The following is a 144,179-nucleotide window of genomic DNA, read 5'->3' on the forward strand; positions in this document are numbered from 1 at the left end:
GGAGAACTTTCACTCTCTTATTCCTGAGGTGGAGAGGTCTACAAAAATGGGGCAATACCAGAAGGCCCTTGCTGCAGAACTCTTAAATAAATTCCCATCTGAACACGCTAGCGGCAGAGTTCACAGTTCGTTGCCCAACCAAGGCGTACAGGCGAGAGAGATGCAACTCCAATCCAGCAGAGGCAGGGGAACACTGTCAACGTTCTGGGACAGTTTTCTGACACCCGCCCAGCTTACAGGCCCTGAGGCGCGGGGTACTCTCATAAGGAGTGGAAAGTTTCAAAAGATGGTGAGGGAGTACCTTGCTGATCGTACCAGCGTCCTCCGTGATTCCTCTGTGCCTTTTAATTATTGGGTATCCAAGCTGGACACTTGGAATGAACTCGCTCTGTATGCCTTGGAGGTCCTGGCCTGCCCTGCCGCTAGCGTGTTATCGGAGCTTGTTTTTAGTGGCGCTGGGGGAATTATAACTGATAAGCGCACTCGCCTGTCAACTGACAATGCTAACAAGCTGACCCTTATCAAAATGAACAAGGGCTGGATTGGGCCAGACTTCTCATCACCACCAAATGACAGCAGAGTAACATAAAGTCAAATCCACTGTGTCATTTCGGGAGGTGTATTCACATGCACCGCTTCACACCCACACATGGGTATACGCTTCCTCGTTTCGGCTGTTTAATCTTCTTCTCCTTATCCTCAGCCTCCACCACCACTATACCACCAGGGTGCCAGCATTGCAAGTTCCTCCATCCTTATTTTTGGCAGCTTTTGCTTGCAAGGCATAAGCAAATACTATGGGACACCCACTCCCCAATAATGGGACTTATGTTTGTAATATGCTGTACTGCATGTGACGCGCCCCCTGGTCCGTGTGTACACGTGTGTGGGATACCCGGTGCCGGGTCTCTGGGGTCTGTAGTCTCCGTGGCGGTGACCCGGTCCTGTGGCTCAGGCTGGTCAAACCAGTGGCAGTCTTTCTTAGGTTTTGAGGTTAATTGTCCGACTGTGCCACCCGTGGATTGCGGTCAGGGAGTACCACCGCTGCGAGGCAGACCGCTGAGGCTGGTGTTGTGTGCGCAGCATAGAATGGGATAACTCCCCTCGGGAGGAGTATAGCCTCAGGGCAGTGAGTGTGGATGATGGGGGTGATGGTGCACGAGCGCAGCAGGAATGACTCAGAGTCTTTGCAGTGCAGTTCAGGGTCTTTACTGATGATTATAAGGTAGACCCTCCCGGGAGTACTGGCTAGCATAAGAGGCCTGGTCAGTCTGTGAGCAAGCAGGAGTTCCCCTGGCCAGGTGGAGTTGTAGGCCTCCCCGTCTGTCTGCACTCTTCCTGGCTACCTTGCTGTAAGCGGGTAGAAGTAGACCATGTCCCTGAGTGTACCGTGTAGTGCTCACCCGTATGGCTGGTGACTTGGGGCCTTCTGTTAGCCTCCGCTCCACGATGGCGGTGCTGGTTCCTTGCTTGTGACTGAACCTCCGGGCTTCTATGGCCAGAGGACCTGAAATCCCCTGCCGGCTGGTTTCTGCTGCTGGATATATAAGTCCTCACAGCTTCGGACTCCTGTGTCCGGTTCCTATTGTCTTCTGCCAGGGCGAGCTCTGCTCAGCTTCCAGCCCCTGGTCTTTAGCTCCTAGCTCCTACAGAGCTCCTTGCTGTTGTTTTCCCTTGCTCTCACTCTGACTCTGACTGTTCTCTGACTCACTCAATCCTGCCCCAGATCCAGTTTATAAGGGCAGAATTCTCCCCTTCCAGGATTGGGGCAGGAGGATGTTGCATGTTTAAGGGATCCTGACCAGGAAACCTCCCACTTGCTCTCCGACGTAATATCTCTATTACTGTGGTGACCAGACCCCTGGGGTGCCACACATGGCTCTTGTAAGGGGCATTGCAGTTCCTCATAATTTTTGGAAAGCCTTCCATTCACTGCTTAGGCCAACAGTGCACGGGAGACCCAGTTGCTATAAATAGAAAAAAAGGTTTAGTTAACGCCCTCTGACCTCCATGTCATTTCCAAGGGGCATTGGAGTGGCTCGAAATTTTTGGTAGGCATTGCACTCACTGTATGCCCTATAACTGTGTAGCCGAACCGCTCCTTTTGTTACAGAAACATATCCTGCAAGACATATCTGGTTGACTGGCCTGATATTGATGTGAATGGTCCCTGTTCCTCCTGCTCTTTCTCCTTTGCCACTACCTCATCCATCATTTATCACCTGAAGCTTTGTTTTAACGGGAGTCATAGAACTTGGATAGTAGCAGGAAAACATCCAGCAATCCTCGGAGGAGGTAGGATATGCGCCAAAACGTTGACCACCTCAGGCCTAGCCGCTACTACATACATGCGCTTGCATTACAACAAAACAAAGCAGATGCTAACTTCTATCATCCTCATCATGCTCCTCACCTTGGCACTCTCAACTCCCCTGATGGAGAAGCCAGGGCCCACCGGAGGAGTCTGATAGTCCGGTGGGCTCGGCCAATGCTGCCCTAAAGCAGGCCAGGCTAAGAAAAGTGTGGGAAAGGTTACCGGGACAAATAGGGGTGGCTGGGGACCGAGTATGGACACCCGGCCACCCCCTGGAGGCTGGGGAGCAAGCGGGGACACCCGGCCACTAGGTGGCTGGGGACTGAGTATGGATACCAGGCCGCCGACACAGCCATGGCGTGGTGGCCAGATTCCGCCTCCACATGCCTAAAAGGCCCACTTTAAGTGCAAGCAAGCAAGCAGTATGGTATTGCAGCCTGGGGGTGGGTGGGTGGCAGGCTGCATACTTGCGCTTGCATTGCAAGGAATGGGAGAGGTACAATTGAACACTGCCCTGGGACAAGGACTTGAATGGGGATAGTTGCAAGTCTGCAATGACAGGTGCAAGGTGGGAGTCATCTTCGCATGTACCATGAACAGGGGTTTGGCATGCACACACTACAGCGGAATAGGCTCTCCTTCCCACTAAATGCACTGGGAAGGGTACAGGTAATGTTTTGGTATACGCGCTTAATCTTATGTATAAGGCACACCAGGACAAATATGGGCGGCTGGGGACTGATTATGGATACCTCGCTGCCGAAGCAGCCATGAGGTAGTGGCCAGCTTCGGCCTCCTCCAAACTAAAAGGCCCCATTTCAAGTGCAAGCTAGCAGTATAGAATTGCAGTCTGGGGGTGGGTGGGTGGCAGGCTGCACACTTACACTTGCATTAAAAGAAAACATAGCAGATGCTAACTTCTGTCATCATCATCATGCTCCTCACCTTGGCACTCTCAACTCCACCGATAGAGAAGTCAGGGCCCACCGGAGGAGTCTGGTTCTCTGGTGGGCTCGTCCAATGCTGCCTAAAGCAGGCCGGGCTAAGAAAAGTGTGTGGGGGGATGTTCCAAGGAGAAATAGGGGCGGCTGGGGACCGTTTATGGACACCCGGCTGCCCCCAGGCGGCTGGGGACCATGTGTGGACACCTGGCCGCCGGGTGGCTGGGGACTGAGTATGGATTCCAGGCCGCCAACACAGCCATGACGTGGTGGCCAGATTCCGCCTCCACATGCCTAAAAGGCCCAATTTCAAGTTCAAGCAAGCAAGCAGTATGGTATTGCAGCCTGGGGGTGGGTGGGTGGCAGGCTGCATACTTGAGCTTGTATTGCAAGGAATGGGGGAGGTACAATTGAACACTGCCCTGGGACTAGAACTTGCATGGGGATAGTTGCAAGTCTGCATCTTCTGATGCGGCAAGGATCACTTATGATGGGCACACATTTAGACAGTGACCTGGGAGTCAGAGATGCTTCCAGGCATCTTCCCCATGCTGTTCCCTTGTCTTTTCAGCACTTTATGCATGTGTCACACAGCACATGGCCAGATAAGGTTGTAAAATGTTAAAATGACATTTCACGGTGAATCCATTTGTCATAGTTGAAAGCAATACAAAAGTGCAAAAACGCATAAAAAATGCTGCTTGTGAACATAGCCGAAGGTGTGGAGGAGTATTTTTGTTTTTGGTCATTTATTTTAACTTATACACAAGTCTTTACCCTGGAAAGGATGTTCCTTAACTTATTTCACAGGAAAAAAGTTTCACTTTCGTTTTTGAACGTTTTATTGTGAGCCTGTAAAAGTGGCTTAATACCTCTGACCACGTTGTTGACAGCAGTGACCTGGGGGTCAGAAATGCTTCCTGGGGCGATCCCCATGCTGTCCCCATGTCATTTGAGCACTGTCACTATCGTTTTGGGCACTTGTTAGGCTTTTAAAAGACTGCCGGGGGTGCCACCGCAAAAAAGCTCGAGTCTCCCTTAGACTAACATTGGGCTCGTTGCTCGGGTCGAGCACCCGAGTATCACGGCGAGCTTGGCCCGAGCTTCAAGCACCCGAGCATTTTAGTGCTCGCTCAACACTAGTAAAAAGTAAAATGTTCATTTTTTTCCGTTCACATTCCATTAGTTCGTGTGAAGCACCTGAAGGGTTAATAAACTTCTTGAATGTGGTTTTGAGCACCTTGAGGGGTGCAGTTTTTAGAATGATGTCTTTTTTGGGTATTTTCCTCAAAGTCACTTCAAATGTGATGTGATCCCTAAAAAAATGATTTTGCAAATTTTGTTGGAAAAATTATAAATTGCATGTCAACTTTTAACATTTATAACTTTCTAACAAAAAAAAATTTTGGTTCAAAAATTGTGCTGATGTAAAGTAGACATGTGGGAAATGTTATCTATTAACTATTTTGTGTGACATATCTCTCTGATTTAAAATCATAGGAATTCAAAGTTTGAAAATTGTGAAATTTTCAAAATTTTCCCCCAAATTTCCATTTTTGTTCACAAATAAACGCAAGTCATGTCAACGAAATTTTACCACTATCATGAAGTACAATATGTCACAAAAACACAAACTCAGAATTAGGGGTATCTGTTCAAACTTTCCAGAGTTATTACATCATAAAGTGACAATGGTCAGAATTGAAAAAATTGGCCTGGTCATTAACCTACAAAGTGGCTCGATCCTTAAGGGGTTAATATACTCACCTATGCTCTCTCTGGTGTCCAGGGTTGATCTTCTCTGCTTTTCTGTGATGTCAATGCAATTGCGACTAGCCCGCTCACTCTATGATTGAGCAAGAAGTCGATTTTTCAAAGAAATCCTTTTGAGCCTCATAATGACGCTCCATAGACTTTTTTTTTTTTTGTTTATAAAAAACACCTCCACGTCACGCTGAGCGCAGCGTAACTCGACCAGTCTGTATAGCAGTGACATCACTGAGAAGAGGAGAATGGTGCTGCATACTGGAGAGAGCAGCGGTAGGTGAGTGTATTAAGTGTATTAATACACTTACACTACATTAGTTCCATTTACACACATTTACCGAATAAAAAAGTTATAGCGCTTCTTTAAATAAAAAAAATCCATTCAAGTTTGGTACTGTCATAATTGCACTGCACTAGAGAATCAAGCTGGTAGTTTATTTTTATCAAGTGATGAATACTGTAAAATGAAAACCCAAAAGATAATGGCAGAATTGCAAGTTTTCAGTTGTAATTTTTTCATGTTTTTCAGTATCATATGCAAAAATGAATAGTTTCATTCAAAACTACAACTTGTCAGGCAAAACATATGCATATGGCTATGTTGATGGAAAACTTAAAAAGTTTTGAAGAAGATAATGAAAAAATGAAAGCACAAAAAATTAAAAATTGGCCAGTCTTTCTTTAAGGGTTTAAGAGATATAAATAAAAAATTATAGATGAAGTGCAAAATATAAAAGATTATAGATAAGGAGCAAAATTCATGGGTGAAAGACATAAAAAAATCTGTGAAACAAATGAAAACAGCATCCTTAGCATGATTAGTATGCATCCATTTTTCATTAGTTTCCTAGAAATTAATAACACAATATTTCAAAATGCTTACATTTTTTCTTTGAGATTTATTTTTCATGGAAATATCTCTGATAATTTCTTCAAAGCTGGTAGGAATTTGGATTAATTTCTGTATCCTTTGAAGCAGTGATCATGTATTCCTGTGCAAGCTCCATGGGCTGCCTTGCTCATTTTACAATCTCAATAGTTAAAATGTAAATAAAATTGTTCAAAATAACATATATAAAAGACATATCTAAATACATTACACATAAAATATCAATACGTCAAATAAAGAGATAGTGGATTGTCATCCCACATGACTGTTTCTCCATTCTTCTTAACCCCTTCACGACATGTGTACATGTCGTGTCTCCCCCCGTTGATACGGGCTCTGGTACTGAGCCAGCATCTTTCACAGCAGATAACAGATAATCACATCAGCTTTCATTTGCCTTTAACAGCTGCAGGTGGAATCGCGATCCGCCTGCGCCTGTTAACATGTTAAATGCCACTGTCAATCTCCAAAAGTGGCATTTAACATGGCCACGCCAGAAGTGCGTCACTTATCCTGCCCATCAACTTGCCCTGTGGTTGTCATAGTCGATCTCCTACGAGCGCCACTCAGCGGTCGTGTTCATAGCAGATGAGCATTTTCTTTACACATAGCAGGGCTAGAGTACTGCTAAGTGTTATAAAAGTGTTTGGATGACCACTAGTGATGAGTGAGCCTGCTCACCACTTCTCAGTACTCGCCCGAGCATCACTGTGCTCGACATGCTCGGCACTCGGCGAGTATTTCCGAGTTGTTTTGGCGGAAGCTCGGGTCCCCGCCCTGCATGTTTGACACTCTTTAGAGAGCCAATGAGCATTCAGAGATTGCCTGCCATGCACTGTAATGCCATAGTTTTGTTGGTTGTGGCATTACAATGATTGGCTGGCAGCACAGTGTCATCGATTGTGAATAAGACCTGGTGCCGCTATGCTCATCACAGTCTAATATTAACGACAGAGTTCCGCCAATGGAATCCTATGAGGTAATTCAGGTCGTAAACTCAATATAAATGACACACACTCTTTTTCCACAGAGACTTAATCCCCAAAAAAAGAGGATACGAGTATATTATTCAACCATAAAATGAACTTTATTATGTAAAAAAAAAAAGAAAAAACGGTAAAATACAGTGCTTAACAAAAAGAGCGGGCAATAAATTAATTTACATGCTCAAGCAATTGATAGAAAATATTTAATCAAGCAATACAGAATACACCATTTTAGAGCTCCATTTGCTTGATAGCACTGCAGAATACAGCCAGATCTTTTCCATCATGAGATGTGATCCCATATTACAGCGATAAAAATCCACAAATTTGTAGTGAGCGTGGAATAAAGTGTCCTCCATTTAGAGTTTTGCTTCAGTGTGTCAGTGAAGCTATTTACACGTGGTCGCTGCTAAGAATAGTAAACTACAGGGCCGCTATTTAAAACTGTGGGTGTCCATCAGACGTATCACATATAACTGTGGTTCAAATCCAGCCATTTGTAGTGAACGTGGAAAATATTGTTCTCCATTTAGAGTTTTGCTTCAGTGTTGTCAGTGAAGCTATTCACACGTGGTCACTGTGAAGAATAGTAAAATACAAAGCTCCTATTTAAAACCATGGGTGTCCGTCAGACATATCACATATAACTGCGGTACAAATCCAGCCATTTTTGTCCTCCATTTACAGTTTGTAGCAGTGTGTCAGTGAAGCTGTTCAAACGTGGTCACTGTGACTAATAGTAAACAACGGGGCCGCTATTTAAAACTGTGGGTGTCCGTCACACGTATCACATATAACTGTGGTCCAAATACAGCCATTTGTAGTGAATGTGGAAAATATTGTCCTCCATTTACAGTTTGTAGCAGTCTGTCAGTGTACACCATTTTACTGCTCCATTTGCTTGTTCGCAGAATACAGCCAGATTTTTTAAATTTTAATTCACATTACTGTATTGTGGAAGCAGAGGAACTTTTTTCAATGATCAGACGCATGTGATCCATATGACTGCCATAATAATACAGAAATTTTGTGGAGCGTGCCAAATATTCCACTCCATTTACAGTCAGCCACCTGTGTTTTGTTGTGTTTCCCATTATTAAGGAGTGTGTCTCCTATACTGTTATTGCATATGCAGCATTTCAAGGGCTGCCAAAAATTTGGATGCACTCTAATACACATTTGAAGAGACATAAAAAAAATAAAAAAAATAAAAACACAGTAGGAGCTTTCTTTAGTATAAAAACCAGACTCGCCAATGTAACCTCAGTGTAATCGCATTGTTCAGCTCCTGCACCTCCTTCTCCTGTTCGGCCTCAATCTCTGAAATGACAACATCAGTCACAAGCTGGAAGCACTGCAGCACTGCCTTGGCCAAGTGGCAACATGCTGTGCTGAAGATAATATGTTTAATGCTTAGGTGACAAACCGCACTCCGCTGCAGAGTTGTTGAAAGCTGTAACATAGCAGGCAGATCTGTGGCTCTCACCCCTGAACATACAGCCAGGCGTGGTCTTCAGCTCCTTTGTGAGAAACTAATGTATTTGGCCAGCCACTCAGTCTACCAAATAAAATTCCTGAGAAGGAAATTGTGGATGGCTCCGCTTCTGGTACTGGTTGCCAATACCAAAACACTGGAAATATTCCAGACTAGTTGGAGCCAAGCTGATTCCCACAGAAAAGTACCAGCAGCAAGCTAAAGATATGGTTGCCTCTATCATCATCACGACCTGTAAAGTTTACACAATGAACTATCCTGAAAGAGAAGCCAGGGCCCACCAAAGGAGTCTCCGGTTCTCTGATTGGCCCATCCAACCCTGCCGAGAAGCAGCCCTGGCTAAGAAAATTGTGTTGGAAGGGTCCCAGACACTCAATCACTGCTTTTTTACTGTGGACTGCCTTCAACAATCTATAAAATTGCAATCTATAAGATCCCTTCACTGGCTCCCCATTACCCAGAGACTCCAGTTCAAAACCCTAACCATGACATGCAAAGCCATCCACAACCTGTTTCCTCCATATATCTATGACCTAGTCTCCTGGTACTTACCTGCACGCAACCTCCGATCCTCACAAGATCTCCTTCTCTACTCCCCTCTCATCTCCTCTTCCCACAATCGCATACATGATTTCTCCCATGCATCCCCCCTTCTCTAGAACTCTATACCCCAACATATCAGACTCTCGCCTACTGTTGAAACCTTTAAAAGGCAGCTGAATACCCACATCTTCCTAGAAGCCTACAACCTGCAGTAACCCTCGCTCCACTATACCACTGCACGACCAGCTGTACTCTCGCCTACTGTATTCTCACCCATCCCTTATAAACTGATTGTGCACCTCCTCTCTCCTCTTGTACCAGTCAGTTTCCTCTTTTCACATGCAAAGCGCAATGGAATAAATGGCGCTATAATAATAAATAATAATGATTATACTACTTGTACTCTGGGTCAAATGATGGCACTTTACCGGTGTCTGCCCCTAAATTGATGTGTTTTGGCACCTTTTGGTCCCATTTGAAGGTGCTGTGTATGGTTTGATTTTGGCCCCATTTGAATCCAATGGCGTTCGGCAATGTTTGGCGAATATTCGAAAATTACATTGGCGAATATTGAAAAAACGGTGATTGTAATCCAAAACGAATACTTAAATATTCGCTCGTCTCTAATCAGAAACACCCTTAAAAAAATTATGTGGGTGTTGCATGGCATGATTATTACGATTGTTAAGGAGTGGGTCTCTTATACTGGTAATGCCCATCACCAAGTGCATGGGCTGAAAAAATTTTACATTTACCCATGGGAGGTATACATGAACATAGTGTATAACATGCAGAATGGTAGAGGTAGGCCTCTAAAAAAATTTCCTACGGGCATTATAAACAACCTTAAAAAAAATTATGTGGGTTTTGTAACACGGTCACCCTGGTGATATGGTGGTGGAGAATGAGAAGGAGGAGGGTGACATAAAATAGAACAATCCCTGAAGCGTATACCCATGTCTGGGTGAGAAGGGATGCATGTTCGATGCTATCATCTGGTGGTGTTGAAAAGTCTGGCCTAATCCAGTCCTTGTTCATTTTTATAAGAATAAGCCTGTCATAATTTTCAGTTGACAGGCGGATGCGCCTATCAGTTATAATGCCCCCAGCAGCACTAAAAACCATCTCTGACAAAACACTAGCGGCCAGAACCTACAAGGTGTAGAGACAGTTCATTCCACGTGTTCAGCTTGGATACCCAACAGTTGTAAGGCACAGAGAGAAATCATGGAGGATACTGGTATGGTCGCCAAGGTAGTCCTTCAGCATCTTCCAAAACTTTTCCCTCCTTGTCAGAGTACCCCGTGTATCAGGGCCTGGGCGCTGGGAGGGTCTGAGAAAATTTTCCCAGACCTTTGATAGCGTTACCCTGCCTCTGAAGCATCTGCTTTGTGTCTCCCTCGCTTGTACTACTCGGTTGTCCAATGAACTGTCTGACTGTGACCCTTGCCGCTAGCATTGGCAGATGGGAATTTTTTTTTGTTATAATTCTTCAACAATAGCATGAACTTAATATCTCCAAAAATGAACTCCTTCGGTTTCCACCCTCTACTAACCTACCTATATCTGACTTTGCAATTTCCTTTAGGTGGTGCCGCCATAACTCCCACTCGGCATGCCTGCTGTCTTGGAGTCATATTTGACACACAACTTTCCTGTATTCAACGTGGAAACTGACTCACTCGCTCATGTCACCTGCACCTTAAAAACATCTCCACAATTCAACTTTTTCTCACCTTTGATACTGCAAAAACTCTTACTGTCACTCTTATTCACTACTGTAACTCTCTCTAAACAAACTATCTCCCCTCCAATCCTTTCTGATTGCAGCAGCCAGGGTCGTATTTCTATCAAGCCGCTTCACCGACACCTCTACCCAGTGCCAGTCATTGCAATGGTTAGGTTAAACAATCACTACAGAATACAATACAAACTCATCTCTCTCACCCACCAAGCTCTCCACAGTTCTACACGACCCTATATCTCATCCCTCATCTCTGTGTATCACCCCTTCCATGCCCTCCATTCTACAACTGATCTAAAACTGACATCCTCCTTAATCAGAACCTCACACCTCCGTCTCAAAGAATTCTGTTGTGCTGTGCCAGTTTTCTGTAATGCCCAAAACTCGTACAACGCGATGGTCACAGTAAGGCAGTGGAACATAAAGTCTGCCATTTGTGCCAGACTGCTAACAGCCAAGACTTCCCTGTTCTCACCAAAAGGATGACTGTTCATGATCTCTTCCTCTTCCTCCTCATTATCACCCAATCCGTGTTGATATGAGATGAGGCTGGACTGAGTAGCATCTGTTAGAACCCTCCTGTTTGTTGCTGTTTCTATCTTGTGTTTTGCGGTCACGTGACCATCTTCCTATATATTCCAGCTCCGCCCTTCTGGCCTTGCTGGACTTCAGTGTTGTTTAGACTGTCTTTCTAGCCAGGTGCTTTTGTGCCTATCTATCTCTAGTTTGCTTGGTCCTCTGGACCTCTAGTTCTTTTGTCAGTTTATCTTTTGCTCTGCAACTCCTTCTGTTAGGAGGTGTCCCATTTTTGTCCCAGTCCTTAGTTCTTTTAGGGACATCTCCCTTTTTCTATAGGTCTCCGTTCAGACTAGCCGAGGACGAAGGCGGGTCTGTTCACAAGGAACAGGTCGCCCGCTGCAACGTAGGGACTCAGCTTAGTCTTACTGTAGGGACAGCTCTCCCCTTCTTTCCCTAGTTTATGTTGCAGATCATAACAGTAAGTCCAGCCCAAACAAAAAAAAAAAAAACTTTAAGGAAAGAAATCCGGGGATCAGTATGGTTTCTGTTCAAGATTTGGCTCAACGCCTGCAGGGATTGTCTCTGGAGGTGTCCGAGCTCCGGCAACACGTGAGTAGCTGTCCTGGAGCGTATTATGTGGAACCGAAGGTAGGACTCCCTGATATTTTTGATAGTAAACAACAAGATTTTTTTTCCTTTAAAAATGCTTGCTTATTATATTTTCGTTTGAGACCAAACTCCTCTGGGAATGAATCACAGCGCATTGGGTTTATCATGTCACTTTTGCGCAAGGAACCAAAGGGGTGGGCCTTTTCTCTCCAACCTAATGATCCGTGTTTTAGGTCAGTGGAGGATTTTTTTTCTGCTATGGGGCAATTGTATGACGATCCTGATCGAGTCTCATCTGCTGAGATAGAACTGAGACGTTTGAATCAGGGGTCAGGTGATGTTGAGAATTTTTGTACACACTTCAGAAGGTGGTCCTCAGAAGTGAAATGAAAAGATTCGGCGTTAAAATGTTTTTTTCTTGCTGGTCTAAGTGAAAGGGTTAAGGATCTGCTGATTGCATTTCCTGCACCTGAAACCTTGCAAGAAGCCATGCAATAAGCTATACGTGTGGACAGGAGACTGCGTGCCAGTGTTTATGATGAAAAAGTTCCTGCAATAGCAGCTCCTAGTTCCCTGAGGGTCTGCTCAGACGGCGGAGAACCGATGGAGGTTGGGGCGATGTCACTCCGCTCTCAGGAAAGAGACCGCAAGTTTTCCAAGGGATTGTGTTTTTATTGTGGTAAATCTGACCATTTGATTAAGAACGGTGAGCTTCGTTTAAGTAAAGAAAAAAAAAAAGGTCAGTTACGCCCGTATTGCTTGTTTGAGCTCTAAGGGAGTATTTCTTTCAGGGAGTACCTCATTGCAGGAAGATTTGATTGAATTTCAGGTATTTGTGGATTGTGGTTCAACACAATGTGATTGATAAGGGGTTTTTGGAAAAACTTAAATTGGAATCCAAACCTTTGTCATCACCTATCTCTGTGATTGCAATTGATAACACTCCTTTGAAATGTATTACTCACAAGGTTGCTGCATTTCCCCTCACTATCAATGGCATTCACCAAGAAAATTTGGATTTGGTGGTATTAAATAATTTACCCTCTCCAGTGGTTTTAGATATGCCTTGGTTAAAACTGCACAATCCTTTACTGGACTGGTCTACTAATCAGATTAAGTCTTGGAGTCCTAAGTGCTATGATAAATGTTGTAATGGTCGCATTGCGGGTGTGGAAAAAGGGGAATTACCTGTACCTATTCTGGATTTTTGGAAGGGTTTTTCAGAGGAGGAGTCGCAAGTTTTACCTCCTCATAGGGACTATGATTGCACCATTGAGTTTGTTCCTGGAGCTACTCTTCCCAAGAGTCGCTTATTTAATCTTACATTCCCTGAAAGAAAGGCCTTGGAGGAATACATACAGACGAGCTTGGCTGCTGGTCACATTAGACCTTCTAAGTCGCCTGTGGCCGTTGGATTTTTCTTGGTTAAAAAAAAAGACGGTGGTTTACGTTCATGTCTGGACTTTCGTGAAATTAATAAGATTACCGTACGCAATTCCTACCCATTGCCGTTAATTCCGGACTTGTTTAACCAGTTAGTGGGGGCCAAGTGGTTCTCCAAAATTGATCTCCGGGGGGGCATACAATTTGTTACGAATGAAGGAGGATGATAAATGGAAAACTGCTTTTAACACTCCAGTAGGTCATTTTGAGAATCTAGTGATGCCCTTCAGTCTTACCAATGCACCCGCGTTTTTTCAGAACCTTATTAATGACATCCTGAGACCTTTGATTGGCAAGAATGTGGTTGTGTATTTGGATGACATTCTGATTTATTCACCAGATCTAGAGTAGAGTCCCATTGGCAGAGCGTATGTGAAGTGTTGCAGTTATTGAGTGATAATTCACTTTTTGCTAAGCTGGAGAAATGTGAGTTCGCTGTGCAGAGAATTAGTTTTTTGGGCTACATTGTCTCCAGCGAGGGCTTTGAGATGGACCCGCTGAAGGTTCAGGCTGTGCAGGAATGGCCTAGGCCTTTTGGTTTGAAATCGATACAGAGATGTTTGGGTTTCGCCAATTATTACAGGAAATTCATTAAGAATTTTTCTATAATTGTTAAGCCGCTGACCGATCTCACCAGGAAAGGTGCAAATACGGTACAGTGGACTACTGAGGCCATTGAAGCTTTTGTGTATCTCAAGGAGAGGTTCAGTTCTGCCCCTATCCTTATGCAGCCTGATGAGACCAAGCCTTTTTTGGTCGAGGTTGATGCTTCTTCAGTGGGGGTCGGTGCAGTTTTGTCTCAGGAGAACAAGGATGGAGTACATCCCCGTACTTTTTTTTTGAAAAAATTTTCAGAAACCTAACTTAATTACGATGTTGGTAATCGGGAATTGCTGGCTATTAAACTTGCGTTTGAACATTGGCGTCATTTCTTGGAAGGTGCTAAATTTCCTGTTCAGGTTTTCACAGATCATAAGAATTTGATCTATCTGGATGCTGCCAAACGCTTGAATGCCCGTCAAGCTAAATGGGGACTTTTTTTTCTCGGTTTAATTTTTCTGTTACCTATATCCCTGGTACTAAGAATGTTAAAGCCGATGCTTTATCTCGCAGCTTTTCTCCCATGGTTGGTAGAGAGGAGGAGGAGAGCATTTTACAGGAAGGAGTTGTGGTAGCAGCATTGGACTCCTTTTTGGAAGAAGGGATTCTGAAAGCCCAAGAGGATGCCCCATCTAACACTCCTCATGGGAGGTTGTTTGTGCCTAGAACCTCTAGGAGAGATTTGTTTGTGGAGTACCATGAGTCTCGGTTGTCAGGTCATCCAGGAATTTCTGAGAAGAGAGACTTATCAGTCACAGTTTTTGGTGGCCTGGGTGGCAGAAGGAAGTCATCAAGTGGGTGCATCAATGTACGGTGTGTGCTAGGTCAAAGACTTCCCATACCCCTGCTGCAGGGTTGCTTTGCCCTCTGGAGGTTCCTAGTGCGCCTTAGTCGCATTTGGCAATGGATTTTATTACTGACCTTCCTGTGTCCGAGGGTTTCACTGTCACCTGGGTGGTCGTGGACCGTTTTAGCAAGATGTGTCATTTGGTTAGATTCATTAAGCTACCCTGCGCTAAGACACTCGCTAAGGCGTTTGTTAAGGAAATTGTCAGGCTCCATGGCGCTCCCACCGACATTGTTTCTGATACGGGACCTCAGTTTGTGGCTCGCTTTTGGCGTGCTTTTAGTGACAGGTTGGGAGTCCATTTGTCATTTTCATCTGGGTATCATCCGGAGTCTAATGGACAGACTGAAAGAAAGAACCAGGATGTTGAACAGTTTTTGCGCTGTTTTGTGGCAGACAATCAAGAGGGGTGGTCTGAGTTTCTGCCACTCGCAGAATTTGCTCTTAACAACCATACATCATCCTCTGCTGGGTGTTCTCCTTTTTTTTGTTGTACTGGGAGACATCCGTCTTTTGGTTCATTCTCCAAATTGGGGTCGGCGGTGCCGGAGGAGGAGAATTTTTCGGGTGATTTGGAGAGAGTTTGGACTAATGTACGTTGTAACCTTCAAGAGGCTAACAAAAAGTCCAAGAAGTATTTCAACAGGAAACGTAAAGAGGTTTTGTTTACTGTGGGTGACATGGTTTGGTTGTCCCCAAAGAATCTGCGGTTGAGGATTCCCTCTAAAAAATTGGGTCCGAAGTTTGTGGGGCCATTTAAGGTGCTTCAGGTGGTTAACCAGTCTGCTGTTAGGTTGGAGGTTCCCTCCTCCTGGAAGATTAATCCTGTGTTTCATGTTTCCTTGTTAAAAAAGGCTGATGTATCGGATAGGGAGGCCACTGTCACAGTTCCTCCGGTGGTGGAAGATGGCGAATATGAAATTCTCTTATCCTGAATTCCAGAGAGCATAGAGGGAGATTGCTGTATCTCGTCGCTTGGAAAGGTTTCAGTCCCGAGGATAACTCCTGGGTTAAGGCGGATGATGTCTCTGCCCCTAGACTTGTCAGAGCTTTCCACAGGAGATTTCCGCATAGGCCTGGGCCTGGAGGATCCGGAGGATCCTCATAAAAGAGGGGGTACTGTTAGAACCCTCCTTTTTGTTGCTGTTTCTATCTTGTGTTTTGCGGTCACGTGACCACCTTCCTATATATTCCAGCTCTGCCCTTCTGGCCTTGCTGGACATCAGTGTTGTTTAGACTGTCTTTCTAGCCTGGTGCTTTTGTGCCTATCTATCTCTAGTTTGCTGGTCCTCTGGACCTCTAGTTCTTTTGTCAGTTTATCTTTTGTTCTGCAACTCCTTCTGTTAGGAAGTGTCCCAATTTTGTCCCAGTCCTTAGTTCTTTTAGGGACCCCTCCCTTTTTCTATAGGTCTCCGTTCAGACTAGCCGAGGACGAACGTGGGTCTGTTCACAAGGAACAGGTCGCCCGCTGCAACGTAGGGACTCAGCTTAGTCTTACTGTAGGGACAGCTCTCCCCTTCTTTCCCTAGTTTATATTGCAGATCATAACAGCATCACCCTGTATAGTTCCTTGCTCCGCCTGCAATGCCTCCTCTTTAATTGTGAGCAGCGAGCATTTCAGCGGGATGGTGATGCTAATTATGGCATCATCACCGCTTACAATCTTGGTGGAGTCCTCAAAGTTTTGGAGGATGACACAGATGTCAGACATCCATGCCCACTCATCAGCTCTTATGTGTGGAGGCTGATCTGAATGCCAATGGGCGTCTTGAAGCTGGTACTCATCAACTGCTCTCTGCTGCTCAAAATCGTTCCAAACATCTGCATCGTTGATTTCCAACGCGTGGTCACATCGCACACCAGTCGGTGAGCTGGAAGCTGCAAACGCTGCTTAAGCCCTGCCAGGGCGGCGGAAGCTGTAGCTGACTATCTGAAACGGGCACACACGTGGCATACTTTCAAAAGCCACTATGGCAGATCTGAGTAGGTTTCGAGAAATCGCTGAACCACTAAGTTGAGCTCATGGAACGTGTGCGAGCTTGCCTAGCTTCTGAGCCGCCACCAAGTTCTCTGATGCAGCTTTCAACAACTCTGCAGGTGTGCGGTTTCTCATATAAGCATACAGTCCTGCTTATTGTTATTGGCAACCATGAAGTTTAAAGTACATAATCTGGAATATGTCCTGAAAAAATTAATCAAGTGATGGAGATGGAGGATGAAGAGGAGGTGATGCAGGAGCTGTAGAATATATGGGCAACCCTGATTGACTCAGGACCAGCAATCCTCTGCGTTGGGAGGATGTATTCCGTCCCAGGGTCCCACTGGGTCCCTACTTCCTTAATATTAACCCAGTGAAATGCATCAGTGAGATGTACCGTCCCTGGCCACATTCACTTGTCCACTTGTTTGTGGCTAGGCGGTCCTTCCCACTAAGTGCGCTGGGGTGGGCATGTGTAATGTTCTGGGACCCGCACTTGTGTAAGGTGGTGAGGACACCAGGAGAAACAGCGGCAGCTGGGGACCGACTGGGTCTCCGTACTCGGTCCCCAGCCACCACCATGAGGTCTTGGAAAGCTTCTGCCTTCTTGAGCCTAAAAGGCAGCAATTCAAGTGCAAGCAGTCCAGAAATGTGGCAGTTTAGTATTGCGGCCTGTGGGTAGGTGGGTGGCTGGCTGCATACTTGCGCTTGTATTCCAAGTAACAGGAAGCTAAGGAGATGGATGGCCTCATCATGGATAATTTGCTCATTGTCTAGGAGACTGACCATTGCTGCTGTCTACATTCTGAAAATTGTGTTGCAGCTTCATTGACCCAGGGCCAGCAATCCTCTGCATCGAGAAGATGTGTTCCATGCCAGGGTCCTACTGGATCCTTGCTTCCACAATATTAACCCAGTGGAATGTGTCAGTGAGATGTACCATCCCTGGCAACATTCACTTGTCCACATTTTTGTGCTTAGGTGGTCCTTCACATTAAGTGCGCTGGGGAGGGCATGGGTAATATTCTGCGACCCATGCTTGTGTAAGGTGGTGAGGACACTTGGAGAAATAGTGGTGGCTGGAGAGTGAGTATGGAGCCCTGGCCGCCGCCATGAGGTTGTGGAAAGCTTCCGCCTCCTTGAGCCTAAAAGGTAACATTTCAAGTGCAAGCAGTCCAGAAATGTGGCAGTTTAGTATTGCGGCCTGTGGGTGGGTGGCTGGCTGCATACTTCCGCTTGCATTCCAAGGACTTGGGTAGGGACAACTGGGCGCTGCACTGGTACAAGAACATGTACGGTGATGGTTCGAAGTCTGCAACGATAAGTGCAAGGCAGGAGACATCTTCGCATGCACCATGGTCAGGAGATTGGCGTGCACGCACAACAGCGGAAGAGGCAGTGGTGTAACCCACAGACACTGTTTCTGGACCTTGACGTTCGGCCCAGATAGTCGGGTGCATTGCTGTCATATGCCTGAGCATGCTGGTAGTTTTGGTGCTCTTGATGATGCTGGCCTGACAGATGTTGCAAGTGGCCTTTTTGGGGTTATCTAAACAGTTTTTAAAAAAGAACCAGACTCGGGGAGGCCTAACAGTTGTACTGGCAACTTCCGTCGTGTTGATGTTCTGGGGAGTAGTTGCCCGCCTTGTGTCTGTGGCCACCTCACTGTTTGTTCCTGCCTATTGTGGTGCTATGTCTCCCTCCCCCTGTGTGCTGCTGTCCTCGCTCTGCATGTCCCCTTGCCAGGTTGGGTCAGTGACTTCATCGTCCACCACCGCGTCTTCCACTTCCGCACCCTGGTCCTTCTCCTTACTTTCTGTCCATTGTGTCTCATCACTATCCACCTCTTGCGACAGTAATTGCACTTTCCCACCATCACCTTCGGGTGACCATGGCTGGTTAAATTGCTGCATGCGAGCTTCTGTTGCCCTGCTTTGAGCTGGCCGGGCGAGAGGTCTGAATATATCAATGGAAAAGTGAACAGCTCTTGGGGTAACCATGGACTGCAATCTCTCCTTCAATCCAAATTTCCATGCCCTTTCCACTTCCGAGTGGACCGAGTAAAAAGGCCAGAATCTATAAATGGAAAGATAAACAAAACAGCTCTTCAGAGTGTCCAAGTGTGGGATCAGTTGCCTAAGGGCACTTGGAATGGTGGGAGGAAGGAGGATCAGGAAGAGAAAGATGCCGACTCCAAGTAAAAAAAAAAAAAACTCCCGGATGCGCATATTCCTCAACCATGAATCTACAAAAACACTAGTGCATGCCCTCATCATCTCCGTCTCGACGACTGCAACCTCCTGCTCTGTGGCCTCCCTTCTAACACTCTTGCATTCCTCCAATCTATCTCAAACTTTGTTGCCTGACTTATCAACCTGTCACATCACTGTTGCCTGGCAATCCCTTCACTGGCTCCCTATTGGCCAGAAACTCCAGGTCAAATCCCTAACCATGGCATGCAAAGCCATCCACAACCTGTCTCCTCCCTACATCTGTGACCTAGTCTCCTGGTACTTACCTACATGCAACCTCCAATCCTCACAAGATCTCCTTCTCTACTCCCCTCATATCTCCTCTTCCCACAATCGCATACATGATTTCTCCCGTGCATCCCGCCTTCTCTGGAACTTTCTACCCCAACATTTCTAACTCTCGCCTACTGTTGAAACCTTCAAAAGGTACCTGAAGACCCACCTCTTCTGACAAGCATACAACCTGCAGTAACCCTCGCTCCACCATATCGCTGCATGACTTACAGACTGAGCCCTCGCGGACAGGGTCCTCTTCTCTCCTGTAGCAGTCACTGTCACATTTTTGTTCAAGATTATTGTAATTGTTTTTGCAATGTATTTGTATACCCCATTTTCACATGTAAAGTGCCATGGAATAAATGGCGCTAAAGTAATAATAATAATGTGATCCAGATTCACGGCTACTGAGACAGGACCGTGTGGAAGGTGGTGGTGTCAAACTGACTGGAAGCATTATCTGCTATCCAACCAACAACCTTTTCTTACTGCTCTGCTTTCAATAGTGGTGTTCCGCAGGTCCCCTAGAAATTGGGGCAGGAAGGTAGTTCGACATGATGTGGGTGTTTGTTGTGCTTCCTCAGCAGGCACAGTTTCATCTTGCCCACGGCCTCAGCCTCTGCGTGCACCATCACCATTACGTCCACTTCCCTGTCCCTTGCCCATTTTAGATGAAGTTTAATATTTGTCACATTGCCAAAAATGTCTGTATTATTAACACAGTAATATGGGATCATGTCTGATGACCACGGTTTTAGGCAGTCACCTGGGAGTCAGATGCTTCCAGGGGTCGTCCCATGCTGTTCCCATGACTTTTCAGCACTGTATGGATGTGTCTGATCATGTCTCACACAAGGCCAGATAAGGTAGTAAAATGTTAAAATTATATTTACTGGTGAATGTATTTTTCACCGTTGAAAGCAATGCAAAAGTGCAAAAAAGCATCAAAAATGCTATATGTGAACAAGGTGTGGAGGAGCATTTTTGTTTTTGGTTATTTATTTTATCTTATATTCAAGTCATTACTCTGGAAGGGATGTTCCTTAACATTTTTTTCCCAGGAAAATCAATTTGGTTTCGTTTTTGTATGTTTTATTGTGAGTCCATAAAAGTGACATAATACTCTAACAACATTGTTCACAGCAGTAATCTGTGAGTCAGAGATGCTTCCAGGGGTCTTGCCCATGCTGTTCCCATATCATCTCAGCACTGTTCCCATCGATTTGGGTAATTTTTAGTCCCTCTGCAGACCTCCGGGGGGCTGCCAGAAAAATGCTTGAGTTTCCCATAGACTTACATTGGGTTTGTTGCTCGGGTCGAGCAGTCGAGCATTCCAATTTGCTCGACTCGAACAACAAGTACCCGAGCATTTTAGTGCTCGCTCATCACTAACGTTCACAGCTTATAGTCTCCCATGGAGATTATTCAAGCAAGTAAAAAGTGTAAAAAAGTGTTTTAAAATGTTAAAAAAATGAAAAAAATATAAAAAGTTCAAATCATTCCTCTTTCGCCCCATGCAAAATAAAACAATAAAAAAAATCAAAAATACACATTTTTGGTATCGCCACAATCAGAAAATGCCCAATCTATCAAAATATAAAAAGAATTAATCTGATCAGTAAACAGTCTAATGAGAAAAAAGATCAAAATGCCAGAATTACAGTTTTTTTGGTCGCTGCAAAATTGCTAAAAAATGCAATAACAGGCGATGAAAACATCGTATCTACACCAAAATGGTATCAATAATAATGTCAGCTCGGTGCGCAAAAAACAAGCCCTCACTCAGCCCCAGATTCCAAAAAATGGAGACGCTACAGGTCTCGGAATATTATTATTATTATTTTTTTTTTTTTCACAAACTTTGGATTTTTTTCACCGCTTAAATAATAAAGAACCTATACATGTTTGGTATCTGCAAACTGATAATGACCTGGAGAATCATATTGGCAGGTCAGTTTTAGCATTTAGTGAACATGGTAAAAAAAAAAAGTGGAATTGCACTTTTTTTGTAATTTCACTGCACTTGGAATTATTTTCCCCATTTTCCAGTTCATTACATGGTAAAATCAATGATGCTGTTCAAAATTAGAACTCATTCTTCAAAAAACAAGCCCTCACATGGCATATTAAGTGAAAAACAAAAAAGTTATGGCTCTAGGAAGAAGGGGAGCAAAAAATGAAAGCACAAAAACAGAAAATGGCCCGGGGGTGAAGGTGTTAAAGGGAATCTGTCATCACAAAAAAATCTGCAGATATGAGGTTAATCTGCAGGTTAATAGCATTCTTAACTCGCCCGGTGCCCGCAAGTAGCTTAACACTGCAAGGAGAACTTTATTCCCCCTGCAGCATTCCGGTTTCCATCATAGGGTCGGCGCCTTTAAAGTTAGGAAGGTACTGGGAGGAGGGTGTTTCCCAGACAAACCACTGAAAATAGAGAAATGAAACTAAGTGAGCTGCGCCTGTCAGATCAGTTGCCCCTGACGGAGGGTTAAAGGCTGTGTGAAACCTGAGATGCCATTTATTACATTCCTATTAAGGTAACTGATCACTTTTAGAGCATTGAAATTTTAAAAAAAGGAAAATAGAGCCAATTTTCTAGCCTGTGCCTGACAGGCGTAATGCCCCTAAACTCGTTATGAAACATATTGCCCCTGACGGAGGGTTAAGTTAAATGTATTGTTTGTCTTTTAATCTTATAAAGCCCTGTTCACACATTGCAGTGGCATTGTAGAGCATCTTTTCTACCACACGTATTACAAAAACTAAAGCAAAAATGCACTGCAGATAGAATGTGTAAATGCAACTTGGAATTTGTTAACTGTATTTATTTTAATCCTTATTCACTGTGTGCAAGCACACTTTTTGTAAAAAAAATATTAAAAATACTCAACTTTCTATTATAATTTATTTTTATTAAGTTTCTGCATATTAAAAAATAAGAAGTACAGTATTATGACAATTAGAGATGAGTGTATCGATCTGTGGAAGATTGACTTTGAGATGCTTTTACAGAAATTCGAATTTTCCTGCTATTCAAACACTTTGTGATAAGATTCATTAGGATAGAAAAAAATATATTTCAGACACTGCTAAAGACTCATACAGAATTCCACACACTGCTGAAGATTCTGACAGTATCAGGCAAATCCTTGCAGACTTTCTCATAATGCCCTGAAGCTATTACATCACATGGTCTAGCACAGTCAATCAGGAAGGGGTGGGTGGGGAGGGGACTATCACAGACAGTATAAAAGATTTGAGCCGACCAAAGAGTGCATTTTATCCTTGTACATTGTAGAGATAGGAGGTTAGAACACACAACTCATTGCAAAGTCCTAATCTGATTGTGGTGTACTACTTTCATTTCTTAAGGAAATTGAAAATGGCAGTGCTAGTCTCAACCTGTGAACACTAATCCAAAAATTCAAGTGATATAAGGACTGTAACTCTAAGGCTATGTGCCCACGATGCAGAAATGCTCCGGATTTTTCCTGAGCGTTTCTACATCTCCCTGGCAGAAAAAATGCATATGGATTTTGCAAGCATTTTTTCTGCCAGGGACAAGCGTTTTTGGCATGCGATTTCGCATGCTTTTGTTGAGCGCTTTTCCAAGCGATTTTAGCATCACTTGGAAAAGTGCTTGAAAGTTGGTCACACTATATAAATCCATGCAGCTGGCATGGATATATATTGTGTGACCAACATAATGTTAAAAAAAAGAATTAGAATGTAAAAAATAAAAAATAACCGTATACTCACCTTTCTGGCGGCCTCGGTCTGCTCTCGGCGTCGCTGCTGGCTCCGTATTGGGTACCGGTAATGAAGGACTTTCCATGACGTCAGCGGTCAGGTGATGGTCGCGTGACCATCAGCTGACTAAACAACCAGACAGTATACTTCTGAAACTATACAACAAGCATCTAGTTTTTAATTGGCAAATGTCTGGTAGGTATCTATCTGGACACCTTTTATAAAATGTAATGCACACACTGGGAAGGAATTTTAGAAACATTAGGATACTACAACAAAACTGTTAAATTTGTTGTTACATTTTTTTAGATATTAAAAGTAATTGAAAGTCATTTCCTAACAGAATGAAAAAAATTAGTTATATGTAGTGATGAGTGAGCACTAAAATGCTCGGGCACTCGATGCTCGGGTCGAGCAAATTGGAATACTCGGGTGCTCGACCCGAGCAACGAGCCCAATGTAAGTCTATGAGAAACTCAAACATTTTTCAGGCGGTTCCCCCCGGCGGTATGCAGAGGGCCTAAAAATTGCCCAAATCGATGGGAACAGTGCTCAAATGACATGGGAACAGCATGGGGAAGACCCCTGGAAGCACCTCTGACTCCCAGATCACTGCTGTCAGCAACGTGGTCAGAGTTTTACACCAGTTTTACAGACTCACAATAAAACATACAAAGACTAAACCAAAATGGATTTCCTTGGAAATACGTTAAGGAACATCCTTTCCAGTGTAATGACTTGTATATAAGGCAAAATAAATAACCAAAAACAAAAATACTCCTCCACAACTTGGGCTATGTTCACACGTAGCGTTTTTGATGCATTTTTGCACTTTTGAATTGCTTTCAACCAAGACAAATGCATTCACCAGGAAATGTCATTTTAACATTTTACAACCTTATCTGGCCATGTGGTGTGTGACACATCATCAGACACATGCATACAGTGCTGAAAAGACATGGGAACAACATGGGGAAGACCTCTGGAAGCATCTCTGACTCCCAGGTCACTGCCTAAAAGTGTGCCCATCATAAGTGATCCTTGGCGCATGCGAAGATGCCTCCCGCCATGCACCTGTCGCTGCAGACTTGCAACAATCACCGTCCACGTCCCTGTCCCACTGCAGCATTCAGTTGTCCCTACCCCATTCCTTGGAATGCAAGCGCAAGTATGCAGGCTGCCACCCACCCACCCACAGGCTGCAATACTATACTGCCAAATTTTTGACAGCTGCTTGCACTTGAAATATGGCCTTTTAGGCTCGTGGAGGCGGAAGCTTTTCAGAACCTCATGCCGGCAGTGCACTTACTGGGAAGGATCGCCTAACCACAAACACGTGGACAGGTGAATGTGGCCAGGGATGAAACGGAGCCAGTCCACAACAGGAAGTCCTGTAATTGAGCTTGTTGCAGAAGCAATGTCCAACATCAAATCGCACTTGTCGGTGGTGCTTTGACACACACACACACATCTTTCTTTGTGCATTTAATTTCTTAAATACAGAGTTGGACAATGGCCTGATCTGTAATGCATTTTGAGAAATAACATGCATAAGCATGGCCGATCCACATTAAAAAAGCAGCCATAGAATGTCAGGGTACCTTCCCCAACACTTTTCTAAGCCAGGGCTGCTTTTCGGCAGTCTTAGACAGGCTCACCAGAAAACCGGAGACTCCTCCGGCGGGCCCTGGCTTCTCCTTCGGGAGAGTTCATAGTGCCGAGGTGAGGCCATGATGATGATAGAGGCTTCCATCTGCTTAGTTTTCTGTTACTTGGAATGCAAGTGCCAGTATGCAGCCAGCCACCCACCCACACACAGGCCAAAACACTAAACTGCCAGATATCTGGGCAGCTCTTTGCACTTGAAATATGGCCTTTTAAGCTCGAGGAGGCGGAAGCTTTTCACAACCTCATGCCGGCGGCGGCCGGGTGTCCATACTCTGTCCCCAGCCGCCACTATATTTCTTGGTATCTTGGAAGGATCGCCTAACTACAAACACTTCGACAGGTGAATGTGGCCAGGGACGGTAAGGAGCCAGTCCACAACTTTTTTGGCTGAGAGTTGTATTTAGCTCGGTGAAAGGACTGGCATAGAGGGAAACCGTATGTACCCTGCGTGTCATTTCTCCCAGGAAGTCCTCTAAAGCTGTTTGCTCTTGAAATGTGGCCTGGACATTACAGCTGGTATTGTTCTGTGGGAATTTGCTTGCCTCCTACCAGCCTGGAATATTTCCAGCAAACTATGGTACGACGCCATGGTATTAGCACTGCCCCCAGTACCAGTAGCAAAGCCATCCCAATTTCCTTCTCAGGAATTTTATTTGGTAGACTGAGTGGCTGCCCAAATCCATTTTCTCACAAAGGAGGAAAACATCGGCAAGGACTTTGTATGTTCTCCCCGTGTATGAGTGTGTTTCCTCCTCAGTAAAAAAGCAGCTATAGAGTGTCCGGGAACTTTCCCACACACTTTTCATAGCCAGGACTGCTTCTCAGTAGAGATGAGCGTTGTTCAACTCGAACTGTTCGCCAATCTCAAATTCGAGCTGTTTTGGGCGGTGTTCGAGCCGTTCGGCGAACACGAACGATTTGAAAAAAATTCGGCTGTTCGAGGTTATGTTCGATAACTGTTCGTGCACCAAAATCATAACTGGATTTTTTCTCCGTAATGATGAAAATTAATGTTAATACGCAGTTTGAGTGTACAGCCGGGCGGGGGGAGGGGCAGGGGATGGATCTCTGCAGGAATAATGAAGATCTCCATTTTTTTTTTCTCTTTCTCGCATTTACAGTGGGGAGGTGCAATCTGTCAGCCTATCAGCAGCACACACACGGAGCGAAGTGCTTTTTTTCACACAAGCAAGGGCATAAGTCATTGGCAGTGTATGTCACATGTCCTTGCCCTATAAGACCCAGCCATTTTCCCTGTCGCCACCATTTTCTCACTGCTGCAGCTGCGTGTTAGACGGCACCGCTGTTGCTGTGTGCACTATACCTTGTTAATTTCAAGCCAATTTTCGCACAAATCTACAGATAGCTTGGGAGTAGGGAATAGTTGTGATTGCAGTCCTTTTAAGGACTAGGTTACAGCATTTCCCACGACTTTTATCAGGCAAGTCTGTGCTCTTAAATAGATAGGTTGTGGGAGTAAAGACTAATTGTAATTGCAGTCCTTTTCAGGACTAAGTTACATCAGTTCCTATCAGTTTTTGCAAGGCAGGTCTGTGCCAGTGCTGTGCAAGTTTTTTTCACAGCATTTGGCTAAATCTAGCAAAGCTAATCCTTTTTGGCCTATTGCAGAGTGTGTTAGTCAGTGGAGTAGCCTATCTGTGTTGCAAGCTACACCACCTGTGTATAGAATACCAATTTTTTTACTGCACCTAGTCAAGTAAAACCTTTTGGGCATAGCATCATTCTATTAGTCCATCTATACTGACTTCCATCAGGTTGCAAAATGAATATAATATTTTTCTGCATCTAGCTCTGAAAAAATATTTGGCCTTCTAGCAGTGTGTGGGACTTGTTCTATTAGTCCATCTATACTGACCTCCATCAGGTTGCAAACTGAATATAATTTTTTTCTGCATCTACCTCGGAAAAAATATTTGGGCTTCTAGCAGTGTGTGGGACTTGTTCTATTAGTCCATCTATACTGACCTCCATCAGGTTGCAAACTGAATATAATTTTTTTCTGCATCTAGCTCTGAAAAAATATTTGGGCTTCTAGCAGTGTGTGGGACTTGTTCTATTAGTCCATCTATACTGACCTCCATCAGGTTGCAAATTGAATATAATTTTTTTCTGCATCTAGCTCTGAAAAAATATTTGGCCTTCTAGCAGTGTGTGGGACTTGTTCTATTAGTCCATCTATACTGACTTCCATCAGGTTGCAAATTGAATATAATTTTTTTCTGCATCTAGCTCCGAAAAAATATTTGGCCTTCTAGCAGTGTGTGGGACTTGTTCTATTAGTCCATCTATACTGACTTCCATCAGGTTGCAAATTGAATATAATTTTTTTCTGCATCTAGCTCCGAAAAAATATTTGGCCTTCTAGCAGTGTGTGGGACTTGTTCTATTAGTCCATCTATACTGACCTCCATCAGGTTGCAAACTGAATATAATTTTTTTCTGCATCTAACCCAGACAATAGTTTTGGCCTAATACCACAGTTTGGCCACTCAGCTCTGCTCGGTTCCCATCCATTGTTTTTTTGTGCAAACAACTCCAGAGTTGTGAATTAGTTAACCACCAAAATGAGTGGAAAAAGGCCTGCTGCTGGTGGAAAGGGGAATAGGCGTGTTGGGAAGGGGAAAAAAGGTTGTGTCCGTGGAGTAGGTGTTAAAGCAACAGTAACATCTGCAGAGGAAAGACCATCTTCCAGCAAAACTAAAATGTCTACTTCTTTTAGCGGACAATGTGATAAGACCCCTTTCTTACGGCCACGCCAATCGCTACAAATTCCAGATGAGGCACAAAAACAGCAGGTGCTTCAACGGATATCAAGTGCTCCTTTAAGTGGGCTCTCCTCCACATCAACTTCAACATCACAAATACTCCAGTCCTTAGAGGTGTCACCCCAATCGCACTTGATTCCTCACAGCTCCCAAATCTCCAGCTGCCCATCTGAGTATCAGGTAGAACAGATGGTTGAGTCTGCAGAGCTGTTTACTCATACTATAGCCTGGGAATCAGAGGTTGGCTCCAGTGCTTCTGTGAATCCAGACGAGGAAATGATCTGCACTGATGCCCAGAATCTTTATGAGTCGGATCCAGGACCAGACGCGGAAGGTTCTGACCATAATGTAGACCCTCATTCCCAACTGTAACTCCTGTTGGTGGAGACAATGAGGAAGATGATGATGAGACTCAAATACCTGATTGGAGCGACAACTTTAGTTTTTTGTCAGGGCAGGAACAGGTTGGCTCTGAGGACGACGGGTGTGATAACACACAGGGTGATGATGATGAGGTTGGAGATCCCACTTACTGTCAACCCACAGTCAGCCAAGAGATGAGGTCAGCAGAGGAGGTGGAGGAGGATGCTATTGACGACGAGGTCAGGTTGCGCCTTCCTGGACAGAAACGTAGTACTGGAAGCAGGTGAACAACTGCATCCTCAAACACAACTCTGCCTCTGACCACAAGTCGTGGTGGCTCTTCAGGTCGCATGGGTGCTAAGCCTCGCATAGCCTGGGCATTTTTTCAGATCGATAAAGATGACCCAACTCGTGTTATCTGTAACATTTGTCAACAAAAGCTAAGTAGAGGCCAAAAAATACATAGTTTGAGTACTTCATGCATGAACCGGCACATGGACATGAAGCATAAGTTGCAGTGGGAAGCTGACTGTGCTACAATGCGGCCTAGCCGGCCGGGCCACCCACCGTCTCCTCCATCTTGTGCATCTGCGGCCTCTTCATCCTCTGTGACTGGGGGGACAGCAGTCACACCTGTTTTGGGACGCAGACCTGCCACCTCTTTACCCGCAACAGCCAGCGTGATTGGCAGGTCATCATTTTCTTTGGAGGTGGTAACACCAGCTGGTGTTGAGCGCTGTCTGAAATCGATAGCACCACCTTTGGATCAAGGCAACCTAACATGTCCGCCTGCATCTTCCTCACAGACCGGCAGTTTGCCGGGGACACCCTTATCAACCCCGTCTAAGCACAACAGCCAGCCCTCAGTCCCTCAGATGTGGACAAGTAAAAGACCATTTCCTCCTAGCCATGAGAAAGCTAAGAGTTTGAATTTCACCATCTGCAAGCTCTTGGCTCCAGAAATGCTGCCTTTCCGCCTGGTGGACACAGAGGATTTTCGAGAACTTATGTCCGTCGCAGTGCTCCAGTACCAGATGCCCAGTTGGCACTACTTCTCAAAGAAAGGTGTGCCTGCGCTCCACCAGCATGTCGCACACAACATCACCGCTTCTTTGAGAAACTATGTGTGTGACAGGGTGCATTTCACCACAGACACTTGGACAAGTAGGCATGGACAGGGGCGTTACATGTCGCTGACTGGGCACTGGGTAACTATGGTGACAGCAGGACAAGGGGCTGCTGTCCAAGTCTTGCCGTTCCCACGAGTTGTGCGTCAATCCTCTTTTTGTCAAAGTTCCTCCACTGCTTCTGCCTCCTCAACCTCCTCTCGGTCCTCCTCCTGCACCCAAAGCCTGTCTGGTCATGCCACAAGCTTTCTAACTGAAGGGATCCTGCACACCTCCTTACTATGTTGGCAGTAGGGCTCAACGTCATCAGGCGGTTTTTACTTTGAAATGTCTGGGAAATGTGAGTCACACAGCTGAGGAGTTGTGGTCAGCTCTGGAGAACTAATTTCATGAATGGTTGTCTCCACTGGACCTGAAACCAGGGAAGGCCGTGTGCGACAATGCTGCAAACCTGGGTGCGGCCCTTCGCCGGGGCAATGTCACACACGTGCCTTGTATGGCTCACGTGTGGTACCTGGCTGTCCAGCAATTTTTAGCCCACTATCCCGGACTAGATGGCCTTCTGCAGAGGGCACGGTCGCTGTGTGCTCACTTCCGCCGTTCGCATCCCGCAGCTCAGCGACTTACATCTCTACAGAAGTCGTTGGGCCTGCCACTTCACCGGCTAAAATACGATGTGCCTACCCAGTGGAATTCAACTCTGCACATGTTGTAGCGACTGTGGCTGCACCGACAAGCCCTGGTGCAATACGTTCTGACGTATAGCCTGGGCCAACGGGATCCAGAGGTGGGGCAAATCACGCTGGAGGAGTGGTCTCAGATCAGGGAGCTATGCATCCTTCTGCACAGTTTTGAAATGGCGACGAAGATGTTTAGTGCTGACGATGCCATTATCAGCATGACTATTCCGGTGATTTATATGCTGGAGCACATGTTAAACAGAATTCGGAGTCAGGTGGTGACACAAGAGGAGGTGGAGGAAGTAGAGGAGACGGAGTTGCATGCGGAAGGGCTAACATCTGCAAGGTCCAGACGGTCGGCAGCACCAAGGCGGCAGGCATGTGAGGGTGGGGGAGATGGTTTTACCAGGGTGCATGGTAGCAGCCAAACTAGTGAGGAAGGTGCAGGAGCCCAGGAAGAAGTGGAGGACGAACTGATGGAAGACTCATCAGATGAGGGAGACCTTGATCACATTTCTGTTGTGCGAGGTTGGGGGGAGAGGACAGAGGAAGGACGCATGATTGTTACCTCGCCACCAACACAACAGGGACTTGGTGCTCCAGGATGCGCAAGACACATGAGTGCCTTCTTGCTGCACTACCTGCAACATGACCCTCCAATTGTGAGAATTAGAAATAATCCTGACTACTGGGTTGCCACACTGTTAGATCCCCGGTACAAAAGTAAATTTGCAGAAATAATTCCTGCCATAGAAAGGGATGCACGCATGCAGGAGTATCAGCAGAGACTGTTGCAGAATCTTACATGTGCTTTTCCACAAAACACCAGTGGTGCACGTCGTGAATCTCACAGTTCCAACTTGCCAACCGTGGGACCGTCGAGTGTTCAGCACTCAAACCGTAACAGAAACACAGAATCTGCTGGTAACATCAATTTTGCGGAATCATTTCACCACTTTTTTAGCTCATCCTTTGCAAGGCCACAGGACACAAGAAGTCTGACACATAGTCAACGCCTAGAGACGATGGTACAGGAGTATCTCCAAGTAAACATTGAAGCCATGACTGTGTCACTGGACCCTTGCTCTTTTTGGGCTTCCAATCTGGATAAATGGCCTGAGCTCGCCACTTAGGCCTTGGAGACCTTGTCATGCCCCGCAGCCAGCGTTCTGTCTGAACGTGTGTTCAGCGCTGTTGGTGGCGTGCTGACAAATAAGCGCACGCGCCTCTCCACTGATAATGTAGACAGACTCACGTTCATAAAGATGAACACATCATGGATCCGAAAGGACTTTTCTACCACTGTGTCATCCTGGGGAGAGTAAAAGCTTGATGATTGGTTAAAATCACTTCACCAACCGTTTTAAGCTTTCAAATTACTAATCATGTTTATCTGTATCTTGGCTGGAAAATTATTTGGGCTTTGTAGCAGTGTGCAGTAATGATTCTATTAGGCCATCTATACTAAGCTCCACCAGATTTAAAATTACTAATCATGTTTATCTGTATCTTGGCTGGAAAATTATTTGGGCTTTGTAGCAGTGTGCAGTAATGATTCTATTAGGCCATCTATACTAAGCTCCACCAGATTTAAAATTACTAATCATGTTTATCTGTATCTTGGCTGGAAAATAATTTGGGCTTTGTAGCAGTGTGCAGTACTGATTCTATTAGGCCATCTATACTAAGCTCCACCAGATTTAAAATTAATAATAATTTTTAGCTGCATCTAGCCCAGAAAATAATTTTGGGGCTCCGAGATGCGCAAGATACATAAGTGCCTTCTTGCTGCACTACCTGCAACATGACCCTTAGATTGTCAGAATTCGAACTAATCCTGACTACTGGGTTGCCACACTCTTAGATCCCCCATACTCTTCGATCAACCTTTTCATTTTAATAAAGACCAAAAAAATGGTCATTTTTGAAATTATAAGCATTAGCAGGTTATTAGAAACTGAAATCAAACAGTTTTCAACTCAAAACTTTATTCTAGGTGATGTTACATTTGCACATAGGACCCCTTGTTCGAAAGGAGCTTCTGAACTCTCTCGTCCATTGAATTTGTCAGGTTTTGGATGGTTTCTGCTTCAATTGTTTTGCATGAGGACAGAATACCCTCCCAGAGCTGTTGCTTAGATGTGAACTGCCTCCCGCCATCATAGACACTCCTTTTGATGATGCTCCAGAGGTTCTGAATGGGGTAGAGGTCAGGGGAGCATGGGGGTCACACCATAAGTTTGTCCCCTTTTATGCCCATATCAGCCAGAGATGCAGATGTTTTATGTGCAGCATGAGACGGTGCATTATCATGCATGAAAATGATCTTGATGTGGAATACACGGTTCTTCTTCTTGAACCATGGCAGGAAGTGCTGTTTGAGAAACTCCACATACATTATGGAGTTCAACTTTACCCCTTCAGGGATCCTAAAGGGGCTGACAATCTCTCTCCCCATGATTCCAGCCCAAAACATTACTCCACCTCCTCCTTGTTGGCGCTGTAGCCGTGTTTGCGTGGGGTGTCCATCAACCAGCCATCCTCCACTCCATCCATCTGGACCATCGAGCGTTTCACGGCACTCATCCGTGAACAAAACAGTTTTGAAATCAGTCTTCATGTAATGTTTGGCCCACTGAAGCCGTTTCTGCTTGTGTGCAGTGGATAGGGGAGGTCGACAGGATGGCGTATGCACAGCTGCAAACCTCTGAAGGACCCTGCATCTTGTTGTTCGGGGGACGTTGGAGGCACCAGCAGCTTCAAAAACTTGTCTGCTGCTATGACAAGGCTTTTTTGCCGCTGCTCTTTTAACCTGACGTAATTGCCTGTAGGAAAGAGTCCTCAATTTGCCCTTATCAGCACGCACACGTGTGTACTGTGAATCAGCTACATACTTCTTGATTGCCAAGACACTTCATCCTGATCATCGCACAATGTTGATTGTAGTCATGCCTTGACCTAAACACTCCACAATTTGTTGCTTCTCAGCAGCCGACACATCCTTTTTCTTTCCCATTTTGGCAGAAAATGTAGGCTGCTTAATAATGTGGGACAGCCTTCTTAAGTAGTCTTGTCATTCATTGGACACACCTGCCAAACTAATTAGCACAGGTGTCTGCAATTGCTTACAGTGATATAAAGAGCCCTGACACACATCACTATCAATGAGTTTAGCTGACAAACAAACAAATTCTTCCCTTATCACTCCAAAACACTTTTTGCATAATAATTTGGAACACAGTGTACATGTGCTTTTCCACAAAACACCAGTGGTTCACGTAGTGAATCTTACAGTTCTATCTTGCCAACCGTGGTCTGTATGGAGTTGTTCAATAAAGGGCCCAAAATTAAGATAACATAGACGGGAGAGGTCTCTATGAATAGGAATTCCTAAGAATTTGATACCCTGTGAGGGCCAGTCAAAGGGAAAGTTGGACTGGATGGAATCCTGTATGGATTTGGGGATGGAGACATAAGGGGCCTCAGACTTCGCTGTATTGATTTTAAAATTTGACCAAGTAACAAAGTGATCTATTTCAGCTATAACAGCCTGCTGATGGATATATGTGATTGACATCATCAGCAAATGCAGAGCACTTGTACTCGGTGCCTCCCACCTCAATCCACCTAATATTGGGGTTATGGCGAATTGATGAGAGCAGGTGCTCCGTCACTAGGATGTATAAGAGAGGGGACAGAGGACATCCCTGCCTTGTCCCATTGGTGATTATGAAAGGTGATGAAAATGTTCTGACGCGCCCCCTGGTCCTTGGGACATCTGGAGCCGGACCCTTTTTGGTGGATGCTGGTGGTTGTAGTCTCCGTGGCGGCGACCCGGTTCCGTGGCTCAGGGCGGTCAAAGCAGTAGCGGAACTATTTATGTGGTTTTGATGTTTAAATGTCCGACTACCCCACCCGTGGATTGCGGTCAGAGTGAACCGCCACTGCAGGTCAGACCGCTGAGGCTGGTGTTGTGGGTGCAGCAGAGCGTAGCATAACTCCCCATGGGAGGAGTATAGCCTCAGGGCAGTGTATGCGGAGGATGGGGGTGATGGTGCAGGGCAGCAGCAGTAATGACACGGAGTCAGTGATGCAGTCCAGGGCCTTTACTCACAGTTCTTATTATCCAGACCACTTCTGCAGGTAACGGCTGCCCACGTCGTACTGTGCTCACCAGGTGAGGGGCTCAGACAACTCCCAGATAACTTTGGAGCGCTTCACAGGACCCCCTTTGTGTGTCCTTTGTCTGGCCTTTCTTACCAACTCTTCTGTCCGACTGCCTCGGGCCTCCTCTTGGTAAACTTGGTGCTAGTTTCCCTGACCCTATGTGCTGCCCTCCTAGCGGGTGTAGCGAGGGGCTGCGCCACATAAAATGTCACAGCCTCCGGTTTCTAGCTGAGGGTCGTTTCCCGCCTCCACTAGTTTCGGTGACCGGTCTCCCCCTTTGGCCTGACCCCTCCACGCAGGTGGATTCGGGCGTGCGGTGGTGACTCGCCCGTCCACACCCCTGGGATCCCTTCGTTCCTCATTCCTGGAGCCTTCTCCACTCCTCTTCCTTCCTTCTCCCTCTTCCAGGCCTGGGCCTCTGTTACTAGGCCCGCCTCTGGAGCAGAGCTCATGCAGAGCCCCTGCTCCCTGTCACTTCTGCTCAGACTTCTCTGCACTGAACTAAGATGGTGCCCACATTTTATACTCCCTTCTCAATGCACCCAGGAACTGCTTCCTCCCTGCTCCTACACTACAGGGTTCCCCTTCCTCAGTGTTCCCTCCCCCCACTCCAGCCAGGGATAGGGACTGTCGTGCCCATCTCAGGGGCATATTGGTCGCCCTGCCCCACGGCAATGTGGTGTAATGCATGCAGGTGTCGGGGTCCTGATCCACACTCCATCCTTACCTGAGAGTGAGATATCACACCTCTGGGTGAGGTGCAATACCTCTGCAGTAACCGAGCCCTCGGGGTGCTACAGTTCCATTTATCTTCAGCCTAGGTGACGCATTGCGATACAGGGCCGTGATTTTGGCTATAAAAGGGTCCCCTAGACTGCTACCCCGAGCTTTTTAAGAGAATCATATATGGCGTGCCAGGAGACTCTATGGAATGCTTTCTCAGCATCCAACGAGAGTATCTAATTACAAATTTTTAACTGCATCTAGCCCAGGAAATACTTTGTGCCAAGTAGCAGTGTCTGCTAGTCAGCGGATTATCCCGGCTGTTAAGCAAGCTACATCACCTGTAGTTTGGACACTTAATTTTTTCAAAGGAAATGCTTCGGGACCACGGGATACTCAGTGAAGAGCATCAGGAGGCACCCCAAGGCATAGGGGCTGGGACTGGCGGTAGGACGCCTTGCGGTGGACAGCCGAGCTCGATCCTTATAAAAGCTTTTTAACTGCAGCAGCTTTAGTGGACGCTACTGTAGCTGGAATTACGCGGCTGCTGGCATGAGACTTGCCCTTCAATAGATCCTTGTAAAAGGATTTAAAGTATATTCATTCAAATTAGAGAGACAATTTAAATTAAAAAGCTTAGAGCTCCCTCCACCACAGGGGGGCTCGCTCGACCCACCAGCGGACAGTCGCCATTATTGGGAGAGGGGGGCTTCCGTCAGGGTCCACCGCGGCTCTGGCACAAACGGAGGTGGCACGAGCAGGAACGGACTGGCCGTGTCGGCTTCTCACTTTTTGGATTTTAGAAGGGCATGACATGCCTATATCTGTGTCTCCCCCTCCTTTTACTCCTCCACCTCTTTTCTTTTCGCATGACTATATGTACTTGTCACTTTTCCATGTGTTAGTTATGTCTTCGGAGCAGTTTGTCAGCTTTTGGACACCTTTGAAGGTGTTTTCTATGTGTTTCTATGTGTTTTTGTTTGCCTGCCATTGGTTTTAACGGTGTTCGAAGGTGTTCGACGAACAGTTCGACGAACAGTTCTGCGAACACAAGGGTGTTCGACGAACCGAACCGAACTCGAACACTACGGGGGTGGCTCAACACTACTTCTCAGCAGGGTTGGATGGTCCCACCAGAGAATCCTCTGGTGTGCCTTGTCTTCTACCTCAGGAGAGTTCATGATAGCGCTAACTTTGCAGCTGCTTTGGGGCTCTTGAGCGGGTGAGAAAGGTCAGCCCTCAGAATCAAATCCTCTGGTGGGCACAATGTTTTTCAATCTGAAACAGCTTCTCAGTGGGAGTTATATTTCACCACAGCCATATTCTTTAGCTCGGTGAAAAGGCTGGCATAGAGTGAAACTATATCTACCCCGGCTTCCATTTCTCCGTCACCAGGTTCCGCCCATTGTCACACACGACCATGCCTGGCTGTTTGTTCAGCAGTGAGAGCCACAGATCAGGCTGCTGTGCTACAGCTTTCATCAACTCTGCAGCGCTGGGCGGTTTGTCAATTAAGTAGTAAGCATGTTATCTTCAGCACAGCTTGTTGTCGCTTGGACAAGGCAGTGCTGCAGTGCTGTCAGCTTGTGACTGATGTGATCATTTTGGAGATGGAGGAGGAGGTGAATTAGCTGAACAATGTGATTACATTGAGGTTAAATTGGTGACGCTGTTTTTTATACTAAAGAAAGATCCTATTGTTTTGCTTTTTTACGTTATTTTTTAAAACAAATGCATTCACCGGAAAATGTCATTTTAACATTTTACAACCTTATCTGGCTATGTGGTGTGTGACACATCATCAGACACATCCTTTTTTATTTATGATGGAGGGACTCTGAAAGTCATAAAGCCTATTTTTACAGGGACATCAGATGGCCCTTACTATTCTTAAAAGGCCAGCAGTCGGCCGTAGCTATTGTTGGAGAGCCATCAGCCGGCTATGCTTTGTTGTTCCCATTATTAACAAGTGGGTCTCCTATGCTGTAATTGCATATCCAGTGACTACACGGGCTGCCAAAAATTTGGACACAACCCAACACCCCTTTGAAGAGATATAGAGGAGGGTCTCAGTAAAAAAAATGTTCCCATTATAAAGGAGCGGGTCTCCAATAGTGGTAATGCCCATGCTGTGACTGCAAGGGCTGCCAAAATTTGGGAAAAACACCACTAAGAATTTAAAAACACATAGAGCAGGGCCACAGTAACAAGTACGACATGTTCAAATTAGAAAGGAGAGGGTCTGCTATACAGTTATAGGGTATGCAGTGAGTCCATCGGCTGACCAATTTTAGGAAAAACCCCAATAATTAATTTAAAGACAAATAGAGCAGGGCCACAGTAACAAGGTACGACATGTTCAAATTAGAAAGGAGAGGGTCTGCTATACAGTTATAGGGTATGCAGTGAGTCCAACGGCTGACCAATTTTAGGAAAAACCAACTAAGAATTTAAAGACACACGGAGCAGGGCCACAGTAGCAAGGTACGACATGTTCCGATTAGAAAGGAAAGGGTCTGCTATACAGTTATAGGGTATGCAGTGAGTTCAACGGCTGACGAATTTTAGGAAAAACCCCAATAATAATTTAAAGACACACGAAGCAGGGCCACAGTAACAAGGTATGACATGTTCCCATTAGAAAGGAGAGGGTCTGCTATACAGTTATAGGGTATGAAGTGAGTCCAACGGCTGACCAATTTTAGGAAAAACCCCAATAAGAATTTTAAGACACACAGAGTAGGGCCACAGTAACAAGCACGACATGCTCCCATTAGAAAGGAGAGGGTCTGCTACACAGTTATAGGGTGTGCAGTGAGTTTAATGGCTAACCAATTTTAGGAAAAACCCCACTAAGAATTTAAAGACACATAGAGCAGGGCCACAGTAACAAGGATCGACATGTTCCCATTAGAAAGGAGAGGGTCTGCTATACAGTTATAGGGTATGCAGTGAGTCCAACATCTGACTAATTTTAGGAAAAACCCCACTAAGAATTTAAAGACACACGGAGCACGGCCACAGTAACAAGGTATGACATGTTCCCATTAGAAAGGAGAGGGTCTGCTATACAGTTATAGGGTATGCAGTGAATCCAACGGCTGACCAATTTTAGGAAAAACCACACTAAGAATTTAAAGACACACAGAGCAGGGCAACAGTAACAGGGTACGACATGTTCCCATTAGAAAGGAGAGGGTCTGCTATACAGTTATACGGTATGCAGTGATTCCAATGGCTGACCTATTTTAGGAATAACCCCACTAAGAATTTTAAAGACACACAGAGCAAGTACGACATGTTTCCATTGTAATAGTGGGGAAGGACGTAGCCTTCCCTTGGCACTGAAGTAGTTAAAGGAAGTGTTTCTGTAGTTAGACCTCTCTGAACTGTTGGTAGGCCAAGCTAAGGGGTTAGCTTCAGTGGTCCAGTCAGTAGAGAAGAGGGGGAACTAAGTGCCCTGACCAAGCCTTGAGTGTTATAGAGCTTGGTTCTGGCATAATGCCTTGTGGGCTGCAGTACCTGTAATCAGCCACAAGATGCCACTGTCCTTGGTGCAGATGTTAGGTTGAGTCGGCTAGCAGTGTTACAGACTGTGATGGGGTTAATGCTGTGTGATGACAGTCCACAGAGGGTGGGCACATTTGGAAAATCTCTGCTTAGTTTCCAGAAGCAGGAAGTGATAGGTAGTAAAAGAGATAGGACAGTGAACTGTACGGGCAGCCTGACTATATGGTGGCTGCTAGGGTAGACGGGAGCTCCATACCCTCAGACAGTGGGATCACCAGTGTAAAAGTCTCCCTACGCAAGAGTCCTGTTAGCCAGCGGGAGAAACTCAACAGAGGTATTGAGGACCCAGGGCACTTCTAGTCTGAAGGAAGCAGAGGAAGATAAATAGGACTCCAGGCTAAGACGTGGGGGAGATATCGGATCCAGAACACTGTTGGTATTGCAGAAGAGTCTCTTGGGCTAGAGATTAGAGTCAGAGATGCTTCACTTAAAGAGGGAACCAGGGCTGAAGATGTTGCCAGCGCCTGTGAGGGAGATAATAACCTGTCGGGCCTTATCCATTATATCTGCCTGTAAATACTGTACATATTCCTCTTCACCAAGTAATGTCCAACTTATGGTTAAGAACCTCGTGTCCTCTGAATTTATTGCTGCCCTGGTCCCAGAAGAGAAATGCCTGGAGACAGCCGCGATCGGATGGTTTGAAGTAAGTGGAGAGCCCCACGTACACAGCCACACATCAGAGGGAGGACACGTATTGTCTGTAGGGTGCCAGAGCGAGAGGGGGCAACAGCTCGCCCACGACTACCTCGCTGGGGCACCTTACACCATTAGAAAGGAGAGGGTTTGCTATATAGTTATAGGGTATGCAGTAAATCCAATGGCAAACTAATTTTAGAAAAAACCCCACTAAGAATTTAAAGACACACAGAGTAGGGCCACAGTAACAAGGTACGACATGTTTCCATTAGAAAGGAGAGGGTCTGTTATACAGTTAAAGGATATGCAGTGAGTCCAATGGCTGATCAATTTTATGAAAAATCCCACTAAGAATTTAAAGACTCACGGAGCAGGGCCACAGTAACAAGGTCCGACATGTTCCCATTTGAAAGGAGAGGGTCTGCTATACAGTTATAGGGTATGCAGTGATTCCAACGGCTGACCAATTTTAAGAAAAACCCCACTAAGAATTTTAAAGACACACAGAGCAGGGCCACAGTAACAAGTACGACATGTTCCCATTAGAAAGGAGAGGGTCTGCTATACAGTTATAGGGTATGCAGTGAGTCCAACGACTGACCAATTTTAGGAAAAACCCCACTAAGAATTTAAAGACACACAGAGCAGGGCCAAAGTAACACGGTACTACATGTTCCCATTAGAAAGGAGAGGGTCTGCTATACAGTTATAGGGTATGCAGTTAGTCCAATGGCTGACTAATTTTAGAAAAAACCCCACTAAGAATTTAAAGACACACGGAGTAGGGCCACAGTAACAAGGTACGACATGTTTCCATTAGAAAGGAGAGGGTCTGTTATACAGTTATAGGGTATGCAGTGAGTCCAATGGCTGATCAATTTTATGAAAAACCCCACTAAGAATTTAAAGACTCACGGAGCAGGGCCACAGTAACAAGGTTCGACATGTTCCCATTTGAAAGGAGAGGGTCTGCTATACAGTTATAGGGTATGCAGTGATTCCAACGGCTGACCAATTTTAAGAAAAACCCCACTAAGAATTTTAAAGACACACAGAGCAGGGCCACAGTAACAAGTACGACATGTTCCCATTAGAAAGGAGAGGGTCTGCTATACAGTTATAGGGTATGCAGTGAGTCCAACGTCTGACCAATTTTAGGAAAAACCCCACTAAGAATTTAAAGACACACAGAGCAGGGCCACAGTAACGACAAATTCCCATTAGAAAGGAGAGTGTCTCCCATAGTGTTGGCCTATGCAGTGAATGCAAGGACTGCCAAAAATTTGGAGGCACTTCAATGCCCCTTGAAAGAGACGTGGAGGAAAGACCCATAAAAAAATGTTCCCTTTAGAATGGAGCGGGCCTCCTATACTTGTAATGCCCACGCACTAAGTGTATGGGCTGACAAACATTTACCCCTGGAGGGTATACATGAACATGTGGGTGTTGCATCAAAGACCACTGTCACCCTGGTGATATGGTGGTGGAGAATGAGGAGAAGGAGGAGGACAAGAGCAAAAATCAGGAAGCGTATACCCATGTGTGGGTGTGAAAAGGTGCATGGGAATACACCTCCCAAGAAAAGACACTGGATTTGAGTTTATGTTACGCTGCTCATTCAGTGGTGTTGAGAAGTCTGGCCCAATCAAGCCCTTGTTCATTTTTATAAGAGTCAGCCTGCAGCATTTTCAGTTGACAGGCGGATGCGCTTATCAGTTATAATTCCACCAGCGGCACTAAAAACCCGCTATGATAAAATGCTGGCGGCAGGGAAGGCCAGGACCCCCAAGGCATAGAGAGCCAGTTCATTCCACGTATCCAGCATGGATACCCAATAATTATAAGGCACAGAGGAATCATGGAGGACGTTGGTATGGTCGGCAAGGTACTCCCTCAGCATCTTCCCAAACTTTGCACTCCTTGTGAGAGTACCTCGCGCCTCAGGGCCTGTGCGACGGGAGGGTCTGAGAAAACTCTCCCAGTACTTTGACAGTGTTCCCCTGCCTCTGCAGGATTGAAGTTGTGTCTCTCTCGCCTGTACTCCTTGGTTGTCCAACGAAGTGTGCCTTCTGCCGCCAGCGTTTTCAGATGGGAATTTTTTTAATAGTTCCACAAGGGCCTTCTTATACTGCCACATTTTTGTAGACCTGTCCGCCTCAGGAATAAGAGATTTAAAGTTCTCCTTGTAGCGTGGGTCTAGAAGTGTCACCAACCAGCAATGACTGTCACCCAAAATTTTGAGAATGCGAGGGTCATGGGAAAGGCAGCGTAACATAAACTCAGCCATTCGTGCCAGACTACTAACAGGCAAGACTTCTGTGTTCTCACCAAGAGGGTGACTGACCATGCTCTCCTCCTCCTCCTCCTCCTCCTCCTCCTCTCTCTCTCTCTGTCCTCTGGCCATCCATGCTGAACAGACGGTATGACAGCTGTGCAGGTAGTACCGTCTATAGTGCATGAAACTCGCTCCTGTCCTTCCTCCTCCTCTTCCTCATTGTCACCCAATCCACATTGGGATGAGATGAGGCTTGGCTGTGTGTAATCACCCTGTATGGTTCCTTGCTCCATCTCATCGTGCTCCGCCTGCAATGCATCCTCTTTGATTGTGAGCAGAGAGCGTTTAAGAACACAGAGAAGCGGGATGGTGATGCTAATTATGGCGTCATCGCCACTCACCATCTTGGTGGAGTCCTCAAAGTTTTGGAGGATGGTACATATGTCTGACATCCATGTCCAATCCTGAGGTCTTATATGTGGAGTCTGAACTGAATACCGACGGCCTTGTTCATGCTGGTACTCAACAACTGCCCTCTTCTGCTCACAAATCCTTCCCAACATCTGCAGTGTAGCGTTCCATTGCGTGGGGACATCACACACCAGTCTGTGAGCCGGAAGCTGCAAACGCTGCTGAAACACTTCAAGGGCGGCGGAAGCTGTATCTGACTTTCTAAAATGGGCACACAGGCTGCGTACTTTAACAAGCACTGGTAGGATTTGAGAAACCGCTGAACCACGAGGTTAAGCACATGCCACCTTGTGCCTCCACTCGCCTCAGAGCCGCCACCAGGTTCCGGCCATTGTCACGCACAACCATGCTGGTGGTGGTCAGGCTGGTCATTTTGCCAGCCCTGCTGATGCTGGCCTGGCAGGTGGTGCAAATTGCCTTTTTGGGGTTATCGGCAAAGCCTTTAAAAAACAACCAGACTCGGGAAGACCTAACAGTTGTACTGGCAACTTCCTTCGTGTTGGTGTTACAGGGAACGGTTGCCTGCATTCTGTCTGCGGCCACCACACTGCTTCTTCCTGCCTGTTGGGGTGCTCTGCCTCCCTCCCCCTGTGTGCTGCTGTCCTCGCTCTACATGTCCTCCTGCCAGGTTGGGTCAGTTACTATATCATCCACCACCTCGTCTTCCACTTCCGCACCCTGGTCCTCATCCTGACTTTCTAGCCATTGTGTCTCATCATCGTCCACCTCTTGTGACACTTTCCCACCGTCGCCTTTGTGTGACCGTGGCTGCTCAAATATTTGGGCATCGCTACACGCGATCTCCTCTTGCCCCGCTTCAAGTGGACCGGGCGAGAGGCCCGAATCTATAAATGGAAAAGTGAACAGTAGAGATGAGCGTTGTTCTACTCGAACTGTTCGCCAATCTCAAATTCGAGCTGTTTTGGGCGGTGTTCGAGCCGTTCGGCGAACACGAACAATTTGAGAAAAATTCGGCTGTTCGAGGTTATGTTCGATAACTGTTCGTGCACCAAAATCATAACTGGATTTTTTCTCAGTAATGATGAAAATTAATGTTAATACGCAGTTTGAGTGTACAGCGGGGTGGGGGGAGGGGCAGGGGATGGATCTCTGCAGGAACAATGAAGATCTCCATTTTTTTTTCTCTTTCCCGCATTTACAGTGGGGAGGTGCAATCTGTCAGCCTATCAGCAGCGCACACACGGAGCGAAGTGCTTTTTTTCACACAAGCAAGGGCATGTGTCATTGGCAGTGTATGTCACATGTCCTTGCCCTATAAGACCAAGCCATTTTCCCCGTCGCCACCATTTTCTCACTGCTGCAGCTGCGTGTTAGACGACACCGCTGTTGCTGTGTGCGCTATACCTTGTTAATTTCAAGCCAATTTTCGCACAAATATACAGATAGCGTGGGAGTAGGGAATAGTTGTGATTGCAGTCCTTTTAAGGACTAGGTTACAGCATTTCCTACGACTTTTATCAGGCAAGTCTGTGCTCTTAAATAAATAGGTTGTGGGAGTAAAGACTAATTGTAATTGGAGTCCTTTTCAGGACTAGGTTACATCAGTTCCTATCAGTTTTTGCCAGGCAGGTCTGTGCCAATGCTGTGCAAGTTTTTTTCACAGCATTTGGCTGAATCTAGCAAAGCTAATCCTTTTTGGCCTATTGCAGAGTGTGTTAGTCAGTGGAGTAGCCTATCTGTGTTGCAAGATATACCACCTGTGTATAGAATACCAATTTTTTTACTGCACCTAGTGAAGTAAAATCTTTTGGGCATAGCATCATTCTATTAGTCCATCTATACTGACCTCCATCAGGTTGCAAACTGAATCTAATTTTTTTCTGCATCTAGCTCTGAAAAAATATTGGGCTTCTAGCTGTGTGTGGGTCTTGTTCTATTAATCCATCTATACTGACCTCCATCAGGTTGCAAACTGAATATAATTTTTTTCTGCATCTAGCTCTGAAAAAATATTGGGCTTCTAGCTGTGTGTGGGTCTTGTTCTATTAATCCATCTATACTGACCTCCATCAGGTTGCAAACTGAATATAATTTTTTTCTGCATCTAGCTCTGAAAAAATATTGGGCTTCTAGCTGTGTGTGGGTCTTGTTCTATTAATCCATCTATACTGACCTCCATCAGGTTGCAAACTGAATATAATTTTTTTCTGCATCTACCTCTGAAAAAATATTGGGCTTCTAGCTGTGTGTGGGTCTTGTTCTATTAATCCATCTATACTGACCTCCATCAGGTTGCAAACTGAATATAATTTTTTTCTGTATCTAGCTCTGAAAAAATATTTGGCCTTCTAGCAGTGTGTGGGACTTGTTCTATTAGTCCACCTATACTGACCTCCATCAGGTTGCAAACTGAATATATTTTTTTCTGCATCTACCTCTGAAAAAATATTGGGCTTCTAGCTGTGTGTGGGACTTGTTGTATTAGTCCATCTATACTGACCTCCATCAGGTTGCAAACTGAATATATTTTTTTCTGCATCTAACTCTGAAAAAATATTGGGCTTCTAGCTGTGTGTGGGTCTTGTTCTATTAATCCATCTATACAGACCTCCATCATGTTGCAAACTGAATATAATTTTTTTCTGCATCTAGCTCTGAAAAAATATTTGGCCTTCTAGTAGTGTGTGGGACTTTCTCTGTTAGTCCATCTATACTGACCTCCATCAGGTTGCAAACTAAATATATTTTTTTCTGCATCTACCTCTGAAAAAATATTGGGCTTCTAGCTGTGTGTGGGTCTTGTTCTATTAATCCATCTATACTGACCTCCATCAGGTTGCAAACTGAATACAATTTTTTTCTGCATCTAGCTCTGAAAAAATATTTGGCCTTCTAGTAGTGTGTGGGACTTTCTCTGTTAGTCCATCTATACTGACCTCCATCAGGTTGCAAACTGAATATATTTTTTTCTGCATCTACCTCTGAAAAAATATTGGGCTTCTAGCTGTGTGTGGGTCTTGTTCTATTAATCCATCTATACTGACCTCCATCAGGTTGCAAACTGAATATAATTTTTTTCTGCATCTAGCTCTGAAAAAATATTTGGCCTTCTAGTAGTGTGTCGGACTTTTTCTATTAGTCCATCTATACTGACCTCCATCAGGTTGCAAATTAAAAATAATTTTTATCTGCATCTACAGTACCTCTGAAAAAATATTTGGGCTTCTAGCTGTGTGTGGGACTTGTTGTATTAGTCCATCTATACTGACCTCCATCAGGTTGCAAACTGAATACAATTTTTTTCTGCATCTAGCGCTGAAAAAATATTTGGCCTTCTAGTAGTGTGTGGGACTTTCTCTGTTAGTCCATCTATACTGACCTCCATCAGGTTGCAAACTGAATATATTTTTTTCTGCATCTACCTCTGAAAAAATATTGGGCTTCTAGCTGTGTGTGGGTCTTGTTCTATTAATCCATCTATACTGACCTCCATCAGGTTGCAAACTGAATATAATTTTTTTCTGCATCTAGCTCTGAAAAAATATTTGGCCTTCTAGTAGTGTGTCGGACTTTTTCTATTAGTCGATCTATACTGACCTCCATCAGGTTGCAAATTAAAAATAATTTTTATCTGCATCTACAGTACCTCTGAAAAAATATTTGGGCTTCTAGCTGTGTGTGGGACTTGTTGTATTAGTCCATCTATACTGACCTCCATCAGGTTGCAAACTGAATATATTTTTTTCTGCATCTAGCTCTGAAAAAATATTTGGCCTTCTAGTAGTGTGTCGGACTTTCTCTATTAGTCCATCTATACTGACCTCCATCAGGTTGCAAATTAAAAATAATTTTTATCTGCATCTACAGTACCTCTGAAAAAATATTTGGGCTTCTAGCTGTGTGTGGGACTTGTTGTATTAGTCCATCTATACTGACCTCCATCAGGTTGCAAACTGAATATATTTTTTTCTGCATCTACCTCTGAAAAAATATTTGGCCTTCTAGTAGTGTGTCGGACTTTCTCTATTAGTCCATCTATACTGACCTCCATCAGGTTGCAAATTAAAAATAATTTTTATCTGCATCTACAGTACCTCTGAAAAAATATTTGGGCTTCTAGCTGTGTGTGGGACTTGTTGTATTAGTCCATCTATACTGACCTCCATCAGGTTGCAAACTGAATATATTTTTTTCTGCATGTACCTCTGAAAAAATATTGGGCTTCTAGCTGTGTGTGGGACTTGTTGTATTAGTCCATCTATACTGACCTCCATCAGGTTGCAAACTGAATATAATTTTTTTCTGCATCTAGCTCTGAAAAAATATTTGGCCTTCTAGTAGTGTGTGGGACTTTCTCTGTTAGTCCATCTATACTGACCTCCATCAGGTTGCAAACTGAATATATTTTTTTCTGCATCTACCTCTGAAAAAATATTGGGCTTCTAGCTGTGTGTGGGACTTGTTGTATTAGTCCATCTATACTGACCTCCATCAGGTTGCAAATTGAATATATTTTTTTTCTGCATCTAACCCAGCTAATAGTTTTGGCCTAATACCACAGTTTGGCCACTCAGCTCTGCTCGGTTACCATCCATTGTTTTTTTGTGCAAACAACTCCAGAGTTGTGAATTAGTTAACCACCAAAATGAGTGGAAAAAGGCCTGCTGCTGGTGGAAAGGGGAATAGGCATGTTGGGAAGGGGAAAAAAGGTTGTGTCCGTGGGGTAGGTGTTAAAGCAACAGTAACATCTGCAGAAGAAAGACCATCTTCCAGCCAAACTAAAATGTCTACTTCTTTTAGCGGACAATGTGATAAGATCCCTTTCTTACGGCCACGCCAATCGCTACAAATTCCAGATGAGGCACAAAAACAGCAGGTGCTTCAACGGATATCAAGTGCTCCTTTAAGTGGGCTCTCCTCCACATCAACTTCAACATCACAAATACTCCAGTCCTCAAAGGTGTCACAGAATCGTACTTGCTTCCTCACAGCTCCCAAATCTCCAGCTGCCCGTCTGAGTATGAGGTAGAACAGATGGTTGAGTCTGCAGAGCTGTTTACTCATACTATAGCCTGGGAATCAGAGGTCGACTCCAGCACTTCTGTGAATCCAGACGAGGAAATGATCTGCACTGATGCCCAGAATCTTTATGAGTCGGATCCAGGACCAGACGCAGAAGGTTCTGACCATAATGTAGACCCTCATTCCCAAACTGTAACTCCTGTTGGTGGAGACAATGAGGAAGACGATGATGAGACTCAAATACCTGATTGGAGCGACAACTTTAGTTTTTTGTCAGGGCAGGAACAGGTTGGCTCTGAGGACGACGGGTGTGATAACGCACAGGGTGATGATGATGAGGTTGGAGATCCCACTTACTGTCAACCCACAGTCAGCCAAGAGATGAGGTCAGCAGAGGAGGTGGAGGAAGATGCTAGTGACGACGAGGTCAGGTTGCGCCTTCCTGGACAGAGAAGTAGTACTGGAAGCACATCAACAAGTGCATCCTCAAACACAACTCTGCCTCTCACCACAAGTCGTGGTGGCTCTTCAGGTCGCATAGGTGCTAAGCCTTGCATAGCCTGGGCATTTTTTCAGATCGATAAAGATGACCCAACTCGTGTTATCTGTAACATTTGTCAGCAAAAGCTAAGTAGAGGCCAAAAAATACATAGTTTGAGTACTTCATGCATGAACCGGCACATGGACATGAAGCATAAGTTGCAGTGGGAAGCTCAGTGTGCTACAATGCGGCCTAGCCGGCCGGGCCAACCACCGTCTGCCATATCTTGTGCATCCGTGGCCTCTTCATCCTCTGTGACTGGGGGGACAGCAGTCACACCTGTTTTGGGGTGCAGACTGCCACCTCTTTACCCGCAACACCCAGCGTGATTGGCAGGTCATCATTTTCTTTGGAGGTGGTAACACCAGCTGGTGTTGAGCGCTGTCCGACATCGATAGCACCACCTTTGGATCAAGGCAACCTAACATGTCCGCCTGCATCTTCCTCACAGACCGGCAGTTTGCCGGGGACACCCTTATCAACCCCGTCTAAGCACAATAGCCAGCCCTCGGTCCCTCAGATGTGGACAAGTAAAAGACCATTTCCTCCTAGCCATGAGAAAGCTAAGAGGTTGAATTTCACCATCTGCAAGCTCTTGGCTACAGAAATGCTGCCTTTCTGCCTGGTGGACACAGAGGATTTTCGAGACCTTATGTCCGTCGCAGTGCCCCAGTACCAGATGCCCAGTCGGCACTACTTCTCAAAGAAAGGTGTGCCTGCGCTCCACCAGCATGTCGCACACAACATCACCGCTTCTTTGAGAAACTATGTGTGTGACAGGGTGCATTTCACCACAGACACTTGGACGAGTAGGCATGGACAGGGGCGTTACATGTCGCTGACTGGGCACTGGGTAACTATGGTGACAGCAGGACAATTGGCTGCTGTCCAAGTCTTGCCGTCCCCACGAGTTGTGCGTCAATCCTCTTTATGTCAAAGTTCCTCCACTGCTTCTGCCTCTTCAACCTCCTCTCGGTCTTCCACCTGCACCCAAAGCCTGTCTGGTCATGCCACAAGCTTTCTAACTGCGCAGAAGGGATCCTGCACACCTCCTTACTATGCTGGCAGTAGGGCTCAACGTCATCAGGCGGTTTTTACTTTGAAATGTCTGGGAAATGTGAGTCACACAGCTGAGGAGTTGTGGTCAGCTCTGGAGAACCAATTTCATGAATGGCTGTCTCCACTGGACCTGAAACCAGGGAAGGCCGTGTGCGACAATGCTGCAAACCTGGGTGCGGCCCTTCGCCGGGGCAATGTCACACACGTGCCTTGTATGGCTCACGTGTTGAACCTGGTTGTCCAGCAATTTTTAGCCCACTATCCCAGACTAGATGGCCTTCTGCAGAGGGCACGGTCGCTGTGTGCTCACTTCCGCCGTTCGCATCCCGCAGCTCAGCGACTTACATCTCTACAGAAGTCGTTGGGCCTGCCACTTCACCGGCTAAAATGCGATGTGCCTACCCGGTGGAATTCAACTCTGCACATGTTGCAGCGACTGTGGCAGCACCGACAAGCCCTGGTGCAATACATTCTGACGTATAGCCTGGGCCAACGAGATCCAGAGGTGGGGCAAATCACGCTGGAGGAGTGGTCTCAGATCAGGGACCTATGCACCCTTCTGCACAGTTTTGAAATGGCGACGAAGATGTTTAGTGCTGATGATGCCATTATCAGCATGACTATTCCACTGATTTACATGCTGGAGCACATGTTAAACAGAATTCGGAGTCAGGTGGTGGCAAAAGAGGAGGTGGAGGAAGTAGAGGAGGAGGAGTTGTATGCGGAAGGGCTAACATCTGCAAGGTCCAGACGGTCGGCAGCACCAAGGCGGCAGGCATGTGAGGGTGGTGGAGATGGTTTTACCAGGGTGCATGGTAGCAGCCAAACTAGTGAGGAAGGTGCAGGAGCCCAGGAAGAAGTGGAGGACGAACTGATGGAAGACTCATCAGATGAGGGAGACCTTGATCACATTTCTGTTGTGCGAGGTTGGGGGGAGAGGACAGAGGAAGGAAGCATGATTGTTACCTCGCCACCAACACAACAGGGACTTGGTGCTCCTGGATGCGCAACACACATGAGTGCCTTCTTGCTGCACTACCTGCAACATGACCCTCGAATTGTGAGAATTAGAAATAATCCTGACTACTGGGTTGCCACACTGTTAGATCCCCGGTACAAAAGTAAATTTGCCGAAATTATTCCTGCCATAGAAAGGGATGCACGCATGCAGGAGTATCAGCAGAGACTGTTGCAGAATCTTACATGTGCTTTTCCACAAAACACCAGTGGTGCACGTAGTGAATCTCACAGTTCCAACTTGCCAACCGTGGGACCGTCAAGTGTTCAGCACTCAAACCGTAACAGAACCACAGTATCTGCTGGTAACATCAATTTTGCGGAATCATTTCACCACTTTTTTAGCCCATCCTTTGCAAGGCCACAGGAGACAAGAAGTCTGACACATAGTCAACGCCTAGAGACGATGGTACAGGAGTATCTCCAAGTAAACATTGAAGCCACGACTGTGTCACTGGACCCTTGCTCTTTTTGGGCTTCCAATCTGGATAAATGGCCGGAGCTAGCCACTTACGCCTTGGAGATCTTGTCATGCCCCGCAGCCAGCGTTCTGTCTGAACGTGTGTTCAGCGCTGCTGGTGGTGTGCTGACAGATAAGCGCACGCGGCTCTCCACTGATAATGTAGACAGACTCACGTTCATAAAGATGAACAAATCATGGATCCGAAACGACTTTTCTACCCCTGTGTCATCCTGGGGAGAGTAAAAGCTTGATGATTGGTTAAAATCACCCTACCAACCGTTTTAAGCTTTCAAATTACTAATCATGTTTATCTGTATCTTGACTGGAAAATAATTTGGGCTTTGTAGCAGTGTGCAGCACTGATCCTATTAGGCCATCTATAATAAGCTCCACCAGATTTAAAATTAAAAATAATTTTTAGCTGCATCTAGCCCGGAAAATAATTTTGGGGCTCCGAGATGCGCAAGACACATAAGTGCCTTCTTGCTGCACTACCTGCAGCATGACCCTCATATTGTCAGAATTCAAAGTAATCATGACTACTGGGTTGCCACACTCTTAGATCCCCCAAACTTTTCGATCAACCTTTTCATTTTAATAAAGACCAAAAAAATGGTCATTTTTGAAATTATAAGCATTAGCAGGTTGTTAGAAACTGAAATCAAACAGTTTTCAACTCAAAACTTTATTCTAGGTGATGTTACATTTTCACATAGGACCCCTTGTTCGAAAGGAGCTTCTGAACTCTCTCGTCCATTGAATTTGTCAGGTTTTGGATGATTTCTGCTTCAATTGTTTTGCATGAGGACAGAATACCCTCCCAGAGCTGTTGCTTAGATGTGAACTGCCTCCCGCCATCATAGACACTCCTTTTAATGATGCTCCAAAGGTTCTGAATGGGGTAGAGGTCAGGGGAGCATGGGGGTCACACCATAAGTTTGTCCCCTTTTATGCCCATATCAGCCAGAGATGCAGATGTTTTATGTGCAGCATGAGATGGTGCATTATCATGCAGAAAAATGATCTTGCTGTGAAATACACGGTTCTTCTTCTTGAACCATGGCAGGAAGTGCTGTTTGAGAAAATCCACATACATTATGGAGTTCATCTTTAGCGCCTTCAGGGATCCTAAAGGGGCCGACAATCTCTCTCCCCATGATTCCAGCCCAAAACATTACTCCACCTCCTCCTTGTTGGCGCTGTAGCCGTGTTTGCGTGGGGTGTCCATCAACCAGCCATCCTCCACTCCATCCATCTGGACCATCGAGCGCTGCACGGCACTCATCCGTGAACAAAACAGTTTTGAAATCAGTCTTCATGTAATGTTTGGCCCACTGGAGCCGTTTCTGCTTGTGTGAAGTGGATAGAGGAGGTCGACAGGATGGCGTATGCACAGCTGCAAACCTCTGAAGTACCCTGCATCTTGTTGTTCGGGGGACGTTGGAGGCACAAGCAGCTTCAAAAACTTGTCTGCTGCTATGACAAGGCTTTTTTGCCGCTGCTCTTTCAACCTGACGTAATTGCCTGTAGGAAAGAGTCCTCAATTTGCCCTTATCAGCACGCACACGTGTGTACTGTGAATCAGCTACATACTTCTTGATTGCCAAGACACTTCATCCTGATCATCGCACAATGTTGATTGTAGTCATGCCTTGACCTAAACACTCCACAATTTGTTGCTTCTCAGCAGCCGACACATCCTTTTTCTTTCCCATTTTGGCAGAAAATGTAGGCTGCTTAATAATGTGAGAGAGCCTTCTTAAGTAGTCTTGCCTTTCATTGGACACACCTGCCAAACTAATTAGCACAGGTGTCTGCAATTGCTTACAGTGATATAAAGAGCCCTGACACACATCACCATCAATGAGTTTAACTGACAAACAAACAAATTCTTCCCTTATCACTCCTAAACACTTTTTGCATAATAATTTGGAACGCAGTGTACATGTGCTTTTCCACAAAACACCAGTGGTTCACGTAGTGAATCTTACAGTTCTAACTTGCCAACCGTGGTCTGTATGGAATTGTTCAATAAAGGGCCCAAAATTAAGATAACATAGATGGGAGAGGTCTCTATGAATAGGAATTCCTAAGTATTTGATACCCTGTGAGGGCCAGGCAAAGGGAAAGTTGGACTGGATGGAATCCTATATGGATTTGGGGAGGGAGACATCGAGGGCCCCAGACTTCGCTGCATTGATTTTAAAATTTTACCATGTAACAAAGTGATCTATTTCAGCCATAACAGCAGGGATGGATATATGTGATTGAGTGATATATACTAGGACATCATCAGCAAATAGAGAGCACTTGTACTCGGTGCCTCCCACCTCAATCCACCTAATATTGGGGTTATGGCGAATTGATGAGAGCAGGTGCTCCGTCACTAGGATGTATAAGAGAGGGGACAGAGGACATCCCTGCCTTGTCCCATTGGTGATTGTGAAAGGTGATGAAAATGTTCTGACGCACCCCCTGGGCCTTGGGACACCCGGAGCCGGACCCTTTTTGGTGGATGCTGGTGGTTGTAGTCTTCGTGGCCGCGACCCGGTTCCGTGGCTCAGGGCGGTCAAACCAGTGGCGGAACTATTTATGTGGTTTTGATGTTTAAATGTCCGACTACGCCACCCGTGGATTGCGGTCAGAGTGAACCGCCGCTACAGGGCAGACCGCTGAGGCTGGTGTTGTGGGTGCAGCAGAGCGTAGCATAACTCCCCACGGGAGGAGTATAGCCTCAGGGCAGTGTATGCGGAGGATGGGGGTGATGGTGCAGGGCAGCAGCAGTAACGACACGGAGTCAGTGATGCAGTCCAGGGCCTTTACTCACAGTTATTATTATCCAGACCACGTCTGCAGGTAACGGCTGCCCACGTCGTACTGTGCTCACCAGGTGAGGGGCTCAGACAACTCCCAGATAACTTTGGAGCACTTCACAGGACCCCCTTTGTGTGTCCTTTGTCTGGCCTTTCTTACCAACACTTCTGTCCGGCTGCCTCGGGCCTCCTCTTGGTAAACTTGGCGCCAGTTTCCCTGACCCTATGTGGTGCCTTCCTAGTGGGTGTAGCGAGGGGCTGCGCCACATAAAATGTCAGAGCCTCCGGTTTCTAGCTGAGGGTCGTTTCCTGCCTCCACTAGTTCGGGGACCGGTCTCCCCCTTTGGCCTGACCCCTCCACGCAGGTGGATTCGGGCGTGTGGTGGCGACTCGCCCGTCCGCACCCCTGGGATCCCTTCATTCCTCGTTCCTGGAGCCTTCTCCGCTCCTCTTCCTTCCTTCTCCCTCTTCCAGGCCTGGGCCTCTGTTACTAGGCCCGCCTCCGGAGCAGAGCTCATGCAGAGCCCCTGCTCCCTGCCACTTCTGCTCAGACTTCTCTGCACTGAACTAAGATGGTGCCCACCTTTTATACTCCCTTCTCAATGCACCCAGGAACTGCTTCCTCCCTGCTCCTGCACTACAGGGTTCCCCTTCCTCAGTGTTCCCTCCCCCCACTCCAGCCAGGGACAGGGACTGTCGTGCCCATCTCAGGGGCATATTGGTCGCCCTGCCACACGGCAATGTGGTGTAATGCATGCAGGTGTCGGGTCCTGATCCACACTCCATCCTTACCTGAGAGTGAGATATCACACCTCTGGGTGAGGTGCAATACGTCTGTAGCAACCGAGCCCTCAGGGTGCTACAGTTCCATTTATCTTCAGCCTAGGTGACGTATTGTGATACAGGGCCGTGATTTTGGCTATAAAAGGGTCCCCTAGACCCCTACCCCAAGCTTTTTAAGAGAATCATATATGGCGTGCCAGGAGACTCTATGAAATGCTTTCTCAGCATCCAATGAGAGTATCTAATTACAAATTTTTAACTGCATCTAGCCCAGGAAATACTTTGTGCCTAGTAGCAGTGTCTGCTAGTCAGCGGATTATCCCGGCTGTTAAGCAAGCTACACCACCTGTAGTTTAGACACTTAATTTTTTCAAAGGAAATGCTTTGGGACCATGGGATACTTAGTGAAGAGCATCAGGAGGCACCCCAAGGCATAGGGGCTGGGACTGGCAGTAGGATGCCTTGCGGTGGACAGCCGAGCTCGATCCTTATAAAAGCTTTTTAACTGCAGCAGCTTTAGTGGACGCTACTGGAGCTGGAATTACGCGGCTGGTGGCATGAGACTTGCCCTCCAATAGATCCTTGTAAATGGATTTAAAGTGTATTCATTCAAATTAGAGAGACAATTTAAATTAAAAAGCTTAGAGCTGCCTCCACCACAGGGGGGCTCGCTCGACCCACCAGCGGACAGGCACCAGTATTGGGAGAGGGGGGCTGGCCGTCAGGGTTCACCGCGGCTCTGGCACAAATCCGGCGACACGGAGGTGGCATGGGCAGGAGCGGACTGGCCGTGTCGGCTTCTCACTTTTTGGATTTTAGAAGGGCATGACATGCCTATATCTGTGTCTCCCCCTCCTTTTACTCCTCCACCTCTTTTATTTTCGCATGACTATATGTACTTGTCACTTTTCCATGTGTTAGTTATGTCTTCTGAGCAGTTTGTCAGCTTTTAGACACCTTTGAAGGTGTTTTCTATGTGTTTCTATGTGTTTTTGTTTGCCTGCCATTGGTTTTAACGGTGTTCGAAGGTGTTCGACGAACAGTTCGACGAACAGTTCGGCGAACACACGGGTGTTCGACGAACCGAACCGAACTCGAACACTACGGGGGTGGCTCAACACTAGTGAACAGCTCTTCAGAGTGTCCAAGTGTGGGATCAGTTTTCTCCGGGTACTCGGCATGGTGGGACGAAGGAGGATCAGGGTGAGAAATATGCGGTCCAGACTCACGGCTACTGAGACTTGACCGTGTGGAAGACAGGGTGGTGGTGGCTAAGTGACTGGAAGCATTTTCCGCTGTCCGACCAACAACCTTTTGACACTGCTCTGGGTTCAATAGTGGTGTGTTGCAGTCCCCTAGAAATTGGGACAGGAAGGTCTTGCCTACCGCATTGTCCTCGGCCTCTGCATGCACCATTACCATCACGTCCAGTTCCCCATCCTTTGCCACATGCCTTGCCCAGGTTAAATGGAGGACAGTATCTTCCACACTTACTACAAATGACTGAGTTTGGAGCGAACTTATATGTGATCCGTGTGACGGAGAAAACAGAGTTTTAAATACCTGGCCTGTAGGTAAGTAGTTTGAACAGCAAACTGTGGTGAATTGCTTCTATGACACACTAAAGGAAATTTTTAATGGAGGCCAGAAATCACAGTATTTTCTGACAACGTATATGTGATCCGTTTGATGGAGAAAACTGAATTTTAAATACATGGCCTGTAGGTAGCTAGTTTGAACAGCAAGCTGCGGTGAATTGCTTCAATGACACGCTAAAGAACATTTTTAATGGAGGCCAGAAATGGCAGTATTTTCTGACAACGTATATGTGATCCGTTTGACTGAGAAAACACAGTTTTAAATACCTGGCCTGTAGGTAAGTAGTTTGAACAGCAAACTGGTGTGAATTACTTCACTGACACACTGAAGGAAATTTTTAATGGAGGCCAGAAATCGCAGTATTTTCTGACAACGTATATGTGATCTGTGTGACGGAGAAAATACGGTTTTAAATAGCTGGATTTCTAGCGCTCTAATATGGAAAGGACCTGGCTGTATTCTGCAGTGCCAACAAACAAATAGCGCAGAAAAAATGGTGGGTGTTCTCTGGATTGCTTCTTAAGCAAATAATGAGGACTATTCAAAGACCTGGCCTTTGTATAGAAATATCTAACAGCAGCAGAAGGCAGAATTGGAATGGATCCTCTTGTGCTATATGCACTGCAGTCTGCTATATACACTGCCTGCCTATACACCCTGCCTGCCTGATATCTCTGCAGATGGATTAGTCCTCAGAAGGACTGTTTGTTAAGATGGATATGTGAAATGTACGGTTTTTCTCCCTACACTACCTAATACACAAGCAAATATGTCCCTGACGCAGCAGCACCTCTCCCAAAACAAGGAAATGGCACAGAAAAACGGTGTTCTCTGGAATGCTTTTTAAGCAAATAATGAGGATTAAGATCCAAAGAAAAAAATTCCTGGCCCCTGAGACCTGGGCCTTTGTATAGAAATATCTAAGAGCAGCAGAAGGCAGAATTGGAATGGAGCCTCTTGTGGTATATGCACTTCAGTCTGCTATATACACCGCCTGCCTATACACCCTGACTGCATGATATCTCTGCAGATGGATTAGTCCTCAGAAGGACTGTTTGTTAAGATGGATATGTGTAATGTACGGTTTTTCTCCCTACACTACCTAATATATGATCAAATCTCTCCCTGACACAGCAGCAGCTCTCCCTACACTGTCTGATCCGGAGTGACTGTGACGGGCATGGCGGTGCCAGGTCTGATATAGACCTGATGACGCTGTGCGGCCAGCCAATCACTGTAATGCCCACAACCAACATGGCTACGGCACTACAGTGCATCCAGGCAATCCCTGCATGTTCATTGGCTCTCTAAAGAGTGCCAAACATGCAGGGAGGCGACCCGAGTTCCATCCCGATCAACCTGAAAGAAGAAGTTACAGGTCTGTGAGAGCCAGAAATCTTGCAGCATTCAGTGAATGCCGTGTAAGCGTGTTCGCATTGCAAGGAGCAGTTAAAGGGCCAGTCGCTGGCCCGAGCACTGCGGTCAATGGGAATCTACGGTCAATGGGCCGTAGTGCTGGAGGTTCCCCACACCTGCCCAAAGGAGAAGATAGAAGCGGTTTATCATTGCTTCTCTATTCTCTTTTGACATCTGGATAGCTTTTAATGAGCTATAAGTAGTGATTTTTTTGCCATATCCAATTCAGCTCTACTAGTGACTTCTGTCACTTTACGAAGTTGTTTTTCCTATAATTGGGACTCCTATGAATGTCAATGTAACTGTGCTTAAAATAAATGAATACAACTCCTTTTGAAAAGTAAGATTTTAATTACTATCTCACTACACACAAGAACAATTTCCAAAAATTTGACAAGACTTCGTTTTATAGATCATTTTTTAACCCATAACTAGAAAGTATGGTTAATAATATAACTTTGACTACAAAATCTTCAGTTTTACTTAAATAAAATGATGCATAAATGAATACACCCCAAATACACCCCAAATAAAAAACAACTACATCTGGTATTTTGTATGACCTCCATGATTTTTAAGGACAGCACCACGTCTTATAAGTATTGAATGATCAAGTAGTCGGCATTAGTGATGAGCGAGCACTAAAATGCTGGGGTACCCATTGCTTGGATCGAGCAAATTGAAATGCTCGGATGCTCGATCAGAGTAACGAGCCCAATGTAAGTCTATGGGAAACTCGAGCATTTTTCCGGTGGCCCCCATGGTGGTCTGCAGAGGGCCTAAAAATTGCCCAAATCGATGGGAACAGTGCTCAAATGACATGGGAACAGCATGGGTAAGACCCCTGGAAGCATCTCTGACTCCCAAGTCACTGCTGTCGCACAACGTTGTCAGAGGTAGTAAACCACTTTTATAGACTCGCAATAAAACATACAAAAACGAAATCGAAATGGATTTTCCTGGGAAAAATGTTAAAGGGGTTGTCCACTACTATTTAAAATATGCCAAAGCATTTTTATGATGAAAAGCAGCTTCTTTGTAATTACCTCCCTCTGCCTTTTCTGCCTGTGAGCGGCGCTATCACTGGCCGCTCACAGGCAGCACGTGACCCCCGGCTGCAGCCGGCTCTGACATCCTCTGACGTCACGACAAGTCCAGGCTGCAGCCTGGGGTCTCTCTCTTCCACATTCCATGGTGACTGCTGGGTTTGGGCGGGGTTATCCCCGCGCATCATACCCAGCATCCACCGCACACTCTCCCTCTCCCCATTCATGCGGTGGATGCTGGTTGTGATGTGGTGGGATAACCCAGCCCACAACCCAGCAGCCACCACGGGGACCACAGCGCTGAGTCACGCCTCAATAAACGGGAGGTCAGCGGGGGGGGTCACGTGCTGCTCATAGGTAGAAAAGGCAGAGGGATGTAATTATAAAGAAGTTGCTTTTCATCATAAAAACGATTTGGCATATTTTAAAAAGTAGTGTAAAACCCCTTTAAGGAACATCCTTTTCAGGGTAATGACTTGTACATAAGGCAAAATAAATATACAAAAACAAAAATGCTCCTCCACACCTTGGGCTATGTTCACACATAGCGTTTTTGATGCGTTTTTGTACTTTTGCATTGCTTTCAACCAAGACAAAGGCATTCACTGGTAAATGTCATTTTAACATTTTGCAACCTTATCTGGCCATGTCGTGTGAGACACATCATTAGACACATGCTGACTAATTTATGATGGAGGGACTCTGAAAGTCACAAAGCCTTTTATAGGGCCATCAGGCAGCCCTTACTATTCTTAAAGGGCCAGCCGTTGGCCTTCGCTAATGTAAGAGAGCCATCAGCCGGCTATGCTTTGTTGTTCCGATTATTAACAAGTGGGTCTCCAATACTGTTATTGCATATCCAGTGAATGCAAGGGCTGCCAAAATTTTGGAGGCACTCCAATGCCCCTTGGAAGAGACGTAGAGGTCTGAGAGCCTCCTAAAAACAATATTCCCATTATTAGGAAGTGGGTCTCCCATAGTGTTTGCCCCTTGCAAGACACGTAGAGGAGGTGATATGGTAGATATTGTGGTGAATGATATGGTGATGGAGGAGGACAATAGCAAATAGACAAAATCAAGAAGCGTAATTCACAGACTTACGGAGTAATACTAAAATTCAACTTTTAATGATTATAGATGGTGTTGAGTGATACCTTCCGATATCGGGAAATATCGGATCGGATTGGATCGGACCGATACCCAAAAAATATCGGATATCGCCGATTCCAATACCGGAAAACAATGCAAGTCAATGGGACACAAATATCGGAATGAAAATAATCCCTTTCTTTCCTTGTAGGTTAATTCTACATGAAGGAAAACAACTAAGAATAATGTAGAATGTATTACATGAAAAGCCGGCAATTCAGCAGCGGCATACACCGATACCTGACAATTTAGAACAGAAAGAATAGAGCATCACACATAGATTAGATAGATAGAAACATGTCAGTCACATATATAAGAAGTACAGTGATAGTGTTGATTACTGTACTTGTTATTTAGTGTTAAAATAAAGGATTTATTAAAAAAAAAATTGGCGTGGGGTTCCCCGTAATTTTAGTCTCTAGCGGAGGTTAAGAAGACGGCTGAGGCAGATGTTTGAAGCCTGGGAAGGGGGTAATACCCCCGGAGCTTCCCACGCTACTAATATCAGCCCCCAGCTGAATACCTAGCCTTTACTAGCTATTAAAATGGGGGACCCCCAAAAAAATGACGTGGGGTCCCCCCTATTTTAATAGCTAGCAAAGGCTAGTGTAAGGAGCTGAATCATGTATCTGTTCTGTCCAGTTTTTGCCCTTATCCAAAATGGAGCCACATGTACCTGTGCTGCCCTTATCCAAGATGGAGCTGCGTGTACCTGTTCTGTTTGGTTCTGCCCTTGTCCAAAATGGAGTTGACAGCCTCGGGGGCCATCTTGTTTCCTGACTGAAATCTCCTGTTTCCTGTTTGCTATATATATAAAGAGACTCTGGCCGACTATACTTTGCTTGGTGTATCTTGTATCTTTACCTGCTGCCAAGCTTGAAGGACTTGCATCGTGTCTGTTGCTTCTCTACTAGAGATGAGCGGTGTTCGACTAGAACTGTTCGCCAATCTCAAATTCGATCTGTTTTGGGCGGTGTTCGAGTTGTTCGACGAACCCGAACGATTTGCAAAAAATTCGGCTGTTCGAGGTTATGTTCGATAACTGTTCGTGCACCAAAAGCGTGTCCTGCATGTCTGGCGCTATTTAGAGCACCAATCATGCAGGGATTGTCTGCCACTCACTGTAATGCCACAGCCATGGTGGTTGTGGCATTACAGTGATTGCCCAAATCGATGGGAACAGTGCCAACAGTGAAACATGAAAAGCCGGCAATTCAGCAGCGGCATACACCGGTACCCGACAATTTAGAACCGAAAGAATAGAGCTTCACACATAGATTAGATAGATAGAAACATGTCAGCCACATATATATGAAGTACAGTGACAGTGTTGCTTACTGTACTTGTCATTTAGTATAAAGGATTTATCAAAACAAATAATAGTGTTTTCATGCACCGTCTCTTGAAAAAAGCCGGCCGGCAATTCAGCAGCGGTACCCGACAATTTATAACAGACAGAATAGAGCTTCACACATAGATTAGATAGATAGAAACATATCAGTCACATATATATGAAGTACAGTGACAGTGTTGATTACTGTACTTGTCATTTAGTGTAAAGGATTTATTAAAAAAAATAATAGTGTTTTCATGCACTGTCTCTTTAAAAAAGCCGGCCGGCAATTCAGCATCTGTACCCGACAATTTAGAATAGAAGGAATAGAGAATCACACATAGATTAGATAGATAGAAACATGTCAGTCACATATATATGAAGTACAGTGACAGTGTTGATTACTGTACTTGTCATTTAGTGTTAAAATAAAGGATTTATTTTTAAAAAAATTGGCGTGGGGTTCCCCATAATTTTAGGCTCTAGCGGAGGTTAAGCAGACGGCTGGGGCAGATGTTTGAAGCCTGGGAAGGGGGTAATACCCACGGAGCTTCCCAGGCTACTAATATCAGCCCCCAGCGGAATACCTAGCCTTTACTAGCTATTAAAATGGGGGACCCCCCCAAAAAAATGACGTGGGGTCCCCCCTATTTTAATAGCTAGCAAAGGCTAGGCAGACAGCTGGGGGCTGATATTAATAGCCCAGGAAGGGAGCCATGAATATTGGCCCCCTCCCAGGCTAGAAACACCAGCCGTCAGCCGCCCCAGAAATGGCGCATTCATAGGATGCGCCAATTCTGGCACTTAGCCTCGCTCTTCCACGCTGCCTGGTGTGGTGGCAGGGGGTAATAGGGTTGGGGTTGATGTCAGCTTATAATGCCAGCTGACATCAAGCCCAGGTTAGTAATGGAGAGGCGTCTATAAGACACCCCCATTACTAACCCCATAGTCAAAGTTAAAAAAAACACAAACACCCAGAATAAAGTCCTTTAATTGAAATAAAGACACATTCCTTTATTGTTCTAAATTAAACCATACTTACCGTCACGCCCATTCCAGCTGAAGCCAACGATCTCCTGCAATAAAAGAAAAATAATAAAGCAACCTCATCCTTACCTTTCCATGGTTCCCACGACAGCTTCAGCTCTGCTACATCGAGATGAGAGGCTGGACCGCAGCAGAAAGCTGCCATCCAGCCTGTCATCCCGCAGACACTGAGAAGCGCAGGCATGCTTGCGCTCTGCAGTGTCTGGCTGTGACGGCATAAAGATGAGACGAGTTCATGTCCAATGAACTCGGCGCACCTCATGCACGTCACTGACAGCGTGGGAGAATTCTCATGCTGTAGCGCTGAGTGCAGGAGAATTTTCCCACGCTGTCAGTGACGTGCATGAGTTGAGCTCAGATCATTGGACATGAATGAGCTCACCTCATGCGCGTCACTGACAGCGTGGGAAAATTCTCCTGCACTCAGCGCTACAGCATGAGAATTCTCCCACGCTGTCAGTGACGTGCATGAGTTGAGCTCATTCATCTCCAATGAACTCAGCTGACCTCATGTACGTCACTGACAGCGTGGGAGAATTCTCACGCTGAAGGGCTGAGTGCAGGAGAATTCTCCCACGCTGTCAGTGACGTGCATGAGGTGCGCGGAGTTCATTGGACATGAACTCGTCTCATCTTTATGCCGTCACAGCCAGACACTGCAGAGCGCAAGCATGCCTGCGCTTCTCAGTGTCTGCGGGATGACAGGCTGGATGGCAGCGTTCTGCTGCGGTCCAGCCTGTCATCTCGATGTAGCAGAGCTGAAGCTGTCGTGGGAACCATGGAAAGGTAAGGATGAGGTTGCTTAATTATTTTACTTTTATTGCAGAAGACATTGGCTTCAGCTGGAATGGGCGTGACGGTAAGTATGGTTTAATTTAGAACAATAAAGAATTGTGTGTTTATTTCAATTAAAGGACTTTTTTCAGGGTGTTTGTGTTTTTTTTAAATACTTTACTAGAAGTTCATGGCGGTCATGTCTAATATTGGCGTGACCCCATGAATTTCGGGCTTAGGGCCAGCTGATAATGCCAAGCTGGCCCTAACCCCTTTATTACCCAGTGAGCCACCGCACCAGGGCCCTGGATGAGTTGGGTACAGCGCCAGAAGATGGCGCTTCTATGAATGCGCCATTTTCCGGGGTGGCTGCGGACTGCATTTTGCAGCGGGGGGGACCCAGAAAGCTTGGGCCTCCCTGCGCTGCAGATTCCAGCCCCCAGCTGCCTAGTTGTACCTGGCTGGACACAAAAATAGGGCGAAGCCCCACGTATTTTTTTTTAATTATTTCATGAAATTCATGAAATAATTAAGAAAAAAAGGGCTTCCCTATATTGTTGTGTCCGGCCAGGTACAAATAGGCAGCTGGTGGTTGGGGGCAGCCCGTTCCTGCCTGCTGTACCTGGCTGGACACAAATATAGTGCGAAGCCCCACGTCAATTTTTTTTAAATTACTTCATGAAACTAGATGGTGGCCCGATTCTAACGCATCGGGTATTCTAGAATATGTATGCGGCAGACCCGGCGCAATCAGCAGAGCGGTGTTGAAATTTGGCGCCAAAATCGCTGACTGGTCGCGGCCAGCAACCGCGACCAATCAGCAAAGCGGTGTTGAAATTTGGCGACTATATCGCTGATTGGTCACGGCCGGCGGTCGCGACTAATCAGCAGAGCGGGGTTTAAATTTTGCGCCAATAATGCTGATTGGTCGCGGTCGCGACCAATCAGCAAAGCAGTGTTTAAATTTGGCGCCAATAATGGTGATTGGTCACGACCGCGACCATTCAGCAGAGCGGTGTTTAAATTTGGCGGCAACAATGTTGATTAGTCGCGGACGGCGGTCGCGACCAATATGCAGAGCGGGGTTTAAATTTGGCGCCAATACTGCTGATTTGTCGTGGCCGGCAACCGTGACCAATCAGCCGAGCAGGGTTTAAATTTGGCGCCAATACTGCTGATTGGTCGCTGACGGCGACCGCGATCAATCAGCAGAGCGGTGTTTAAATTTGGCGCCAATAATGCTGATTAGTCGCGGCCGGCATCCGCGACCAATTAGCAGAGCGGGGTTTAAATTTGGTGCCAATCTCGCTGATTGGTCGCGGCTGGAGTCCGCGACCAATCAGCAGAGCGTTGTTTAAATTTGGCGCCAATCTCACTGATTGGACGCATCTGGGGTCCGCGACCAATCAGCAGAGCGTTGTTTAAATTTGGCGCCAAGCTCGCTGATTGGTCGCGGCCGCTATTTAAATGTGGCGCCCAAATCGGTGATTGGTCGCGGGCAGCGTCCGCGACCAATCAGCAGAGTGGTGTTTAACTTTAGCGCCAAGATCACTGATTGGTCGCGTGCGGAGAGCGCGACCAATCAGCGAATCGTATTGGTGAGGACCGGGGAGCGCCGCTGCCTGGTTGGATACTTCCGCTGCGAGAACCCGGGACATGAGCGACTGGTCGCAGCAGAAGTATCCCGACCCGCAGCTCAGCTCCCCGGTCCTCCCTTGACACCCTAGCCGCTGATGTCCCCACAGTATCCGCATGGTGTTACAAAGATTCGGACATCTGTGTTGAAAATCGCTGATTGGTCGCTGGCGCTGCCAGCGACCAATCACCAATTTGCGCGCCAAATTTAAATATCGGCCGCAACCAATCACCGATCTTGGCTCCACATTTAAACACCGCTGTGCTGATTGGTCGCCGACGCTGGGCGCGACCAATCACCGATTTTGGCGCCACATTTAAATAGCGTCCACGACCAATCAGTACAGCGGTGTTTAAATGTGGAGCCAAGATTGGTGATTGGTCGCGGCCGATATTTAAATTTGGCGCCCAAATCGGTGATTGGTCGCGGGTAGCGCCTGCGACCAATCAGCGATTTTTAACACAAATGTCCGGACCTTTGTAACACCATGCGGATACTGTGGGGAGATCAGCAGCTAGGGTGTCAAGGGAGGACCGGGGAGCGGCGCTGCGGGTCGGGATACTTCTGCTGCGAGCGCCCGCTCATGTCCCGGGTTCTCGGAGCGGAAGTATCCGCACAGGCAGCGCCGCTGACATCCATGCGGCTAGTGTGTAAAGGGAGGACCGGGGAGCGGTGCTGACATCCAATTGGTCGGGGCCGTTATTTAAATGTGCCGCAGAAATCGGTGATTGGTCGTCGTCTTGACCGCGACCAATCACTGATCTTGCCGCCAAAGTTAAACACTACTGTGCTGATTGGTCGCGGACGCTGCCCGCGACCAATCACCGATTTGTGCGCCAAATTTAAATATCAGCCTCATGCACGTCACTGACAGCGTGGGAAAATTCTCCTGCACTCAGCGCGAGAATTCTCCCACGCTGTCAGTGACGTACATGAGGTGAGCCGAGTTCATTGTCGGCTCATCTGGATGCCGTCTCAGTGTGTGCGGCATGGCAAGCTAGATGGCAGCGTTCTGCTGCGGTCCAGCCTGTCATCTCGATGTAGCAGAGCTGAAGCTGTCGTGGGAACTGTTATGTTCTGCTACCAGAGCTAAGGAAAGAGAGGAAATCTGTCCCTACGATAGAACTCAGCTGAATCCCTACGATGTAACAGGGAACCTGATCCTGCGATCAGACCTGCTAAAGTCCTAAGCTAGTCTGTACGGAGACCTATAGATGTGGGGAAGGAATCCCTACAAGTACTAAGGACTGGGAGGAAAATGGGACACCTCCTAACAGAAATAGTAGCAGACAGACAAACAAACAAAATATATAGAACACTGAGGTCCGTAGACCAAGCAAACTAACAGAGTTAGATACAGAGCACAGGCTAGCTAGAAAGTAGTTATACAATGAAGTCCAGCAAAGCCAGAAGGGCGGAGCAGGATTAAATAGGCCAACGAGGTCATGTGACCAGCAAAGGAAAAAACCTAAGAGCAAGGTTCTAACAGTACCCCCCCTTCTAAGAGGATCCTCCGGATCCCCTAGGACCAGGCTTATCAGGAAATCTCCTGTGAAACGCTCTGATAAGTCTGGACGCGGAAACATCATCTGACCTCACCCAAGAGTTATCCTCGGGTCCGAAACCTTTCCAGGCCACCAGATACTGCAAACTACCTCTATAACGTCTAGAGTTAAGGATGCGAGAAATTTCATATTCCCCGTCCTCCACCACCGGAGGAACAGAGGCAGAGGCGTCACCATCCGATACAACAGCTTTTTTTAACAGAGAGACATGAAATACCGGATTAATTCTCCAGGAGGTAGGAACCTCCAACCTAACAGCAGATTGGTTGACAACCTGAAGCACCTTAAAGGGCCCTACAAACTTGGGACCCAATTTCTTAGAAGGAATCCTCAACCGCAGATTCCTAGAGGACAACCAAACCATGTCACCAACAGCGAACAAAACCTCCTGTCGTTTCCTATCAAAGTAGTCTTTAGATTTTCTGTTGGCCTCCTGAAGATTACCACGCACATCCGTCCAAACTCTCTCCAAATCACCAGAAAAATTCTCCTCCTCAGGCACGGCAGATCCCAACTTGGAGAACGACCCAAACGACGGATGTCTCCCAGAACAACAAAAAAAAGGCGAACAACCAGCAGAAGAAGATGTATGATTGTTCAGAGCAAATTCAGCAAGTGGCAGAAACTCAGACCACCCCTCTTGATTGTCTGCCACAAAACAACGCAAGAACTGCTCAACATCCTGGTTTTTCCTTTCTGTCTGGCCATTAGATTCAGGATGATATCCGGGTGAGAACGACAGATGAACTCCCAACCTGTCACAAAAGGCACGCCAAAAACGAGCCACGAACTGAGGACCCCTATCAGAAACAATGTCAGTAGGAACGCCATGAAGTCTGACAATTTCCTTGACAAAGGCCTTAGCGAGAGTTTTAGCGCAGGGCAGTTTGACGAAGGGAACCAAGTGACACATCTTGCTAAAACGGTCCACGACCACCCAGATGACAGTAAAACCCTCAGAGGGGGGAAGGTCAGTTATAAAGTCCATGGCCAAATGTGTCCAAGGAGCACTGGGAACCTCCAAAGGACAAAGCAACCCCGCAGCAGGAGTATGTGAGGACTTAGATCTAGCACATATAGTACATTGACGCACCCACTTAATGACTTCCTTCTGCCATCCAGGCCACCAAAAACTGCGACCCACCAGTCTCTTGGTCTCAGAGATTCCGGGATGACCTGCCAACCGAGATTCGTGACACTCAACAAACAAATCTCTCCTAAAGGTCCCAGGCACAAACAACCTCCCATGAGGAGTGTTAGATGGGGCATTCTCCTGTGCTTTAAGAATCTCCTCTTCCAAAACGGAGTCCAAAGCAGCTATCACAACACCTTCTTGTAAAATGTTCTCCTCTTTCTCAGCACCGACTATGGGAGAAAAACTGCGAGACAAGGCATCCGCCTTAACATTCTTAGTACCAGGGATGTAAGTAACGGAGAAATTAAACCGCGAGAAAAACAGTGCCCACCTAGCCTGACGGGCATTCAGGCGCTTGGCAGCATCAAGATATATCAGATTTTTATGATCCGTAAGAACCTGAACGGGAAATTCCGCACCTTCCAAGAAGTGGCGCCAGTGTTCAAATGCGAGTTTAATAGCCAATAATTCCCGATTACCAATATCGTAATTCAGTTCAGTCTCCGAAAATTTTTTTGAAAAAAAGGCACAGGGATGTAATCCATCCCCGTTATCCTGAGACAATACTGCGCCAACCCCCACCGAAGAAGCATCAACCTCAACCAAAAACGGCCTAGTCACATCAGGCTGCATAAGGATGGGAGCAGAGGTGAACCTCTCCTTGAGATACACAAAAGCCTCAATGGCCTCAGAAGACCACTGAACCGCATCAGCACCTTTCCTGGTGAGATCGGTCAGAGGTTTGACAATACTAGAAAAATTTTTTATGAATTTTCTGTAATAATTGGCGAAACCTAAAAACCTCTGTATCGATTTCAAACCAATAGGCCTAGGCCATTCCTGTACAGCTTGAACTTTAACCGGGTCCATCTCAAAACCTTCGCTGGAGATAATGTAACCCAAAAAACTAATTCTCTGTACAGCGAACTCACATTTCTCCAGCTTAGCAAAATGCGAATTGTCCATTAACAATTGTAATACCTCACATACGCTCCGCCAATGAGACTCCAGATCCGGCGAATAAATCAAAATGTCATCCAAATACACAACCACATTTTTGCCGATCAAAGGTCTAAGGATGTCATTAATAAGATTCTGAAAAAATGCAGGAGCATTAGTAAGACCAAAAGGCATAACCAGATTCTCAAAATGACCCACAGGAGTGTTAAAAGCAGTCTTCCATTCGTCACCCTCCTTCATGCGCAACAGATTGTATGCCCCCTTAAGGTCAATTTTAGAGAACCACTTGGCCCCCATTAACTGGTTAAACAGATCAGGAATCAATGGCAGTGGGTAAGGATTGCGTACAGTAATTTTGTTAATCTCGCGAAAATCCAGACAAGGACGTAAACCGCCGTCCTTTTTTTTTACAAAAAAAAATCCAACCGCCACAGGAGACTTAGAGGGCCTAATGTGACCGGCGGCCAAACTTGTCTGTATGTATTCATCCAAAGCCTTCCTCTCAGGAATAGTAAGGTTAAATAAACGACTTTTAGGAAGAGTCGCTCCAGGGACAAATTCAATAGAACAATCATAGTCTCTATGGGGAGGCAAAACCTGCGATTCCTTCTCAGAAAAAACTCTCCAAAAATCCTGAATAGGAACAGGCAATTCTCCCCTATCCAAAGCTGCAATACGCCCGTTACAACACTTGTCATAACATTTATGGCTCCAGGATTTAATTTCATTGGTAGACCAATCCAGTACAGGATTGTGAAATTTTAACCAGGGCAATCCCAATATTACTGGAGAAGGCAAGTTATTCAAAACTACCAAATCCAATTTCTCATGGTGAACACCATTAATAGTGAGAGGAAATTCACAGACCTTGAGAGTAATATTCTTCAAAGGGGAACCATCCACAGAAACCACAGCAATGGGGGATGATAAAGGTTCGGGTTTTAAATTGAGTCTTTCCAAGAATCCCCCATCAATTACATTCAGAGTAGATCCACAATCAACAAACACCCGAAATTCCATTAATTTTTCCTGAGCAATCGTGGAAGCAGCTAAAAATACACCCTTGGAATTTAAACAGGCAATACGGGCATGACTGACCATTTTTTTTTCTTTCTTCATACGAAGCTCACAGCCTTTAATCAAATGACCAGATTTTCCGCAATAGAAACACAAGCCTTCAGAAAATCGACGGTCTTTTTCTTGAGAGCGAGGTGCCACCGATCCAATCTCCATCGATTCACCACTGTTAGTACACACATTCTCATAACCAGAAACTGACATAGCAGAGGATTTGCTCTCATTAACCCTAGCACGCAGTCTCCTATCCACCCGTATAGCTAATTGCATAGCCTGTTGCAAATCTTCAGGTGTAGGATAAGCAATTAGCAGGTCTTTAACCCTTTCATTGAGCCCAGCAAGAAATAGACTTTTCAGAGCAGAATCGTTCCACCCTGTTTGAGTAGACCAACGACGGAAATGAGTACAATATTTTTCCACATTACCTGATCCCTGTCTCAAACGTCTTAACTCAGTCTCAGCTGATGCGACACGGTCAGGATCATCATATAATAGTCCCAAAGCAGAAAAAAAACTATCCACTGATCTGAAGCATGTATCACTAGGTTGCAAAGAAAAGGCCCACTCCTGAGGCTCTTTGCGCAAAAGTGACATTATGAACCCTATGCGCTGGGATTCATCCCCAGAGGACTTGGGTCTCAAACGAAAATACAATAAGCAAGCATTTTTAAATGAAAAAAATTCTCGGTGTTCACCAAAAAATAAATCCGGCAAACATACCTTAGGCTCCGAGAAATGTGCTCCAGGACAGTTACTCACATGCTGACGGAGCTCGGCCACCTCCAGAGAGAGTCCCTGCAGGCGATGAGCCAAATCCTGAACCGACACCATGATGGAACAGAAAAATCTTTCCTTAGAGAATTTGCAGGCTGGACTTACTGTTATGTTCTGCTACCAGAGCTAAGGAAAGAGAGGAAATCTGTCCCTACGATAGAACTCAGCTGAATCCCTACGATGTAACAGGGAACCTGATCCTGCGATCAGACCTGCTAAAGTCCTAAGCTAGTCTGTACGGAGACCTATAGATGTGGGGAAGGAATCCCTACAAATACTAAGGACTGGGAGGAAAATGGGACACCTCCTAACAGAAATAGTAGCAGACAGACAAACAAACAAAATATATAGAACACTGAGGTCCGTAGACCAAGCAAACTAACAGAGTTAGATACAGAGCACAGGCTAGCTAGAAAGTAGTTATACAATGAAGTCCAGCAAAGCCAGAAGGGCGGAGCAGGATTAAATAGGCCAACGAGGTCATGTGACCAGCAAAGGAAAAAACCTAAGAGCAAGGTTCTAACAGGAACCATGGAAAGGTAAGGATGAGGTTGCTTTATTATTTTTCTTTTATTGCAGGAGATCGTTGGCTTCAGCTGGAATGGGCGTGACGGTAAGTATGGTTTAATTTAGAACAATAAAGGAATGTGTCTTTATTTCAATTAAAGGACTTTATTCTGGGTGTTTGTGTTTTTTTTTAACTTTGACTATGGGGTTAGTAATGGGGGTGTCTTATAGACGCCTCTCCATTACTAACCTGGGCTTGATGTCAGCTGGCATTATAAGCTGACATCAACCCCAACCCTATTACCCCCTGCCACCGCACCAGGGCAGCGTGGAAGAGCGAGGCTAAGTGCCAGAGTTGGCGCATCCTATGGATGCGCCATTTCTGGGGCGGCTGACGGCTGGTGTTTCTAGCCTGGGAGGGGGCCAATATTCATGGCTCCCTTCCTGGGCTATTAATATCAGCCCCCAGCTGCCTGCCTAGCCTTTGCTAGCTATTAAATTAGGGGGGACCCCACGTCATTTTTTTGGGGGTCCCCCATTTTAATAGCTATCAAAGGCTATGTATTCAGCTGGGGGCTGATATTAGTAGCCTGGGAAGCTCCGTGGGTATTACCCCCTTCCCAGGCTTCAAACATCTGCCCCAGCCGTCTGCTTAACCTCCGCTAGAGACTAAAATTATGGGGAACCCCACGCCAATTTTTTTTAATAATAAATCCTTTATTTTAATACTAAATGACAAGTACAGTAACCAACATTGTCACTGTACTTCATATATATGTGACTGACATGTTTCTATCTATCTAATCTATGTGTGAAGCTCTATTCTGTCTGTTATAAATTGTCGGGTACCGCTGCTGAATTGCCGGCCGGCTTTTTTAAAGAGACAGTGCATGAAAACACTATTATTTTTTTTAATAAATCCTTTACACTAAATGACAAGTACAGTAAGCAACACTGTCACTGTGCTTCTTATATGTGTGACTGACATGTTTCTATCTATCTAATCTATGTGTGAGGCTCTATTCCTTCTTGTCTAAATTGTCGGGTACCGGTGTATGCCGCTGCTGAATTGCCGGCCGGCTTTTTTAAAGAAAGGGTCTTCTGAGCAGTTTGTCAGCTTTTGGACACCTTTGAAGGTGTTTTCTATGTGTTTCTATGTGTTTTTGTTTGCCTGCCATTGGTTTTAACGGTGTTCGACGGTGTTCTAAGGTGTTCGACGAACAGTTCGACGAACAGTTCCTCGAACATCCCGGTGTTCGACGAACCGAACCCGAACACTACGGGGGTGGCTCAACACTATTCTCTACATTGGGATTCCCCACCTGTTACCTGCCTGCCATTTATCCAGACTTTCATCTGTGTGCAAAGACCCACTCTGCATCCACTTGCAGTTCAGCTTACTCTCTGCAAGGAGCCTGGTCCGGGCTCAGGATCTTGTGGACTGTGCGTTTCTGGACCTGGGACATCTATCGGTTTGTACTGACATCACAACCGTTTCCAGAGACTGTTTACTGATCGCTTATTGCCTATACCTGCCTGCTATAATATATGCTTGCCTGCTTCAATATATCCTGTTAATATGATATATTGTGTTTGTCTTCACTCCGACCCACGCTATCGATCTCCATAAGTATAAAGTATATAGCTGACAGCTAGGCAGACAGCTGGGGGCTGATATTAATAGCCCAGGAAGGGTGCCATGAATATTGGCCCCCTCCCAGGCTAGAAACACCAGCTGTCAGTCGCCCCAGAAATGGCGCATCCATAGGATGCGCCAATTCTGGCACTTAGTCTCGCTCTTCCCACTGCCCTGTAGCGGAGGCAGTGGGGTAATAGGGCTAGGGTTGATGCCAGCTGACATCAAGCCCAGGTTAGTAATGGAGAGGCATCTATAAGACACCCCCATTACTATCCCCATAGTCAAAGTTAAAAAAAAACACAAACACCCAGAATAAAGTCCTTTAATTGAAATAAACACACAATTCTTTATTGTTCTAAATTAAACCATACTTACCATCACGCCCATTCCAGCTGAAACCAATGTCTTCTGCAATAAAAGTAAAATAATAAACCAACATTATTCTTACCTTTCCGTGGTTCTCACGATGGCTCCAGTTCTGCTACATTCACATGACAGGCTGGATCGCAGCCAAAAGCTGCCATCCAGCCGAAAGCTGCCATTCAGCTTGCCATGCCGTAGACACTGAGAAGCGCAGGCATGCTTGCGCTCCTCAGTGTCTGGCTGTGACGGCATAAAGATGAGCCAATGAACTCGGCTCACCTCATGCATGTCACTGACAGTGTGGGAAAATTCTCCTCCACTTGCAGTGAGCGTGAAAGAATTCTCCTGCTGAAGCGCTGAGTGCAGGAGAATTTTCCCATGCTGTCTGTGACGTGCATGAGGTGAGCTCATGTCCAATGAACTCAGCTTACCTCATGCACCTCACTGACAGCGTGGGAGAATTCTCCTGCGCTCAGCGCTTGAGCAGGAGAATTCTCCCACACTAGGATGGCATTGAGATGACAGGCTGGATCGCAGCGCTCTGCGCTTCTCAGTGTCTGCGGCATGGCAACCTGGATGGCAGCTTTCGGCTGTGATCCGGCCTGTCATCTGAATGTAGCAGAGCTGGAGCTGTCGTGGGAACCATGGAAAGGTAAGGATGATGTTGCTTTATTATTTTACTTTTATTGTAGAAGACATTGGCTTCAGCTGGAATGGGCGTGATGGTAAGTATGGTTTAATTTAGAACAATAAAGAATTGTGTGTTTATTTCAATTAAAGGACTTTATTCTGGGTGTTTGTTTGTTTTTTAACTTTGACTATGGGGTTAGTAATGGGGGTGTCTTATAGACGCCTCTCCATTACTAACCTGGGCTTGATGTCAGCTGGCATTAAAAGCTGACATCAACCCCAGCCCTATTACCCCACTGCCACCACTACAGGCCAGTGGGAAGAGCGAGGCTAAGTGCCAGAATTGGCACATCTTATGGATGCGCCATTTCTGGGGTGGCTGACGGCTGGTGTTTCTAGCCTGGGAGGGGGCCAATATTTATGGCACCCTTCCTGGGCTATTAATATCAGCCCCCAGCTGTCTGCCTAGCCTTTGCTAGCTATTAAAATAGGGGGGACCCCACGTCATTTTTTTACGGGTCCCCCATTTTAATAGGTAGTAAAGGCTAGGTATTCAGCTGGGAGCTGATATTCATAGCCTGGGAAGCTCCGTGGGTATCACCCCCTTCCCGGACTTCAAACATCTGCCCCAGCCATCTGCTTAACTTCCGCTAGAGACTAAAACTACGGGGAACCCTACGCCAATTGTTTTTTTAATAAATCCTTTATTTTGACACTAAATGACAAGTACAGTAATCAACACTATCACTGTACTTCTCATATATGTGACTGACATGTTTCTATGTATCTAATCTATGTGTGATGCTCTATTCTTTTTATTCTAAATTGTCGGGTACCGATGTTGAATTGCCGGCCGGCTTCTTTAAAGAGACGGTGCATGAAAACACTATTTTTTTTTTTAATAAGTCCTTTAACACTAAATGACAAGTACAATAAGCTGAGCGTTGTCATCCAGCTTGTCATCCATCAGAGACACTGCAGAGCGCAGATATTCTAAAAGTATCGGAACTCAGTATCGAAACTCCGATACCGCGAATATCGGTCGATACCCAATATTTCAGTATCGGAATGCTCAACACTAATTATAGATTAAAACTTCATCAAACACTATTATAACATTAATAATCAGTGACAAAGATTTTTAGCACTGTGGATTAAAGTCACTATGGGGTGTTGTTAATAACAGTCAAGTTGCCATAAATATTTTGGCACTTCAGACTATTTTATCCGGTAACTTTTAACTGTAGAATCAACACTACTGTCAATCAGTTCTGACACTGACCACTTGATTAGTCAAGCCAAAAATCTTGTTATTACTCAGTATTAATGGTCTTTAGATACTCAGTAATTTGTTGTCCTGATCACTCTTTGAGTGTGGTATATTGACCACTAGTGTTGAGCGAGCATGCTCGACACTGCTCGGTACTCGCCCGAGCATCACGCTACTCGGGATGTTCGGCGAGCACTGAGCATTTCCGGGTTACTCGGGCGGGAGCTCGGGTCTCCGTCCTGCATTTTTGGCGCTCTTTACAGAGCCAATGAACATGCAGGGATTGCCAGCCAGTCACTGAAATGCCACAGCCATGTTGTTTGTGGGCATTACAGTGATTGGCTGGCTGCACAGCGTCACCTCAAGTATTTAAAACCGGGCGCCTCCATCTTGGACACAGTAGCTCCGCATCAGACAGTGTAGGGACAGCGCTGCTGATTTAGGGAGAGATATATCCGGAGAAATAGTTAGTGTAGGGTCTGTAAAGGCTGCCAGATCAAACAGTCCTTCTCAAGACTAATATCCATCCCAGATTTCAGGCAGGCAGGCTATATAGGAGACGCAGTGGTTAAACCAGCAAACGCTGCATTACAGTCCTGTGTGCTCCTGTTGCGGAAATTTCTGGACTTAGCTCCAGGTCTCGGGGGCCAGGAAAAATCCATTTTTTTTTTTTTTGCATCTAAATCCTCTTTTTTTTTTCCTCCTTCACACTGTACAAATACACGTCTTATTAACCTTTTGGTGTGTCCCCCCCTCCTCCCCCCCCAAAAAAAAATAGTGTGTTTCTGATTTTTCAGACACAAATATATGTGTTGAAAATAGTCTGGTATAGGCCAGAGAAACAGAAGTGCGGTTTTGTAGTTCCACGGTTCAAACCTCTGTATTATCCACTTTTGGGCCGTTTGAATCTAAAAAAAAACAGTTTGAGTGTGTCGCTCACTGTTCAGCCGCAAATATATATATTTAAAAAAGTTTGGTATAATTTACTGGTGTATAACTGCGGTTTTGTTGTTAAAACGGTAAAAAGTCTCTATTATCCTGCTTTTGGCATTTTTTTCCGTAAAAAAAAATCAGTAGTGTCTCCTGATTGTTCAGACACAAATGTACAGTACAGACCAAAAGTTTGGACACTCCTTCTCATTTAAAGATTTTTATGTATTTTCATTACTTTGAAAATTGTACACTTTTAAAACCTGACGGGGCACACCTGTGAAGTGAAAACCATTTCCGGTGACTACCTCTTGAAGCTCATCAAGAGAATGCCAAAAGTGTGCAAAGCAGTCATCAAAGCAAAAGGTGGTTACTTTGAAGAACCTAGAATATAAGACATATTTTCAGTTGTTTCTCACTTTTTTGTTAAGTATATAATTCCACATGTGTTAATTCATAGTTTTGATGCCTTCAGTGTGAATGTACAATTTTCATAGTCATGAAAATACAGAAAAATCTTTAAATGAGAAGGTGTGTCCAAACATTTGGTCTGTACTGTATCTGTTGAAAATAGTCTGGTATACACCAGTAAATTCTAACTGTGGTTTTGCTGTTCTATGGTAAAAAATCTCTATTATCCTGCTTTTGGCATTTTTTGCCGTAAAAAAAAAACTAATAGTGTCTCCCTGATTTTTCAGACACAAATATATCTGTTGAAAATAGTCTGGAGTAGGCCATAGAAACAGAAGTGTAGTTTTGTAGTTCCACAGTTCAAACCTCGGTATTATCCTGCTTTTTTGCCGTAAAGAAAAACAGTAGTGTCTCCTGATTGTTCAGACACAAATATATCTGTTGAAAGTAGTCTGGTGTAGGCCAGAGAAACAGAAGTGTGGTTTTGCAGTTCCACGGTTCAAACCTCTGTATTATCCACTTTTGGGCAGTTTGTATCTAAAAAAAACCAGTTTGAGTGAGTCGCTCACTGTTCAGCCGCAAATACAGTTAGGTCCATATATATTTGGACAGAGACAACATTTTTCTAATTTTGGTTCTAGACATTACCACAATGAATTTTAAACAAAACAATTCAGATGCAGTTGAAGTTCAGACTTTCAGCTTTCATTTGAGGGTATCCACATTAAAATTTGATGAAGGGTTTAGGAGTTTCAGCTCCTTAACATGCGCCACCCTGTTTTTAAAGGGACCAAAAGTAATTTGACAGATTAAATAATTTTAAATAAAATGTTCATTTCTAGTACTTGGTTGAAAACTCTTTGCTGGCAATGATTGCCTAAAGTCTTGAACTCATGGACATAACCAGACGCTGTGTTTCCTCCTTTTTGATGCTCTGCCAGGCCTTCACTGCGGTGGTTTTCAGTTGCTGTTTGTTTGTGGGCCTTTCTGTCTGAAGTTTAGCCTTTAACAAGTGAAATGCATGCTCAATTGGGTTGAGATCAGGTGACTGACTTGGCCATTCAAGAATATTCCACTTCTTTGCTTTAATAAACTCCTGGGTTGCTTTGGCTTTATGTTTTGGGTCATTGTCCATCTGTAGCATGAAACGACGACCAATCAATTTGGCTGCATTTGGCTGGATATGAGCACACAGTATGGCTCTGAATACATCAGAATTCATTCGGCTGCTTCTGTCCTGTGTCACATCATCAATAAACACTAGTGACCCAGTGCCATGCATGCCCAAGCCATCACACTGCCTCCGCTGTGTTTTACAGATGATGTGTTATGCTTTGGATCATGAGCTGTACCACACCTTCGCCATACTTTTCTCTTTCCATCATTCTGGTAGAGGTTGATCTTGGTTTCATCTGTCCAAAGAATGTTCTTCCAGAACTGTGCTGGCTTTTTTAGATGTTTTTTTGCAAAGTCCAGTCTAGTGTTTTTATTCTTGATGCTTATGAGTGGCTTGCACCGTGCAGTGAACGCTCTATATTTACTTTCATGCAGTCATCTCTTTATGGTAGATTTGTATAATGATACGCCTACCTCCTGGAGAGTGTTGTTCACTTGGTTGGCTGTTGTGAAGGAGTTTCTCTTCACCATGGAGATTATTCTGCGATCATCCACAACTGTTGACTTCCGTGGGTGCCCAGGTCTTTTTGCATTGAGTTCACCAGTGCTTTCTTTCTTTCTCAGGATGTACCAAGCTGTAGATTTTGCCACTCCTAATATTGTAGCATTTTCTCGGATGTTTTTTTCGGATTTTGCAGCTTAAGGATGGCTTGTTTCACCTGCATGGAGTGCTCCTTTGACTGCATGTTTACTTCACAGCAAAACCCTTCAAATGCAAGCACCACACCTCAAATCAACTCCATGCCTTTTATCTGCTTAATTGAGAATGACATAAAGAAGGGATTGCCCACACCTGTCCATGTAATTGCCTTGGAGTCAATTGTCCAATTACTTTTGGTCCCTTTAAAAACAGGGTGGCACATGTTAAGGAGCTGAAACTCCTAAACCTTTCATCCAATTTGAATGTGGATACCCTCAAATGAAAGCTGAAAGTCGGAACTTCAACTGCATCTGAATTGTTTTGTTAAAAATTCATTGTGGTAATATCTAGAACCAAAATTAGGAAAATGTTGTCTGTCCAAATATATATGGACCTAACTTTATATATATTTTAAAAAGTCTGGTATACACCAGTTAATTATAACTGTGGTTTTGCTGTTCCACGGTAAAAAATCTCTATTATCCTGCTTTTGGCATTTTTTGCCGTAAAAAAAAACTAATTGTGTCTGAACAATCAGGGAGACACTATTAGTTTTTTTTTACGGCAAAAAATTAGGATAACACAGAGATTTGACCCGTAGAACTGCAAAACCACCCTAGTATTTATTGGGCCTACACCAGACTATTTTCAACAGATATATTTGTGTCTGAACAATCAGGGAGACACTAATATATCTGTTGAAAATAGTCTGGTGTAGGCCCAGGAAATACAAGTTTGGTTTTGAAGTTCCACGGGTCAAATCTCTGTGTTATCCTAATTTTTTGCTGTAAAGAAAAACAGTAGTGTCTCCTGATTGTTCAGACACAAATATATCTGTTGAAAATATAATTCACTGGTGTATACCAGACTAACTGTGGTTTTGATGTTCCACTGTAAAAAATCTCTATCATCCTGCTTTTGGCATTCTTTGCCGTAAAAAAAAAACTAATAGTGTCTCCCTGATTTTTCAGACACAAATATATCTGTTGAAAATAGTTTGGTGTAGGCCCGAGAAATAGAAGTGTGGTTTTGCGGTTCCACGGGTCAAATCTCAGTAGATTTGTGGATTTTTATCTTCAGAAATGTGTGGAGACTCTCCCATCTTTTGTTAAGGATACTACCGACGTCCTTAGACGTCTTGATGGGATTACTCTTGAGGAGGATATGTGGCTGGTTACTTTTGATGTGGAGTCCCTTTATACTTCGATACGCCACGACCAGGGAATGACGGCTGTGAAATTCTTCCTGACCATGTCTAATTTAGACCCAGAGCTCGTATCATTTATTCTTTCTCTCTTGGACTTCATTCTGAGACACAATTATTTTGTATTTAAGGACCGCCCCTACCTACAGCTCCAGGGCATGGCAATGGGGGCGTCTTGTGCGCCCTCTTATGCAAATTTGTTTCTGGGGCTGTGGGAGAGAGATACGGTCCTTAATACATGAGGTCATGAAGCCGTCGTGTCCTAGTCGAGATATAGCGATGATATATTGTAGCGTCGGCATCCCTGCCTCCTGCTAGGCAGGGACGCTGTTCCCCTCACCTCTCCGCTCCGTGCCCGGTATCTTCCTCCCGCTCTGCTGGCAGCGCGCGCTGCTTCCCGGCCACTGTGCTTAGGGCGCGCGCGCGCTCCCCCTCTCATAAAGGGGCCGCGCGCGCCGTCCTAAGGAGTCCCCGGCCAATGGCCGGATAACCTCACCATATATAAGGCACCTCCTCCAAAATGGAGGTGCCCGAGCAATGTTGTTGCATAGCCTATCATTCTGCTTCAGCCCTCAGGTCCCGTTACCAGATACCTGCCAGATTCCTGCTTGATACCTGCCTGATACTTGTCTATCTGCTTACATTCCTGCGGTCTGACAGTCTGCCTACCAGCCCTGCCAGTCTGTCTATTTATCTGTTTGCCCGCTCACCTGGGAGCGCTCATCTGCTACCTGCCTGCTAGCCTACCTGGAGGCTCTGCCGTCACGTGCTGTGACCACCTGCCTGTCCAGAGAATCTTACCCGCTCACCTGGGAGCATCCGCCTGCTACCTGCCTGCTAGCCTACCTGGAGGCTCTGCCGTCACGTGCTGTGACCACCTGCCTGTCCAGAGACTCTTACCAGCTCACCTGGGAGCGTCCATCTGCTATCTGCCTGCTAGCCTACCTGGAGGCTTAGCCGTCACTTGCTATGACCACCTGCCTGTCCAGAGACTCTTACCCGCTCACCTGGGAGCTCTCATCTGCTACCTGCCTGCTAGCCTACCTGGAGGCTCTGCCGTCACGTCCTGTGACCACCTGCCTGTCCAGAGACTCTTACCCGCTCACCTGGGAGCGTCCACCTGCTACCTGCCTGCTAGCCTACCTGGAGGCCCTGCCGTCATGTGCTGTGACCACCTGCCTGTCCAGAGACTCTTACCCGCTCACCTGGTAGCGTCCACCTGCTATCTGCCTGCTAGCCTACCTGGAGGCTTAGCCATCACCTGCTGTGACCACCTGCCTGTCCAGAGACTCTTGCCCGCTCACCTGGGAGCGTCCACCTGCTGCCTGCCTGCTAGTCTACCTGGAGGCTTAGCCGTCACTTGCCGTGACCACCCACCTGTCAAGAGACTGTTCCCGTCACTTGCCGTGACCTCCTGCCCTTCTACCCAGAGACTGTCCCCGTCACTAGCCGTGACTACCTGCCCGCCTACCCTGGGAGCCACCCGCTTCCTTACAAGGACTGCCCCTTTGTATAGTTGCTCAGAGGTTCCACCTCCCAGACCCGTTACATATATTATTCATTTGGCAGGGCCCCACCTCACGACTGGATACATTCCTCCATAGCCTCAATAATAACATTTTCAATATTCACTTAACTTGGAAATATAGTCAGACATCAATTGACTTTTTGGATTTACTTATCACTAAGTCGAGTGATAACAGGACTGAGACCGATATTTTCAGGAAGGAAACTTCCACCAATGCCCTACTACATTACTCTTCCTCACATCCGCCAAAACTAAAAAGCTCCATCCCTGTAGGTCAATTCTTAAGAGCACGACGTATCTGCTCTAATGATGATAAATTCTTCAAACAAGCATATGAGTTGTCTCGTAGATTTCAGGACAGGGGATATCCAAAACAGGACATTAAACGCGGCTTTTTGAGAGCTAAAGCCATCAACAGACAATGCCTATTGTCTGGCCCTAAAAAGAAACTGAATACTGATTTATCACAACATTTAATACCAATTGGATTAACATTAGAAAGATTTTCTTCAAACACTGGCCCATTCTGCTTACGGACCGCGATTTACGCGGTCAACTCACTAAACAACCACTGATTACATGGCGTAGAGCAAAGACCCTTGGAGAAGCCATTATGTTCCTCCAAGAAATAAACTCCTTTTCGGTAGTAAGGGCCCACCATGGGGCTGCTTCTCCTGTGGTAGATGTTCTATCTGTAAATATATTGCCAAAACGGGAGAATTCTGACTCCGGTAAAAATAAAAATTTCGAAATTGTACACCATATCACATGCGAAACGGAAGCGGTCATCTATCACATCAGATGCCCCTGTGATCTTGTCTATATAGGCATGACCACGAGACCTCTTAAAATTCGTATCCAAGAACACATTAGGGACATAAAAAATGCCGCTACTTGTTTAGATCCCCAGCAACTTAAAACCATTCCTAGGCACTTTTTTGAGACTCAAGGATGCAGCCCTAAGGGCCTTTTGGTCCGGGGCATTAATAGAGTGTACATGGGTATAAGGGGAGGTAATACCAAACAAAAATTGCTCCAAAAGGAGACACGCTGGATTATTACGTTGGATACGGTTACGTCCTCTGGTTTAAATGAGTCTGTGAGCTTCAAGTCTTTTTTGTAAAAAATTCCTCCATTGCGCTATTTTAATGATGGGTTCCTATATGTTCTTTTATATATGTTTTTGTATTTTCTTACTATTAATTATATGTTTTTTGATATTCCTAGTACTCTGTTACCTATTGGCTGCCACCTCACTGTCATGATCTATCCTGATCTAAAGCCCTGATGCTCTGTCAAGCAATAGCAAAGATGTTATGTGTCCCCTGCATTTCATCAACTCAACCTTCAATCAAGATTTTTATTAGTGTATTTATTTATTGATTCACTTATTTATTGGCGGTATATATCTTTCACACTATTTTCATGTATGTAATATTTGCTTATATACTTTTTGTGATATGATTGATTACTGATCTTTTTCCTCTGGTTTATCACCACTAGTGCTTTATATTTATGGAGCTCTGTGGTGATTACTTAGGATATTTACCCTGATTATATTTTAGAGGACTACCATTATTATATATCTAAATTTGTGGGATCATGGAGCAATGATCTTTATCATTTTACAATCAGGTTGGAGCAGGTTACTGTTCTCACTCAGCCTGACCTGTCCTCGTTGGCGATGGGGGACTGGCCACCCCCTGTCTGCAGTGATGCCACCCAGGAGCAGAGCATTACTCTGTTTATACTTTGTTCCTTCTTTCTACCTTCGCGTGGACGCGCTCTCTCTCGCGCGCTGCCCATGCGTCGTGGCCCATGCGTCATAGCCAGGGTGATGGGGGGGGTGACGTAGTTCCTCCCCCTAATCGCGCGGGCTGCGTGCCGGGCCGCGTCGTCGCTGGGGGTGCGGCATCATGAAGGATAGCACACCAATTGGCTGCCAAGTACACCTCATTTACTTAAATAGGACCCACCTTTTATTTTAACCACTTCTCTTGACGAAGCTGAGGCGAAACGCGCGTCGAGGCATCTGGCAGACTGTCATTACAAGCACCCCTGCTCTCTATAAGATGACCCAAGGTATTTATACCTAACTCTGTGATTAACATACCGTATGATCAATTGAGGTATCAGGTTGACCATTATTATTCGTCCCTGGTCATCTATTTTGATCTGAGAGACTGACACTACCGTCTGTCAGCAGGTCACAGCGTTCCTATCAGCTATTCAACTTAGTTATCTGTCATTGCTTCATGTGCACTATTTTTAGCACAAATATTACCTTATCTTTTGATATGCATTGATATTCTTTATACACAGTTTTGTTTCTGTATATTTATTATAAAAACATCTCTTTGCCCATTATGTGACTGATCTATTTCTGGCTGGCATTTCATCTTGATCACTATGTTGAATACTATTATATTATAATCTGTGTAGGAGCTTCATTGACCTGGGGTTATGCTCATAATTCTGCCTTGTTATTTTGGGTTTATATACCCTGTAATCCTTACCGTTTTAGCTGTCTTCTTCCCGTAACCTTTCACGTGATGCGTCTTACATAGTTATGTACTTTTGTGAATAAAATTATAATATTTCATATATATCTCTAATGTGTCTTGGGTATCTATTTAATTTGTCTTATCAGTCCACTATTTATTGGATTAATTTTATAATACCAATTAGACTTCAGTTTGGTTTTTCAAATCTCTGTATTATCCTGCTTTTTTGCTTTTTTTGCCATAAAGAAAAACAGTAGCAGTGTCTCCTGATTGTTCAGACACAAATATATCTGTTGAAAATAGTCTGATATACACCAGTAAATTATAACTGTGGTTTTGCTGTTCCACGGTAAAAAATCTCTATTATCCTGCTTTTGGCATTTTTTGCTGTAAAAAAAAAAAAACAATAGTGTGTTAGGCGTCGGTCTGGTGCTGGATTCAAAATGGGTCCAGGACCTTCTGTGGTCTCCCATTTTGGTCCAGCCAGGGCTGATGCTTTTCATTGTCGTCAGCCCCAACACCTAGCTGCTCCACGAGCCGTACAGATTGTCTTTTGGGTATTTGTGCCTAGCAGTGTTAGGCATAGGTTGCAGAGGGAGACAGGGCTCGTGGAGTCTAATTCCAGGATTTGCCACACTGAGCATGTCCGTGACCTGGCGGGTCATGATTGGTGGTTCGGTACCCACCTGACCCGGTGACCTGGCACCGCCTGATTGGACTACGGGTAACGTCACCAATGGCGCATTGGTGGGCAGGGCTTAGTCTTTAAAGGGCCCGCCCACAAACATGGCGACACGCTCAGATCATTTTGCAAGTGTTGCCGTTGTGTGGACGAGTGTATTCCACGTGCTCTCTAGCTGCTCTCTCCGTGACCTGCTGATGCCAGAGTTAGCTCGGCTGATTAGCACAGGTCACTCAGGCAGGCTTAGATTCGTTTAGGCAGGTAGCTACGTCTTGCAGCCTGGCTCAGCCAAAGGGGTCGCCTAACACCTCGAGCAGTCTGCAGACACCCTGTCCATGGCTATCGCCTGTCAGCCACGTGGAGTAGTACCCTTCAGTCCGGTGGCACGCCGGCTGGAGGCACGTGTACCCGTCGCGTAGTCACACACGCATCTTAGCGCCAATCCCTACAGCATAGCGCCTGTGTCGATGAAAAGAGCTACTTCTTTCTCTCCGGTTGCACGTCTCCCTGCGGTTCTTGGAGATTGTGTGAACCGCTATACCCGTTCCTGTGTGCTGAAACATGGAAGGGTTTAACATTTAAGTTGGTTACTTTACTTTCCACCCGGAAAGTGTTTGGCAGCAGCCCTCTTGGCTGCATCACCCCGGGGTCGGTTGCTTTCCATTTTAATAAAGTTGTCTGCAACCGCCCTCCTAACAGTATCTGAGCGCCAGGGTCTTGCCGAACATGGACGACAACCAACAACTGCAGCGGTATATACAGAAACTGGAGGCCAGACTTAGTACTCTGGAACAAATTGCTCCGGTCGCTGATATCAGTGCAGTAGCTTCCCAGGCGGTTACTCTTGCAGCCAATATCATTAACTCTGCTGCAGTGAATACTGCAACCACTGCAAGTGCCCCATTACCCCGGTTTGCTCTCCCGGAGAAATTTTCTGGGGATAGTAAACTTTGCAGGGGTTTTATTAATGTATGCTCCATTCATTTGGAGATGATGGAGGCACAATTCCCCTCCGAAAAAGCCAAAGTGGGATATATCATCTCATTGCTTTCCCACAGGGCCCTAGAGTGGGCTACTCCTCTCTGGGAGCGGAATGACCCGGTTGTAGTAAATGCGGGTCTTTTCCTTAAGACCCTAAAAAGTGTTTTCCTGGGTCCTCAGGTCATGCCTGATACGGCTCTTAAGCTTTTGCATTGGTCTAGGGTTCGGCCACCGCCAGTCACTATGCCGTCCAGTTCAGAACCCTAGCGGTTGAACTGGATTGGTCTGAGCGGTCGTTTATTCCGGTGTTCTGGAGGGGTCTGGCTGGGCATATTAAAGATGCCTTATCTACCAGAGAGATTCCAACCTTTCTGGAGGAGTTAATATCTCTCGCTGACTGTATTGACTTGCGTCATGCGGAACATAAGTTAGAGCTGGAGGTTGCCAGACCTCAGCATCTGTTGGCACCAGGCATCTTTAGACCCAAACCCAAGACTCTCAACCCGGAGCCTGAGGCTATGGATATTTCCCGGACTGAGTCTAGTCCCTCTCGTTCCCGACCCGCACATCTCTTGGAGCACCCCGTAAATAAGGGTTCCAAGCAGTCGGTAAAGCGAGTAGGTCTTACCACCGTTGGAGGAGGTGTATTAAAGCCCGGGGCTTCTTCCTCCAAATTTTCATATAATGTGACATTGTCCCTTGGTAAATCTACAGTTAATGCCAAGGCGTGGGTGGACTCTGGTGCTGATGGCAATTTTTTATCATCTACATTTGCCCAGAGGCATGCCATCCCTACTGAGTTACTCTCCAGACCAATGAACATTAGTGTTGTCAATGGTTCACTCCTGGACGCGCCAATCACCCACCAGTCGATTCCCCTCACCATGTCATTTCCTCAGTGCCACCGGGAGGTCATCTCATTTCTTATTATTCCCGGTGGGTTAGACAGGTGTTATTGGGTCTCCCATGGCTACATTGTCATACTCCACACATTGACTGGAATACGGGGAGAATTTCTTCCTGGAGTGAGAATTGTGCATCTCAGTGTATGGTCAAAGTCACCCGGAGGGTAGTCTTTGATCCCTCGCCATTGTGGCATCCGGTACAGATTCTTTGTCTGTCCCCAGGACCCGGGTTTTGTCAGATTATGTCGTAAAGAACTCTCAGGAAAAGAGGGTGGCTGCAGTGTCCTCTAACCCGGTTCCGTCAGGGAAGACGTTTGTTTCCCCTAATCTACAGAATATGGTGCTCTCCTGGGTTCATGCCCCTAAGATTGGAGCCCACCTGGGGGTCAAACGTACCACTAAGTCTCTTCAACTGTCCAATTGGTGGCGCCAGGACGTCAAGGACTTTGTAAACGCGTGTCCCGTCTGCGCGAGAGATATCTTTCTGCCAGGGACCGGCGGGTCCTGTCCCTCTGTCACCCGTGAAGGATCCCACACATGGAGAACCGGTTGTCACTCCTTGCCATCTTGCTTCCCGCGTTAAAAAAGGGTACCCTGTACACCGGAGGGGTCACAGTTCCGTGAATCCTTCCTGTGACCCAGTGGACCACATTCTTGCTCCCCGGCTCATGGAGGAAAATGAGCGTCAGGTGGAGGGGGGTGGATAATGTTAGTCGTCGGTCTGGTGCTGGATTCGAAATGGGTCCAGGACCTTCTGTGGTCTCCCATTTCAGTCCAGCCAGGGCTGATGCTGCTCAGCATTGTCATCATACCCAACACCTAGCAGCTCCACGAGCCATACAGATTGTCTCTAGGGCATTTGTGCCTAGCAGTGTTAAGCATAGGTTGCAGAGGGAGACAGGGCTCATGGAGTCTAAGTCCAGGATTTGCCACACTGAGCATGTCCGTGACCTGGCGGGTCATGATTGGTGGTTCGGTACCCACCTGACCCGGTGACCTGGCACCGCCTGATTGGACCACGGGTAACGTCACCAATGGCGCATCGGTGGGCAGGGCTTAGTCTTTAAAGGGCTCGCCCACAAACATGGCGACGCGCTCAGATCATTTTGCAAGTGTTGCCGTTGTGTGGACGAGTGTATTCCACGTGCTCTCTAGCTGCTCTCTCCGTGACCTGCTGATGCCAGAGTTAGCTCGGCTGATTAGCACAGGTCACTCAGGCAGGCTTAGATTCGTTTAGGCAGGTAGCTACGTCTTGCAGCCTGGCTCAGCCAAAGGGGTCGCCTAACACCTCGAGCAGTCTGCAGACACCCTGTCCACGGCTATCGCCTGTCAGCCACGTGGAGTAGTACCCTTCAGTCCGGTGGCACGCCGGCTGGAGGCACGTGTACACGTCGCGTAGTCACACACGCATCTTAGCGCCAATCCCTACAGCGTAGCACCTGTATCGAAGACAGGGCTACTGCTTTCCCTCCGGTCGCACGTCTCCCTGCAGTTCTTGGAGATTGTGTGAACCGCTGAAACCCGCTCCGTGTGCATTAACTCGGAGTGGTTCTTCAGTTAAGTAGGTGCTATCCCGGTCACTCTTCTCCCGTGCAACTAACGGAGATAGAGCAAACCGCTATACCAGTTCCTGTGTGCTGAAACACGGAAGGGTTTAACATTTAAGTTGGTTACTTTACTTTCCACCCGGAAAGTGTTCGGCAGCAGCCCTCTAGGCTGCATCGCGGACCCCGGGGTCGGTTGCGTTCCATTAAATAAAGTTGTCTGCAACCGCCCTCTTAACATAGGGTCTCCTGATTGTTCAGACACAAATATATCTGTTGAAAAAAGTCTGGTATACACCAGTAAATTATAACTGTGGTTTTGCTGTTTCATGGTAAAAAATCTCTATTATCCTACTTTTGGCAGCCTGATTTTTCAGACACAAATATATCTTTTGAAAATAGTCTGGTGTAAGTCAGAGAAACAGAAGTGTGGTTTTGCAGTTCCACAGTTCAAACCTCTGTATTATCCACTTGTGGGCCGTTTGTATCTAAAAAAAACAATTTGAGTGTGTCGCTCACTGTTCAGCCGCAAATACAGTTAGGTCCATATATATTTGGACAGAGACAACATTTTTCTAATTTTAGTTCTAGACATTACCACAATGAATTTTAAACAAAACAATTCAGATGCAGTTGAAGTTCAGACTTTCAGCTTTCATTTGAGGGTATCCACATTAAAGTTTGAAGGGTTTAGGAGTTTCAGCTCCTTAACATGTGCCACCCTGTTTTTAAAGGGACCAAAAGTAATTGGACAGATTAAATAATTTTAATTAAAATGTTCATTTCTAGTACTTGGTTGAAAACCCTTTGCTGGCAATGACTGCCTGAAGTCTTGAACTCATGGACATAACCAGACGCTGTGTTTCCTCCTTTTTGATGCTCTGCCAGGCCTTCACTGCGGTGGTTTTCAGTTGCTGTTTGTTTGTGGGCCTTTCTGTCTGAAGTTTAGCCTTTAACGAGTGAAATGCATGCTCAATTGGGTTGAGATCAGGTGACTGACTTGGCCATTCAAGAATATTCCACTTCTTTGCTTTAATAAACTCCTGGGTTGCTTTGGCTTTATGTTTTGGGTCATTGTCCATCTGTAGCATGAAACGACGACCAATCAATTTGGCTGCATTTGGCTGGATATGAGCACACAGTATGGCTCTGAATACATCAGAATTCATTCGGCTGCTTCTGTCCTGTGTCACATCATCAATAAACACTAGTGACCCAGTGCCACTGGCAGCCATGCATGCCCAAGCCATCACACTGCCTCCGCTGTGTTTTACAGATGATGTGTTATGCTTTGGATCATGAGCTGTACCACACCTTCGCCATACTTTTCTCTTTCCATCATTCTGGTAGAGGTTGATCTTGGTTTCATCTGTCCAAAGAATGTTCTTCCAGAACTGTGCTGGCTTTTTTAGATGTTTTTTTGCAAAGTCCAGTCTAGTGTTTTTATTCTTGATGCTTATGAGTGGCTTGCACCGTGCAGTGAACGCTCTGTATTTACTTTCATGCAGTCATCTCTTTATGGTAGATTTGGATAATGATACGCCTACCTCCTGGAGAGTGTTGTTCACTCGGTTGGCTGTTGTGAAGGAGTTTATCTTCACCATGGAGATTATTCTGCGATCATCCACAACTGTTGACTTCCGTGGGTGCCCAGGTCTTTTTGCATTGATGAGTTCACCAGTGCTTTATTTCTTTCTCAGGATGTACCAAACTGTAGATTTTGCCACTCCTAATGTTGCAGCATTTTCTCGGATGTTTTTCTTCTGCTTTTGCAGCTTAAGGATGGCTTGTTTCACCTGCATGGAGTGCTCCTTTGACCGCATGTTTACTTCACAGCAAAACCTTCCAAATGCAAGCACCACACCTCAAATCAACTCCATGCCATTTATCTGCTTAATTGAGAATGACATAAGGAAGCTATTGCCCACACCTGTCCATGTAATTGCCATGGAGTCAATTGTCCAATTACTTTTGGTCCCTTTAAAAACAGGGTGGCACATGTTAAGGAGCTGAAACTCCTAAACCTTTCATCCAATTTGAATGTGGATACCCTCAAATGAAAGCTGAAAGTCGGAACTTCAACTGCATCTGAATTGTTTTGTTAAAAATTCATTGTGGTAATGTCTAGAACCAAAATTAGGAAAATGTTGTCTGTCCAAATATATATGGACCTAACTGTATATATATTTTAAAAAGTCTGGTATACACCAGTTAATTATAACTGTGGTTTTGCTGTTCCACGGTAAAAAATCTCTATTATCCTGCTTTTGCCATTTTTTGCCGTAAAAAAAAACTAATAGTGTCTCCTGATTGTTCAGACACAAATATAGCTGTTGAAAATAGTCTGGTCTAGGCCCGAGAAATACAAGTGTGGTTTTGCAGTTCCACGGGTCAAATCTCTGTATTATCCTAATTTTTTTGCTGTAAAGGAAAACAGTAGTGTCTCCTGATTGTTCAGACACAAATATAGCTGTTGAAAATAGTCTGGTGTAGGCCCAAGAAATACAAGCGTGGTTTTGCAGGTCCACGGGTCAAATCTCTGTATTATCCACTTTTGGCCATTTTTATCTAAAAAAAAAACAGTTTGAGTGTGTCGCTCACTGTTCAGCCGCAAATATATCTATTTAAAATTTTCTGGTATACCCCAGTAAACAATAACTGTGGTTTTGTCATTCCATGGTAAAAAATCTCTATTATTCAGCTTTTGGTATTTTTTCCGTAAAGAAAAACAGTAATAGTTTCTCCCTGATTGTTCAGATTGTTTAAAAGAGTCGGGTGTAGGCCAGAGAAATAGAACTGTGGTTTTCCTCTTCCACGTTTCTAATCCCCTTTTTATTAACCTTTTTCCATTGATAGTGCGAGCGTAAGCTATTTTACTTCCTTTACAATGGGCAAGGGACGTGGAAGTGGACGTTCTGGTGATAGTGCGTGCAGAGGACGGGGCCGTGGCCAAGGTGAAAATGTGCCACAACCAACAGCCACATCTTCTCGCTCCCACTTCTTGACCGAATTACTAGGGAAGCACAGAACACCACCAGTATTGCGAACTGATCAGTGTGAACAGGTTATTAATTGGATAGCAGATAATACTTCCAGTTACCTGGGCACCACCACTTCCGGTCTGTCTTCCACACGGTCAACTCTTAGTAGCCGTGAGTCTCGACCGCATACTCCTCCTCACCCTGATGCTCCTTCCTCCCACCATGCCGAGTGTCGTCAGACAGCAACTGATCCCACAGTTGGACACTCTGAAGAGCTATTCACTGGTCCATTTCCAGATTTGTGCCCCTCGCCTGCTCCGCTTCAAGTGGTGGAAGAGGAGATCCCATGTAGCGATGCCCAAATATTTGAACAGCCACGGCCACAGGAAGTCGATGCTGGCAATTTGTCACAAGAGGTGGACGATGTCGAGACACAATTGTGAGGAAGTGAGGAGGAGGATCGTGGTGCGCAAGTGGAAGAGGAGGAGGTGGTGGATGATCTAGTAACTGACCCAATGTGGCAGGAGGACATGCAGAGCGAGGCTAGCAGCACACAGGGTGAGGGAGGCAGAGTACCCCAACAGGCAGGAAGAAGCAGTGTGGTGGCCGCACACAGAAGGCGGGCAACAGTTCCCCGTAACACCAACACGAGGGACGTTGCCAGTGCAACCTGTAGGTCTTCCAGAGTCTGGAATATTTTTAAAGACTCTGCTAATAAACCCAGAAAGGCCATTTGAACCACCTGCCATGCCAGCATCAGCAGGGGTGACAAAACTACCAGCCTGACCACCACCAGCATGATCAGGCACATGGCAGCAAAGCACCCGACTTTGTGGGGCGAACCCCAGGGTCCATGACCAGTGTCAGCGGGTGTCACCACTGCTTCTTCCACTCTTGTGCATGCAATAGAACCCCCTGTTGTGTGTGCAAGTCAATCCCCTGTCCATACTGCATGCAAAGATGCCCCCTCCTTTCAGTCTTCACTTGTTATGGCAGTTTCTCAAGAAACTGCATCAACTTCCACGTCCACGTCCCACCGAAGCGTTCAATTGTCCATATCCCAGACCTTTGAATGAAAGCGGAAATTTGCAGATAACGCCCCACAGGCCACAGTCCTAAATTCGCACATTTCACGACTGCTTTCATTGGAAATGCTGTCTTTTAGGCTGTGGAGAGGGAATCCTTCCGCAACCTTATGGCGGTGGCCGTCCCTCGGTACTCGGTCCCCAGCCGACACTATTTTGCCCTGTGTGCCATCCCCACACTACACAAGCTCGTGTCCCAAAACATCTGCCGTGTGCTCAACAACGCAGTTACTGGGAGAGTCCACCTGACAACGGACAGTTGGACAAGTGCTTGTGGCCAGGAACGGTACATCTCCCTGATGGCACGCTGGGTAAACATAGTGGAAGCCGGTACCCAGTCGGACCTTGGGACGGAGCACATCCTCCCCACACCGAGGATTGTGGGCCCTATGTCAGTCAGAGTTGCCCCCACAGTGTACAGCTCCTGCGCATCATCCTCCTCCTCCTCCTCCTCATGTTCAGCCTCCATCTCAGATATCGCCACATCAGTTACAAGCTGCAAGCACTGCAGTACTGCCTCCGCCTAGCAGCAACAGGCTGTACTGAAACTCATAAGCTTAGGTGAGAAACCTCACACTGCTTGTGAGTTGAGGACTGCTGTGAAAGAGCAGGCATATCTGTGGCTGAGACCGCTGAACCTACATCCAGGCATGGTTGTGTGTGACAATGGCCGTAACCTGGTGGCGGCTCTGAGGCGAGGCGAGATCACTCACGTACCATGCCTGGCTCATGTGCTTAACCTCGTGGTTCAGCGATTTCTTAAATCGTACCCTGAGTTGCCAGATCTGCTCGTCAAATACGTCGCCTGTCAGCTCATTTTCGGAAGTCAGCTACAGCTTCCGCCGCCCTTGCTGTGTTGCAGCAGCGTTTGCAGCTTCCGTCACACCGACTGGTGTGTGATGTCCCCACACTTTGGAACTCTACCCTCCACATGTTGCAAAGGATTTGTGAGCAGAAGAGAGCAGTTGTGGAGTACCAGCTGCAACAAGGCCGTCGATATTCTGGTCAGACTCCACACATAAGACCTCAGGAGTTGACCTGGATGTCTGACATATGTACCATCTTGACAAACTTTGAGGAGTCCACCAAGATGGTGAGTGGCGATGACGCCATCATTATCGTCAGCATTCCAATAGTCTGTCTTTTGCAACGCTCTCTGCAGAGAATTAAAGAGGAGGCATTTCAGCCAGAGTATGATGAGATGGATCAAGAAGCCATAGCGGTCGATTACACACAGCCAAGCCTCATTTCATCCCAACGTGCATTGGGGGACAATGAGAGAGAGGAGGAGGAGGAGGAGGAAGAACAGGAGCTTGTATCATGCGCTGTAGACGGTAGCACCTGTACAACTGTCATACCGTCTTTTCAGCGTGGGTGGCCTGAGGACAGGGGGTAGGAGGAGGAGGAGGAGGAGAGCATGGTCAGTCATCATCTTGGTGAGGACACGGAAGTCTTGCCCGTTACCAGTCTGGCACGCATGGCTGACTTTATGTTACGCTGCCTTAACCGTGACCCTCACGTTGTCAAAATGTTGGGTGACAGTCATTACTGGTTGGTGACTACAAGGAGAACTTTCACTCTCTTATTCCTGAGTGTAGCATCGGCGTTTCTGCCTCCTGCTAGGCAGAGACGCCGTCCCTCTCACCTTCCTGTTCAGCGCGCGGTGTCCTCCTGCGCTCCTTCCCTCGCTGCTGCCGGTGCGCGCTCCTTAACGGGCACTGTGCTTAGGGCGCGCGCGCTCCCCCTCTCTTAAAGGGGCCGCACACGTCATCCTAAGGAGTCCCCGGCCAATTGCCGGAGGACTTCCCATATATAAGGCACCTCCTCCAAAATGGAGGTGCCCGAGCAAAGTTGTTTTCACTGTGTCTCACCTGTGCTTCAGCCCTCAGGTTCCGCTGCTAGCCTGACTCCTCGTCCTGCCTGCCAGCCTGTTACCTGCCTTGCCTGTCAGACCGCTCACCTGGGAGCATCCACTAGTTACCTGCCTGTTCCTGCCTCGTCTGTCAGACCGCTCACCTGGGAGCGTCCACCAGTTACCTGCCTGTTACCTGCCTCGTCTGTCAGACCGCTCACCTGGGAGCGTCCACCAGTTACCTGACTGTTCCTGCCTCGTCTGTCAGACCGCTCACCTGGGGGCGTCCACCAGTTACCTGCCTGTTACCTGCTGTGTCCATCAGCCCGCTCACCTGGGAGCGTCCACCAGTTACCTGCCAGTTACCCGCCTCGTCTGTCTGCCCGCTCACCTGGGAGCACCTTCCTGTTTCCTGCCAGCCTGCCTGGAGACCCTGCCGTCACTTGCTGTGACCATCTTCCTGGTAAACCTAAAGACTGTTACCTGCCCCGCTTTCTCGAACTGTGACCACCTGCCAGCTACCAGAGACTTCCGCCTGTTTGCCGTGTCCATCCGCCATACCGGTCAGTCCCAGCCATCTGACCTGTGGGAGCCACCTGCTCTCTTACAAGGTCGTCCCCAGAGTAGCACCTGGTCCCTCAGCCCGGATCCTCCCTGGTCACGGTGTCGTTCGCTGCCGTACAACCAGGGTCGGTTCGGGTGGATACTTAGTCACGCCCCTCTGGGTCCCTCCTTGCACCTCGGCACAGAGGTTCCACCACCCGGCCCCGTAACAGTTTGCTCGGGCCATGGAACCCGGTGGCACCCAAGCTCCCTCGCTCTCTGACCTATACCAGGAAGTCTCCCGTCAGAGATCCCAGCAGGAGTCCATCCTGAACCACCTGCGGAATGTCCACTCCCGCCTGGACACACTGACTGCTCCACCTACAACCACCGCTAGTTGCACGACTCACACCCCGGCAGCGTCGCTGCCCATCAATACCATGGCATCCTGCTCTGGATCCCGACTTTCTGCACCTTCTCGTTTCGGAGGCGACCCCGCTCAAGCTCGGGGCTTCATAAACCAGTGCACCCTGCACTTTGAACTCTTGGCACATCACTTTACCACCGACCGGGCCAAAGTGGCTTTCATAATGTCCCATCTCACTGGAGAGGCACTGGCTTAGCTAAATCCTCTGTGGGAGAGAGGGGATCCCCTAGTATCCAACTTGTCAGCTTTCCTCACTGCTTTCCGGAAAGTCTTCGATGAACCGGGACGAAAGACCTAGTCAGCCTCCTCTCTGCTACGTCTCCGCCAAGGGAGTCTCACCGTAGGCCAATATGCCATACGGTTCCATACCCTCGCTTCTGAACTTGCCTGGGATAACGAGGCTCTGCTGTCCGTCTTCTGGGAGGGTCTTTCCGGTCGGATTAAAGATGAACTTGCCGGTCGGAACATCCCTACCACCCTGGACGACCTTGTGTCACTTGCTACCTGGATTGACATCCGGTTCCAGGAACGTACCAAGGAAACCACCCGTGAGAGAAAGTTTCCCCGCCTTGCTCCTAACTTCCAGAGACCTGTCTCTTCTTCAGTCACTCCCCGGGCGCACTCACCCGAGCCCATGCAGGTCGACCAGACCAAGTTGGTCAAATCCCGCCAGGAGTCACGCCGGGCCAAGGGGAGCTGTTTCTATTGTGGCAGCAAGGAGCACCTGATCCGTTCCTGCCCGGAGAGGCCGGGAAACGCCGGTGTCTAGGATCGCTCGGAGAGGTCATCCTAGACAAAAGTAAGTCCTCTCCCTCCCTGACTTTGTCTGTCTCTCTCTCCTGGGGAGAGGATCGGCACTTTGAAAACGCTCACCTGGACTCTGGAGCGGCTGGGAACCTCATCTCCCAGTCCTTAGTAGAGAGATACCGTATTCCCATCAAGCCTCTCACTGAACCTTTGTCAGTTGCCTCCGTGGATGGTAAACTCCTTCCAGTACCCATCCTTTTCGTCACTGAACCCTTAACTCTGCAGGTGGGAATGCTGCACTCTGAGAAGATCTTCTTCCATGTGCTATCTGGACTCTCTCACTCCCTGTTGCTAGGTCTACCTTGGCTCCAGACACATGAACCCATATTGAACTGGCGATCCAGTGAAGTACTCCGGTGGGGTCCAGACTGCCATAGGACCTGCCTGGTTCCGGTCCGCCCAGCTCGCCCTCCGCCTACTCTAGCGAATCTTCCCGGTCTCCCGGCTCCATACTGGTCCTATGCGGACGTCTTCGGTAAAAAGGAAGCAGAGACGTTGCCACCCCATAGGCCATATGACTGCCCGATCGACCAGGTACCTGGCGCCACTCCTCCCCGTGGGCGTATCTACCCATTGTCTGTGGCCGAAACCCGGGCCATGTCTGAATACATTGAGGAGAATCTGGCTAGGGGATTTATCCGAAAATCTACCTCCCCGTCTGGAGCCGGATTCTTCTTTGTCAAAAAGAAAGACGGCTCACTACGTCCCTGTATTGACTACAGAGGACTCATTCTAATCACTATAAAAAACAAATACCCCCTGCCGCTCATCTCCGAATATTTTGACCGTCTCAAGGGCGCCAGGATCTTCTCCAAGCTGGATCTACGAGGGGCATATAATTTGGTCCGTATCCGTCAAGGAGACGAGTGGAAGACAGCATTCAATACCCGGGACCAGTCACTATGAGTACCTTGTGATGCCCTTTGGTCTCTGTAACGCCACCGCTGTCTTTCAAGAGCTGGTCAACGACATCTTCCGTGACCTCTTGTACTCCTGCGTAGTGGTTTACCTGGACGATATCTTGGTCTTCTCTCCGGATCTCCCCACACACCAGAGGGATGTTCATCAGGTCCTGCTTAGGCTCCGGCAGAACCACCTCTATGCCAAATACGAGAAGTGCCTCTTCGACCAGACCTCCCTTCCATTCTTGGGCTATGTTATCTCCCAGACAGGTCTACAAATGGATCCGGAGAAGCTCTCTTCTGTTCTAAAATGGCCCTGTCCAGAAGGTTTGAAGGCGATACAGCGATTCCTGGGCTTCGCTAATTACTATCGTCTTTTCATACCACACTTCTCATCCCGGACTGCTCCCATATCTGCGCTTACCCATAAGGGGGCAAATCCCAAGGTATGGTCGCCTGAAACCGAGGAGACCTTCCTTTCCTTAAAGAGAGCCTTCGCCTCTGCCCCTGTCCTGCATCGTCCGGACTATAATAAACAATTCTACCTGGAGGTTGATGCCTCCTCCTCCGGAACCGGAGCGGTACTCACCCAAAAATCTTCTACCGGGAGAATGGTAACCTGCGGCTTCTTCTCCAAAATCTTCTCCTCATCTGAGCGCAACTACTCCATAGGAGACCGTGAATTGCTAGCCGTCAAATTGGCACTGGATGGAGTAGCGCTATCTGCTAGAAGGGGCTCTCTACCCGGTAATCATCTACATGGATCACAAAAACCTGGCATATCTCCAAAATGCCCAGAGACTCAATCCTCGCCAGGCCCGGTGGTCGTTGTTTTTGCCCGCTTCGACTTCATTCATTTCCGCCCGGCGGACAAGAACGTCAAAGCTGATGCCTTGTCCTGGTCCTTCCTGTCTTCCGATCTAGAGGAGGAGCCTAGGCACATCATTGACTCCTCCAAGGTGATGTATGTGGCCCCCTTGGGTCTGACTCGTCTTCCACCCGGTAAGACATTTGTAGCAGTATCAGATCGGGAGAGGGTTCTTCGCTGGGGACATTCTTCTAAACTAGCTGGCCATGCTGGTCAAAAGAAGACCTTCCAGCTCATTTCCCGGCATTATTGGTGGCCTACCCTGCGTAAGGACGTTGTAGACTTCGTCACTGCCTGTTCATCCTGTGCCCGTAACAAAGTTCCCAGACATCTAAGAGCTGGCCATCTCTTGCCCCTGCCCGTACCTGCTGCTCCATGGCAGAACATTGCTATGGACTTAATCACCGATCTTCCTGTTTCTGCCGGTTGTACAGTCATTTGGGTGGTCGTTGACTGATTTTCTAAAATGGCCCACTTCATTCCCCTGCCTGGTCTCCCATCTGCACCCGAGCTGGCTAAAGACTTTATCCGCCATATCTTCCGTCTCCATGGCCTACCCCTCCACATCATGTCGGATCGTGGGGTTCAGTTCACCTCACGCTTCTGGAGAGCCACATGTAAGCTGCTAGACGTCACCTTGGATTTCTCCTTCGCTTACCACCCACAGTCCAATGGTCAAGTGGAGCGAATCAATCAGATCCTGACCAGCTACCTCCGGCACTTCGTTAATGCCCACCATTCGGATTGGGTGGATCTCCTACCATGGGCCTAGTTCTCTTGTAATAACCAGGAGAGCGAATCCTCTTCCCAATCCCCGTTCTTTATTGTCTATGGCCAGTACCCCCGGATTCCAGTTCCTGTCTCCGCTTCTGTGGACAACCCTGCCGCAGAGTCTCTTGTCAGCGAGTTTTCTACTATTTGGGAGAATACCAGGTCCGCTCTTCTTCGGTCCTCCGAGTGGATGAAGAGATTTGCTGATAAGAGACGTCTGGATCCGCCTCAATTCCGTCCGGGAGACGAGGTTTGGCTCTCGGCTCTCTTCCAAATATGTGCGGCTCAAAGTACCCTCCTACAAGTTGGGCCCTCGGATCATCGGACCCTTCGAAGTCCTCAGGCAAATTAACCCAGTGGCCTACAAATTAAAACTCCCGGCCACCCTACACATTCCCAACTCCTTCCACGTATCCCTCCTCAAACCCGTTGTCCTTAACACTTTTTCCGACAATCCAGGTACTCCTCCTACTCCGGTTTCTGCTGAGGACGTCTTTGAAGTGGAGAGTATCCTGGCCACCAAGAGGGTAAGAGGGAGAACCTTTTTTCTGGTGGATTGGAAGGGGTTTGGTCCTGAGGAAAGAACTTGGGAACCCGGGGAGAACATCAACGATCCACTTCTCCTTGAGAAATTTCTCTCTGGCCTAAAAAAGGGGGGCCTAAAGAGGGGGCTACTGTAGCATCGGCGTCTCTGCCTCCTGCTAGGCAGAGACGCCGTCCCTCTCACCTTCCTGTTCAGTGCTCGGCGTCCTCCTGCGCTCCTTCCCTCGCTGCTGCCGGCGCGCGCTCCTTCCCGGGCACTGTGCTTAGGGCGCATGCGCTCCCCCTCTCTTAAAGGGGCCGCGCGCGTCGTCCTAAGGAGTCCCCGGCCAATTGCCGGAGGACTTCCCATATATAAGGCACCTCCTCCAAAATGGAGGTGCCCGAGCAAAGTTGTTTGCACTGTGTCTCACCTGTGCTTCAGCCCTCAGGTTCCGCTGCTAGCCTGACTCCTCGTCCTGCCTGCCAGCCTGTTACCTGCCTAGCCTGTCACACCGCTCACCTGGGAGCGGTCACTAGTTAACTTCCTGTTCCTGACTCATCTGTCAGACCGCTCACCTGGGAGCGTCCACCAGTTACCTGCCTGTTACCTGCCTCGTCTGTCAGACCGCTCACCTGGGAGCGTCCACCAGTTACCTGCCTGTTACCTGCTGTGTCCATCAGCCCGCTCACCTGGGAGTGTCCACCAGTTACCTGCCAGTTACCCGCCTCGTCTGTCTGCCCGCTCACCTGGGAGCACCTTCCTGTTTCCTGCCAGCCTGCCTGGAGACCCTGCCGTCACTTGCTGTGACCATCTTCCTGGTAAACCTAAAGACTGTTACCTGCCCCGCTTTCTCGAACTGTGACCACCTGCCAGCTACCAGAGACTTCCGCCTGCTTGCCGTGTCCATCCGCCATACCGGTCAGTCCCAGCCATCTGACCCGTGGGAGCCACCTGCTCTCTTACAAGGTCATCCCCAGAGTAGCACCTGGTCCCTCAGCCCGGATCCTCCCTGGTCATGGTGTCGTTCGCTGCTGTACGACCAGGGTCGATTCGGGTGGATACTTAGTCACGCCCCTCTGGGTCCCTCCTTGCACCTCGGCACAGAGGTTCCACCACCCGGCCCCGTAACACTGAGGTAGAGAGGTCTACAAAAATGGGGCAGTACCAGAAGGCCCTTGCTTAAGAACTGTTAAAAAAATTCCCATCTGAACACGCTAGCGGCAGAGGTCACAGTTTGTTGACCAACCAAGGCGTACAAGTGAGAGAAAGGCAACTCCAATCCAGCAGAGGCAGGGGAACACTGTCAATGTTCTGGGACAGTTTTCTCAGACCCGCCCAGCTTACAGGCCCTGAGGCGCGGGGTACTCTCACAAGGAGTGGAAAGTTTCAAAAGATGGTGAGGGAGTACCTTGCTGACTGTACCAGTGTTCTCTGTGATTCCTCTGTGCCTTTAAATTATTGGGCATCCAAGCTGGACACTTAGAATGAACTCGCTCTGTACGCCTTGGAGGTCCTGGCTTGCTCTGCCGCTAGCGTGCTATTGGAGCTTGTTTTTAGTGCCGCTGGGGGAAATATAACTGAAAAGCGCACTCGCCTGTCAACTGACAATGCTGACAAGCTGACCCTTAACAAAATGAACAAGGTCTGGACTGGGCCAGACTTCTCATCACCACCAAATGACAGCAGAGTAACATAAAGTCAAATCCACTGTGTTATTTTGGGAGGTGTATTCACATGCACCGCTTCACACCCACACATGGGTTTACGCTTCCTCATTTTGGCTGTTTTATGTTCTACTCCTTATCCGCAGCCTCCACAACCACTATACCACCAGGATGACCGTGGTCCGTGTTGCCATTACTGAAACTTCCTCCGTCCTTATTTTTGTCAGCTTTTGCTTGGAAGGCATAAGCAAAGACTGTGGGAGACCCACTCCCCAATAATGGGAATAATATTTTTAACATGCTGTACTGTATGGCTCTTGGAAGGGGCATTAAAAGTGTCTTGTTAAGCTACTGCGACCTCCACCACTTTTCCGAGGGGCATTCAAACCGTCTTGTTAAGCTACTGCAACCTCCACCACTTTTCCGAGGGGCATTAAAAGCGTCTTGTTAAACCACTCTGAACTCCACAGCTCTTCCAAGGGGCACTGAAATGTTGTTTTTAATTAACTCTAACCTCCACGACTCTTCGATCGGGCATTGCATTTCCACCTAAATTTTGGCAGCTTTTGCTTGGAAGGCATAAGCAAAGACTATGGCAGACACACTCCCCAATAATGGGAATAATGTTTGTAATATGCTGTACTGCATGGCTCTTGTAAGGGGCATTGCAAGTTCCTCCGTCCTAATTTTAGCCAGCTTTTGCTTGGAAGGCATAAGCAAATACTATGGGAGACCCACTCCCCAATAATGGGAATAATGTTTGTAATATGCTGTACTGCATGGCTCTTGTAAGGGGCATTGCAAGTTCCTCCGTTCTAATTTTTGTCAGCTTTTGCTTGGAAGGCATTAGCAAATACTATGGGAGACCCACTCCCCAATAATGGGAATAATGTTTGTAATATGCTGTACTGTATGGCTCTTGGAAGGGACATTAAAAGCGTCTTGTTAAGCTACTGCGACCTCCACCACTTTTCCAAGGGGCATTAAAACCATCTTGTTAAGCTACTGTGACCTCCACCACTTTTCCGAGGGGCAATAAAACCGTCTTGTTAAGCTACTGGGGCCTCAACGTCTCTTCCAAGGGGCATTCAATCCATCTTGTTAAGCTATTGCGACCTCCACCTCTTTTCCAAGGGGCATTAAAACTGTCTTGTTAAGCTACTGGGACCTCCACGTCTCTTCTGAGGGGCATTAAAAGCATCTTGTTAAGCTACTGTGACCTCCACCACTTTTCCGAGGGGCATTAAAACTGTCTTGTTAAGCTACTGGGACCTCCACATGTCTTCCGAGGGGCATTTAAAACATCTTCTTAAGCTACTGCGACCTCCACCACTTTTCCAAGGGGCATTAAAAGCGTCTTGTTAAACCACTCTGAACTCCACAGCTCTTCCAAGGGGCATTGAAATGTTGTTTTTAATTAACTGTAACCTCCACGACTCTTCGAACGGGCATTGCATTTCCTCCTAATTTTTGGCAGCTTTTGCTTGGAAGGCATAAGAAAAGACTATGGGAGACACACTCCCCAATAATGGGAATAATGTTTTTAATATTCTGTACTGCATGGCTCTTGTAAGGGGCATTGCAAGTTCCTCCGTCCTAATTTTTGGCAGCTTTTGCTTGGAAGGCATAAGCAAATACTATGGGAGACCCACTCCCCAATAATGGGAATAATGTTTCTAATATTCTGTGCTGCATGGCTCTTGTAAGGGGCATTGCAAGTTCCTCCGTCCTAATTTTTGGCAGCTTTTGCTTGGAAGGCATAAGCAAATACTATGGGAGACCCACTCCCCAATAATGGGAATAATGTTTGTAATATGCTGTACTGTATGGCTCTTGGAAGGGGCATTAAAAGCGTCTTGTTAAGCTACTGCGACCTCCACCACTTTTCCAAGGGGCATTAAAACCATCTTGTTAAGCTACTGTGACCTCCACCATTTTTCCGAGGGGCAATAAAACCGTCTTGTTAAGCTACTGGGACCTCCACGTCTCTTCCCAGGGGCATTCAAACCGTCTTGTTAAGCTACTGCGACCTCCACCACTTTTCCAAGGGGCATGAAAACCGTCTTGTTAAGCTACTGGGACCTCCACGTCTCTTCTGAGGGGCATTAAAAGCATCTTGCTAAGCTACTGTGACCTCCAACTCTTTTCCGAGGGGCATTAAAACCATCTTGTTAAGCTACTGGGACCTCCACGTCTCTTCCAAGGGGCATTCAATCCGTCTTGTTAAGCTATTGCGACCTCCACCTCTTTTCCAAGGGGCATTAAAACTGTCTTGTTAAGCTACTGGGACCTCTACGTCTCTTCTGAGGGGCATTAAAAGCATCTTGTTAAGCTACTGTGACCACCACTTTTTCCAAGGGGCATTAAAACTGTCTTGTTAAGCTACTGGGACCTCCACGTGTCTTCCGAGGGGCATTTAAAACATCTTCTTAAGCTACTGCGTCCTCCACCACTTTTCCAAGGGGCATTAAAAGCGTCTTGATAAACCACTCTGAACTCCACAGCTCTTCCAAGGGGCATTGAAATGTTGTTTTTAATGAACTGTAACCTCCACGACTCTTCGAACAGGCATTGCATTTCCTCCGACTTTTTGGCAGCTTTTGCTTGGAAGGCATAAGCAAAGACTATGGGAGACACACCCCCCAATAATGGGAATAATGTTTCTAATATTCTGTACTGCATGGCTCTTGTAAGGGGCATTGCAAATTCCTTCGTCCTAATTTTTGGCAGCTTTTGCTTGGAAGGCAAAAGCAAAGACTATGGGAGACCCACTCCCCAATAATGGGAATAATGTTTGTAATATGCTGTACTGCATGGCTCTTGTAAGGGGCATTGCAAGTTCCTCCGTCCTAATTTTTGTCAGCTTTTGCTTGGAAGGCATATGCAAATACTATGGAAGACCCACTCCCCAATAATGGGAATAATGTTTGTAATATGCAGTACTGCATGGCTCTTGTAAGGGGCATTGCAAGTTCCTCCATCCTAATTTTTGGCAGCTTTTGCTTGTAAGGCATAAGCAAAGACTATGGGAGACACACTCCCCAATAATGGGAATAATGTTTGTAATATGCTGTCCTGCATGGCTCTTGTAAGGGGCATTGCAAGTTCCTCCGTCCTAATTTTTGGCAGATTTTGCTTGGAAGGCATAAGCAAATACTATGGGAGACCCACTCCCCAATAATGGGAATAATGTTGGTAATATGCTGCACTATATGGCTCTTGGAAGGGGCATTAAAAGCGTCTTGTTAAGCTACTGTGACCTCCAACACTTTTCTGAAGGGCATTAAAACAGTCTTGTTAAGCTATTGTGACCTCCACGTCTCTTCAAAGGGGCATTAAAAGCGTCTTCTTAAGCCACTCTGAACTCCACAGCTCTTCCAAGGGGCATTGAAATGTTGTTTTTAATTACCTCTAACCTCCACGACTCTTCCAAAGGGCATTGAATTTGTTTTAACAGGAGTCATACAACTGGGATAGTAGCAAGAAAACATCCAGCAATACTCGGAGGAGGTAGGATATGCGCCAAAATGCTGACCACCTCAGGCCTAGCCGCTACTACATATATGCGCTTGCATTCCAAGAAAACAAAGCAGATGCTAACTTCTATCATCATCATCATGCTCCTCACCTTGGCACTCTCAACTCCCCTGATGGAGAAGCCAGGGCCCACCGGAGGAGTCTGTTTCTCTGGTGGGCCCGTCCAATGCTGCCCTATATCAGGCAGGGCTAAGAAAAGTGTGTGGGGGGAAGTTGACAGGAGAAATAGGGGCGGCTGGGGACCGTTTATGGACACCCGGCTGCCCCATGGTGGCTGGGGACCGAGTGTGGACACCCGGCTGCCCCGTGGTGGCTGGGGACTGAGTATGGATACCAGGCCGCCAACGCAGCCATGACGTGGTGGCCAGACTCTGCCTCCACATGCCTAAAAGGCCCAATTTCAAGTGCAAGCAAGCAAGCAGTATGGTATTGCAGCCTGGGGTTGGGTGGGTGGGTGGCAGGCTGCATACTTGCGCTTTCATTGCAAGGAATGGGACAGGTACAATTGAACACTGCCCTGGGACAAGGACTTGAACGGGGATAGTTGCAAGTCGGCAACGACAGGTGCAGGGTGGGAGGCATCTTCACATGTACCATGAACAGGAGTTTAAATGGATATGAATAGCGGTACCAGAGCGCCAATAACAGGGCAAAAATATTAAAAGGACTGATTTATTAATATACACACAACGCGTTTCGGTGGACACAGCCACCTTCATCAGGTGCCCTAACCCCTCCGGAACGCTGCCGGGGGTGTTGGTGAAGCTGGGCGTCCATCTCGGCGTTACATGCAACTAACCTGACCACGTGATCCACCACCGAGAGATCAGGATCTGTGAACGCCGCTGGAAATAGATGACAGCCACCAACAGAGCGGAGCTTGTGGAGCTTTACACTGGGGTTGTGCAGAGGTGCACAACTTCATAAGGTTAGTAGCCATCCTCACACCCCTCTAACAATTGCAATACTGAGTCACCCATTGCGCCTTGTTCTCTCCTCTCTTTACATGAACAGGAGTTTGGCATGCACACACTACAGCGGAATAGGCTGTCCTTCCCACTAAATGCACTGGGGAGGGCACAGGTAATGTTTTGGTATGCTTGCTTAATCTTATGCATAAGGCACACCGGGACAAATAGGGGCGGCAGGGGAATGAGTATGGGTACCTCGCTGCCGAAGCAGCCATGAGTTAGTGGCCAGCTTTGGCCTCCTCCAAATGAAAAGGCCCCATTTCAAGTGCAAGCTAGCAGTATGATATTGCAGCCTGGGGGTGGGTGTCAGGCGGAAAACTTACGCTTGCATTCCAAGAAAACAAAGCAGATGCTAATTTCTATCATCCTCATCATGATCCTCTCCTTGGCACTCTCAACTCCCCTGATGGAGAAGCCAGGGCCCACCGGAGGAGTCTGGTTCTCTGATGGGATCGTCCAATGCTGCCCTAAAGCAGGCCGGGCTAATAAAAGTGTGTGGGGGGAAGTTGACAGGAGAAATAGGGGCGGCTGGGGACCGTTTATGGACACCCGGCTGCCCCGAGGCGGCTGGGGACCATGTGTGGACACCCGGCCGCGGGGCAGCTGGGGACTGAGTATGGACACCCGGCCGCTCCCTGGCAGCTGGGGACCGAGTGTGGACAACCGGCCGCCGGGTGGCTGGGGACTGAGTTTGGATACCAGGCAGCCAACGCAGCCATGACGTGGTGGCCAGATTCCACCACCTCCTGCCTAAAAGGCCCAATTTCAAGTGCAAGCCAGCAGTATGGTATTGCAGACTGGGGGTGGGTGGGTGGTTGGCTGCATATTTGCGCTTGCATTGCAAGGAATGGGGGAGGTACAATTGAACACTGCCCTGGGACAAGGAATTGAACGGGGATAGTTGCAAGTCTGCATCTTCTGATGCGGCAAGGATGACCTCTGATGGGCACACTCTTAGACAGTGACCTGGGTGTCAGAGATGCTTCCAGGGGTCTTCCCCATGCTGTTCCCATGTCTTTTCAGCACTGTATTCATGTGTCACACAGCACATGGCCAGATAAGGTTGCAAAATGTTAAAATGACATTTCCCGGTGAATGCATTTGTCACGGTTGAAAGCAATACAAAAGTGCAAAAACGCATAAAAAATGCTACTTGTGAACATAGCCCAAGGTGTGGAGGAGTATTTTTTTGGGGGGTTATTTATTTTACCTTATACACAAGTCTTTACCCTGGAAAGGAACTTCCTTAACATATTTCACAGGAAAGCAGTTTCAGTTTCGTTTTTGAACGTTTTATTGTGAGCCCTTAAAAGTGGCTTAATACCTCTGACCACGTTGTTGACAGCAGTGACCTGGGGGTCAGAAATGTTTCCTGGGGCGATCCCCATGCTGTCCCCATGTCATTTGAGCACTGTCACTATCGTTTTGGGCACTTGTTAGGCTTTTAAAAGATTGCCGGGGGTGCCGCCGCAAAAATGCTCGGGTCTCCCATAGACTAACATTGGGCTCGTTGCTCGCGTAAAGCACCCGAGTATCACGATGAGCTCGGCCCGAGCTTCGAGCACCCGAGCAATTTAGTGCTCACTCAACACTAGTGACCACTAGATGGTTATATAGTGCCCATAGTATACACCACAGATCTCCATATGATCAGGATTCAGGACAAATATTAGACACTCCTATATCAAATGGCTGTGCTAGGGCTAATCCTTCCAGTTGCTAATATACACAGTTGTCTAGTCTAGTTGCTGTCTAGTGGATTCTAACACCATGGATGTTTGAACGTATCATCGTGTTGATGTTACGGCAACGGTTGCCCGCCTTCTGCTGCGGCCACCACACTGCTTCTTCCTGCTTGTTGTGGTGCTACACCTCCCCCCCCTGTGTGCTGCTGTCCTCACTCTGTATGTCCCCCTGCCACGTTGGGTCAGTTACTATATCATCCACCACCTCATCTTCCACTTACGCACCCTGATCCTCTTCCTGACTTTCTGGCAATTGTGTCTCATCGTTGCCTTCATGTGACCGTGGCTGATCAAATATTTGGCAATCGCTACATGCAATCTCCTCTTGCCCCGCTGCTCTTTGTTCAATAGTGGTGTTCTGCAGTCCCCTATTAATTGGGACAGGAAGGTCGAGCGAGAAGATGTGGGTGTTTGTTGTGGCACAATTTCAGCTAGCCCACGGTCTCGTCCTCATCCTCTGCATGCACCATCATCACCATCACGTCCACTTCCCCGTCCCTTGCCGCGCGCCTTGCCCATTTTAAATGGAGGACAATATTTTCCACATTCACTACAAATGGCTGAATTTGAACCGCAGTGATATGTGATACATGTGATGGAAAACCACAGTTTAAAAATGGCTGGCCTGTAGGTAACTATTTTTAACAGCGACCTCATGTCAATAACTTCACTGACACACTGCAACTAAATTTCTGTGAAGGCCAGAAATGGCAGAATTTTCAGCGCACTTATATGTGATCCATGTGATGGACAAACCACAGTTTTAAATAGCTGGTCTGTAGGTAACTATTTTTAACAGCGAACTGGTGTCAATAACTTTGCTAACAATAGTCCAATTGAAAGGAGATTATGAAAATGGACCCGCAGAAGCGCTAGTTAGAGCGTGAAACAGCTGTCATCCATCTCCTCCACGCACTCCCTGCTTTCCATTCATTTTATCCGAATATGAAATAAAGGACTCTTATTTTTGCATAAACGGTGAGTGCAGCTTTTTCATCATTTCCTTTCAATTGGACTATTGTTTCTGCATTTTAAAACTGGCACCGCAAATTTATGTGATGTGAATTTGCCGTTAAGATTCAGGTGCGGTCATTATGCATTCACAAGTAGAGATGAGCGGTGTTCGACTAGAACTGTTCGCCAATCTCAAATTCGAGCTGTTTTGGGCGGTGTTCGAGTTGTTCGACGAACCCGAACGATTTGCAAAAAATTCGGCTGTTCGAGGTTATGTTCGATAACTGTTCGTGCACCAAAAGCGTGTCCTGCATGTCTGGTGCTATTTAGAGCACCAATCATGCAGGGATTGTCTGCCACTCACTGTAATGCCACAGCCATGGTGGTTGTGGCATTACAGTGATTGCCCAAATCGATGGGAACAGCGCCAACAGTGAAACATGAAAAGCCGGCAATTCAGCAGCGGCATACACCGTTACCCGACAATTTAGAACCGAAAGAATAGAGCTTCACACATAGATTAGATAGATATAAACATGTCAGCCACATATATACGAAGTACAGTGAAAGTGCTGCTTACTGTACTTGTCATTTAGCGTAAAGGATTTATCAAAAAAAATAATAGTGTTTTCATGCACTGTCTCTTTAAAAGAGCCGGCCGGCAATTCAGCATCTGTACCCGACAATTTAGAATAGAAGGAATAGAGAATCACACATAGATTAGATAGATAGAAACATGTCAGTCACATATATATGAAGTACAGTGACATTGTTGCTTACTGTACTTGTCATTTAGTGTAAAGGATTTATTTAAAAAAATAATAGTGTTTTCATGCACCGTCTCTTTAAAAAAGCCGGCCGGCAATTCAGCATCTGTACCCAACAATTTAGAATAGAAGGAATAGAGAATCACACATAGATTAGATAGATAGAAACATGTCAGTCACATATATATGAAGTACAGTGATAGTGTTGGTTACTGTACTTGTCATTTAGTATTAAAATAAAGGATTTATTATTAAAAAAATTGGCGTGGGGTTCCCCTTAATTTTAGGCTCTAGCGGAGGTTAAGCAGACAGCTGGGGCAGATGTTTGAAGCCTGGGAAGGGGGTAATACCCACGGAGCTTCCCAGGCTACTAATATCAGCCCCCAGCTGAATACATAGCCTTTACTAGCTATTAAAATGGGGGACCCCCCCAAAAAAATGACGTGGGGTCCCCCCTAATTTAATAGCTAGCAAAGGCTAGGCAGACAGCTGGAAGCTGATATTAATAGCCCAGGAAGGGAGCCATGAATATTGGCCCCCTCCCAGGCTAGAAACACCAGCCGTCAGCCGCCCCAGAAATGGCGCATTCATAGGATGCGCCAATTCTGGCACTTAGCCTCGCTCTTCCACGCTGCCCTGGTGCGGTGGCAGGGGGTAATAGGGCTGGGGTTGATGTCAGCTTATAATGCCAGCTGACATCAAGCCCAGGTTAGTAATGGAGAGGCGTCTATAAGACACCCCCATTACTAACTCCATAGTCAAAGTTAAAAAAAACACAAACACCCAGAATAAAGTCCTTTAATTGAAATAAAGACACAATTCTTTATTGTTCTAAATTAAACCATACTTACCGTCACGCCCATTCCAGCTGAAGCCAACGATCTCCTGTAATAAAAATAAAATAATAAAGCAACATCATCCTTACCTTTCCATGGTTCCCACGACAGCTTCAGCTCTGCTACATCGAAATGACAGGCTGGACCGCAGCAGAACGCCGCCATCCAGCCTGTCATCCCGCAGACACTGAGAAGAGCAGGCTTGCTTGCGCTCCACATTGTCTCTCTGTGACGGCATAAAGATGAGCCGAGGTCATGTCCAATGAACTCTGCTCACCTCATGCACGTCACTGACAGCGTGGGAGAATTCTCACGCTGAAGCGCTGAGTGCAGGAGAATTTTCCCACGCTGTCAGTGAGGTGCATGAGGTGAGCTGAGTTCATTGGACATGAGCTCACCTCATGCACGTCACTGACAGCGTGGGAGAATTCTCCTGCACTCGGCACTTCAGCGTGAGAATTTTCCCACGCAGTCAGTGACGTGCATGAGGTGAGCTGAGTTCATTGGACCTGACCTCGGCTCATCTGGATGCCGTCACAGCGAGACACTGAGGAGCGCAAGCATGCCTGCACTTCTCAGTGTCTGCGGCATGACAGGCTGGATGGCAGCGTTCTGCTGCGGTCCAGCCTGTCATCTCGATGTAGCAGAGCTGAAGCTGTCGTGGGAACCATGGAAAGGTAAGGATGAGGTTGGTTTATTATTTTTCTTTTATTGCAGGAGATCGTTGGCTTCAGCTGGAATGGGCGTGATGGTAAGTATAGTTTAATTTAGAACAATAAAGAATTGTGTGTTTATTTCAATTAAAGGACTTTATTCTGGGTGTTGTGTTTTTTTTAAATACTTTACTAGAAATTCATGGCGGTCATGTCTAATACTGGCGTGACCCCATGAATTTTGGGCTTGGGGCCAGCTGATAATACCAAGCTGGCCCTAACCCCTTTATTACCCAGTGAGCCACCGCACCAGGGCCCTGGATGAGTTGGGTACAGCGCCAGAAGATGGCGCTTCTATGAACGCGCCATTTTCCGGGGTGGTTGCGGACTGCAATTTGCAGCGGGGGGGGGCCCAGAAAGCTTGGGCTTCCCTGCGCTGCAGATTCCAGCCCCCAGCTGCCTAGTTGTACCTGGCTGGACACAAAAATAGGGCGAAGCCCCACGTATTTTTTTTTAAATTATTTCATGAAATTCATGAAATAATTAAGAAAAAAAGGCCTTCCCTATATTGTTGTGTCCGGCCAGGTACAAATAGGCAGCTGGTGGTTGGGGGCAGCCCATTCCTGCCTGCTGTACCTGGCTGGACACAAATATAGTGCGAAGCCCCACTTCAATTTTTTTTAATTATTTCATGAAATTCATGAAATAATTAAGAAAAAAAGGCCTTCCCTATATTGTTGTGTCCGGCCAGGTACAAATAGGCAGCTGGTGGTTGGGGGCAGCCCATTCCTGCCTGCTGTACCTGGCTGGACACAAATATAGTGCGAAGCCCCACTTCAATTTTTTTAAATTATTTCAGGAAATTCATGAAATAATTAAAAAAAAATTGACGTGGGGCTTCGCACTATATTTGTGTCCAGCCAGGTACAGCAGGCAGGAACGGGCTGCCCCCAACCACCAGCTGACTATTTGTACCTGGCCGGACACAACAATATAGGGAAGGCCTTTTTTTCTTAATTATTTCATGAATTTCATGAAATAATTAAAAAAAAAATACGTGGGGCTTCGCCCTATTTTTGTGTCCAGCCAGGTACAACTAGGCAGCTGGGGGCTGGAATCTGCAGCGCAGGGAGGCCCAAGCTTTCTGGGCCCCCCCCGCTGCAAATTGCAGTCCGCAGCCACCCCGGAAAATGGCACGTTCATAGAAGCGCCATCTTCTGGCGCTGTACCCAACTCATCCAGGGCCCTGATGCGGTGGCTCACTGGGTAATAAAGGGGTTAGGGCCAGCTTGGCATTATCAGCTGGCCCTAAGCCCAAAATTCATGGGGTCACGCCAATATTAGACATGACCACCATGAATTTCTAGTAAAGTATTTAAAAAAAACACAACACCCAGAAAAAAGTCCTTTAATTGAAATAAACACACAATTCTTTATTGTTCTAAATTAAACCATACCGTCACGCCCATTCCAGCTGAAGCCAACGATCTCCTGAAATAAAAGAAAAATAATAAAGCAACATCATCCTTACCTTTCCATGGTTCCCATGACAGCTTCAGCTCTGCTACATCGAGATGACAGGCTGGACCGCAGCAGAACGCTGCCATCCAGCCTGTCATCCCGCAGACACTGAGAAGCGCAGGCTTGCTTGCGCTCCACAGTGTCTCTCTGTGAGGGCATCCAGATGAGCCGAGTTAATGTCCAATGAACTCGGCTCACCTCATGCACGTCACTGACAGCGTGGGAAAATTCTCCTGCACTCAGCGCTTCAGCGTGGGAGAATTCTCACACTGAAGCGCTGAGTGCAGGAGAATTCTCCCACGCTGTCAGTGACGTGCAGGAGGTGAGCTGAGTTCATTGGACATGAGCTCACCTTATGCACGTCACTGACAGCGTGGGAAAATTCTCCTGCACTCAGCGCTTCAGCGTGGGAGAATTCTCACGCTGAAGCGCTGAGTGCAGGAGAATTCTCCCACGCTGTCAGTGACGTGCAGGAGGTGAGCTGAGTTCATTGGACATGAGCTCACCTTATGCACGTTACTGACAGCGTGGGAGAATTCTCCTGCACTCAGCGCTTCAGCGTGAGAATTTTCCCACGCTGTCAGTGACGTGCATGAGGTGCGCCGAGTTCATTGGACATGAACTCGTCTCATCTTTATGCCGTCACAGCCAGACGCTGCAGAGCGCAAGCATGCCTGCGCTTCTCAGTGTCTGCGGGATGACAGGCTGGATGGCAGCGTTCTGCTGCGGTCCAGCCTGTCATCTCGATGTAGCAGAGCTGAAGCTGTCGTGGGAACCATGGAAAGGTAAGGATGATGTTGCTTTATTATTTTTCTTTTATTGCAGGAGATCGTTGGCTTCAGCTGGAATGGGCGTGATGGTAAGTATGGTTTAATTTAGAACAATAAAGGATTGTGTCTTTATTTCAATTAAAGGACTTTATTCTGGGTGTTTGTGTTTTCTTTTAACTTTGACTATGGGGTTAGTAATGGGGGTGTCTTATAGACGCCTCTCCATTACTAACCTGGGCTTGATGTCAGCTGGCATTATAAGCTGACATCAACCCCAGCCCTATTACCCCCTGCCACCGCACCAGGGCAGTGTGGAAGAGCGAGGCTAAGTGCCAGAATTGGCGCATCCTATGAATGCGCCATTTCTGGGGCGGCTGACGGCTGGTGTTTCTAGCCTGGGAGGGGGCCAATATTCATGGCTCCCTTCCTGGACTATTAATATCAGCCCCCAGCTGTCTGCCTAGCCTTTGCTAGCTATTAAATTAGGGGGGACCCCACGTCATTTTTTTGGGGGGGTCCCCCATTTTAATAGCTAGTAAAGGCTATGTATTCAGCTGGGGGCTCATATTAGTAGCCTGGGAAGCTCCGTGGGTATTACCCCCTTCCCAGGCTTCAAACATCTGCCCCAGCTGTCTGCTTAACCTCCGCTAGAGACTAAAATTAAGGGGAACCCCACGCCAATTTTTTTTAATAATAAATCCTTTATTTTAATACTAAATGATAAGTACAGTAACCAACACTATCACTGTACTTCATATATATGTGACTGACATGTTTCTATCTATCTAATCTATGTGTGAAGCTCTATTCTGTCTGTTATAAATTGTCGGGTACAGATGCTGAATTGCCGGCCGGCTTTTTTAAAGAGACGGTGCATGAAAACACTATTATTTTTTTTAATAAATCCTTTACACTAAATGACAAGTACAGTAAGCAACATTGTCACTGTACTTCATATATATGTGACTGACATGTTTCTATCTATCTAATCTATGTGTGAAGCTCTATTCTGTCTGTTATAAATTGTCGGGTACAGATGCTGAATTGCCGGCCGGCTTTTTTAAAGAGACAGTGCATGAAAACACTATTATATTTTTTAATAAATCCTTTACACTAAATGACAAGTACAGTAAGCAACACTGTCACTGTACTTCATATATATGTGACTGACATGTTTTTATCTATCTAATCTATGTGTGAGGCTCTATTCCTTCTTGTCTAAATTGTCGGGTACCGGTGTATGCCGCTGCTGAATTGCCGGCCGACTTTTTTAAAGAAAGCGTCTTCTGAGCAGTTTGTCAGCTTTTGGACACCTTTGAAGGTGTTTTCTATGTGTTTCTATGTGTTTTTGTTTGCCTGCCATTGGTTTTAACGGTGTTCGACGGTGTTCTAAGGTGTTCGACGAACAGTTCGACGAACAGTTCCTCGAACATCTCGGTGTTCGACGAACCGAACCGAACCCGAACACTACGGGGGTGGCTCAACACTATTCACAAGGTGGTGCAGGCTTACTCTTTATTTAACTTTGTAAAAAAACAAAACAACAAACTTTAAATGGAGACCAGAAATGGCTGAATTTTCAGAGCACTTATATGTGATCCATGTGACGGACAAACCACAGTTTTAAATAGATGGATTTTTAGCGCTGTAATATGGAAAGAATCTGGCTGTATTTTGCAGTGCCAACAAGCAAATGGAGCAGAAAAACGGTGTACTCTGGATTGCTTTTTAAGCAAATAATCAGTATTAAGTATTAACCAAAAAAAAAAATATTCTTGGCCTCTGATACCTGGGACTATTTATACAAATATCTGTAAAAGCACCAGCAGCAGACAGAACTGGAGCTCTTTTATTATAAAAGTACAAAAACACATATACAAAACACAAAAACCAAACCACAGATACAATTATACAACAAACAAACAACTAACAACCAACAAAACCCCAGCAAGACATAACCTAAAATCTGAAATTATACGAGTCCAACAAAGAAATATGTGACGACACAAAGTCCAAGTCCTCCAGCAGACTCTCTAGGAGACCCCCCAGCAAGGGAAGACCCTACCATACCTCCAGGGTGCGCCCTAAAACGCACCCGACCCTCAGCATACACAACATCCATACCTGCACATTCATACCTAACCCCCTAACAAAAAAGGAAAACTAAATAACTGGCCCATCGCCAAAAATAAAGAAATAGGCCACCTGGCCGAAAATTTAATGCACAGCAACCCTATTTTTATTTTTTTTTTTATTTATTTATTTTTTTTTTTTTCCCCACCACCATTTTTTAAAACACCCAAGGTCCCACGAAAGTTTGTGGCCTTATCACAGCAAGCCACGAAAGTTTGTGGCCATCAAAATCACAAATAACGGGTCCTTTTTCCCGCATCCCGTAGGACGTCCATTTTCCCAAAACCCCTCCCCCCTCCCCCCCTGAAACCCCCCACCCAACCTACACTAAACCCCCCCACCCATACAATACACAAAACTATACACGTATATATGACGCGCCCCCTGGGCCATATTCTTTAGGGGAATACCCGGAGCCGGATCAGATGGGGGTTGTAGTCTTCCGAGTGGCTGTGACCCGGTCCGTGCCCAGGGTGTCAAACTCAGTTGTATGTGGCAGTCCTACAGATGTTATAAGTTCTTAATGTCGACTACGCCACCCGTTGTGTTGCGGTCACTATGGCCGCCGCTGCAGCAGGGTCCGCTGAGGCTGATGGTGTAGGTGCAGCTTTTGGTGGTATAACCCCCAACGGGTGGGGTATAGCCTCAGGGGGTCAGGTGCAGAGGATGGGGGTTGTGGTGGTGCAGCATAGATGTAAATGAAGACAGAGTCGGGTTGTGCAGTTTAGGGTATTTACTCACTGCTGATGTTCCGGTCACTCCAGCTTCAAGTGACCACCCGAGCCATGCTGCATCCACCAGGTCCCGGATCCAGCCAACCCCCAAGCGAGTCCGGAGCGTGACCCTGAGCTCTCCTTCTGTCCTTTCTCTGGCCGTCCCCACTATTGATCCACCCAGGTCCAGCTCCCTCGGGCCTTCTGTTGGGTGACCCTTGGCCTTGGGTTCCCTGACCCTCCACGTGGTATGCCTTCGTGGTGGATGTGGTGGGTGGCCGTGGCAGACGCTGCCCACGGCCTCCGGTCTCTGGCTGGGGTGTGTTTTTGCCCCCACCAGCTTGGGTTCCGGTACCCTGATGCCGGCTCTTCACCCTTTGTTTTAATTTGGGATCTTAGAGTCCTTTCTTCTGCTTCCCCCTCTGGGTCTCTCTTGCTTTCTCCTCTCTCTCTCTCTGGGGCTTCTCTGCTCCTCTGCTTCTTACTCTGACAGACTGACTGACCCTGATCTCTGATGGTGCCCACCTTATATACACCCTCTATGTGTGAGCTCAGGTGACCAGCACCCAATGAGCTCCTATCTTTACCCAGGCTGCTCCCCCTATCTGCCCCTACACTACTTGGGATGTACCACCCCCCTCCCACTCCAGCCAGGAACAGACTCGGTCGTACCTGCACATTTCTAAGTGGGAGTACCGTCGGTCTGCTCCTCGGAAATGGGATGTGTGTAGTGCATGCAGCCTACCGAGCTCAGATCCACGCTCCATCCTTACCCGGGAGTGGAATATCACACCTCTGGATTGAGGTGCAATACCCCTGTAGCAGCCGAATCCTCAGGGTGCTACATATACATTACACAACATAACCAAAGCAAACACAACATAACAATAGCACAATATGAACAACTGACCATAAACATGAACCAAAAGTCAGACCCAAGTTCAGTGCTTGCAAGCCCTATATTCGGGTTTCCAATACCGTAAAACAAAAAACTATAATGTGAGGGGAGCAGCCCACCACCAGGAAACTGGAGACTACCGAGGCTCTCACCCTAATCTAACACACAAACAGCCTGTCCCTCCCTATTAAAGAAATAGAAAAACCTGTCCCTACCGCCCTACCAATCTTTCCCTACCTGTCCCTACCTGTCCCTCTCTGACCCTCACTACCAACCTAATGCTAACTACCTATCCCTAAAGACTGTCCCTGTCTGTCCCACCCTGACCCTACACATCCATCTGACCCTGCAAATAAATATAAAATATAGAAAGGGACTAAACTAACCCTATCACAGACACACATACCCTAACTCTCCCTAGGGCACATTAAATGAGAACCCCCTCCATAGAAGGGAAGCCCTCCCTGCACCCAGCCTCTCATACTCCAGTGAGCGCACTTTTGCCAGGTTACCCAGGATGTTCCTAATCACTTCTTCCCGGGGGAGGACTTTCTGCTGGGTGGACACTAAACACCGTGCGTTCCACGTGTAAAACCTAGTCACTAAGCTAACTAAGAAAACAGTGCCCCGATCTCGGCCACCAAGGGATCTGAATGCCCCATAGGCCCACTCCGCATAGGAAAGGCCTGCCAGCCTGGGCCAGCCAATGGAAGCACCCACCCTCTTGTAGACCTCTGTATTAAAAGGACACCGAAGCAGGAAGTGCTCCATGCTTTCAAGCATGTCGCCACACTCCTCGCGGGGACAATCCCGGTCATCAGAGTTCCTGTACTTCAGGTTGTCCCTCACATACAGTCTCCCATGGAAGCAGCGCCAAGCCAAGTCCCAAAACTTCAAGGGGATCCGCTTAGAGTTTAATAACCCGAGCCCCACCTCCAGATCCCGGCTTGGGCAATCCTTGAGGGCCAGGGGCTTCTGGAAGTGGGTCAACAGAACCCTATTGTCAAGTAACCTCCTTGACAAGGTCCTGATCTCCCACACTCCCAGACCCCACCGGCGGATCACCTTCACAACCAGGGCAGCATAAGCCGGAAGATGCCCATGAGGCGTGCGAAGGTCCTTCACCCGCCCTCCTGTCTCCCATTGCCTGAAGAAAGGCCGAAACCACCCCCTACAGGAGAATACCCACGGAGGAGCCCTCTCTAACCAGAGGTTGGCTATGTTTGCCTTAAGAAAGGTGTTTACCAGAAACACCACTGGGTTGACCATACCCAACCCTCCTAGTCTCCTCGTGCGATACGTGACCTCCCTCTTTATTAGGTTCAGCCTATTCCCCCATAATAGTTGGAAGAACAGGCTGTAGACCCGTGTCCAAAGAGGTTCTGGCAAGATGCAGACGCTGCCCAGGTATATTAATAAAGGGAGCAAATACCCCTTGGCCAGGTTAACCCTTTCCCTCAGGGTCAAGGACCAACCCTTCCACTGATCCACCTTCTGGGCGGCAATCTTAAGTCTGCCCTCCCAGTTTTGCTGGGGATAGTCCCCCGGGCCGAAACTGATGCCTAAAATTTTTGCTGTGGCCTGAGGCCCTGGAAGGGTGTCCGGGAGATCGAAACTTGGATCTCCCCCTCCCAGCCAGAGACTCTCACACTTATCCCGGTTGATCATGGACCCAGAAGCCACCGAGTAGCGCTCAACTTCAGACATGACCCAGTCCGCCTCCTCTCTCGAGGATACAAAGAGGGAAACGTCGTCGGCGTACGCCACTACCCTCAAGGTGGCCTCTGGCTCCGCCCGGTCCATCCCGACTCCCACCAACGGTCCGCGCACCACTCTCCTTAAAAAGGGGTCGATCGCGAACACGTATAACAGTGGGCTCAGAGGACAGCCCTGGCGGACACCAGACCTCACCTCAAAAGGGGGTCCGACCCAACCGTTCACAAGCGGAAAAGTCTCTGCCCCATTGTATAATACTCTCAACCAATCAACAAACCTCCCGGGCAGACCGTACCTCAGAAGGACGGACCAGAGGTACTCATGGTTAACCCGGTCAAAGGCCTTCGTCTGGTCTAAGGACAGCAAGTACCCCTTCCAGAGACCTGCCCTGCCCTGCTCCACTGCCTCTCGGACACCGAGCACAGCACTAAAAGTACTGCGGCCTGGAACAGAGCAGTGCTGGGCCCCCGAAAGGAGCCCGGGTGCAAACTTCACCAATCGATTGAAAAGCACCTTTGCCAGAACCTTTCGGTCCGTATTGAGAAGCGCTATGGGACGCCAATTCTCAATACGGGACGAGTCTTTACCCTTTGACAGGATAATCAGGGCGGACTTCCTCATTGAACCGGGAAGAATGTCCGAGGAGAGACATTCATTAAAAACCTCAGTCATGAGGGGGACCAAAGAGTCCCTAAAAGTCCTGTAAAACTCGGATGTTAAGCCATCCGGACCGGGCGATTTTTTGGGCCGGAGCCCATCAATGGCCCGTCTCACTTCCTCTTCCCTGATTGCTTCTGCCAAACCATGAAGAGAGGGGTCATCCCCTGGTTCAGGGATGATTTCAGCCAGGAAAGCCGACATCTCATCCCGATCTGGATCCCTCCTTCCCAAGAGATGCGAGTAGAAGGATCTGACCACCTCCAGGATCCCTGATTTGGATCTGTTCAGGGAACCCGTACTGTCGATCAGTCCTGTTACCATCTTGCAACTCACTGACATCCTGCAGTTCCTGTAGGGGTCGGGCGAGCGGTACCTCCCGAAATCCCTCTCAAAAACTAAGGATGTGTGCCTATCATACTGGCACCCCTTGAGCAAGGCCTTCACCCTGGAGATTTCCTCACGGTCCCCTCCAGTCGAGACGAGCTGCTCGAGTTTCCTCCCCAGCTCCCGATACAGGCGGTACCTGTTCAGGCCTCTGAGGCTCGAAAGCTGACGGAAGAACCCCGCAACCCTTGTTTTGAAGATCTCCCACCACTCAGACTTACTGCTACAGAGACCCAAGAGAGGTACCTGGCTCTGAAGAAATTCCTCAAAGGATTGTCTCACATCCGCTTCTTCCAACAGGGACGAATTCAGCTTCCATAGGCCTCTCCCTATCCGGGGAGTCTCTGCAACATTCAAGGAAAAGGAAATGAAACAGTGATCGGAGAATTCCACCTCAACAGCGGACACTGCAGAAGAGACGGCTTCCTCCTTTAAAAAAAACCTATCTATCCTAGACCTACAACTACCCCTATGAAAGGTGAAACCCCCATGACCTGGGGTGTGCCGGATGTGGACATCCACCAGGCGAGCTTCGCTTGCTATGCTGTTAAGGGTATTACTATCAAAAGCCAGCCTTCGGTCTCCGGGGCCTCCCCTATCACGGGATCTAGTTATAGTATTAAAGTCCCCACCGAAGACCACCTGCCGGCTGGTAAAAAGATAGGGCTTGATCTTCAGGAATAGACATTTACGGTCCCACTTTGACTGTGGACCATAGATGTTAATGAGCCGGAGCTCCTGTCCCCCCATGAAGACGTCAAGGACCAAGCACCTCCCCATTTCTACCTCGATCACCCGTCTGCATTCCACAAAAGCGGCCTTAAAAAGGACCGCTACCCCGCTATACGGCTCGGCCGCAAGAGACCAGTATGAGGGCCCGCACCTCCACTCCCTCCTTGCTTTGTAAATAGCCCCCATGTCTGTTAGTCTGGTCTCCTGCAAAAATAAAATGTCAGCCTCAACTCGGTTGAAAAAATCAAAGGCCATAAATCTGGCCGCATCTGACTTTATACTGGCGACATTAATCGACGCCAGAGTCAACGGGGTAGGTTCCGCCATCATGGGTGATTGAGTTAGACGGCCTTCTTTTTCACCGCACCCCTCGATTTACTTTTTTCACCCTCAGAGGAGGAGCCAGACTCTCCCCTCCTCTTTAGTGACACCGAGGTGTCCATAGCACCCGTCACCACCTTCCCAGTACCGGGTTCCTCACCCCTGGACCCCAGAGCAGTCCCCCCCCCCAGAGGAAAGTGAGCCCTCCGGAGGACGGACCCCGCCGCTCCCTGAAGGCACCTCAGATGTTACCGCCGGTCCCTCACCCCCGACCTCCGACACAGCAGAGTCATCGAGGGCATGGAACCGGTTGGAGAGGGGGATCAGAGGGGAGCCGGTGAGCCCTTCCGTAGGCACCTTAGTGGCCAGGGGGGGGGCCTTAGATGTTTTTGCCCCCTTTCGGTTCCTCCTCCGACTCTTACTGGTCTTACTGTCACCTTTTGTTTTAGGCTGCTCCACCACCTCCTCGTCCAGACTTTCATACTGGGAGGAGTCATCAGAAGCAGCCACCTCCTCCCTCTCCATCCTCCTGATCTCCTCGTTCACCGCCTCCTCCCCCAGGGCCTTAGGGGCACCGGCTGCCGCTTCCGAGGAGGGTACAGACATCACCCCAGTCGCCTGGGGCTTATCCTGCCCCCTACCCCCACGGCGCCTCACCTGATGCCACTGGCGGGCAGATGTATTGGCCACGCCTTCCTTCACTGGCCCCTCAGCCCCTCTCCCGCCCCCACCTCCAGCATCAGCAGAAGATGAACCGCCAGGGACTCCCCCATGGCTCACCCCTGCCTGACCAGAGATGGCGTTAGAAAAGGAGCGGGGGCAGCGGCTGTACGGGTGACCTAGGTCACCACACAGGTGACACCTAATGTCACCACAGGCCGCGGCAAGATGACCTACCCCGCCACACAAGGCACATTTCTGTACCTTGCAGCCCGCGCTGAAGTGACGGGGATCACCGCACCTGTGGCAGACCTTCGGTTGCCCCTGGTAGAAGATCAGGATCCTGTCTCTCCCCAGAAACGCTGAGGAAGGGATGTGGGTGACAGTACCGCCTGAGACCTTCAACCTCATCATGAAGGTCCAGCCCCCTGACCAAATGCCAAACTCGTCCCTGTTCTTTTTTGGGACGTCCGTGACCTCCCCATAGCAAGAAAGCCACGTCAAGATATCGACTCCAGAGAGTGACTCGTTATTGGTTAGAACGGTCACCCTCTTTACGCCATTTTGGCGAGACACCGCCTGCACGGCAAAGTCTCGCCAGCCGGGCTCCCCCTTCACCAGTTCAAAATTCGACCAGAAAAGCTCTAGGCCCTCCGGTCGAACAAAACTGATGTCGAAGACGGGGGTACCAAAAGGATGGATCAGGGCAAAAATGTCAGTCGCCCTGAAGTCCATCTTCAGGAGGAGCTCCACGACCCTCGCTCTTGGCGGGCACGCTTCACTGCCCCTCCACCGAAGACGGACTACATTCCTCCTGGCCACCCCCTGCCCGGCTGTCGGGAGGGACCACACTGTCTCCCCCTCCCTTTTATCTTGGAAGGCGGCCTGGCCGTGTCTATCCAGCCAAAAGGCCAGGTCCACCTCTCTTCCCTCTACCTGGATCGTCCATTCTCCCTTCTTGAGGGCCTCCAGAAAACGGCGCCGCAAGTCACCATCCCTGAGGTCCAGAGGTGAGGAAGCCCCCCGAGAGGACCCCGAGGCCCCGGCTACTACCCCCGCAAAACTCCGAGGACCAGCAGCCGGGGGGGCAGATGGACCAGCCCTGTCCCCACTCCCCCCACTACCAACAGACATACCATTCTTACCCCCGGCCACCGACACGCCAACATTCGTATCCTCAACCACAGCCACATTCATACCCACGCCATCCCCATCCATGTCAACAGTCACCCCACCTGGGCCACTCTCACTCACATGCACACTGGGGTCACAGTTCTTCATTTTTTTCAAGCATTTTTTGCCCGCAGTTTTTCCACTGCTGCCACCTGCTGGCAGCACCTTCCCTGCCGGGGGGATTTGGGAGCCAGGTACTGAGACTTTTGCCGGTGCCCCTGCCCCAGATAAGCCCACGAGCACAGGGGACACCGACAGGCAGGCACCACCTCTGCTGCCTGTTACAGCTGTGGCACCACTGCTCCCAGCAGCTGCCGACGCTAAGCCCCGCCCATTTTCAGGCGGAGACACGCCCACTTGGGCAGGTTTTGCCTGAGAGGCCACGCCCCCCGCACCAGGCAGCACGGTGGGGGCCCCGGAGGCCACTCCCACTGGTGCCGTGGGTGACAGGGAGGCCACGCCCCCGCACCAGGCAGCACAGTGGGGGCCCCAGAGGCCACTCCCACCGGTGCCGTGGATGACAGGGAGGCCACGCCCCCCACACCAGGCAGCACGGTGGGGGCCCCGGAGGCCACTCCCACCGGTGCCGTGGGTGACAGGGAGGCCATGCCCCCCGCACCAGGCAGCACAGTGGGGGCCCCAGAGGCCACTCCCACCGGTGCCGTGGATGACAGGGAGGCCACGCCCCCCACACCAGGCAGCACGGCGGGGGCCCCAGAGGCCACTCCCACCGGTGCCTTTGGTGACAGGGAGGCCACGCCCCCCGCACCAGGCAGCACGGTGGGGGCCCCAGAGGCCACTCCCACTGGCGCCGTGGACGGCTGGGAGGCCACACCCCCTGAAGCCGGCCGCGCAGGGACCCCCGAAGCTGACCCGGAGCCGGGTCTACTCACAGGGGCCCCTGGACCAGCGGCACCAGCTCTCAGGGGCATAGCACCCCCTACCGTCACACCCGTTGCCACAAAAAGCCTGGCCACCCCAGCTCCGGTGGCCGGCCCCAGGCTAGGCCACTCCCCCTCGGCACCCAGCGGCGGTGGAGCCCCCCGCGCTGACCCATTACTGGGCCCCTGCGCAGGGGGCCCCGACCTCGCCACGGATTTTGCCAGGGGAGCAAGCCCCACCTTTCCTTTATGAGCCGGCTCTGCCGGAGCCGCAGGCCCCGTGCCCTTCACCTTACCAGGTCTCTGGGTCCCTGAAAGTGATCCAGATTTAGTGGATCCGTGCGTGAGGGACCCAGACACCCCAGCACACGCCGCCGGAGATGCGGCCCCGGCTGTCGGTGCGCCGCCAGCAGAGCAGGAGGCAGCGGCAGATGTACAAGCCGCCCCCTGCAGATGTACACACCCACCGTCGGGCCGCCCTCCACGCCATGCTCCATATCAGACACCTTGGACCCACTGCCTCCATTACCACAAACAGGGGCAGCGCTCTGCGTGCCATGGCCTATGTTCTCCCCGCTCCCTCGCTGTGGACCCACAACAGAGTCCAAGCCGGGGTGGGTGGCGGGTGCCGCACAACGGGACAGGGGGGCCCCAGAGAGGGGGACATACACGAACTTATGTGCAATAGATGTTTTCTTTTTTTTTTTTGCTTTTCTCTTCGTCCCCCTCCCGGGTGCCTCATCCTCGCAGATCTCATCCCCGAACGTAAGCTGACCAAAACGTACCGGGGACTCGATCTGCTGGATCTGCTGCATGATAAGGCAGCCCCCCTCACTGCTGCTACTCCCATCCTCCTCATCCTCCCCCTCGCTCCCGCTGCCCTCTGAAGGGCTAGAATCAGACGGGAGAGCCATCTGCTCAGGGGCTATCCCGCTATGCGATGCCTGGAGATCACTTACCAGGCCACCAGGCGGTGGGTAGGGTGCGACCTCCTCCACGCATACCTCTTCTTCCTCCTCCTCCACCGCCTGGCCGGGGCCCTGCGACCCCTCCAGAGCCCCACCGGTCATGGCTCTGAACCGGTCATCATTCCGCAGCTTCTCCAAGAAGGGTCCACTGCCTGCCAGTATGGTGCTCCTGCGGTCCTGCAGCTCTTGGATGGCTTGCTTGATTTTCCGGACCGCGGCGGATAGCTCAGGCTTCTTGGTGCCAGAGGCCCTTTCGGACCTCTCCTGAGCTACCCTCAACTCCCCCCAGAGGGAACTTAGCTTTTTTGCGGTGCCCTCATACTCACAGAGGTGCGCATGGACACGGGAGGCATAGGTGACGGTTGCCTCCCTCGCCACCTTGGTACCCCAATCAGGGGGCACCGCTGCAGCACCTCTGCTGGCACTCGACCCACCTCCGGAGGGAGGAGCCGCCGCGGTCGTAGCCTCGGGGGTCCTCCGGGTCCTCATGGCGGACCCCTTGCTGCCTCGGCCTGATGTTGTAGCCTTAGCCGGCTTGGTGTTCCTCCCACCCCCCGCCAGCTTGGACCGGGAGGTGGGAGCCGGGGGCCCAGCCCCGGAGGCCAGTCCCACTATGAGCCTTCTTTCCTGGGAAGGGGGCAGACAAAAAGTCCCAGATGGAAAAAAAAAACCTCCCTTCCCAGGAGCTCTCTCCACAGCAGCACACAGTCCAGGAAGCACACTGCACTCAGCTCGCTGCAGGCTCCACCTCCACCACTTCCTGAAAGAAGCTGCAACAGGCTGAACTGGAATGAACCCTCTTGTTATGTGCACTGCAGTCTGCCACATACTGTACACTGTCTGCCTAGCACTGATATCTATGCAGTTGGATTAGTCCTCAGAAGGACTGTTAGTTGAGATGGATATGTGAATAATATATGCAGGTATACCTGCACTAACTAAGAAACAAGCAAATCTCCCCCTAGCTCAGCAGCACCTCTCCCTACACTGCCTGTGTAGACTGTGACGAGCAAGGTGGCGCCAGGTCTGATATAGACCTGATGACGCTGTGCGGCCAGCCAATCACTGTAATGCCCACAACCAACATGGCTACGGCATTACAGTGTGTGGCAGACAATTCCTGCATGTTCATTGGCTCTCTAAAAAGCACCAACATGCAAGGACGGGACCCGAGTTCGGGCGAACATGTTCGCTCATCACTACTGGACATCACATTTATATAGCTCCCCAAGGCTGGGTGTACATTAGTCTGGGTTTCATTCCTGCTCGGCCCTTATTCATAATCTTGTCAGCTTTTACTTTTTTTAATCAAAATTATGTTTACTAAGTACTGATGTTATTTTCATGCACTATTGATATTTACTCACTGCAGGGTATTTACTCATTTTTTTTTTATCTTAATTTCTATATTCTAAGTGTGGTCTTACTAGTGACCTGTAAAGAGATCACTATGATTTACTAGTATTCCATGATTTTATTCGCCTGACACTGGTCATTAAAATTGAGTGTGCTGTCAATCTATACTCCCAAGTCTGTTTCAGTTATAGTTTTACACATTTTACAATTTAGTACATAATTGTAAATTTTATTTCCTTGGTCCAAATGCATGACCTTACATTTATCTTTAAAGTTTGATTGCCATTTGTCAGCCTATGCCTTCAGATTATATAAATCCTCTGTAATATTAAATTATCTTCATCTATATTGATTACTGTGAAGACCGGGGTCTTCCTTTGGCATAACGCTACTCAGACAACACAGGGTGAGGGTAAAACAGTGTGGCAATACTTTATTGAACCACAAAGTGGACAATAAACACACAGAACAGTCCCAGCAAATGCCCAAGATGATACATTATTACACAGTCTCACCTTTCCTTCCTTCTCCGCCCGCCTGGGATAGAACAGCTGCGACTTTGGGGACTTCTAGGGCCAAATACCTCAACCAGTGGCCCCCCGCTTCTGGCGGGCCCTACAGAGAAGAGGTAGCGGCAAGCTTAGGAAGCTAGAAGTCCATCGAGGCACAAGAAGACCAGGAGACCCTGAGGGTCCAAATATGGCCTCTCCGAGAGTTTCCATGGGGCCAGGCGTAGGTCCCTCCTGGCAACTCCAAATGTCTCCATGGGTTCTAGGCGACTGGTGGGTCCCTCCTAGCAACCCCAAAATAGCATATCCATGGAGCCAGGTGACTTCTTCAACCTCTCCTGGACCCCCAAAATGTATCCATGTCTCTCTGATGGTTAATGGAGCAGATCAGAATCTTTCCAGTCAGGGCTGGTGCCCTTTGACTAGAATCATGTAGAATACAAATCTGTGTCTCTTTAGATGCCATGCAATCCATTTACTTTCCTGAAGGAAGTCTCCCATTCTCCTTCCAAAGTCCTTATGACTCTGTCTCAAGTCTGACTGACTCCAGCACTACAGACATCACTGTTTATATTTACATCTGTGTGAGGTCATCATGCACAGGTAAGAGGTAAAATTGACTGGCAAACACCCTATAATGGTATTTAACATATCTAGCAAACATTCATTGTTCTAGCTAATCTATTTCTAGTATGTATCACAGGGGCGTGCTCTTGTAAATACACATCATTGTTTCAGAATCAAAGAGCAGATAGCATTCATGGTTATACAAATTGTAGTCTGTGTTAATTATTGCCGTAGCCATGTTGGTTGTGGGCATTACAGTGATTGGCTGGCCGCACAGCGCCATCAAGTCTATTTCAGACCTGGCGCCGCCATGCTCGTCACAGTCACTCCGGATCAGACAGTGTAGGGAGAGCTGCTGCTGTTTTAGGGAGAGATTTGATCGTGTATTAGGTATTGTAGGGAGAAAAACCGTCCATTACACATGTCCATCTTAACAAACAGTCCTTTTGAGGACTAATCCATCTGCAGAGATATCAGGCAGTCAGGGTGTATAGGCAGGCGGTGTATATAGTAGACTGCAGTGCATATAGCACAAGAGGCTCCATTCCAGTTCTGTCGGCTGCTGCTGTTAGATATTTCTTCATATAGGCCCAGGTTTCAGGAGCCAGGAATATTTTTTTTTTGCATCTTAATCCTCATTATTTGCTTAAAAAGCAATCCAGAGAACACTGTTTTTCTGCGCCATTTGTTTGTTGGCACTGCAGAATACAGCCAGGTCCTTACCATATTACAGCGCTAAAAATCCATCTAATTAAAACTGTGTTTTCTCCGTCACACGGATCACATATACGTTTTCAGAAAATACTGCCATTTCTGGCCTCCATTAAAAAAAAATTTCAGTGTGTCAGCAAAGTTTTTGACACTGGTTTGCTGTTCAAAACAGTTACCTACAGGCCAGGTATTTAAAACTATGTTTTCTCCCTCACACGGATCACATATACGTTTTCAGAAAATACTGCCATTTCTGGCCTCCATTAAAAAAAAATTTCAGTGTGTCTGCAAAGTTTTTGACACTGATTTGCTGTTCAAAACAGTTACGTACAGGCCAGGTATTGAAAACTGTGTTTTTTCTCCGTCACACAGATTACATATACATTTTCAGAAAATACTTCCATTTCTGGCCTCCATTAAAAAAAATTTTCAGTGTATCAGTGAAGCAATTGACAACAGATTGCTGTTCAAAATAGTTACCTAGAGGCCAGTTATTCAAAACTTTGTTTTCTCAGTCACACGGATTACATATACGTTGTCAGAAAATACTGACATTTCTGGCCTCCATTAAAAATTTCTTTCAGTGTCAGTGAAGCAATTCACAGCAGTTTGCTGGTCAAACTACTTATCTACAGGCCAGGTATTTAAAACTCTGTTTTCTCTGTCACACGGATCACATATAAATTCGCTCCAAACTCAGTCATTTGTAGTGAGCGTGGAAGATACTGTCCTCCATTTAAAATGCACGTGGCAAGAGACGGGGAACTGGACGTGATGGTAATGGTGCATGCAGAGGCCGAGGACAAGGCCGTGGGCAAGCAGAAATTGTGCCACAACAAACACCCACATCTTCTCGCCTGACCTTCCTGTCCCAATTTCTAGGGGACCGCAGCACACCACTATTTAACCCAAAGCAGTGTCAAAAGGTTGTTGGTTGGATAGCGGATAATGCTTCCAGTCACTTAGCCACCACCACCACCCTGTCTTCCAGGCGGTCAAGTCTCAGTAGCCGTGAGTCTGGACTGCATATTCCTCACCCTGATCCTCCTTCCTCCCACCATGCCAAGTACCCAGAGACAACTGATCCCACACTCTGAAGAGCTGTTCACTTTTCCATTTATAGATTCGGGCCTCTCGCCCGGTCCACTTGAAGCGGGGCAAGAGGAGATCGCGTGTAGTGATGCCCAAATATTAGAGCACCCACGGTCACATGAAGGCGATGGTGGGAAAGTGTCAGAAGAGATGGATGATGATGAGACACAATTGCCAGAAAGTTAGGAGGAGGACCAGGGTGCGGAAGTGGAAGAAGAGGTGTTGGATGATATAGTAACTGACCCAAACTGGAGGACATGCAGAGTGAGGACAGCAGCACACAGGGGGAGGGAGGCAGAGCACCCCAACAGGCAGGAAGAAGCAGTGTGGTGGCCGCAGACAGAAGGCAGGCAACCGTTCCCCGTAACACCAACACGAAGGAAGTTGCCAGTACAACTGTTAGGTCTTCCCGAGTCTGGTTGTTTTTTAAAGACTCTGCCGATAAACCCAAAAAGGCCATTTGCACCACCTGCCAGACCAGCATCAGCATTGGTGGCAAAACGACCAGCCTGACCACCACCAGCATGATCAGGCACATGGCAGCACAGCACCCGACTTTGTGGGCCGAACCCCAGGGTCCAGGAACAGTGTCTGCGGGTGGCACCATTGCTTCTTCCGTTGTTGTGCATGCAAGCCAATCCCCTGTCCATGGTGCATGCGAAGACGCTTCCTGATCTGCACCTGTCGTTGCACACTCTCAAGTAGCAGCATCAGGAAGCACGTCCATGTCCTTGTCCCAGCGCAGCGTTCTGTTGTCCATACTTCAGTCCTTGGAACGCAAGCGCAAATATGAAATGCCCCACAGGCCACACTACTAAATTCTCACCTTTCACGACTGCTTGCGCTCGAAATGTTGCCTTTTAGGCCCGTGGAGATGGAAGCATTCCACAACCTGATGGCAGCGGCCATCCCACGGTACTCGGTCCCCACCTGCCACTATTTCTCCCGGTGAGCCATCCCTGCATTACACAAGCACGTGTCCCAAAACATTAGCCGTGCTCTCAACAACGCAGTTACCGGTAAAGTCCACCTAACCACGGACACGTGGACAAGTGCCTGTTGAACAGGGACGGTAAATCTCCCTGATGGCACACTGGATTAACATGGTGGAAGCTGGGACCCAGTCGGACCTTGGGACGGAACACGTCCTCCCGACACCAAGGATTGCGGGCACTAGGTCAATCAGGGTTGCCCCCATGGTCTACAGCTCCTGCTCCTCATCCTCCTCAGCCTCCTCCTCCTCCTCTTCAGCCTCCATCTCCGAAATGACCACATCAGTCACAAGCTGGAAGCACTGCAGCACTCTCTCGGCCAAGCGACAACAGGCTGTGCTGAAGCTAACATGCTTAGGTGAAAAACCGCACAATGCTGAAAAGTTGTGGACAGTTCTGAAAGAGCAGGCAGATCTGCAGCTCAAACCGCTGAACCTACAGCCAGGCATGGTCATGTGTGACAATGGCCGGAACCTGGTGGCGGCTCTGAGGCGAGGAGAGCTCACACACGTACCATGCCTGGCCCATGTGCTTAACCTCGTGCTTCAACAGTTTCTCAAATCCTACCCAGAACTGCCAAATCTGCTTGCCTGTGTGCCCATTTTAGAAAGTCAGCTACAGCTTCCGCTGCCCTTGCAGTGTTTCAGCAGCGTCTGCAGCTTCTGGCACACAGACTGGTGTGTGAGGTCCCCACACGTTGGAACTCTACACTGCAGATGTTGGGAAGGATTTGTGAGCAGAAGAGGGCAGTTGTTGAGTACAAGCATCAACAAGGCCATCGGTATTCAGTTCAGACTCCACACATAAGACCTCAGGAGTGGACATGGATGTCAGACATATGTACCATCCTCCAAAACTTTGAGGACTCCACGAAGATGGTGAGCGGTGATGACGCCATAATTAGTGTCACCATCCCGCTTCTCTGTCTTCTGAAACGCTCTCTGCTCACAATCAAAGAGGATGCATTGCAGGCGGAGCACGATGAGATGGAGCAAGGAACCATACAGGGTGATTACACACAGTCAAGCCTCATCTCATCCCAACGTGGATTGGGTGACAATGAGGAAGTGGAGGAGGAGGAGGAGGAGGAAGGACAGGAGCTAGTTTACTGCACTATAGACGCTACTACCTGCACAGCTGTCATACCGTCTGTTCAGCGTGGATGGCCAGAGGACAGAGAGGAGGAGGAGGAGGAGAACATGGTCAGTCATCCTCTTGGTGAGGACACGGAAGTCTTGCCTGTTAGTAGTTTGGCACGCATGGTCGACTTTATGTTACGCTGCCTTTCCCATGACCCTCGCATTCTCAAAATTTTGGGTGACAGTCATTACTGATTGGTGACACTTCTAGACCCACGCTACAAGGAGAACTTTAAATCTCTTATTCCTGAGACGGACATGTCTACAAAAATGGGGCTGTACCAGAAGGCTCTTATTACGGAACTATTAAAAAAATTCCCATCTGAAAACGCTGGCAGCAGAGAGCACACTTTGTTGGACAACCAAGGAGTACAGGCGAGAGAGACACAACTTCAATCCAGTAGAGGCAGGGGAACACTGTCAAAGTTATGGGAGAGTTTTCTCAGACCCTTCCATCGAACAGGCCCTGAGGCTCGGGGTACTCTCACAAGGAGTGCAAAGTTTGGGAAGATGCTGAGGGAGTAACTTTCCGACCATACCAACGTCCTCAGTGATTCCGCTGTGCCTTATAATTATTGGGTATCCAAGCTGGATACGTGAAATGAACAGGCTCTCTATGCCTTGGAGGTTCTGGACTGCCCTGCCGCCAGCTTTTTATCAGAGCGGGTGTTTAGTGCTGCTGGTGGAATTCTAACTGAAAAGCGCATCCGCCTGTCAACTGAAAATGCTGACAGGCTGACTCTTATGAAAATAAACAAGGGCTGGATTGGGCCAGACTTCTCAACACCACCGAATGATAGCAGCGTAACATAAACTAAAGTCCAGTGTCTTTTCTTGGGAAGTGTATTCCCATGCACCTTTTCACACCCACACATGGGTATACTCTTCCTGATTTTGGCTATTTGCTCTTGTCCTCCTCCTTCTCCTCATCCTCCACCACCATATCACCAGGGTGTCCATGGTCCGTGATGCAATACCCACCTAATTTTTTTAAAGGGTGTTTATGATGCCCGTAAAAAACTTTTTTTATACAGTATGTTCATGTATACCCCCCAGGGGTAAATGTTTGTCAGCCCATACACTTAATGCATGGGAATTACAAGTATAGGAGGCCCGCTCCTTTCTAATGGGAACATTTTTTTATGAGGCCCTCCTCCACCTCTCTTCCAAGGGACATTGAACTGCCTCCAAATTTTTGGCAGAACTTGCATTCATTGTATAGGCCAACATTATGGGAGACTCTCTCCTTTCTAATGGGAATTTGTCGTACTTGTTACTGTGGCCCTGCTCCATGTGTCTTTAAATTCTTAGTGGGGTTTTTCCTAAAATTGTCAGCCATTGGACACACTGCATACTCTATTACTGTATAGCAGACCCTTTCCATTCTAATGGGAACATATCGTACCTTTTTACTGTGGCCAAGCTCTATGTGTCTTTAAATTCTTAGTGGGGTTTTTCCCAAATTTTGGCAGCCCTTGCAGTCACAGCATGGGCATTACTACTATAGGAGACCGCTCCTTTATAATGGGAACATTTTTTTTACTGAGACCCTCCTCTATGTCTCTTCAAAGGGGTATTGGGTTGCGTCCAAATTTTTGGCAGCCCTTGCAATCACTGGATACGCAATAACAGTATAGGAGACCCACTTGTTAATAATGGGAACAACAAAGCATAGCCGGCTGACGGCTCTCTAACAATAGCTAGGGCCGACTGCTGGCTTTATAAGAATAGTAAGGGCCGTCTGATTTCCCTATAAAAATAGGCTTTATGAATTTCAGAGTCCCTCCATCATAAATAAAACAGGATGTGTCTGATGATGTGTCACACACCACATTGCCAGATAAGGTTGTAAAATGTTAAAATTACATTTCCCGGTGAATGCATTTGTTGTAATAAAAACAGAACAATAGGATCTTTCTTTAGTATAAAAAACAGCGTCAACCAATTCAACCTCAATGTAATCACATTGTTCAGCTCATGCACCTCCTCCTCCATCTCGAAATGACCACATCAGTCACAAGCTGACAGCACTGCAGCACTGCCTTGGCCAAGCGGCAACAGGCTGTGCTAAAGATAACGTGCTTAATTGACAAACCTCCCAGTGCTGCAGAGTTGTTGAAAGCTGTAACACAGCAGCCTGATCTGTGGCTCTCACCGCTGAACATACAGCCAGGCATGGTCGTGTGTGACAATGGGTGCAACCTGGTGACAGAGAAATGACAGCCGGGGTAGATACGATTTCCCTCTATGCCAGCCCTTTCACCACGCTAAAGAATATGGCTGTGGTGAAATACAACTTCCGCTGAGAAGCTGTTTCAGATTGAAAAACATTGTGCCCACCAGAGGATTTGATTCTGAGGGCTAACCTTTCTCCCCTGCTCAAGAGCCTCATAACAGCTGCAAAGTTAGCTCTATCATGAACTCTCCTGAGGTAGAAGCCAAGGCACACCAGAAGATTCTCTGGTGGGATCGTCCAACCCTGCCAAGAAGCAGTCCTGGCTAAGAAAAGTGTGTGGAAAGGTTCCCTGACACCCTATGGCTGCTTTTTTACTGAGGAGGAAACACACGCAAACACGGGGAGAACATACAAAGTCCTTGCAGATGTTGTCCTTGCTGGGATTTGAACCCAAGATCCCAGTGCTGCAAGTCTTCAGTGCTAACCACTGATCCAATGTGCTAATATCTATCAGGCTGGAGAAACTTGCACCTACTGACACTCTATCTTCAGCTCCTTTGTGAGAAAATGTATTTGGGCAGCCACTCAGTCTACCAAATAAAATTCCTGAGAAGGAAATTGGGGATGGCTTTGCTACTGGTACTGGGGGCAGTGCTAATAACATGGCGTCATACCATAGTTTGCTGGAAATATTCCAGGCAGGTAGGAGGCAAGCAAATTCCTACAGAAAAGTACCAGCAGTAATGTTCAGGGACCCTCGCTTGTAGAATACGGAGACAACACCGGGAGAAATAGTGACGGCTGGGGACCTAGTATGGACACGAGGCATGAGGCATGTGGTTGTGAAAAGCTTCCGCCTCCACGAGCCTAAAAGGTCACATTTCAAGTGAAAGCAGCTTTACAGAACTTCCTGTGAGAAATGACACGCAGGGTAGATAGGGTTTCCCTCTATGCCAGTCCTTTTGTAACATACCTGGCGGCGTCCTTGCATGGTGGTCCATCTCCCACTGTGCAAGAGGGCGCACTTGATCTCCTGTCCAGAATGTCTCTCTGGCTTCCCTCCATGCTGTCTGTTTGTGTCTGTTTCTGCTGCTTAAGGGCGGCGCCCGATCACTTCCTGCCTTTTGTACCTGCTGTGGGTCACACCCCTTGTGCGTCCTCAGCCTATTGCTGTCTGTCACTTGGTATATAGCTCAGCAGCTCCCTTCTATCCCTGCCTGAGCATAGTGTTTTCCTTCAGTGTGTGCTTGCACTCTGAAGGTGCCAGGTCCCGTCTTTGTTTCCTTGTCTGCCTTTCCTGGAGGCTGTATTTCCAGGCCTGTCTGAACTTAGTCCTGTATGTCTCCTGCTTTTTGTATCAGTTCCCGTGTCTGAACTGAGTCCTGTATGTCTCCTGCTTTGCGGTATCAGCTCCCGTGTCTGAACTGTGTCCTGTATGTCTCCTGCTTTGCGGTATTAGTTCCCGTGTCTGAACTAAGTCCTGTATGTCTCCTGCTTTGCGGTATTAGTTCCCGTGTCTGAACTGAGTCCTTTCTGTGTTCTCTTGTCTGTCCTGTCTGAACACGCTCCTCGCCTGTTCCTCCTGCCTTCTAGGGGCCGATTACCTAGACCCGTTCCTGTATCTTGTCTGACCTGTCTGAACTCGCTCCTAGCCTGTTCCTCTCGCCTTCTAGTGGCCGTTTTCCTAGACCCGCTCCTGCGTCTGGTCTGTCCTGTCTGAACACGCACCTTGCCTGTTCGTCCTGCCTCTCTGGGGGCCGTATTCCCAGACCCGCTCCTGTATTCCGCTGCAGTGTCGGTCTCCTCCGTACACTCAGTTCCAGTCTGAACTCTCTCCTATCCTTTACCTGTTTTGCCTCTATGTCCGTTCCCTTCCTTTTTCTGCAGAGTCTGAACTCGTACCTAACTCCTGCTTGTTGTCTCTGCAAGTACTGTGTGAGTATCTGGCTCTGTCTTTCCCTTCCTGTCTGTTCCGTGTGAACAGAGCCCTGTCCTCCCTGCTCAGCCTTGTCTGCACTCTAGCTGTGCTTGCCTGTAACCCTCTGCCTGTATTGTTCCTGAGTCCCGGAGTGTACTGGGTCCTATCCCGCCTGTGTTCCTACCTGCTAGTGCCTCCCTGTCTGCACTCTAGCTGTGCTTGCCTTTACCCCCCTGCCTGCATACCCGCCTGCCTGCATACCAGTCGTGCCTGCCTATACCCTCCAGTCTGTGTGCCAGCCTACCAGCCTGTTCCTGTATTCCCCTGTGTGGGTCAACAGCCGTGTCCGGGGTCTGTCCTGGAGTAGCACCTGGTCCCTCTGCTCGGTTCCTCCTTGGTGCACTGGCGTCGTATGCCGTCGTGCGACCCTGGTCGGATCGGGTGAATACTTAGTCACGCCCCTCCAGGCATTCACTCTCCGGCACGGTCCAGTGGAATCACTACCATTCCCACGCACACGCCGCTTAGCCCGGGCGTGTGCATAACACCTTTCACTGAGCTAAATACAACTGTCAGCAAAAAAATTTTGTGGACTGGCTCTGTACCGTCCCTGGCCACATTCACCTGTCCACGTGTTTGTGGTTAGGCGGTCCTTCCCAGTAAGTGCAATGGGGAGGGCACGGGTAATGTTGTGGGACCCGTGCTTGTGGAAGGCGGAGGAGATACCGGGAAATATAGTGGCGGCTGGGGACCGAGTATGGACACCCGGCCGCCGCCGGCATGAGGTTGTTAAAAGCTTCCGCCTCCACAAGCTTAAAAGGCCACATTTCAAGTGCAAGCAGCTTTCAAAAATTTGGCAGTATAGTATTGCAGCCTGTGGGTGGGTGGCTGGCTGCCTGCCTGCATACTTGCGCTTGCATTCCAAGGAATAGGGTAGGGACAACTGAACGCTGCAGTGGGATAAGGACGTGGATGGTGATTGTTGCAAGTCTGCAACAACAGGTTCATGGCGGGAGGCATCTTCGCATGCGCCAAGGATCACTTATGATGGGCACACTTTTAGGCAGTGACCTGGGTGTCAGAGATGCTTCCAGAGGTCTTCCCCATTCTGTTCCCATGACTTTTCAGCACTGTATGCATGTGTCTAATGATGTGTCACACACCACATGGCCAGATAAGGTTGTAAAATGTTAAAATGAAATTTCCTGGTGAATGCATTTGTCTTGGTTGAAAGCAATGCAAAAGTGCAAAAACGCATCAAAAACGCTATGTGTGAACATAGCCCAAGGTGTGGAGGAGTATTTTTGTTTTTGGTTGTTTATTTTGCTTTATATACATTAGTACATGTCATGGAAAGGATTTTCCTTAACATATTTCCCAGGAAAATCCATTTTGGTTTTGTTTTTGTATGTTTTATTGTGAGTCCGTAAAAGTGGCGTAATACCTCTGAGAACGTTGTTGACAGAAGTTACCAGGGAGTCAGAAATGCTTCCAGGGGTCTTCCCCATGCTGTCCCAATGTCATTTGAGCACTGTTCCCATCAATTTGGGCAATTTTTAGGACCTCTGCAGACCGCCGAGGGCAGCCGCCTGAAAAATGCTTTCGTTTCCCATAGACTTACATTGGGCTCGTTGCTCGGGTCGAGCACCTGAGTATTCCAATTTGCTCGACTCGAGCAACGAGTACCTGAGCATTTTAGTGCTCGCTCATCACTAAGGTCCAGCTCAATGAAAAGGAAGACCATGCCCTTATTTGCACACAAATCCTGAAACAAAAAGCTAAAGAGATTAACTGGAATATAAGTTGATGCGCATTCAACGTGTAGGTGCATGTTCACACTGGCCACTAAACAGGCAAAACCTAAAATATAAGCTAAATGAGCAAATGTCCTTCAGAAGCCCTGCTATGTGTAGCAAAAGCGATCGGAAAATTGCAGCTTCAAGTCTCCTAAGAGGACTATTGAAGCAAGTAAAAACTAGAAAAAAAGTTTTAAAAAATATTTTAAACATTAAAATATTAAAGTTCAAATCACCCCTCTTTTGCCCCATTCAAAATAAAACAATAAAAAATACATATACTGTATTTGGTAAAGCTGCGTTCAGAAATGTCTATCAATATATAAAAACAATTAATGTGATCGGTAAACGGAGTAACGAGAAAAAAAAATAAAACGCAGGAATGAGATTTTTTTGATCACCGCAACACTGCAATAAAATGTAATAACAGGGGATCAAGAAATCATATCTAACCCAAAAGGGTATCAATTATACAATTTGAGACATGGTGTTTTGGGATATTGGCCCTCGTCAATGCAAAAGTATTGCTGCTTCCAACAAGTTGCACTCTCTGAAGATGCAATTTGCATATTAAATTTCCAAGAGGAGCATTGCACGGCGAATAAGCCTCCTTACTTTGGAATATCAGAGCCAGTATGTCACTCTCTACAAGGAGAAAACATTACCCCTTAAAAAAACTGCTGCTATTAAAGTCACCCTAAGCCCTCATTTAGATGTCTGATTTTTTTGTATGAGTGCTATTGGTGTTTTTCACCGATAGCACTCATATTTGTGGTAGTCTATGGGGCTGTAAGGGGGTGACCGATGCGGTCGTAGGTTCCCTCCTTAAGCAGGAAAAATGGTTATAAATTGTGTGTTAAATAGAATTATACCTTCGGCATAGAATCTCATAAGCACTAAAGTTACACGGTTAAAGTACTGCTTTAATATGTTTTCTGCTAAATGCATAATGTGTTTGTGTCACATGTAGAGATTAGTGCCTAAGATCTGTGTTAAGAGACAGCTAGAGGTTAGGTATGAGAGTACAGATGTAGTCACTATAGTAGTTGAAACAGTTAATAGTCTTGTGAGCAGCTTCTGTGTGGGAGGAGCAGGTTCAGTGAAGAACTGAGACACTTCCTGTTTTGCAGAGAGTTCTGTTGAGTGAGGGACAGTGACTAGAGAAGACATGTCAGGAGTAGTGTTGAGCGAACATGCTCGACACTGCTCGGTACTCGCCCGAGCATCACGCTACTCGGGATGTTCGGCGAGCACCGAGCATTTCCGGGTTACTCGGGCGGGAGCTCGGGTCTCCACCCTGCATGTTTGGCGCTCTTTACAGAGCCAATGAACATGCAGGGATTGCCAGCCAGTCACTGTAATGCCGCAGCCATGTTGTTTGTGGGCATTACAGTGATTGGCTGGCCGCACAGCGTCACCTCGAGTATTTAAAATCGGGCGCCGCCATCTTGGACACAGTCGCTCCGGATCAGACAGTGTAGGGACAGCGCTGCTGATTTAGGGAGAGATATATCCTGCAAAATAGTTAGTGTAGGGTCTGTAAAGGCTGCCAGATCAAACAAACAGTCCTTTCAGGACTAATATCCATCCCAGGTATATCAGGCAGGCAGGCAGGCTGTATAGGAGATGCAGTGGTTATACCAGCAAACGCTGCATTACAATCCTGTGTGCTGCTCCTGTTGCTGAAATTGCTGGACTTAGCTCCAGGTCCCGGGGGCCAGGAAAAATCCTTTTTTTTTATCTAAATCCTCTTTTTTTTTTCCTCCTTCACAATGTACAAATACCCATCTTATTAACCTTTGGTGTTCCCCCCACCCCCCCCCAAAAAAAAGTGTGCCTCTGATTTTTCAGACACAAATATATCTGTTGAAAATAGTCTGGTGTAGGCCAGAGAAATAGAAGTGTGGTTTTGCAGTTCTATGGGCCATTTGTATCTAAAAAAAACAGTTTGAGTGTGTCGCTCACTGTTCAGCCGCAAATATATATATTTAAAAAAGTCTGGTATACACCAGTAAATTATTACTGTGGTTTTGATGTTCCACGGTAAAACATCTCTATTATCCTGTTTTTGGCATTTTTTGCTGTATAAAAATAATAATAGTGTCTCCCTGATTTTTCAGACACAAATATATCTGTTGACAATAGTCTGGTGTAGGCCAGAGAGACAGAAGTGTGCTTTTGCTGTTCCACGGTAAAAAATCTCTATTATCCTGCTTTTTGCATTTTTTGCTGTAAAAAAAAAAATAATAGTGTCTCCCTGATTTTTCAGACACAAATATATCTGTTGAAAATAGTTTGGTGTAGGCCCGAGAAATACAAGTGTGGTTTTGCAGTTCCACGGTACAAACCTTTGTATTATCCACTTTTGGGCCATTTGTATCTAAAAAATACAGTTTGAGTGTGTCGCTCACTGTTCAGCCGCAAATATATATATATTTTAAAAAGCCTGGTATACACCAGTAAATTATAACTGTGGTTTTGCTGTTCCACAGTAAAAAATCTCTATTATCCTGCTTTTGGCATTTTTTGCCGTAAAAAATAAATAGTGTCTCCTGATTGTTCAGACACAAATATATCTGTTAAAAATAGTCTGGTGTAGGCCCGAGAAATACAAGTGTGGCTTTGCAGTTTCACGGTTCAAACCTCAGTATTATCCACTTTTGGGCCATTTGTATCTAAAAAAAACAGTTTGAGTGTGTCGCTCACTGTTCAGCCGCAAATATCTCTATTTAAAAAAGTGTAGTACACCCCAGTAAACAATAACTGTGGTTTTGCCATCCCACGGTAAAAAATCTCTATTATTCAGGTTTTGGTAGTTTTTTCCGTAAAGAAAAACAGTAGTGTCTCCTGACTGTTGTGACACAAAAATATATCTGTTGAAAATAGTCTTGTGTAGGCCCGACATCCCAGTGTGGTTTCGCAGTTCCACGGGTCAAATCTCTGTACTATCCAGTTTTGAGCCTTTGGTATCTAAAAAAAAAGCAGTTTGAGTTTGTCGCTCACTGTTCAGCCGCAAATATCTCTATTTAAAAAAGTGTGGTATACCCCAGTAAACAATAACTGTGGTTTTCCTCTTCCACGGTTCTAATCTACTCTTTATTACCCTTTTTCCATTGATAGTGCAAGTGTAAGCTATTTTACTTCATTTACAATGGGCAAGGCGCGTGGCAAGGGACGTGGAAGTGGACGTTCTGGTGATGGTTCGTGCAGAGGACGGGGCCGTGGCCAAGGTGAAAATGTTCCACAACCAACAGCCACATCTTCTCGCTCCCACTTCTTGACCGAATTACTAGGGAAGCACAGAACAACACCAGTATTGAGAACTGATCAGTGTGAACAGGTTAATAATTGGATAGCAGACAATACTTCCAGTTACCTGGGCACCACCACCTCCGGTCTGTCTTCCACACGGTCAACTCTTAGTAGCCGTGAGTCTCGACCGCATACTCCTCCTCACCCTGATGCTCCTTACTCCCACCACGCCGAGTGTCGTCAGACAGCAAGTGATCCCACAGTTGGACACTCTGAAGAGCTGTTCACTGATACGCTTGAAGTGGTGGAAGAGGAGATCCCATGTTGCGATGCCCAAATATTTGAACAGCCACGGCCACAGAAAGTCGACGTTGGCAATCTGTCACAAGAGGTGGACGATGACGAGACACAATTGCCAGGAAGTGAGGAGGAGGATCGTGGTGCGCAAGTGGAAGAGGAGGAGGTGGTGGATGATCTAGTAACTGACCCAACGTGGAAGGAGGACATGCAGAGTGAGGCCAGCAGCACACAGGTTGAGGGAGGCAGAGTACCCCAACAGGCAGGAAGAAGCAGTGTGGTGGCCGCAGACAGAAGGCAGGCAGCCGTTCCCCGTAACACCAACACGAGGGACGTTGCCAGTACAAGCGGTAGGTCTTCCAGAGTCTGGAATTTTTTTAAAGACTCTGCTGATAACCCCAAAAAGGCCATATGTTCTACCTGCCATGCCAGCATCAGCAGGGGTGACAAAACTACCAGCCTGACCACCACCAGCATGATCAGGCACATGGCAGCAAAGCACCCGCCTTTGTGGGGCGAAACCCAGGGTCCACGACCAGTGTCAGCGGGTGTCACCACTGCTTCTTCCACTGTTGTGCATGCAATAGAACCCCCTGTTGTGTGTGCAAGGCAATCCCCTGTCCATACTGCATGTAAAGATGCCCCCTCCTCTCAGTCTTCACTTGTTATGGCTGTTTCTCAAGAAACAGCATCAACGTCCACGTCCATGTCCCACCGCAGCGTTCAATTGTCCATATCCCAGACCTTTGAATGAAAGCGGAAATTCGCAGCTAACGCCCCACAGGCCACAGTCCTAAATTCGCACATTTCACGACTGCTTGCATTGGAAATGCTGCCTTTTAGGCTGGTGGAGACGGAATCCTTCCGCAATCTTATGGCGGTGGCCGTCCCCAGCCGACACTATTTTGCCCAGTGTGTCATCCCCACACTACACAAGCACGTGTCCCAAAGCATCTGCCGTGCCCTCAACAACGCAGTTACTGGGAGAGTCCACCTGACAACGGACACGTGGACAAGTGCTTGTGGCCAGGGACGGTACATCTCTCTGACGGCACACTGGGTAAACATAGTGGAAGCCGGGACCCAGTCGGACCTTGGGACGGAACACATCCTCCCCACACCGAGGATTGCGGGCCCTATGTCAGTCAGAGTTGCCCCCACAGTGTACAGCTCCTGAGCATCCTCCTCCTCCTCCTTCTCATGTTCAGCCTCCATCTCAGATATCACCACATCAGTTGCAAGCTGGAAGCATTGCAGTACTGCCTCCGCCAAGCGGCAACAGGCTGTGATGAAACTCATAAGCTTAGGTGATAAACCTCACACTGCTTGTGAGTTGTGGACAGCTGTGAAAGAGCAGGCAGATCTGTGGCTGAGACCGCTGAACCTACATCCCGGCATGGTCGTGTGTGACAATGGCCGTAACCTGGTGGCGGCTCTGAGGCGAGGTGAGATCACACACGTACCATACCTGGCTCATGTGCTTAACCTCGTGGTTCAGCGGTTTCTTAAATCGTACCCCGAGTTGCCAGATCTGCTCGTGAAAGTACGCCGCCTGTCAGCTCATTTTCACAAGTCGGCTACAGCTTCCGCCGCCCTTGCTGTGTTGCAGCAGCGTTTGCAGCTTCTGGCACACCGACTGGTGTGTGATGTCCCCACACGTTGGAACTCTACCCTCCACATGTTGCAAAGGATTTGTGAGCAGAAGAGAGCAGTTGTGGAGTACCAGCTGCAACAAGGCCCTCGATATTCAGGTCAGACTCCACACATAAGACCTCAGGAGTGGACCTGGATGTCTGACATATGTACCATCCTGACAAACTTTGAGGAGGCCACCAAGATGGTGAGTGGCGATGACGCCATCATTAGTGTCAGCATCCCACTTGTCTGTCTTTTGCAACGCTCTCTGCAGAGAATTAAAGAGGAGGCATTGCAGCCAGAGCATGATGAGATGGATCAAGAAGCCATAGCGGGCGATTACACACAGCCCAGCCTCATCTCATCCCAACGTGCATTGGGGGACAATGAGGGAGAGGAGGAGGAGGAGGAGGAGGAGGAGGAAGAACAGGAGCTGCTATCATGCGTTGTAGACGGTAGTACCTGTTCAAGTGTCATACAGTCGGTTCAGCGTGGGTGGCCTGAGGACAGGGGGGAGGAGGAAGAGGAGGAGGAGGAGGAGAGCATGGTCAGTCGTCATCTTGGTGAGTACACGGAAATCTTGCCCGTTACCAGTCTGGCACGCATGGCTGACTTTATGTTACGCTTCCTTAACCGTGACCCTCGCGTTGTCAAAATGTTGGGTGACAGTCATTACTGGTTGGTGACACTTGTAGACCCCCGCTACAAGGAGAACTTTCACTCTCTTATTCCTGAGGTGGAGAGGTCTACAAAAATGGGGCAATGCCAGAAGGCCCTTGCTGCAGAACTCTTAAAAAAATTCCCATCTAAACACGCTAGCAGCAGAGGTCACAGTTCGTTGCCCAACCAAGGCGTACAGGCGAGAGAGATGCAACTCCAATCCAGCAGAGGCAGGGGAACACTGTCAACGTTCTGGGACAGTTTTCTGACACCCGCCCAGCTTTCAGGCCCTGAGGCGCGGGGTACTCTCACAAGGAGTGGAAAGTTTCAAAAGATGGTGAGGGAGTACCCTGCCGATCGTACCAGCGTCCTCCGTGATTCCTCTGTGCCTTTTAATTATTGGGTATCCAAGCTGGACACATGGAATGAACTCGCTCTGTACGCCTTGGAGGTTCTGGCCTGCCCTGCCGCTAGCGTGTTTTCGGAGCGTGTTTTTAGTGCCGCTGGGGGAATTATAACTGATAAGCGCACTCGCCTGTCAACTGACAATGCTGACAAGCTGACCCTTATCAAAATGAACAAGGGCTGGATTGGGCCTGACTTCTCATCACCAGCAAATGACAGCAGAGTAACATAAAGTCAAATCCACTGTGTTATTTCGGGAAGTGTATTCACATGCACCGCTTCACACCCACACATGGGTATACGCTTCCTCGTTTCGGCTGTTTAATCTTCTTCTCCTTATCCTCAGCCTCCGCCACCACTATACCACCAGGGTGCCAGCATTGCAAGTTCCTCCGTCCTAATTTTTGTCAGCTTTTGCTGGGAAAGCATAAGCAAATACCATGGGACACCCACTCCCCAATAATGGGACTTATGTTTTTAATATGCTGTACTGCATGGCTCTTGTAAGGGGCATTGCAAGTTGCTCCGTCCTAATTTTTGGCAGCTTTTGCTGGGAAAGCATAAGCAAATACTATGGGAGACCCACTCCCCAATAATGGGACTTATGTTTGTAATATGCTGCACGGCATGGCTCTTGTAAGGGGCATTGCAAGTTGCTCCGTCCTAATTTTTGGCAGCTTTTGCTGGGAAAGCATAAGCAAATACTATGGGAGACCCACTCCCCAATAATGGGACTTATGTTTGTAATATACTGTACTGCATGGCTCTTGTAAGGGGCATTGCAAGTTGCTCCGTCCTAATTTTTGGCAGCTTTTGCTTGCAAGGCATAAGCAAATACTATGGGACACCCACTCCCCAATAATGGGACTTATGTTTGTAATATGCTGTACTGCATGTGATGCGCCCCCTGGGCCCTGTGTACACGTGTGTGGGATACCCGGTGCCGGGTCTCTGGGGTCTGTAGTCTCCGTGGCGGTGACCCGGTCCCGTGGCTCAGGCTGGTCAAACCAGTGGCAGTCTTTCTTAGGTTTTGAGGTTAATTGTCCGACTGCACCACCCGTGGATTGCGGTCAGGGAGTACCACCGCTGCGAGGCAGACCGCTGAGGCTGGTGTTGTGTGCGCAGCATAGAATGGGAAAACTCCCCTCGGGAGGAGTATAGCCTCAGGGCTGTGCGTGTGGATGATGGGGGTGATGGTGCACGAGCGCAGCAGGAACGACTCAGAGTCTTTGCAGTGCAGTTCAGGGTCTTTACTGATGATTATAAGGTAGACCCTCCCGGGAGTACTGGCTAGCATAAGAGGCCTGGTCAGTCTGTGAGCAAGCAGGAGTTCCCCTGGCCAGGTGGAGTTGTAGGCCTCCCCGTCTGTCTGCACTCTTCCTGGCTACCTTGCTGTAAGCGGGTAGAAGTAGCCCACGTCCCTGAGTGTACCGTGTAGTGCTCACCCGTATGGCTGGTGACTTGCGGCCTTCTGTTAGCCTCCGCTCCACGACGGAGGTGCTGGTCCCTTGCTTGTGACTGAGCATCCGGGCTTCTATGGCCAGAGGACCTGAAATCCCCTGCCGACTGGTTTCTGCTGCTGGATATATAAGTCCTCACAGCTTCGGACTCCTGTGTCCAGTTCCTATTGTCTTCTGCCAGGGCAAGCTCTGCTCAGCTTCCAGCCCCTGGTCTTTAGCTCCTAGCTCCTACAGAGCTCCTTGCTGTTACTTTCCCTTGCTCTCACTCTGACTCTGACTGTTCTCTGACTCACTCAACCCTGCCCCAGATCCAGTTTATAAGGGCAGAATTCTCCCTTCCCAGGACTGGGGCAGGAGGATGTTGCATGTTTAAGGGATCCTGACCAGGAAACCTCCCACTTGCTCTCCGACGTAATATCTCTATTACTGTGGTGACCAGACCCCTGGGGTGCCACACATGGCTCTTGTAAGGGGCATTGCAGTTCCTCATAATTTTTGGAAAGCCTTCCATTCACTGCTTAGGCAAACAGTGCACGGGAGACCCAGTTGCTATAAATCAAAAAAAAGGTTTAGTTAACGCCCTCTGACCTCCATGTCATTTCCAAGGGGCATTGGAGTGGCTCGAAATTTTTGGTAGGCATTGCACTCACTGTATGCCATATAACTGTGTAGCCGAACTGCTCCTTTTGCTATAGAAACATATCCTACAAGACATATCTGGTTGACTGGCCTGATATTGATGTGAATGGTCCCTGTTCCTCCTGCTCTTTCTCCTTTGCCACCACCTCATCCATCATTTATCACCTGAAGCTTTGTTTTAACGGGAGTCATAGAACTGGGATAGTAGCAGGAAAACATCCAGCAATCCTCGGAGGAGGTAGGATATGCGCCAAAACGCGGACCACCTCAGGCCTAGCCGCTACTACATACATGCGCTTGCATTGCAAGAAAACAAAGCAGATGCTAACTTCTATCATCATCATCATGCTCCTCACCTTGGCACTCTCAACTAGTGTTGAGCCACCCCCGTAGTGTTCGAGTTCGGTTCGGTTCGTCGAACACCCGTGTGTTCGCCGAACTGTTCGTCGAACTGTTCGTCGAACACCTTCGAACACCGTTAAAACCAATGGCAGGCAAACAAAAACACATAGAAACACATAGAAAACACCTTCAAAGGTGTCCAAAAGCTGACAAACTGCTCAGAAGACACAACTAACACATGGAAAAGTGACAAGTACATATAGTCATGCGAAAAGAAAAGAGGTGGAGGAGTAAAAGGAGGGGGAGACACAGATATAGGCATGTCATGCCCTTCTAAAATCCAAAAAGTGAGAAGCCGAGACGGCCAGTCCGCTCCTGCCCGTGCCACCTCCGTGTCGCCGGGTTTGTGCCAGAGCCGCGGTGAACCCTGACGGCCAGCCCCCCTCTCCCAATACTGGTGCCTGTCCGCTGGTGGGTCGAGAGAGCCCCCCTGTGGTGGAGGCAGCTCTAAGCTTTTTAATTTAAATTGTCCCTCTAATTTGAATGAATACACTTTAAATCCATTTACAAGGATCTATTGGAGGGCAAGTCTCATGCCAGCAGCCGCGTAATTCCAGCTCCAGTAGCGTCCACTAAAGCTGCTGAAGTTAAAAAGCTTTTATAAGGATCGAGCTCGGCTGTCCACCGCAAGGCATCCTAGTGCCAGTCCCAGCCCCTATGCCTTGGGGTGCCTCCTGATGCTCTTCACTAAGTATCCCGTGGTCCCGAAGCATTTCCTTTGAAAAAATTAAGTGTCCAAACTACAGGTGGTGTAGCTTGCTTAACAGCCGGGATAATCCGCTGACTAGCAGACACTGCTACTAGGCACAAAGTATTTCCTGGGCTAGATGCAGTTAAAAATTTGTAAGTAGATACTCTCGTTGGATGCTGAGAAAGCATTCCATAGAGTCTCCTGGCACGCCATATATGATTCTCTTAAAAAGCTTGGGGTAGGGGTCTAGGGGACCCTTTTATAGCCAAAATCACGGCCCTGTATCACAATGCGTCACCTAGGCTGAAGATAAATGGAACTGTAGCACCGAGGGCTCGGTTGCTACAGACGTATTGCACCTCACCCAGAGGTGTGATATCTCACTCTCAGATAAGGATGGAGTGTGGATCAGGACCCGACACCTGCATGCATTACACCACATTGCCGTGGGGCAGGGCGACCAATATGCCCCTGAGATGGGCATGACAGTCCCTGTCCCTGGCTGGAGTGGGGGGAGGGAACACTGAGGAAGGGAAACCCTGCAGTGCAGGAGCAGGGAGGAAGCAGTTCCTGGGTGCATTGAGAAGGGAGTATAAAAGGTGGGCACCATCTTAGTTCAGTGCAGAGAAGTCTGAGCAGAAGTGGCAGGGAGCAGGGGCTCTGCATGAGCTCTGCTCCGGAGGCGGGCCTAGTAACAGAGGCCCAGGCCTGCAAGAGGGAGAAGGAAGGAAGAGGAGCGGAGAAGGCTCCAGGAACGAGGAATGAAGGGATCCCAGGGGTGAGGACGGGCGAGTCGCCACCGCACGCCCGAATCCACCTGCGTGGAGGGGTCAGGCCAAAGGGGGAGACCGGTCCCCGAACTAGTGGAGGCAGGAAACGACCCTCAGCTAGAAACCGGAGGCTCTGACATTTTATGTGGCGCAGCCCCTTGCTCCACCCGCTAGGAAGGCACCACATAGGGTCAGGGAAACTGGCGCCAAGTTTACCAAGAGGAGGCCCGAGGCAGCCGGACAGAAGTGTTGGTAAGAAAGGCCAGACAAAGGACACACAAAGGGGGTCCTGTGAAGCGCTCCAAAGTTATCTGGGAGTTGTCTGAGCCCCTCACCTGGTGAGCACAGTACGACGTGGGCAGCCGTTACCTGCAGACGTGGTCTGGATAATAAGAACTGTGAGTAAAGGCCCTGAACTGCATCACTGACTCCGTGTCGTTACTGCTGCTGCCCTGCACCATCACCCCCATCCTCCGCATACACTGCCCTGAGGCTATACTCCTCCCGTGGGGAGTTATGCTACGCTCTGCTGCACCCACAACACCAGCCTTAGCGGTCTGCCCTGTAGCGGCGGTTCACTCTGACCGCAATCCACGGGTGGCGTAGTCGGACATTTAAACATCAAAACCACATAAATAGTTCCGCCACTGGTTTGACCGCCCTGAGCCACGGAACCGGATCGCCGCCACGAAGACTACAACCACCAGCATCCACCAAAAAGTGTCCGGCTCCGGGTGTCCCAAGGCCCAGGGGGTGCGTCAGAACATTTTCATCACCTTTCACAATCACC

The sequence above is a fragment of the Phyllobates terribilis genome, unplaced genomic scaffold, assembly GCF_046119375.1.
Source record: "Phyllobates terribilis strain yellow unplaced genomic scaffold, ASM4611937v1 Scaffold_2__4_contigs__length_985480577, whole genome shotgun sequence".
In the NCBI taxonomy this organism is placed as follows: domain Eukaryota; kingdom Metazoa; phylum Chordata; class Amphibia; order Anura; family Dendrobatidae; genus Phyllobates; species Phyllobates terribilis.